The sequence below is a fragment of the Phyllostomus discolor genome, chromosome X (genome assembly GCF_004126475.2).
Source record: "Phyllostomus discolor isolate MPI-MPIP mPhyDis1 chromosome X, mPhyDis1.pri.v3, whole genome shotgun sequence".
Classification (NCBI taxonomy): Eukaryota; Metazoa; Chordata; class Mammalia; order Chiroptera; family Phyllostomidae; genus Phyllostomus; species Phyllostomus discolor.
In genome coordinates this window covers 103,623,812-103,767,990 of record NC_050198.1, presented here as the reverse complement: position 1 = coordinate 103,767,990, position 144,179 = coordinate 103,623,812, and the positions used below count along the sequence as shown (strand labels likewise).

Sequence of the window (144,179 nt, the reverse complement as noted above, 5' to 3'; positions counted from 1 at the left end):
AATCATTTCATATACACATTTTATCCTAAAAGGGAGGGGGGGAAATGGACCAAAGAAAGTTATATAATGAGGTCTCTATAAAAATCTAATATGAGTATTTATAAAAGGAAAATGAAGGTTTCTGAGGTACATGCATCTTGAGTGTTTAGCGCTCTGTGGAGCACTAAATTGTCAGCAATTTGAGTGGGCAGTGTGGGGTAGGTTTTCCACACTCTATAATTTAGTAGCTTGGTATGACTGCTGTGCTACAAAGATGATCTCTTTGGGGTCCATATGTACTGCCACCATAAACAAGCACTGAAATTTAATTGAATTATTCTGTCTTATAAGATCTGCTTTCTCAGTATATTGTCCCAAGTCTCAGATGAAATTTGGCTTGAATTCCAGCTCTGGGTCTTAAAGCTATGTGGCCTTGGCTGATTGATTTAACCTTGCTTACCTTCAGTTTCTTTTACCTGTAAAATGCAAATAATTAAATTACCTAACTCCTGTAATTATTTTGAGGATTAAATGGTGCACAGCATGCCAAAGCTATGCATAGCGGAAGAACCTGGATTATGGTAAGCACTTGATTCATGTTAACTTTTCTATGACCGACTGTGATCTTTCATTTCTCTTTTCAGGCAGCCAAGATTTCTGAGAGAGTCAGCACGGTAGTTTTTCCATGTTCACAAAATAGAGTCTCCTTATAAACAAAGCAAGATCCTACAAGACTTGAGCCTTGAAATCAAGCAGCTTAACACAGCAAATGAATTTGTTTGATGCTTTCCAATTCCTATACTTGCGCTTACACTCAAGTGTGAAAATTATGACACATTCTTTTTTATATAACATTTTTTAATTTTAATTGTTGTTCAAGTACAGTTTTCTGTCTTTTATCCCCATCCCAGCCACATTCTTAATGTTTCCAGTTTTTGCCTCTACTCAATCCTTTCCAGGCACTGTCATCATTAAATACCTTTCACAATTGGATCAGGTTTATATTTCACTCTGAAAACCCATGGTGAGTAAAGGAGCATCTAAGGAGACTCCAAAACTCTAAGAAAATGTGTTAGGGCTTTTTGTAATTCACTTTTTGGTGTTTTGGGAGACAGATGGGGTAGGGGAGTGTGGGAGTGATCCACATTGTAAATGCCATAGTATGAGCTCTACTGAGTTGGCAGAAGTGTCACCTGTAATTCTCATGATCAAAGAAGAAGCAGTAATTATTTCACAATGCTTGATACAGACACACCCTTAATGTCCTTGTTTTCTCTACTGTATCTCATTTCCTAATAAGGTCTAAGCAGAAAACTCTGCATGCGGAGGTCCATTGATTGCATGCTGAAGAAGGTGGAGGTCTATTTGGACAAAGTTATATATCCACATAACTTTTGTGTTAGAATTCATAGTCTCTCTTTTCCCCTCTTAGAAAACTTCTCTCAGGTAGCCCATGACTTATTGTAGTGCTTTGACTTTGTTATACTCCTGAATGGTGTCTTTATTTCCCAAAGTGTTCCTCAGCTCTAAACCTCTCCATCCTACCAACAAAACCATTTGCGAAGGCCTTTCTCCTTTCTCCGTCCTCCAGAACCATAGCAGATGAGGAAAATAAATTCGTTTACCACCGACTGTTAATGTTTCCTAATGAAATACTAGCCCACAGTATCCAGTGACCTGTGTAGCCTGACAAGTATACAGATTCCAGGGCCCCATGACAGACACACTAATTCAGAAGATATTAGGACATAGTCTAGAAATCTGTTTTCAAAACATTTACTAGGTGTTTCTAATGGGTGACCCTTCTTAAAAACCACTGTGCATACAGTCATGACATAATGACCTCTCACAGAAGACTTCTAGAAAATGTAATGGTGTAAGTCGAAGTAGTAATTCTCAGGTGGTGCTATTTGGTGTGTGGTGACAAGCTACTAGAGAGAATGTATTCTGAGCAGGGAGGTCATTGGAATGACATTCCTTGAGTCACTCAAACTTCCTACTATAGTTGGTGCCTGGGTACTTTTCAGCCACTTTTTGAGTTACTAGAAAATTCAGCCTGTATTTTTTCTCAACCCTCCTGGTCCCACTCAGGAGATGCTTAAGCCACAATTGTTGTCTCTCTCCCTACCATTTTTCTGAAAGTAGAGCTAGTGAGAAAATCCACATTTGCCCTCTGTAGTTCTGTAATTCTGCCAGAGACCTCACCACATGAAACTAAAGAGCCCTCTGTACTCATAGTGCAGATCTCACGGAAGTGGCTCCTGTACTCATTAGGTCTTCTTGCTCCCCAAAGTCTCCACTTCATGCAAAAATTACTGTGGGGCAAATAGCACTTTCTCAGTTGTTCTAATGAAAGAAATCCAAGTTGAAAAACAAGTTGGTCAATGATGGAATGCAGAAAAGACATGGGAGTCTCTTAATTCTCCCGAGTATGTGGCCCATACTAAATAATTTCTCAGCTTCAATAAAATTTCTAAGCTCCAATGAAGAGAGTATTGAGGGTTCTATTTTAATATGTATATGAATATGTCTGCAGTTTGAGTCTTATAGTGGTTGTAGCATAAGTCATTGATTTTACTTTTCATTTCCATTACAGTTCCAAGAGCTGAAACATTGGTGGGCAAAAATGTTTGCTTCTGATGACATTTTAAATTGCCTTAATTCCATGCCTTTCATAATTGCCAAAATTATGATTACAGATGAGAGTAAACAATTATTTTTTTTATTTTCCCCACTGCAATACTAATTTAAATTACCAGCTTAAATTAAAATTTCAAGTATCTTGGAGAAAGTATCTAGTTACATGCAGATTTATAATAATCTATTGGGCTTTTACTTCAATTTGAAAATTTTTCAAGTTACTGTGGTTCCCATAAATTGCTTACGTTATTATGATTGTTCCTTTTAGTTCATTTACTTCTTCAAATATTGTAACTTTTATGCTGTTTATTAGCAATAAAACAAACACAAAGAAATAAGGCCTTCTGATTGAAGAACTTGTTTTAAATTACATTATTATTGATTGAGAATATGTTTGTTTATAAAGTTCTTTCAAAGCCGCATCATTTCAGTAACTAAAATAGAAAATTGATCTCAATGAGACAAATGAGACTCAGAACCAAAAGTGTAAGCCTTGATTTGTAAATTGTTTATTGAGTGTAACAAGCACATAGAAATCCAAGCCTTTCATACTTTGTTGCTCCTATTGTTCCACTAATAATGTAAATAGAGCTATAAAATGTTGTAATCATAACAGTAAAGATGTTAAGTTATGAGTCATTACATGTGTAACTTTTTAATGACTTAAGCTTCTTTTAGAGAAAATGGTTTCATTACTCAACAGCAACAAACTTCTAGAGGTTGTTATTTAAGTGATTCCTTTTTACAAATATAGGGGCTTTGGACACATGACATCAAATAAAGGAATTCTGTGTAGGCCAAGCCAGTATGTTAGTGCAGCAGTAACATAGTTATTAATGTAAAACATGTGGCTTGGAAAAAAACCTGCATTTCGCAGTAAACTAGAGATCCATCAAGGATTTGAGAGGTCCAATTTTTTCTCAGTACTCTGTCTTCACTCCAATCACAAAAATGAAAGGATGAAACTGAGCTTATGTTGTATAACAATAAATTTCTAAAAAATACCTGTTTTGTCTCAGAGTAAGTGAACATAGATTCTTCTATATGCCACAGTCTTCCCAAGACGCCATCATGTCATGACTAGCAATATTGCGCTACATTAAAAACACATTTCTGTCCCCACGTCAACTATAGAATTTCTTTTCCATTTTCCACTTTTTTCTTACACAGCAATGATAACTTAGATGTCATCACAAGTGATCAGTTGTCTAATAAACATTAGAGTTCATTCTGTGTGAAAGGAAGGAAAAGCAAGCAAGCAAGCAAAGGCTGAGTTTCTATAAAATTTTATCTTTCAATACCTCTAAGTAAAATCTTCAATGCTGGTCATAAGGTTAAAAAAGTCTATCCTGAGACTAGGTCAGGGATTGTAATTTGTTTACTAATTCTCTCCCTCTCTCTCTCTCTCTCTCTCTCTCACACACACACACACACACACACAGCACAACTATCTTAGTACTATTGTGTAGCCCAGTGAGAATGAAAGGGAAAGATTCTTTTCAATCTATATTTAGTACATATTTTTCCAAGTTCAGGGAACACCCACAAAATAACTGAAACTGTGATTAAATTAAACAAAGTAAAGTCAAATGTTGATAGAATTGTTTTAATGTGCTTTTGAAGACTACTTGTACATGTTACAAGTTCAACTCTATAATTGCAATTCTCAGACTGCCCCTCCTCCCCCAGCCCTCAAACTCAATAAGCCAAAGCCAGCTGCTAACAATGTGAACAATGCTCCCTATGTGCACTCCAGTTTTTCCATCTTCATTTTCCCATGGTGCTCTCCTCTACACATTTGTTCTACATCCTGAAGTGGGCCTAAGTGCTCTCAAGTCACTTTGCAGAACCCTCCTTACTGTTCTGTTTCATATCTCTAAGCAAGTAGGCTAGGTAGGGAGAACAGCATTATATTAGACATTAGAAATCCTGGATTTTAAGCTTTGTTTGTTTGGGAAAAATAGTTTTCCTTTTTTTCTGTATAGACTTCATTTTTTTCTCCTCTATAGCTTGACAGTTTTGATAATTACCATGTTTCCTTCACACTAACATTCCATGATTCACTGGTGTTTTTTGCCTCGTTTGCTTACTGTGGTTTTATTTCATTTTCTCTTTTTCCTCCTCATAAAGCTACATTAAACAATGAATATAAAGAACTGAAAGCCCACTTATTGGCTTGATTATGAAGTAAGCACGGCTTATGGTCAGAACAAATGAATCTGCTAAACAGACAATTGCTCTGCAGAGTAAAATAACACTATCATTTCAGTAAACACAATAATAATGACCTTCAGTTCAGACACTCTTGATTAAATAACTCACAAAACCAATACACACACACACACACACACACACACAAATGAATTACGACATCTAATAAATCTAGCGAGAGTATATTTGTTAGGAAGCAAAGGAACAAATACTTGGCAGTTGTGCTACACAAGACTGTCCCAGGACCATTTTAGTCCAACATACTTTTTATTTTCCTGGAAGAGAGTTGTGGTTTTAAAGACACTGCAGCTGTCATAAATGGCCGGTATAGGGGGCACTTCAGGTATCTTATTGATGATGGTGATAGAAACTACCACCTATTGAGCAAGAACTTTGTGTCAGGCAATATGCTAATGTACCAGGTAGGTGAGAATATTTGTATTTTACAGATAAGGAAACTAAAGCTCAAGAAGTGTAAGTGAAATTACTGAAAGTTATAAAACCAGTAAGTAGCTCTACCATTACTGTAGTTCTGGGAAATAGTGATTTCTGGTCTATATCTAACACTCCGTCAGAGTAGGGGATGCACAGCAACGTAAATCAGCTAATATTCCTCAGGAATCTTTCCCACAGCCCTTATTTTTCTCTGTCAACATCTTGTACACTGTGAAGGTCATCCATTTTGAGAGTTTTCTTGTACAAGTATGTATGAACCTTTCCAACCCATTTCTTCTATCGGTTTAATGGCTCTTTGATATCCCTCCATGTCAGCATGTCTCTGTGTCTCTCCTAGCCTCTCTCCAGAGTTCTCTCTAGTGAGAGAGAAAACTTAGAGTTACTATGCTGAAAAGATAAATATTATAAATGTGGAACCTGGCATTACACTAGCCTCTAAACCCAATGGGAAACATCTGTGGATATGCAGCTGTGTTTAACTTGTTTTCAATTGGCTGTTTAAAAGTCATAAAAGCAGAGAGAATAGAATGGTGGTTGTCAGGGGTTGAGTGTGGGGGAAATGAGGGGATGTTAGTCAAAGGGTTCAATATCTGAGTTATGGGGGATGAATAAATTTGGGATCTAACGTTCCCTGTGACGAGTATCCTTAATACTGTATTATATACTTGAAATTTGCTGAGAGGAGATCTTAATTGTCCTCACTACACAAAAAAAAGGTAATTCTATGACATGATGTATATGTTAATTAGGTTGACGGTGGTGATCATTTCATAGTGGACATGTGAATACACAGTGTATACCAAAACATCACATTGTGTATTTTAAATATGTACAATTTTAGTTGTCAATCATAACTCAATACATCTGAGGAAAATAAGTAAAAATAAAGAACTAAAGCAGTCAGGAAAAGCGCTTTCTGAGGAGGGAGTAACTAAATAGAAACCTGAAAGAAATTGGTGAGCAAGCCACTCAAAGTTCTGAAGAGAGAGCATCCATCACATACAGAAAAGCAAGTGTAAAGGATTTGAATCAAAGAATGAGTTTTTGTGTTCTCAGAAAAGTAAAAACAACACTATGGTGGTTGGAGACAAGTGAGTGGAGGGAAGAGTAATAGGAAAATAGGTCAGAGATCTTAAATCATATATTGTGAGTCCTGCTAAATGAATTTGGGCTTTATTCTCAGTGCAACGGGAAACCATTGGAACATTTAAAGAAGGAGGGCGGTATGATATGATGTGTATTTTTAAAAGATCAATCTAATTGCTGTGAGTTGGGTAGACTGGAGGGAATCAAGGGTAGAAACAGGTACATATGCGAGTCTAGGCAACAGTTCATAGTGACTTGGATTGGGAATATAATAGTGGAGATGGTGAAAAATGTTTAGATTTTAGATACATTTTGAAGGTAAAACTGACATGTCTTGGCAATGGATTGGACTGGGGATGTGAACAAAAAAGGAGGGTCAAAGATGACTGCTAGTATCCTGGCTGGTGTGGCTCAGTGGATTGAGTGTCAGACTGCAAAAACAAAGGGTTGTTGGTTCCATTCCCAGTCAGGACACATACCTGGGTTGTGGACCAGGTCCCCAGTAGGGGGCGTGAGAGAGGCAACCACACATGGATGTTTCTCTCCCTCTCTTTTTCCCTCCCTTCGCCTCTGTCTAAAATAAATACATAAAATCTTTAAAAAACCACTTTTAAAAAATGACTGCTAGATTTTTAACCAGCAGTTGAGTAAATGACAGTGGCATTCATTGACAGGGTCACTAAAGAAAAGCCAGTAGGCATGGAAAGACTTAAATGTTCTTTTTTGGCCACACTAAGTTTAAGTTGCTTCCAAGCAGAGCCTTCACAGGCAGTTGAATATATGAGTCTGGGGGCTGGGGGGAAGGCCAGGGCTGGTGATATATTAATTCAGCAACTCCCCTGTGATAAACTTAAAATCCATGAGGCACATACTACAAAATATAATAATAAAAGGCATGGCCAATTAGGAAACTGATAATGGAATTTGCAATATAGTACGACACATGTCTGCAGGACAAATTTAGGAATGTTTACAAATAAAACTGTATGGGTAATTATAAATTAACATAAGTTAATATATTGCTAAAAACACCCAAGGGGATAAAGACCAGAGCATTTATTTGAAGACAAGGTGGGAGCTAATGCAGCATCTCCTGAAAGGTCAGGGAAAGTAGGATTCATGAAAAGGCATGATTTATTTTCCTCTTGATAAAGATCCCAAAACTAGGAAGTATTGTACAGATTTAATTTAAATATTTACCGTTTAATATTTTTAAGATCACACACAAAAAATGAGGTACATTCAGTAATTTTTAATGTATTTGCCATTCTCATTTCACTTCCTTTGTTGAGGGGAAAAATAGAAATTAGAAAACAGGTATCTCATGCAGTCCTATTGCAATTAATCCATATTCACAACAAGCTAACTTGGGAGACCTGGAGCAAAAAAGCCTGTCACTCATTCAGTCAAGCACATGAGATCATGGAATCAAACGAGAAGCACAGCTTGAGCAAGAGGTTGGGAAGTGCACCAATTAGATGGAACATGCTTTCCGTTGAGCATTGTTCCCCAGTTTTTCTTAAAAGTGGCTTCAGCTGCAAATTAACTGTTTCCTGTGGGAAGCAAATTTGCTTCTTTAATTTTGCCTCATTTCTCCCTCACTCATGTCAAGGTGCAGATAAATATGAACATACGCAAAGAGATTTCTAGCACATACAACATTAATGGAAGTAAACTAGAAAGTGTTGAAATAAAAATACACAACCTTTTGGAATTTGCAGATCCCTGTGGGTAACAGATGCACTTTAAGAGATTAAGGCTGGAAAGAATGTTGTACTACTCTGCACCAGGGGCTTTTGTTTCTTCCTTGAGGGAAGGATGGCAAAGCGTGGGTATAAAGGCTTGGGAAGACTTCTCATAGTAGCAGGAACCCTTAGTCTGTTTCTCTGATAACCATTATGGCTTAGTAGCCATGGCTTAGTCTTTCATTGCAGTTTTATTTTTTTATTGTTGTTCAAGTACAGTTGTGTCCATTTGCCCCCTACCATGTCCCCCCACCTCACCCTTCTCTTCCTCCCACCCTCGATCCTTGCTATTTTAAATAACAAAATTCAAAAGTATTAAGCAAAACCTGAGGGAAAAAGTGAATGAAAATAGAAAACTTTTTAGGATGGCTGCAAACACCCATAATTGGTTCTAGGTGGTTTTTTTTTTTTACTTTTATTTTCTTTTTTCTGTTTTGGGTTTTGGCTTGGAAAATGAGTGCAAATAAAACAACATTAAGAATGGGGATATATTCCTTAGGGCAAAGATCTTGGAAACGTTAAGTCATTCTCCTGGAAGGATTAAAGAAATCCTGCAAAAGATTATTTTATATAAATGAGAAAAGCATTTTCTGCAGCTTTAACTCTTTCAGGAAAAGCAATATTTAAACAAAGTAGAAACTCATAGGCACTTCTTGCTATCATTTTAAAATATTTTGAAATACTCTTGTCACCTAACTTCTAATCCTGTTTTCATTGACTGTTTGTATTATTAAATGGCAAGGAAACAGCCCTGTCCATGGCCCAGAATTTAACGTGCTTGCAAAGATCTGTTTAGGATGATCCTTGAGAAACCAGTATCCTTGATTTTATGCAGGTTGCCAGATCATGCAAAAAATGCAGAAGGAAGGCTTAAACAGCTAATCTCCCAATATCTACTTCATTTTCTGTCATTCTCCAGATGGTATGCTTAGTTCTGGTAGTATCTTAGTTGATTCCTCAGGAAAGGTTGCTGCTGCTTATAGGAGGAACCACACCTTATTCATCTTCATATCTCCGGCATTTAAATCAGAGCTTTGCCTTGAGCAACTGTTCTACAACTTGTCTTGAGTCCTACTTTGTGCCAGGAATTTTTCTAGGTGCTATGAGATAAAACAGGGGATAAGACAGACAAAGTCATTGCTCCCCAAAACCATAAATTCCAGGTACAGGGTGGAGCAGGGGAAATGAACAAACATAAAATATCTCAGTCAATGACAAGCATTTTAAGAAAAAAAAAAACAATGCAGGAAGTTGGAGTAGAGAAAGACAGAGCCTTGTAATTTTCAGTAGGATAGCTAAGGGATAGGTCTCTCTGAGGAGAAGTTTTGGCATAGACTCAAATAAAGTAAGGGGAGGAGTCATGCAGAGACCTGTAGAGGTGGTAGTGAGTCTGCATTATAGGGGAGGGAGCAAGTCCAAAGGTCCTAAGATCCTAAGGCTCTAAGGCTCTAAGGCATGCTTACTGTGCTCTTAGAACAGCAAGGAACACTGGGTAGCTGAAGCACAATGATAAGAAAAGTGGTAGGTGGTGAGGTTGAAAAACTTGGGGTCAGACCATGTTAGGGTTTGTAGAAAATTAAGCGGAATGAGAATCCAGTGGAATGTTGGGTTTCCAAGAGAAGAACAGAGAGAGTGTGAGCTCATGATTACAGTTTGGGTTGGGAGATGAAGAGTGGGCATACAGGGAAGCACAGAGGTCAAATAGGAAGCGAGTGCAAAACCTGCTGGTGACTTGGATTAGGTGGTTGCAACAGAATTGGTGAAAAACAGGCTGATATGAGATATAGTTAGAAGATTATGAGCATCTACAAAGATTTCACTATTCTTTATTTCCCAACTTTTCTTATTACCTCCCCATCTGCTGATCAAACTAGGGACTTATCTTTGCCTGGGAATACTTGACTGCTAAAATTTTAGCCTTCGTTACCTCACTTTCTGACTACAATACCTTCTATCCCGTTCTATCCTCTCCTTCCCTTCCTTATGCTGCGCTCACATTCCACCTTCTGAGTATTTCTGGTCTTCTGACTCAGTGGTTTCCCTGTGAGGTCCCTAGACCCCTTTGACCTTTCCTTCTTCCATCAGTCAGCTCAGACTGCATTACCCACCATCTCATCCATCTACTTTCTGGTGTCCATCTGCAAGCCTGTTCCTTCTTTTGTTTCATTTATTTATTTTTTTCTGGAAGTTTAAATATTTTGTTATTCTCTTACAGTTGTCCCAATTTTTCTCCCTTTGCCCTCCTCTGCCCATCCCATCCCCTCTCCCATAGTATATCCCCACACTGTTGTCCATGTCCATGAGTCATTCACACATATTCTTTGACTTGTCTCTTCCCCCCTTTCCCCCCACAGTCCCCTTCCCCCTCCCCTCTGGTCACTGTCAGTCTGTTCCATGTTTCCATGCCTCTGGTTCTATTGTGCTCATTAGTTTGTTTTTGTTCATTAGGTCCCTCTTATAGGTGAGATCATATGGTATTTGTCTTTCATCGACTGGCTTATTTCACTTATTCATCTGTCCTTTCAAGGCACCTAGAAACTCCCATGCCTACAGTCTCAGCAAATTATCTCACCTTCTTCACAAGGGATTAGGCTAGACTCTCTAAATATTTCATACTGATAAATTTGCCTGCATCCATACCCATCTTTCCCTGGTTTTCATCTTCCTATTCTCTCTTCCTCTTCCAGTTGAAAGAATACCTTTGCCTGTGCTCTATATACTATCCTCTCCCATTTCTTTAGAGTCCAAAGTCCATCATGTATTCCCTCTCTCCAGTTTTCCCAGTTTTCCCTCAATCCTCTATCCTTTCTACTATATAGTATATTACTTTCTTTATAACCATTGTGTTGAAATTTAATTTTTGCCTGAAAAATTCAATATGCTTTACATGTTATAGAGTAGCAGAAAACTGTAAGTTAAAACAACAGTAACCCCACCGCCCCATACCAAAAAGGCAATTAATCATGCTAGTCTTTTCTCTCTACCTCTTCAGCGATGGTGAGGTTTCCTTTCCACAGGGAAGGGAAATCCATGTTTGTTTCCTTTGTCAATAACAAAAGCATTGGAGAGCCAGGTGACAAAGCTGTTACTATTAGGCATCTTTCACGTGAATTATGTCAGAAGAACAGGGTGTCTCTCTCTGTTGATCATGCTGATTCTTCCCAGGTTAGCACCTCCAGTAACCACACACAGGTTACCATTGTCAAATGATGAAATCAGTAATTTTTCCAGACTCCACATCTGCATGGTGTTGTTCATCTCAATGAGGGCGTCAGAGTAGCAGATGGGAACAAATGATGCCCTAAGAGGAGATGAAGTAAAAAAGATCTGCATGCAGCGCTTCATTAAGATTGATGGCAAGGTCTGAACTGATATAACCTTCCCTGCTGGTTGTTGTTGTTTTTTAATATTTTATCCATTTATTTTCAGAGAGGGAAGGGAGGAAGAAAGAGAGAGAGAAACATCAACGTGCAGTTGCTGCAACCCAGGCATGTGCCCTGACTGGGAATATAACCTGCAACACTTTGGTTCACAGCCCATGCTCAATCCACTGAGCTACGTCAGCCAGGGCACCTGCTCGTTTTTATATTGTGATCAGTATTGACAAGACTGAAGAGAATTTCCATATGATCCATGACACCAAGGGTCGCTTTGCTGTTCATCCTATTACACTGAAGGAGGCCAAGTATGAATTGTGCAAGATGAGGAAAATCTTTGTGAGACTCTGAGGGCAGGGACAAGGCAGCATTATAATTATCTTTATATCTATATTTCCTCAGAACTTAGATGACATCTATTTGATGTTTACTAAATATTGATGAATAAATAAACGAATGATTATTATCAACAAATATTCATTCAGTGCCTACTCTTCATAGGCACTGTGCTAGGTATAGGGTAAATCAAACAAAATTCATGACATGGTTTTGTCCCTCAAACAGCTTCAAATCTAGTTAAGGTAACAGGATGAATTAAATAAAAGATACACGCACAACTATATATAACAACATTGATTATCCTATGATAAGTGCCAAATGGATGACAAGCACAAATGCTATGGAACTATAAATGAAGAAGGACTATGAAGAAGAAAGTAGTCTGGGCTGGATAGTCACAGAAAGCTTGAACTTGGTCCCAAAATACTGATGGAATTTCCAATACGGCAAAGGAATGGATGTTTTTGACAGAATACCTGAAAGGAACAATGATGCCAAGGCAGGGATGCATGAGCTATGTTCAAGAAACTGGGAATAGAAATATCTGATAAGAGTGGAAAATCCAAGACATACTTCTACCATTTTCTCACTCTGATCTTGTGCTTCCGTACCACCAGTAAAAGGGGATTATTATGCTGCCTACCCCATAAGGTTGTTGGGAAAATAAATAAATAAATAAACAAACAAATAAATAAATGTGTACACGTGTGTCTCTGATCCATAGTGAGCACTAAATAAGCAGTTTTGTTGTTGTTATTATTACAGAGAAAAGGGAGATAAGGGGACATAAAGCTAGATTCTAGATGACTCTAAATGAATGACAGAGTGGTTTTTACTTTATCCCCTAGTTCATGAAACATTGTCCCTGTAGCAGGAAAGTGCCCCTTATGAAATATTGCTATAGGAAAATTGATGTGAGAGGGTTGTGTAGGATAGATTTAGAGGTAGAAAGAGCACTTAGGAAGCAACTGCAGTAGTCCAGAAGTGAAGATCTGAGGCTTTAAATAAATGGTTGCCATGGGAATGAACAAGATAATAAAGCAGTGCAAAGAATCTCAAGAATTTGGTGGTTAGATATTGGAGGTAAGGGAAAGAGAAAAGTCAGCAGGACTCCAGCACTTTTAAGACTGAGTGCCTAAGATAATGATAGTGACACGGACAATACTGGTGAGGAGTGCTGGAGAACTGGTTTAGGAAAAAAGAAAATAAATTTGGTTTATGGAAATACAACTAACATGCACTGACTGAGTATCTCTTTGGGCTAGACATTGGTGTGAGGATGTGGGTGATACAAAGACAACACCCCGACCCTCAAGAATTCTGCAATCCTGTGTGTGAGATAATACATAAAACATAATATATGATACATAAAACTTTTAACTAAATACCTACAGTTTTAAATCCAGGAAAGCTCACTGGGGGTTGGGGGAAGCTGGAACATATTTTTAAATTTAGAAGATAGTTCTTATTTCCAGAATTCACTTTTAAAAACATTCTTGTTAATGCTTTTGTGAAATTATAAAATATGTTCATGGTAAAACATTTGGGAAATACAGAAAATGTAAAGAAAATTTAAATCACTTTGTAGTTACACCACCCAGAAAAACTTAATATATTGGTGTACTCACCTTCAGTTTTCTCTCCAGGAAGTGCACACATCAGCATTATATTAGTGTCCATTTGACAATACAATCGTTGATTAGGTGCTATCATTCGTTTTTTCGTTTTTATTAAGTCAATATATGAAAACCAATATCTTGTGTTTGCCTTAATTTTCACCCCTGATTTCTAGTGAAGATCATTTCTTTTCTCAGGTATTCACAAAGGACAGAATAAGGAGCAGTACTCAACCACTTTATTTTGTGTTATGCTCGAAAGTTCTGTTTTGTTGACTTATTTAAATACTTCTAAACTGATATACAGCTGCCTATTTTAGAAATGATGACATTACAGATATTGCTGAATGGACACAAATATATACCCAGTTTTCCAATTGTATTAACATAGACTTCCAAAGAGCCATCAACTGGGACAAGGAAAAACATATTCCAAACAAGTAGAGAAGAATGACAATTGCCATTGTTTACTGCCTATGTGTGTGCTGCACAGAAAATGGTCTAGAGGTGTGGTAGGAAGGGGTGTAAACTGTTCATAATATTTTATATGTATGTTAATCTTTTATACTTAAATTAGTTTTTTTTTTTCATATTTCTTAGTTGTCTTCCTTTAAAAACAGCATGCACCAACATTTATACTTCTTCCAATTCTCTCTTCTGGGGAATAAGAAATTTGTCCAACTGTTTCTTCTCCTTTCCACCGATTATTCTTGTCACAGTCCTCTGTGCTGCATCTTGCTGCTCCTGAAGCATTTTGGAATGTGTTTAAGCTGCTCTCACTGATCACCCAGTGCCTTGTTCTTCTCTTGTGTGTTTGGGCTTTGAGAGGGCTTATTTTGTTTGGTTGGCTAGAAAATCTTAGATAAGAGATTTGTTTATTCAAGTGCTTCACTGTTCTAGTACAAGATGCTTTTGTGACATAATTTATGAAAGAAGCATGCTTTTCTTGACTAGCGACGGTTGGTGACATATGGTGTGGAAGATTACAGGGGTGAGCAAGAGTAAGTTTACAGTTGTGAGTACATGAAACATTTTATTCGTGCATTATTATATTTATTAATTATTATATTATTTTTAAAGATTTTACTTATTTATTTTTAGAGAGGGGGAAGGGAGGGAGAAAAAGAGGGAGAGAAACATCAATGTGTGGTTGCTTCTCATGCACCCTGACCTGGAGACCTGGCCCGCAACCCAGGCATGTGCCCCGACTGGGAATGAAACACACAGCCCTTTGGTTCACAGGCCCAAGCTCAACCCACTGAGCCACACCAGCCATAATTACTACATTATTTATTTGTATTATTTCTCTTATTATTTCAGTATTTTGTATCGTTAGTTATGATTTATCTTTTCGGTAATTATGGATGGTATTTTATCCAACTACCAGCAAATGTGTATGTGCAAATAATCCTGGAAGGCAGAGAATGCCAAAAACTGTAAACATACTTTTTCCCACCCCTGTATGGTTTATCCTTCAAGGTCAGGCTAAATCAGTTAGTGAATCTGGCAGCAAATTTTGCTGACAGCACCAGGGAGAGTACCTCATCTGGAACACAGAGTGTGAATATTGTTTATATGATTTCCAAGCCAGCTCTCCTTTTACAGGGACTAAATTTCTTTGTTCTAATATTGTTTCAAAAAAAAGGATTTCACCCAGTAGGCTAGGCATAGCTATTCTGGTACATTTGTTACACAGAATTCTCCTCACAGCATTTCTAAAAATGTTTACATTGAAAAGAAAATGCCATTTCAACATGAAGCATCAGACAGCAACAGCAGAACCTGAATTGGAAACTATGGATGGCCCCTGAGGCTCAGCTGAGTTGGAAAAAACAGTTATGCTTATGAAATGGCAAAGCTTTCAACTTAATGTGATTTCAGGCATTAGTTGCTAGTGCAGACTGTGGAATAAGATATCAGTATTTACGTGTGCACTAAGTAATGTGACAGGTTGTTGAAGAAGGGGGTGCGAAAAGGTAAGTTATAAGAAAAATAGCCTCTATGTGAAGCTGAGGTGCCCCTTTGTGAACATTTAAGACATCCTGTTTCTTCAAAATCATGTAATCCTTGAGTTGGAAAGAACCTTGGATATCCACTAGAGTTTATCAGAGTGCTGACCCATAGTAGGGATTCATTAACTATTTGTGTCATTATGGACTTAATAAATGAATGATTGCATAAATACACCACATGCAAGTACCTTTCTACAGGATTTCCTTCCAGGTGGTGATCCAGCCTGTCTGAATGGCTCAAGTGACAAGAAACTCACCAACACCTGAGTAATCCATTCTACCTTTGGATAGGTCTGGTTATTAAAAAGTTTGTCCTAAAAGAACTAAAGTGACTCTCCTTGTGGCTTCTGCCTATTTATTGCCACTATTAGTAATGCTTGGAGTCAAGAGTAAATCCAACTCTTAGTTACTGGCCCTCCAATATTTTGGAATGCTGCCATTAATCTTGGCTTCCCCACTCCACATTTTCTCACTTCATATTGGCTCCAATATTTGTACACTCTGCAGTATAACCCATATGGACATACTTTTACACATGTAGTTCGACACAAGTAAAGTAGGACTTTCATATTTTTGTCAACAATAAGAACTAAATGTCACTAGTATATGTCTTGCAATATAGTCTTTCCTATGGTTCAGCTGGGTAACAGCTTGGCTAGCTGCCTGCTGAGCAGCCTGGCACCAAGGAATAGACAAGTGTCACACACAGTAACTACGCTATTCACTCAGCTTTTATTGAATGCAGGGTCACTCACAGCAGAACATCAACATACATGAATGTCCTACTCACACTATAACAATATAAGAGAATTATAATACGCACACAGCAATCAATGGGGGATAATGAACCCAAGTCCCAGAGCCTCAGTCCACAGGTCTGGGAGACAGCACGGTGGGCAAGGGAATTGTCAGCTTCCTTCAAGGAAGGATCTCTGGAGCCAGGTGGTCAGCAGGGCCAGCAAAGTCCTCAGTCCAGCAGGGCAGAGCCTCTGGTGGCCAATGCCAAGGGAGACCAGCATGGTGTGGAACAGCCCTCTGGTGTGTGGAGCTCAGCTGCCGCATCTGTGGTCTGGCTCTGCCTCAGTTATACCTGGAAAGTGGTAGATTCCACCCTTCTGTGTCATCTTGATAAATGTCTTAGCACCCCTGATGCCCAGTGTGGAATTTGCTCAGGAGCCTATGGGTGGTACATGGCTGTTCTGCTTGGCACCCCTGCTGGCCAGTATGGAATCTCCTCAGGAGCCTATCTGTGGGTGGTCCCACTGTGCAGACATGGCTGTTCTGGTCACGTGGGCACACATCTTCAACATGCCTCCTTGCTAGATGTGTGTAGTGTGACTTAGGTAGTTTCCTTCTGGAAAAAAGTGTCATGGCTGACTGGAAGCCTTCTTGGTTGCTATAAGTGACTCCATTTTCTTTTATACACTTTATCCTATATCGACCAAACTAATATCATTTAATTGGTGCTAATCTTCACATGAGTGTATTGAATATTTATATTAAACTCAAATGCTAAGCATTTGACATGCATTTTTATATTTAACCCAAGTGCTAAGCATTTGACATGGGTTTTTGTCATTTAATATTTGTAATAGTCCTATGAAAAATGTATTATTTTTATTACCCTGATTTTATAGATCTAGATGCTAGGGTCTTACTAGTTCCACCTAAGGTTGTTTCACAGTTTTTTTATGGTATTAATTGATTCAAAGTGTGCTTGTGATCCATAGAATTATTGATCTTTTCCCGTTAACTGCTATCAATTTTCTTTCAGTTCTCTGATTTTCTACACTAAGTGCAGAACTTTACCTTTGTACCTATTGAATTTATTCCTATCAGCTTCATACTGTTTTTCTTGTTCTTCTTTTCCTATATGGTGATGTTTTTTTAGCATATTCATAAAATTATATTTTGATCTAAAATGTTCAACTTTTATAATGCTTGCTTTATTTTTTGAAGATTTTATTTATTTACTTTTAGAGAGAGGGGAAGTGAGGGAGAAAGAGAGGGAGAGAAATATCCATGTGTCATTGCCTCTCACGTGGCCCCCACTGGGGTCCTGGCCCACAACCCAGACACGTGTCCTGACTGGGAATGGAACTGGTGACCCTTTGGTTCACAGGGCAGCACTCAGTCCACTGAGCCACATCAGCCAGGGCAGCTTCATTTCTTTCTTTACTTCAAAGATATAGTCTGATTTTTGGTACTGATGCCCTAGTTTTCCTTATGTCCTGTTTTATTTCTCACTGGGCAAAACAAATAAATATGTCATTGGTAATTATCTGAACAAAAATGGATTCTAAACTAGAGTGTTTTCAAGATAAGAGTAATTTCCTGGTACTTAGAGGCAACATTTCTCACTTGCAATCTAGATAAAATAAAGCTAATGTCATCTAGTCATATGAACACATTAAACAAATCTGATTCTGTAAACCATTATAGATCAAAATCTACTATGCTTATAGGAAAAGAAAACAATGGAGTGGGGGAAAATCACCAAAGTTAAAAGTGAAACACCAAAACTGTAAGAGGTAAATCCAATAAAATAACAAAAAAAAATCTCAAAAGCAAGCAAGAAAAAAACTGTGAAACTCAATAGAAATAAGGATCTTACAGTTGATGGTGAATGGACACTAGAATAAACAACCCTCTAAATAATTAAGAGTAAAAATAATTGAAGTATTACACATTTCAGAAATTGAAATGATGCATTTTGGAACAATGGAGGTAAAAAATTACAGGAATGGAAAGAAATCCAGAAGTTAATTTCTGGACATGCAATCTCCACAGTAGTAATACTAGCATTTTTTTCTTCCTATATTCCTCCTCCCCAAATGTAAAGTGATGAATAATGTCCTGTATTTGAAAATCATTTTATTTATTTTATAATTAGCTTATGTGCAAAAGGGTCACAATTAAACACAAATGTGGTAAGATTAACGAGTATGTCATTAGACTCACTAATAGGAGCATGAAGAAGTGAAGTACGTAGTGCTAAAGTGGGTCCCAAAGCTAGATAACAGGGAATTGTATTCCATTTGGTCCCAGACCACCAGTAAAAAACACACAATGGTGTCTTTATCTTTCCATCACACACATGGACACAAACATATACTACTATTTTTTCCCTAACTTCCAGTGACCCCATCATCACCTTCTGTTCTCAGACACAGGACTCTGTTTCTAATTATCTGAGGTTTACCTTCCTCACCAATTTCTTCAACTAACCTTACCTTAAGTTATTCACATTAATGGAGAGAAGCTTTGATTATCTTCTGTTTTTTTGGAATCTGCATCATTAGTTTTTCCACAAACATGAATATTTGAAAGCTGACTGCACTATTTAAATACTACATAGCATTGCTTCTTTCCATCTAAGGCTTTACTTTCACGAGACCTTTTTTCATGAGCCATGAGCTCTGATAAGGTTTAAGAAGAGAGACTTGGTGAGGCCTTTTATAAAATACATGACTGTGGTTGTGCCTATCTGAGAGAAATATCTGATGTGTTATTGTTTGCAGGAACCTAGCAAAAACTGGCTGAGAATGTGTTTGGGTGTGGCACACCATCAACTAATTACAAACTTTTTGTCTGGAAACCTCTTTTAATGTGGTAGAACATACAGACTGGGAACTAATTTCTAATGAAATGTTTGGTAAGGTGGACAATTCTTACATTTAAGAACTCACCCTAAAGACTAGTGACCTAGCTACTTTCTTATTAAAAGATTTATTTATTTTGCATGGAAGTTGTGTGTTAATCTTTCAACTAGTAAAAAAGTATGAAATTAAAGAAAATTGTTGAGTTGTTCCAAGAGCTATTCTGAACATTGAAGAAATATATTTTTTTAGTATTAGTTGCAAATTTAAGGAAATGAGATAATGCTTAGACCTATAGAAGAAATTGAATGACCTTTGGCCAATAGAATCTGATTCAAATATAATTTTAATGTTCAATTTTCAATATTCTTATGGGCAATCATTCTACTCAATCCATGTCACTGTAACAGACAAAAATAATTCCAAAATAGCTTCCAGTCAGCTTCTGTTTTCAAGCCAAGCAGAGATAATAATTAAAAATAAAACATCTTTCACCCATCTGTGAGGCTGAATTTTATTTTTTAGAATAGATTTTTCCAAGCTCATTCTGATTAGCCACATTTGATTACATTTGTACCTTTAATCTGTATGTCAGTGCTAAAATGAATTCAATAGGCCCTTGACCTCTTTCAAAATAATTGCCTTTGCAGTGATTTTTAGAAGCCAATAAAACAAAGCTAGAGATAAGGCACTAGGAAAAAGGAAAGGATAGATAAATACTATCTTTAGAATTGAGTTCTTTCAGTGGTACCAAAAAACAGCAACAGCCATGGTAAGGAAAAATTAATAGTCATTTATTTCCTTTCTCATTAAGTAAAGCACATGAAGCATTTAATTCAACAGCCTGGTAGCTACTTAGGTAAAGATAATGATAATAATGACTATGACTTATGCAGGAAGCTTTCCCTGAAGTAACCTTCAAACTCAACTTTCATCTTGAGCCATTTCTCCCAGTCAACACATATAATTAGCATAGATTACTATGTATGTTTTTCTCTGAACATATGTGCATTGTAATAGCTCATTAATTTGTCTTATCCTTTAAGATTATTTTAAAAATTTAAGGGAAGGAGTATGCTATATAAAACATATTTTTAAAATGGTAGCTATTAGCCCTGGCTGGAGTGGCTCCATGGATTGAGTGCCAGCCTGCAAGCCAAAGGGTCGCTGGTTCGATTCTCAGTCAGCGCACATGCATGGATTGTGGCCCAGGTCTCCAGTGAGGGGTGTGCAAGAGGCAACCACACATTGATGTTTCTTTCCCTCTGTTTAAAAAAAATAGAAAAAATGGTACCTATTATTAGTAGTACTTATACTTGATGGAGTAGTGTTAAATTCAATCAATCTGTATTTTCTGAAAGAATAGAATCTATGCCTTTTCTCTGGTGAAGGTACAATGAGGCAGGCACACTCATACATGGATGGAAGATGTACAATTTTGTTATACTTCCAAATAGCAATTCAAAACTTTTTTCTCAACTAAATTAAATTTATTTTATGAAAAAATACAATATAACAGGGAAGATACTATACAAGAGTTACAGATTAAACCCTTGGAAATACAGCCTCTCATAGTGATATCATAAATAGAAAAATTGAAGTCCTGAGACAGTGAAGAAGTTTCCTCTGTTCACTGATCTGGCTAGAGGCAGAGCTCGCATTAGAACATGGGATTCCTTTTTTAAATTTATTTTTGTTTTTAAGTTACAGTTGACGTTCAGTATCTTTTTAATTGTTGGTATTAATTTAATTTAATTTTTTGTAGGTTTTTAAAAAATATTTTATTGTTATTCAAGTACAGTTGTCTGGATTGACCCCCTACTGTCCCCCCGTATCCCAGCCACCCCCACCTCCCTCCCCTGCTTTTACCCTACCTTGGTTTCATCCATGTGTCCTTTATAGTTGTTCATGAAAACCCTTCCTCTCTTCCCCCACACCCATTATCCTCTCCCACCTCCCCTCTGGTTACCATCACATTATTCTTAGTTTGAATGTCTTTGGTTATGTTTTGCTTGCTTATTTGTTGTTGATTGGGTTCCAGTTGAAGGTGAAATCATATGGTATTTGTTCCTCACCACCTGGCTTATTGCACTTAGCATAATGCTCTCCAGCTCCATCCATGCTGTTGCAAAGGGTAGGAGCTCCTTCGTTCTTTCTGCTGCGTAGTATTCCCTTGTGTAAATGTACCACAGTTTTTTGATCCACTTGTTTGCTGATGGGCACTTAAATTGCTTCTAGCACTTGGCTATTGTAAATTGTGGTGCTGTGAACATGGGGGTGCATAGGTTCTTTTGGATTGGTGTTTCAGGGTTCTTAGGGTATAATCCCAGCAGTGGGATTTCCTGGACAAAAGGCAATTCCATTTTCAGTTTTCTGAGGGAATTCCATACTGTTTTCCACAGTGGCTGCCCCAGTCTGCATTCCCACCAACAGTGCACTAGGGTTGCCTTTTCTCCACATCCTCTCCAGCACTTGTTTGTTGATTTGTTTGTGATGGCCATTCTCACCAGTGTGAAGTGGTATCTCATTGTGTTTTTTTTTTCAAATTTTATTGTTCTAATTTGCATCTCTCTGATGGCTAGTGATGCTGAGCATCTTTTCATATGTCTCTGGGCCCTCTGTAAGTTGACATACGATATTATATTAGTTTCAGGTGTACACCCAAGTGATTAGACATCTATATAACTTAATAAGTGATCATCCTGATAAATCCTACACCCATCTAACACCATACATAATTATTAGAATATTATTGGCTGTATTTCCTATGCTGTACTTTACATCCCCATGACTATTATGTAACTACCTATTTGTACTTCTTAATCTCTTCACTTGTTTTACCCATCTCCTCAACCCCCATTCCATCTGGGAGTCAAAATGTTCTCTGTATCTATCACGTTTTCTGTTCTGCTTGTTCACTTATTTTCTTTAAATTCACTTGTTGACAAATATGTATTTACTGCCATTGTATTTTTCATATTTTTATTTTTTTTCTTCTTTTTCTTAAAGAAGACCTTTTAATATTTCATGTAATACTGGATTGGTGGTGGTGAACTCTTTCAGCTTTTTCTTGTGTGGATAGCTCTTTATTTGTTTGTCCATAAATTCTAAATGATAGCTTTGCTGCGCAGAGTAATCTTGGTTGTAGGTCCTTGCTTTTCATGACTTTGAATGTTTCTTGCCAATTCTTCCTGGTCTGCAAAGATTCTGTTGAGAAATCAGCTGACAGTCTTATGGAAGCTCCCTGTAGGTAATTGACTGCTTTTCTCTTGCTGCTTTTGAGATTCTCTCTCTGTCCTTACCTTTGGCATTTTAATTATGATGTGTCTTGGTGTAACAGGGTGCAGCCAAGAGGGGAGCCCCAAATAGGGATATGTAATAAGATCCAGAAGAGCCTGGAGATAATTGGCTCCACACCACAGGGCCACACCTGCCCAGAATCTGGCAGCTGTAGCCAATTGTGAGAGGAGCTGGAAATGGGGCTTCAGAGGAAGATTGGTGCTGGGATTTAAACCGAGACACGGCCACCATTTGAGGGGGAGAACTATCCGCGGCCCTGAGGGTGGAGAACCATGCGCAGTCCTGAAGGAGGAGAGCCATGTGCAGCCCTGCAAGAGAGAACCACACAGCTTTAACAGAGTGAAGACTCCCACAGCCCTGAGAGGGAGAACCACGCGGCTCTGGCAGAGTGGGGACTCCTGTGGTCTGGGGAGAGAGGACCACCTGCCTTTGCCAGAGTAGGGACCCCCGCAGCTTTAGAAGATATGGTACTCTGGACTGGGCAAAGGGGGAAGGAAGGAAGGAAGGACTGTGTCTGTTTGTGGGTGCTTTAAGGGACTTTAGGATTTTTTGGTGAAGACATTAGGTCCCTACTTTAAGTCTGTATAGCATTAAATAAACGTTTCCTTTCCTTTTCACAAACCTCTGGCATTGAGAGACGTCTTTCCTCTGGCGGCAGACATAATGGACCTGGGGGCTTCTTTCAGTAATAGTATATCGTCTCAGGCTCCCTTGTTTGTTCTGTAACATTGGTATTGGCCTCTTCGAGTTCATCTTATTTGGGACTCTCTACAATTCCTGGATGTGTATGTCTATTTTCTTCACCAGGGTAGGGAAGTTTTCTGTCACTATTTTTTCAAATAGATTTTCATTTTATTGCTCTTTCTTTTCTCCTTCTGGTACCCCTATAAGTGAATTCTGGTATGCTTGAAGTTGTCCCAGAAGCTCCTTTCACTGTCCTTGATTTTTTAAAATTCTTTTTTCTTTTTGCTGTTTGGATTTTGGTGTTCTTAGCTTCCTTATATTCCAAATCTTTGATTCGATTTTCGACTTCATCTACTGTAATGCTGACTCCCTGTAAATTATTGTTTATTTCAGTTAGTATATCCTTTATTTCTGGCTGGTTCTTTTTTATGGTTTCTGTCTCCTTTTTGATGTCATTGAAGTTCTTGTTAAGTTCATTGAATATATTTATAACCAGTGTTTGAAACGGTGCATGTCTCCATTTTGTTTAGATCTTTTTCTGGATTTTTGTTCTGTTCTTTCATTTGGACATGTTTCTTTGTCTCCTCATTTTGGCAGCCCCCCTGTGTTTGTTTCTGTGTATTAGGTAGAGCTGCTTTGACTCTGTGTCTTGGTAGTGTGGCCTAATGTAGTAGGTGTCCTGTAGGGTCCAGTGGCACAGCCTTCCCTATCACCAAGCTGGGCATTCCAGGGGTTTCCTCCTCCACCATTCTCAATATTGGCTGTGTGCTTCTTCTTGATTGCTGTTGGCATCAAGAAGAAGTGGCATGGGAGGGATTTACTTCCAGGAAAATTGGCTTCAAGGACTGGCTGTGACCAGCAACCGCCATGGAGAATCACCTATGCAGGGGCCCACCCCACAGAGCAGGACTTAATTCTGAAGGTTCTGGTGAACACTGAGTCTGTCCCTTGAGTGTATCAGTTGGGCAGAGCTTCAATGTGGTCTCAAGGTGTCTACTGAGTGCATGGGCTCTGGTGCCTCCCAAGAGGTACAGGATAAGTCACCACCTGAGCCCTGCCTAGGGTCAACCAGCATAAGCTACAAAGTGATCTGCAGATGGATGCTATCTGTACTGGGCTTGGAGGTGCCCAGGAGAGACCAAGCTTCAAACCAAGGCCAGCTGCTGCTAGTGCCGGGCCTGGGGCCAAGCAGTACCAAGATTGCTTAGGCCAGGTGCTGCTTGTTTGAAAGATTTTCAGGAAGTCTGAAGCATAAGGCAAGAATGGGTATATGTATGGAAAGGCAGTGGAAACAGCTTGAGTGGGCCCACAGATTGGGTGCGATGGGTTTACCAGGGCACTATGAACAGTGTGGACCTTGTTGATGGAGTCTCAGATATGGTACCTGCTTGCTGGCTCTGTGGATGGGAGGCTCAGAAAAGGAACAATGGCTTTGCCAGCTGTTCTATCAGGGAGATAGCTCCACCCCATCTCTTAGCCTGATGCCAGACACTGCGGTTCCTCCCCCTATGTCCCCAGTGCCTTTCAAGCTGCTGTCCCCAGAGCTGAGTTCAGGGGGAATGAGACTAAGCCTGTGCATTAGGCCCTTTAAGAGGAACTGCTGGGACTCTAGAACCCTCACTCTAACCCAGTCAAAATTCTCACTGGTTTTTTCCAGTGAGAATTTATGGGGACTTCTCTTCCTGGTACTGGAACCCTGGGATGGGGGACCTGATGTGGGGCTGGTACCCCTTGCTCCTCTAGGGGGACCTGGACAGCTGAGATATCCTTCCTGACTTTTAACTGCTACACATGGGTGTGGATCAGTCTGTTCTTCATCTCTGCCCCTCCTACCAGTCTTGATGTGATTTCTCCTTTAATTCCATAGTGATTGGTCTTCCATTCTGTTCCATATCGGGCAGTTATGAATGATGGTTGTTCTATAGTTTAGTTATAATCTTGACGAGGTTGTGGAAATCAAAAATATTTTTTAACAAAATAACATATACCCTTTTATTCAGTTCAGCTAATTTATTCTATAGACATAATTACTAAAAAGCACAGAATTTTTTCCTGTTTAAGATTTAATAAGACTTTTTTGTAGGAATATATGTCAAAGCTGTTTTTATAATAAAGAAATGTTTAATAACAGGAGAGCTGCTGAATAAAGTATGAAATAATTTTATTAGTGGGCTATTAAAATGTTCAAATGTAATATGTATTGGCATTGAAATATTTATGAAACATTGCTTGTTAAAAAATAAGTAATAAGACAGCATGTTCAAATGATACTATTTGTTTTTAATTTCCTTGGAAACAAAGAACAAACTGACAATGACCAGAGGGGAGTGGGGAGAGGGACAATGGGGGAAAGAAGGGAAAGGGGCAAGCAAGGGAACACAAATAGGGGACTCATGGACACGAACAAAGGTGAGGAGATTGACTGTGGGAGTGGAGGGGAATGGGGCAGCCATGAGCACAAGGGGAAAAGACGGCACAACTGTAACTGAACAGGAAAAAATAAATAAAATAAAAAATAACTTTCTATTCATATGCATAAAGAACTGTAATCACATTTGTCTTTAGGTAGCGGAAATGTGGATGATTTATTTTTCTTTCCATTTATTCTGTTTTCTGTCATAAGTGTGTGTTATTTTAGAAACTAGGAGGGAAAATACAGCAATTTGCATCTTTTACCAATGAAATCAGTGCCATGGAAGATGTCTAAAAGACATTTATTTTGGCTTTATGACTTTTCAGGTTTCCTTCCTCTCTTTTCTAAAGGGTACTAAGGTGCCTTAGGTTGAGTGGGAAGAGGAAGTGGGATAAAGCTATATGCCTTCCCATATGTCTGCTGGAGGATTGTTACCCAAGTGTCTGAGTCCCTCATTAAGTCAGGCTCCTGAGAAATGGCTCACTGGCTATACCCCTACCCAATGGACTATCTACGTACTCCTGGACATTGGAATCCTGGTCCTAATCCTTGCCAATTTTCCTGCCCTGGTTAGCTGAGCAACTCAATAAAATCCCCTCTTCTGCTCTTTTTTAAACTTCTTGAGCTTAAGGACTCTGTCAAGAAGGCACTGCTTTATTTCCTTTTGGATTCCTAACTTGATTCCCAGTTATGGAGAGTTAAAGGCACTTACTGGACAGAATACATTCCAGGCCACCAAATCAGCCTCTCCCTGTATTAACACTGAATGAATCAAGACACTAAATGAGGAAGAAAGGTTTTTATAATTCTATTATTGCTGTTACCATCAGCACATGGAGGAGAGGTGGGCACACACCACATTATGCAATCCCCCAAATTTGCTGGAGCAAAAGTTTTATAACTATTGGAATTACAATGGACTTATCAAAAGTACCTGAAATCAGGTACTTAATATAAATTGCACTTCTTTTGTGCTGTGAGAGTGTGAAAATCACATTTTCAATATGATAGAAGATAAAAGCTGAGCACTATTACACCTGTGTAATCAGAAAGTCTAACCATTAGTGACACCATGCATGTGTCACACCATAAAGTCCTTATTCATATATCATGTGTTGTAGTAATGTGGAAAGAAAGTTGGGTGTGAAAATCAGGGAATGTCCATTATTCTCTGACCCTCCAAATGTTATTTTTCTACCTCATGTTACTTTTTTCATTACTGTGGTGGCTCTTTAAAGCAGCCTACTTTTTAAGTCTTTGATGCATATGCCAGGACCCCTGAAGGGATTGAATCAAGGACAGGGCATATGGGGCCAATAAATAATTTGTTCAAAGTGTTAAATCTCTGGTGGAAAAAAAGAGTTCTAAAACTACACCTTTTATGTACCCAGTTTTAACAGAACATGTTCACCTAAATCACAAACTCATAAAATGTAATAAATAATTATCTTATTTTCACTCACTCTATATTTTCCTACATAGGAAAGATTTTTTAAATGGAAGTCTTTATTCCTTAATAATTTTATTTTATCTTCCCTGTATTTTTTTTCTGGATATTTCCCTTCCTGTTTCTTTGATAGAGTGACTAACATTGGACACAGTGTTTTAGGTTTATTCATTATAGCTTTGTATTAGATAATGTTAATGCTTTGTACTGTTTTTTAAAAGATTTTTATTTATTTTTAGAGAGAGAGAGAGGAAGGGAGGGAGAAAGAGGGAGAGAAACATCAATGTGTGGTTGTCTCTCAAGCGCTGCCTAGTAGGGACCTGGCCCACAACCCAGGCATGTACCCTGACTGGGAATCGAACCAGTGACTCTTTGGTTCACAAGCTGGTGCTCAACCCACTGAGCTACACCAGCCAGAGTGCTTTGTACTCTTTTAAATGCAATTTTATTCTTTAAGACAATCCACTGTCATTTTACATTGAGATATAATTGATATGTAATCTTAGTTTCAGATGTATAATAAATGATTTGATATTTTATATATTGCAAAATGATCACCACATTAAGTCTAGTTATCATCCATCACCATATACAGTTAAAAATTTTTCTGTGACGAGAACTTTAAAGATCTCTTAGCAACTTTCAAATACACAATACAGTATTATGTTTCCATGATGTACATTATGTCCCCCATGACTTAATTTATTTTATAACTGGAAGTTTGGACTTTTTGATTCCCTTCACCCATCCCAGCCCCACCTCTGGCAACAACCGATCTTTTCTCTATATCTATGACTTCATTGATTTTTCTTAGATTTCACATATAAGTGAAATCATATTGTATTTTATCTCTCTTTGTCTGATTTAGTTCATATAGCACTACCTTGAGGTCAATTCATGTCAGAACAAATGGTAGCACTTTCTTCCGTTTTATGGTTGAGTAACATTCAATTGTGTGTGTTTGTAAATATATCACATTTATTTATTTATTTATTTATTTATTTGACAGAGGGGAAAGGGAGAGAGAGGGAGAGAATCATCAATGTGTGGTTGCTTCTCGAGTGCCCCCTACTGGGGACATGGGTGCAACCCAGTCATGTGCTCTAACTGGGAATGGAACTGGTGACCGTTTGGTTTGCTGGCCAGCTCTCAATCCTCTGTGCCACTCCAGCCAGGGCAATATCACACTTTCTTCATCCATTCATCCATCTATGGACATTTTGTTTGTTTCTAACTAACATATTTATTAATGATATCTATATGTCTATAATGAGTTTTTAATACTATACCAGGGTTGTATGTAAGATTTTTGACTTTGGGTAATTTTCCTGCAAATTCATTTATTCTTACTTGGCCATGATAAAACTCATTGACACTTTTTTTGTCTGTCACTTTTGGGAGAATTTTCTGAAGTTCTCAGTCTAGACCTGGCAGTGCCCCACCTAGATATGGAGGTACAGAGGCAATGTACTGTGCTTTTAGCACTGGCTCTGTTGCTAATTGTCTGTATGATTTTCAGAAAACCACTGGGGGCCTCTTTCTTCCTCTGGTAATTTCATCACAAACTCCATCTTTCATATTTAAGTTCTCTAGTAGGAGGAAGAAACACTGTCCACATCTCTTGGAGAGTCCCAAATTCTCAGTCTTGTAATGAGTAAAAAGTAGGACTCCTTGAAAGCGGGATGCCTATCTTTGGCTATAAAATAATATAAAATCAACAAATACTTCAGAAAATAATTCACAAATGTAAAATAGGATGCAAGGAAGAATTTAAACTTTTGTTTGAATTCATATATTTGTGTGATTTTCTATAAAGAGAACATGAATAGTTAAGAATGATTTGAAGGATCAAACCTACACAAGAATACTCCTGTATCTACTCACTTAAAATTATCGGTAGACTAACCTAGGTAGAATATTACCCTGGTTGGTTACAACAAACTTCAGAAAGAAAGCATCTTTATCTGAAATGTTGTTCTTTGTATTTGAAAATGTTCTTTATGATTGTGTATGTTCCTGGACAGATAAATAATCAGCAAGTTTTACATGTGATTTATTTTTATTGTTGGCTCCTATATTTTCCATATTGAAAAATCCAAATCTAGAACAATATTGTTCGAAAGCATCTCTTATTAGCCTTTTTTTAAATTAGCAGTACACTGCCCCCACCCCCCGCAGGAATAGTGACATAAATGGTGATTATATTCTCTGACTAGCACACAAAAGACAATTTGATTCATAATGTGGTTGAAGTATTTATTCTAAGTTGTAACAGAAAATACCTTTTGGGAATGGTCCAGAAAAGCTCAGCTGAAAACTAGTAGAAATTTTAGTCAAAACCAGAATTTTGAGAGTTAAATGGTCTGGAATGGTGTTTATAGTTGGGATTTACCTACTAGACACCAGAAATACAAAGTCCAGGAGTCAAGGACAAATTTAAATTTACCTCAGAATGTTCAAAAGGAAGAAATGTCAAGGAAGACAGGGAGGAAAGTGGGAAGAAGCAAAGAAAAGGTAAATAGATCTTACTGAGTAATAACCTAGAAGCTAGGCTATCTGGCTTGCCTGAATAAATTGCAATTCAGTAGCATAACCATTATTACTTTAGGTGGAATCAGTACTGGTAATAAAATAGGGTGACTTTGTAAACAAAATAGTCTTTGGATAATTTACTAAAATTGTAGTCCTTAAGGTATCGTCTTTCTGGTATCACACTTCCAGGGAGACTGAAGTGTTTTATATGCATTCATAAATTACAAGTGCCCACTTTCACAGATGCTTCCCACCACTCGGTCTGCCATTCCTACCCTGTTTTTTTTTTTTTTCTGGTCACTTAAAGCTTCTACAGTGCCTCATAAAATCTCCTTTTCTGACTACCAATGCCTTTCCATCATTCCTTATACCTCCTTTACATGGATACTGATGATTTTGTTTAACAATTATGATACTGAAACAGAGGACAAAACTTCCTTATTCATCCCCTGCCCATTATCTGCTCTAACTCAAGGCCACAAAGCAAAAGCACCTCATGCTCAGTGAAAACACTTAATGCTACATGAAAGAAGTGAGACACTAAAGGCTTATAAGATGTCATTGATATGAAATGTCCAGAATAGGCAAATCCACAAATATAGAAAATAGATTCACAGTTGCTAGGGGTTGGGGAGGGAGCAAAGAGGAGTGACTACTAATGGGTACTGGTTTCTTTTTGGGAGGGTGATGAAAGGCTTTAAGAATTAGATAGTAGTGATGGTTGCACAACTCCTACATAATACTAAGAAACTCTTAATTGTATACTTTAAATAGATAAACTAGATGGTATGTGAATTATACTTCAATATAAAGCAAACATAGAGATCAGTACATTGACAGCTGCCTGGAGCTAGAATTGGGCATAAATGTGTGGGTTTTTTTTTTTTTTATTGATGCAAATGTTCTAAAATTAGATTGTGTTGATAATTGCACAGTACCATGAATGCATTGAAAGCTACTTAATTGTACACTTCAAATGAGGAAGTTTTATGCCATGTAAATTATAAATAAAGATACGAATATTTGTTCTCCTAGACTGATTAAATAAGAATTTGGGGGTGCTGATTTTTGGTCATTCGTTTCTAAGTTCCCCAGGTGATTGTAACATGGAGCTAGAACAGAAAAACACTGTCTTCGATCATGGCTCTGAATTAAATAATTTATTGATTGATCCTGCAACAGCAAATTTTAAGCCTTGTAAAATGCTTGGTGCTCTCATTCCTACCACACTCTCATCTCACCCCACTTGTTAATTACACAGGATTCATTTATGCATTTAGCAGAGATTTATTAAGCATCTATCATGTGCTAAGTGCTGATCTGGCCACCAAACACATTTTAGTGGGATAGAGAGATTTGTTGACAACAAATTGCCACATAATGTGTTAAGGGCTAACTGAGATATACATTAGGTCCATAAGTCCAGGGCAGGAGTGAATAACTTGTCCAGACAGTTTGTTCAGTCCTAGGAGTCAAATGATGAAATGGATGTGCAAATGATTAAAGTGCAGTGTCATACAAATTAATCATTTACAAAAGGCAATGTGAGTACCAAGTCCATCTGGGAGTCTTAAGGAAAGCCTTACAAAGATTTCATTTGAACTTAATCTTAAAGAGAAGGTTGCCAGGAGAAAGCAGTGGCGATTGAGGGAGAGTGACTAGCGTTCACTGAGGGTTTACTGTGAATAGTTATTGTTCTGAACCTTTTCATATGTTCTTACTGAACTTTAGAAACTTCGATAATACTATACAATTAGATTATAAGGCCAAACTTTGAATCCATGTTTTCTGAATATAGACTCTCACATCATAACCACTACATGATTGTAGGCTGTGATTCTGGCAGCTGAAGTATGAATAACTAGTATCTGCTTAATATGTGACCACATCTCAAACTGAAGGGTGATTGATCTGCTAAGTTATTAATTTATTAGTGAGTAAAAAGTTATTTTGTATAATTTGGATAATTCCTGTGACTTCAAATATATTAAACCAAATGAGCTGAACAATTTTAAATGTAAGGTTGAGTTACTAGAAAACAATCTCTATGTTAGCTCTTAGCAGAATAAATACTTTGAATATTTTCCTTAAGAAGCTTGAGAAAGGAGATGTCCTGTAATGTATGGTTAAAAACAGAATAGTCATCAATGCTTTTAACAGGAAAGATAGAGAATATAATACTTCATAATGCCATTTTCCTTACTTGTTTATCAGACTCATCCATAAATTAATTGAAGCTATAGTCCTTAGATATGAAGCTCACTAAGGCAACTTGTTTGTAATGCAGAAATTTGAATTTTAAGTACCAATGCTAGGTTTGAAATAGAAACTTATGCTTAGCCTCTGGCTATGTGGTTTAAAATGTTGGTGGGATAATTTTATCCTGACAGCCAAGTCTCTTATTGTCTGGCCACACTCATTAAAAGTCAGTAAGAGTCAAAAGTTTACCCAGTGACCTTGTATATGCAAGGGTCCAGTGTTTGTCTCTCCAGGTCACTCTGAAGCAACAGATTGTGAATCTAGTTGGGCTACCTCCGAATCCTTCCCCCAACCAGTTCTCAAAGGTCTCAATGACCTTGGAAACTCTCGAGCTATCAGAGCATCTCCACCATTCTTTGCCACATGATGTTTCCCATCCTACCTGGAGGAGTGAGGACTACAGCTCTTAATTCAGTCATAAATTCTTACTTTCTTCACCCATTGCATATGGAGAAGAAACGATGCAGCCATGTAAGACTGCTTGTGACTTACTTCTGCCTGCAAGTCTATGTGCCCTTGGCAAAGCCCCATCAGTCTATAGGAAAAAGAACACACTTCCAGCCATACAATTGGTATTAGAATTGTAATTAGACACAGTTGCTCCCCTCAAGGAGTTTCCAGTCAATCTAGACATTCAGTTAATCTTCTTTTGTATGTGTATATGGTATAAATCCAAGTATGATAGTGATTGTGTCTGAAAAGTAGGTTCTACAAGAGAATACAGAGGTGGGCAAAAGTAGGTTTACAGTTGTAATACAAATAAAGAACAATAATGAATAAATAATAATACAAGAAGAAACTCTGTGTTTTGCATACTCACAATTGTGAACCTTCTTTTGCCCACCTCTGTATACCTGTGCACTGTGATTGTACCTAGTATTGCACTTACTTTGGGACACTCCTTGGAATATTGTCATTTAATGAAGATCACCTATTGTTACAAAAGTACAGATCATAGCCAATCTATTCTTTGTGGGTATGTTGTTGATGTCATTCTTATCTCCTCTATTATATTTATATTACATTGTTGCAATGATTTCTTCCAGTTATTTTTTTTTCTGGGGATTCCTCCTTTCTTTTCTATTGCAGGTTCTTTCTGTCTCCCCATTTTAGCTGACACTTTTTGTTTCTTTTTCATTTAAATATATTTTATTGATTATGCTATTGCAGTTGTCCCATTTCCCCCTTCTCTCCCCTCCACCCTGCACACCCCCTCCCACCTGCATTCCACCCCTTTAGTTCATGTGCATGGGTCATACAGATAAGTTCTTTGGCTTCTAATTTCCTATACTATTCTTACCCACCCCCTGTCTATTTTTTACCTAGCATCTATGCTACTTATTCTCTGTACCTTTTTTCCCTCTCTCCCCCTTCCACTCCCCTGTTGATAACCCTCCATGTGATGTCCATTTCTGTGGTTCTGTTCCTGTTATAGTTGTTTGCTTAGTTTGTTTTTGTTTTTGTTTTAGGTTTGGTTGTTAATAACTGTGACTTTGTTGTCATTTTACTGTTTATATTTTTACCTTCTTTTTCTTAGATAAGTCCCTTTAACATTTCATAAAATAAGGGCTTGGTGGTGATGAACTCCTTGAACTTGGCCTTATCTGGGAAGCACTTTATCTGCCCTTCCATTCTAAATGAAAGCTTTGCTGGATAGAGCAATCTGGGATGTAGGTCCTTGCCTTTCATGACTTGGAATACTTCTTTCCAGCCCCTTCTTGCCTGCAAGATTTCTTTTGAGAAATCAGTGTACAGTCTGATGGGAACTCCTTTGTAGGTGACTGTCTCTTTTTCTCTTGATACTTTTAAGATCCTCTCCCTCTCTTTAATCTTGGGTAATGTAATTATGATGTGCCTTGGTGTGTTCCTCCTTGGGTCCAACTTCTTTGGGACTCTCTGAGCTTCCTGGACTTCCTGGAAGTCTATTTCTTTTGCCAGATTGGGGAAGTTCTCCTTCATTACTTGTTCAAATAAGTTTTCAGTTTCTTGCTCTTCCTCTTTTCTTTCTGGCACCCCTATAATTCGGATGTTGGAATGTTTAAAGATGTCTCAGAGTTTCCTAAGTCTCTCCTCATTTTTTTGAATTCTTGCTTCTTCATTCTGTTCTGGTTGGATGTTTATTTCTTCCTTCTGGTCTAAATCATTGATTTGAGTCCCAGTTTCCTTCCTGTCACTGTTCCATCCTAGCCAAGAGTTTTAAATTATAAATGACTGCTTTACATTCAAGATTCATTCTATGTTTTCTTTTTGTTAAGTTGTTTGAGCCTTCTCTATGACTGTATCATCTGGAATTTCCCCACTTGTTGCTGCCTCATATAATACTTTCTATTATAAGCTGATTTCTATGTACAAAACCATTGCAAGCCCTTTCTTCCTTTATCCCTATTCAAATCTACAGCATAGTGTTAAGAATTGCCATTTATTTTGTAGCTGCTGGGAACCAGACATTATGCTAGACACTTTATATACATTTTATCTAAAATACACAAGCCCTGGCCCGGCTGGTATAGCTCAGTGGATTGAGCGTGGGCTGCGAACCAAAGTGTCGCAGGTTCGATTCCCAGCCAGGGCACATGCCTGGGTTGCAGGCCATAACCCCCAGCAACCACACATTGATGTTTCTCTCTCTCTTTCTCCCTCCCTTCCCTTTCTAAAAAATAAATAAATAAAATCTTTAAAAAAAAGAAAAAAAGATTCTTTATCTTTAAAAAAATAAAATAAAATAAAATACACAAGTCCTTTGTTAGTGGTTATTATTCACTTCATTAAGAATAACAGAAGACCAGAGAAGTAACATGATTTACCAGCCTACAAAACTAATATGCAATAAGAGCCAAAATTTAAATCTCGGTCTATCTGATTGCAAAGCTACACTAATCAAAGCCACACTATGTAACCTTCTAGTATATTTCAACATTCCCCTTTTATTAAAAGAAAGCTATTTTATTTATAATATTACAATAACTTGGGTACTTATTACCAATATATCATGATATAGTTTGTTCTCATCTTAACTTCTCCATATATGTAGAAAAATTTGATTTTTACCCAGGGTTATAGCTCAACTCTACTTACTCATAGACTTTTAATGACTTACTCCTGACATCCTTACAACTTTATACCCAATACATTAGAAGCCTCATCATTCTGTCACTACTATGTTCCTCTTCTGCCCAAACCTGCCACCCAACATACTGGTATGATTTGGGAATTTTCAAACTGATTTGGCATGCATCAGAATCACCAAGAGGGCTTGTTAAGCAGATTGCTGGGCCCCATCCCCAAGAGTTTCTGACTCAGTAAATCTAGGTTGGGGCCCAAGCATTTGCATTGTTTAAAACTGCCCTGGTGAAGCTGATGGTTTTGGATCAGGGACCTCTTTCAGTATTACTGATACAGTGATGTGGCCGATGAAATGGTCTTTGGTATATTTTTATGATATTCGTAGAATAATGAACTAGATATGAATTCTAACGTACTTGATGAGTTTACTTTAAATCATATGAAGAAAAAAGTATAAAGATGAAAATAAAATCTGAAGAACATTTAAGTCACCAAAGTTATCCCACACAAACTACATTCCATCACCAACAAAACTTTAAAACCTATACACATCATTGACCCATTCAGGTCACAGTGTACACTAGTTCATGAAAAGCTAAAAACAATTTTGTAAATAAAGCTACTTCTGAAATTATATTCCACCAAGAATTTCTTAAACTTATTTTGTCACAAAACTCTTCTCTGGCTATGTGGAATACACTGTAGACTAGTGTTATTCAGGACATGCTTTGAGAAATGCTGCTCAAAATAATCCTTTTTACAGGAAAGGTCAGGCGTCCCTGGGGATCTGCCAGAATCAGAGGATTGGTGCCTCTTCAGCTGCATTCAAATGACACCAAAGAGTTATTTACTCTTCCCAGAATGTAGGTCTGGTTTCTTCTAGTATGGCTCTTGGAACGTTAGATTTATTTCTGAGCAAAATTATGCCACAGGTAAAATATACTAAAGGACAGAGACAGAAATCAAGTCAGGGGATACTAAAGAGCTTTTCAGGGATCGCCTAGCGCTATTCTAAATATATGTAACATCAGACACCTGATCTACACTTTGAACTTGAACTGATGCCAGACTAAACTGTTTTAACTTTGCCATTTCTTTTAAATCAGGATAATGTTTTTTTCATATGTGATCTTCTGAAACATTGCCCAGTCTAAAGTTTCCCAACAGCAGTTAGGCAAGCTCAACTTTAAGTTCTGTCAGAAGACAGGAATGGAGTTCTGCTGGATCATGTAACTTGGACCCATTCAGTAAAATATAGAATACAATCATCTCACTACTATAGGCTTCATGTTCTCTGACAAATGCCTGTTGATCCTTGCTGTATAAACATGCTTCTCCTTTATCATAGAGAAGACAGAAGTACAAAGACTTGAGTAACCCCTTTAACTATCCTTTGCCCTATCCTTTGCCATTATACTATTAGCCTCAAGCAGTGGACCAGGTCTTGATTTGTGCATCATCCTCATAAAGCAGGAAGTAGAGGATTAGTTATACACATCAAAATTCCACTGCTGGTTCTGATGAAATTCATTTGGTCTTCTATTTATAATTACTTATATTGTTTTAGATTCTAAGATAGTTCTGTATATCAATTTTGATACATTAATTACTAATCTTCTCACCTTAATGGTTTTAGGTGGCAAGACTTCAAAAACCAAGGCTATAGCCCCCGGGACATTCCTATTTGCTTTTCAAAGCCTACTATTTCACAAAAATTATACCATACTACCTGTGAATAATATACTTAAAATATTATGTCTGGATTACACATTACAATTAAGAAGCATTTTCGAGTGCAGGCTGCGAACCAAAGTGTCGCAGGTTCGATTCCAGCCAGGGTGCATGCCTGGGTTGCAGACCATGACCTCCAGCAATTGCACACTGATCTCTCTCTCTCTCTCTCTCTCTTTCTCTCTCTCTCTCTCCCTCCCTTCCCTCTCTAAAAATAAATAAATAAAATCTTTTAAAAAAGAAGCATTTTCATATTTGATCCTCATAATCATATGAGGTACTAAAACAGAACTTTTTTATAGTTTAGTTAAAATATAAATCACTGTTTTTTCTTATTACCAATATGTATACTTCAGATGTTACTGATTCTTATTCCATCCCTTACTCCAACCAACAATATGGAAAGTTTCATATTCTAATTTATTTATGTATTTAGTTACTTGAATTTTTTATTAATTTTTTTCAATTACAGTTTACACTGAACATTATTTTGTATTAGGTTCAAGTTTACAACATAGTGTTTAGACAAAGCTATAGTAATCAAAACAGCATGGTGCTGGCATAAAAACAGACATATAGATCAATAGAACAGAAGAGAGAGCCCAAAAGAAATCCATGACTATATGGTCAGTTAATATTCAGCAAAGGAACAAAAACACACAATGACATAAAGATAGTCTATTCAGTAATTGGTTATGGGAATATTGGACAGATAGACCAAAAACACCATAAAACTAGACCACCTACTTACACCATATGTAAGGATAAATTAAAAATGGATGAAAGAATTAAATGTAAGACTCACAACCATAAAATTCTTAAAAGAAAACATAAGCAGTAAAATCCCCAACATCTCTTGTTACTAATATTTTTTTTCTAATGTACGTCCTTGAGCAAGGGAAACAAAACAAAAAATAAGCAAATGGGGCAAAATCAAACTAAAAAAGTTTTTAGCCCTGACTGGTATGGCTCTATTGGTTGGGCATTGCTTGGCAAAGCGAAAGGTCACATGTTCAATTTCCACTCAGGGCACATGTCTGGATTGTGGGTTTGGTACCCGACTGGGGTATAAGAGAGAGGCATTCAATCAATGTTTCTCTGCCACATCGATGTTTCTCTCCCTCTCTCTCTTTCTCCCTCCTTTTCTATCTCTCTAAAAATAAGTAAATAAAATTTTAAAAAGTTTTTACACAGCAAAGGCAACCATCAACAAAACAAAAAGACAATCCACTAAAATAAAATATTAAAAAAAAAAAACCCTGGCCAATGTGTCTCAGTGGATTGGGTGCTGACCTGTTAATCAAAGTGTCAAAGGTTCGATTCCCAGTCAGGGCACATGCCTAGGTTGCAGGTCAGGTCTCCAGTAAGGGGGGTATGAGAGGCAACCACACATTGATGTTTGTCTCCCTCTTTTTCTTCTTCCCTTCCCCTCTCTCTAAAATGAAATAAATAAAATCTTTAAAAAAAGACAACTCACTAAATAGGAGAACATATTTTTTAATGATACATCTGATAAGAGGTTGATATCCAAAATTTATAAAGATTTCATACAACTACTTCTGGCCAAGATAGAAGTGTAGGTAAACACACTCCACCTCTGCATAAAACTACAGCAAAAATCACAACTAGGCTACAAAACAAATTTTATCCAGATCCATCAGAAAATAGGCTGACAACCAAGGACTTAAGGAAGCCACATTCATCCAGACAGGTAGGAGGAGTGGAGATGCTGAGTCATGGAGAGGCCTAGAGAGGTGCAGAGAGGTGTAGAGATGCAGTGAAATGGGCAGCCCTACATTCAAGTGTGGTGGATAAAAATCTATTTTTTTTATCCAAGTTTCTTCTCAGGAAATCTCCAGAGGCCAGGCAGCACCATTGTCCCCTATCTGAGCCTTCCCAACACAGAGCCACAAAGCAGTGAAACAGGTTTCCCTGCCCTGGTGTCTACCTAAGGCTCTGCCCCGCACAATTTGCAGGTGCATTTTCTACAATAGGCCATAGTACTAGGACATAGAGACAAAGCAGCTCTACCTAATACACACAAACGAGCACATGGAGGCTGTCAAAATGAGGAGACAAAGAAATGTGGCCCAAATGAAAGAACAGAACAAAACTCCAGGAAAAGAACTAAATAAAATGGAGATCAGCAGCCTATCAGATTCAGAGTTCAAAACACTGGTTATCAGGATGCTCAAAGAAATCAGTGGGTACTACAACAGCATAAAAAAAAAAAACAAAACAGGCAGAAATGAAAGTTGCACTAAGTGAAATAAAAAAATAACCCACAGGAAACCAACAATGGAGGGGATGAAGCCAAGATGCAATTCGACAATTTGGAACATAGGAAGAAAAACAGCATTCGATCAGAACAGCAAGAAGAAAAAAGAATTCAAAACAAATGAGGATAGAATAAGGAGCCTCTGGGACATCTCCAAATGTACCAACATCCAAATGATAAGGGTGCCAAAAAGAGAAGAGGAAGAGCAAGAAATTGAAAAAAAAATGAAAAAAAAAAACCCTTCCCTAATTTGGTGAAGGAAATAAGCATACGAGTCCAGGAAGCAGAGAGAGTCCCTAACAACTTAGACCCAAAGAGGAGCACACCCAGATATATCATAATTAAATGCCAAAGGTTAAAGATAAAGAGAGAATCTTAAAAGCAGCAAGACAAAAGCAGAGAGTTACCTAACAAAGGAGTTCCCATAAGATTGTCAGCTGATGTCTCAAAAGATACTTTACAGGCTAGAAGGGACTGGCAAAAAGTATTCAAAGTGATAAAAAGCAAGTACCTACAACCTAGATTACTTTATCCAGCAAAGCTATCATTTAGAATTTAAGGGCAGATAAAGTGCTTTGCAAACAAGGTAAAACTAAAGGAGCTCATCATCACCAAGCCAGTATTACATGAAATGCTAAAGGGAACTATATAAGGAAAAGAAGATCAAAACTGCGAACATTCAAATGACAACAAACACACAACTATCAACAACAGAATCTCAAAAACAGACTAAGCAAACAACTATACCAGGAACAGAATCATTTGTGTGGAAATCACTTGAAGGGTTATCAGCTGGGTGGGGGAAGGGACAGAATGGGGGAAAGGTGATAGGATTAAGAAATACAAATTGGTAGGTACAAAATAGATAAGAAGATGTTAAGAACAGTATAGGAAATGGAGTAACCAAAGAACTTTCAGTATATGCATGGCTCATGGACAAGAACTAAGGGATTGCTGGAGGAAATGGGGTACTGGATGGAGGGAGACAAGGAAAAATTGGGACAATTGTAACAGCATAATCAATAAAATATATATTTTTAAAAAAGAACTCATACAACTCAACTGCAAAAGAACAAACAATCCAATTTAAAAATGCGTGAAGTCCACTTCCGGCCAAGATGGAGGCATAGGTGGACGTACGATACCTCCACGCACAACCAAGATTAGAACAACAACAATTTAGAGACAGAATAACACCCAGAACTGATAGAGAATTTATCTGAATGGAAGTCGGACAGCCGCCAAGAAGTTGAAGTAGACCCATTCCTTCAGACCAGTAGGAGGGGCGGAGAGGAGCAGCCAGGCACAGGTTGTGGCGCAGGTTGCGGAGAGGAGAGCAGAGAGAGTTGGGCACATAAGGCGACTGGGGGCGCGTAAGGCATCTGGGGCGCACAAGATCACAGCGGGTGGACCCTGAGTACACAAGCGGCAGCTGACAGACCCAGTGAGGTGGTGATTGTGGAGCAGGGCAGAGCGCGCAACCCAGGATCCCAGAGAGGGGACTGAGGTCCCACGGAGAACAGAGCTACCAACATTGTTTCCTCCCACCCCCACCCCCACCCCCACCTCCACCTCCACCTCCACCTACAATGTCACAATCTAGCGACTGGGGTGCCCAGCCAGGGTGAACACCTAAGGCTCCGCCCCTCACCGTAATAGGAGCGACCAGACCAAAAAAAAAAAAAAAGAGAGAGAGAGAGAGACAGGAGACAGGTCTCAAACAGAAGAACATATCAATGCCCCAGGACTCATCATTTTAAGTGACTGAGAGATAGCCAATCTATCAGATGCACAGTTCAAAACACTGGTGATCAGGACGCTCACAGAATTGGTTGATTTGGGGTACAAATTAGATGAACAAATGCAGGTTACCATAAAAGAAATGAAGGAAAATGCACAGAGAACCAATAGTAATGGGAAGGAAACTGGGACTCAAAATAATAGAGTGGACCAGAGGAAGAAAAAAACAATGAAACAGGAAAGAATGGAGAAATAAGAATTCAAAAAAAAACCCAAAAAAACGAGGAGAAGCTTAGGAACCTCCAGGACATCTTTAAACGTTCCAACATCTGAATTATAGGGGTACCAGAAGGGGAAGAGGAAAAGCAACAGATTGAACACGTATTTGAACAAATAATAAAGGAGAACTTCCCCATTCTGGCAAAGGAAATAGACTTCTAGGAAATCCAGGAAGCTCAGAGAGTCCCAAAGAAGTTGGACCCAAGAAGAAACACACCAAGGCACATCATAATTACATTACCCAAGATTAAAGAGAAGGAAAGGATATTAAAAGTATCAAGAGAAAAAGAGACAGTAACCTACAAAGGAGTTCCCATCAGACTGTCAGCTGATTTCTCCAAAGAGACCTTACAGGCAAGAAGGGGCTGGAAAGAAGTGTTCCAAGTCATGAAAGACAAGGACCTACATCCCAGATTGCTCTATCCAGCAAAGCTCTCATTTAGAATGGAAGGGCAGATAAAGTGCTTCTCAGATAAGGTCAAGTTACAGGAGTTCATCATCACCAAGCCCTTATTTTATGAAATGTTAAAGGGACTCATCTAAGAAAAGAAGATAAAGAAAAAACGTGTATAGTAAAAGGACAGCAAACTCACAATTATGAACAACCACACCTAAAGCAAAACCAAAAGAAACTAAGCAAACAACTAGAACAGGAACAGAACCACAGAAATGGAGATCACATGGAGGGTTAGCAACAAGGGAGTGGGAGGAGGAGAGAGGGGGAAAAGGTACAGAGAATAATTAGCATAGATTGTAGGTTGAAAATAGATAGGGGGAGGGTAAGAATAGTATGGGAAATGAAGAAGCTAAAGAACTTATGACACGTGGACATGACTAAAGGGGGGGATGTGGGTGGGAGAGAGTGTACAGGGTGGAGGGGATGAAGGGGGAAATGGGACAACTGTAACAGCATAATCAATAAAATATATTTTTAAAAAAGGCCTGAAGTCCTACATAGACACTTCTCCAAAGAGGACATACAAATGGCCAACAGACATACAAAAAAGATGCTCATCACTAATCATCAGAGAGATGCAAAATAAAACCACAATGAGATGTCATCTCACGCCTGTCAAATGGCCATCATAAGCAAATCAAATCAACAAACATGTGCTGGTGAGGATATGGAGATAAGGGAACGCTAATGCACTGTTGGTGGAAATGCAGACTGGTGCAGCCACTGTGGAAAATAGTTATTTGAATTTTTAAAGAATGAATTACGTTTAGAATGAGAAATAATAAAGATTTTGAAAATCTATTAGAACTGAATTAGCTTCTCAAGCGATATCAGTTCTAAGGGGAAATAAAATTCATTGTCATAAATGAGGTTTTTTAGTACTAAACACAAAATATATTACTGAGTGAAACAAAATAAATACCAGAAGTATAATTAAGGATTCTCTGAACAAGTCTGGAGCTAACAATAAGGAATCAATTTTTACTATCCCGTTCAGCAATATTAGAGGGGTAACATAATTAATTATGAAGTTGTCAGAATGCACACTGTCAATCCGTTGGGTTTTTAAGTAGAGAACAGGGTAAGTACCATTATAAAACAGTCAAAATAATATTCATATGCATTTATTAATAAATATAGGTGAGTATTAGCATAATCTGTATAAATTAGAAATAAAACAATTGGTGATTCAGGTCATTGAAGGCACACATGAATTCTCAGAGAAGCAGCAAAAAACTTGGCAAAAATTATTGATAAGACTCTGAGGTGAATTAGGTTGTTCAACACATATTTTACAGTTGGTTAGGTGTGGTCTGTCTTCTAGATAGTGTTTAATCTCATTTCTTATATACTCCATGAGCTTCAAGCTTTCTTTTTCTCATACCCAGTAATGGGATAGTGATGCACCAGGTTTGAGGATTAGATGAGGATGTCAGTTTCACACATTAATTTTTGCCCAACTGCATGTAGTTGGCTGCCTTCAAAATACCATATAGCAAGGAAATATGTGGGGAAGGTATGGCCACCATTTAATAGATGAAGGAATTTGTATTCTTCATTTCAGTCACCTTATCTACTGGGTCACCTCTTAGTTGCAGATATTAATAGCACTGTGTGTATGTGTTTGTGTCTTAAATTTATATCTCAAAGATCAGAGTTAACTGGATGACCCAATTTAACGTGCATACCCTGATCAGTCTTAAAACTTATTCAAAATGCTACTGCTAATGATATTAACAATTTATTGATATGATATTTTTGCCAGGCTGTTTGGCAGGTCACATGTTTCTATTTAAGTTTTCATTGGTTCTTGAGGAGTAGCATTGACATAAACAAAGATTAGATCTCAAAGCTCTGCAAACAACACACAAATTTAAATGTAAATATACAATAAATTTTTAAAGAGTTTTTAAGGTCAGTTTGCAGCATTTTGGTCACTTCTGCCCTGTAAAATAGCCAAAGATTCTTCTTAAGGTCACTCACAAGCTAGCAGTTAAAACTATTTTTTGATTTTCCCCTCTAGAAGATTTATTATATGGCCAGATGCAGAACATGATTTTAAAATATACCTAGCAGTATAATATAGATAAGAGCTTAGACTCTAAAATGAGTTACCCTATGTTGAAATCTCAGATCCACCATTTATTCTTTGTTTAAGTTGGGGAAAGATTTTAACTTCTCTGTGTCTGTATCCAAATTCCTCACTTATAAAACCTCATAAAGTTGTAACAATGACAGATGATCCATGTAAAGCTTCTTGCACAGTACCTAGTCATAGTGAGTGACAAGTAGTAAATCACTACTTTTCATTCACTCAGCAGAAAAAAGCTGGCTAGCCAGCTCCATGATACTCACCTCTTCTCTGGAATGTTTATGGTAATCCTAATTCAATGGTGTATCTAAACACTAGAAAGACACACCTTTTCTGAAGACACCCTCAGAGGGTACTAGTGTTCAGTGGTGCTGAAGCATCTTGCGAGGCAAGATCTGGGGGGTAAATAGGCATTATGATTGTAAGTTTAAGTAGTAATAAATATAAGTGCTATGAACATTTAAACTTCACATTAGGTAAGGACTTGCAGAATCCTTAAAATGTAAATATGAAAACAGGTAATCAAACCCAGTATTTCCTATGGCGTATACAAAAGAGGTATATTCATTTGTAAAAAAAAAATGCAAAGGGGTAAATCTAAATGCTAAAATGCAAAGCATTTGTGGAATTGTTAAATATTTTTTTAATCAATCTCCATGAGTAAACATCTATTCAGTTATTTGGACAAATCTACTTCAGTGTAAATTAGAAAGCCATACTAGGTTGAAGCAAGATAAAGAGGTCCATAAATTAGAGAAAGTTGCCAAAAGGAGACGCCATAATAATTCCCCTAAACTACAATTATCAGCTGGGTTTTGCAAAGAATGCAAAGGTGTTTGTGAATTAGTATGTCCCGAGGATAATACCCTATTTCAGTCTGCGACTCTGGAATGATCATAGTCATGCCTTTTTAAGCTTCAAAAGAACCTTGTCAAAACCACTTCTATGTCATGTTTATAACTTTTTTGTTCTCTAATAACTTTTGGTATGAGCATGTCTTTGTCTGCCTATTTCTGTTTAAAGTGAATTTCCAAGCCCGTGGACTTGGAAGCTCTGGCTTGAGCCCTGAAAGTCCAAATTTCTGCTCTTTCCAGGTTCCCAACCTACTGGGCAGCCTTGTAGTTATCTCCATGGCAATGCCAGGCCTCTCCTGGCAGGTAAACCTGTCTGGTGAATCCACCCCTCAGAGGCGTGTCAGTACCATTTCCTGGAGCAATCTCACAGGGTGGCTCCATTTTCCATTCCTGTTCAAATACTTTGCTGCCTCCTCTACAGCTGCCAGACCTGCTCCTGCTGCTGCTCAGGTAAATCTCCTTCCTTCCTGGCACCACTATAGACAGAGTCAGGTTGATAAAAGTCTTGTACATGCACTGACCTGTCTGTCTTTCTCCCCCTTCCTTTCATGATCTCTCTCTCTCTGCCTCTCTCTTTGTTCCTTAGGGAGAGCATCTGGAGAGTACCTTACAGACCACCGACGAGATGATGAGTTCAAGCTATTGGAATGAGACGAGCAGCAGCAGCAGCTGTGGGACTCAGCAGCTTCCAGAGGTCCTACAGTGCCAGCCCCAGCATTACCACTGCTACCATCAGTCAAGTCAAACCCAGCAGCCTCCAGAAAAAAATCTAGTGTATGAGCGAGTGAGGACCTACAGCGGGCCCATGAACAAGGTGGTTCAGGCCTTGGACCCCATCGGCTCACGAGAAGTGCTCTCCCCTCTGAAAAGTTCCTCCTCCTACCAAAATTTGGTGTGGAGCGACCGTTCCCAGGTACCACAAAGACAGTCTAGTTGAGAGGGGAAGTCTTGAACCTTATTTCTTTTCCTTCTGTTTCTCTGCCTCTGTTATAAAAGATGTTATCTCTCAGAGGAATACAGCTACATATGGGATGTACAGTAACCTAAATTCCATCTCTTAGCTGTTCTTTCATCTGCTAGTGCTTGTGGTTGCTTGCCACCAGTTCCAATGATTTTCATATAATCAACTACAGCATAGGATGGCTTATTTTTATTGAATTTGGTTGGAGTATCTGATCTGAAGTTGACTTTTGCCCCTACCAGAAAGCAATCCTCAACTCGAGTACAATAACTTTTATAGAATTAGTTCTCTGATTTACTTCATATCAGAAGTAAACACAATTGTTTGTATCAAATGACACTGATACAATGACATGTATGGAGTGACAAGCAAATATTTGTGTTCAGCAAATAGCATGTTGTTCTAGGATAAATGACAGGCATAAATCCCTGCTTGAATTGCCACATGTGTTTCATCTTCTGAAAATAACACATTGGCTCTTGTATAACTAAGGTGAATAATTTATGAATACTGGTAAAAGAGTATTGAAAGAGTGGATATAGGATTAAGGAAGTCAAGATGTAAGAAGTTGCTTATATGAAAGCTAAAATGGGTGGAACTCTAAGACACCCTTTAAAATGAAATAAATTTGGTTTTAAAGGAGTTATTTTAGCATAAGTATCTGTGCCGATAACCATGCCAATGAATGTAATCTTTATTGCAAGATTATATAAAATTAACAGCTCTTTGTTTTCATTCTTTAACTATCTTTACATTAAATTTTCATGTCTTTAAACTTTCTGAAAACTTCTGTCCAAACTAAAATCATGTTTTTCAGATATAATTTGTATTGTAAAGAGCTCCAAAAGAAGAAAAAATATAACCATTGGAATATTATCTTATGTTGCATTATCATACCAATCTGCAATAATATCAATTGACCTCAATTTAGAGTAAGATAGAAAGCAATGTTTTTGACGTATATAATAAAACTATTTTTATAGAATTAAAAAATATAGATAACCCAACAACTACAAAGGCCACAATCTTTTCTTTCATCCTTAGCTTAACTTGTGGAAAAAATATGAAGAAAAATCCATGATTTACTGTTAGGAATTTCTTCATTGAGAAAAATTCCACCTATATTTAAGTCATAGGGGAAAAATATACAGGCTAAAACTACTAGTTTGTATAAGTGATAATAATGCAAATGTACATTCCAATAGTCTACACTGAAGTGGGTGTCTCCTGTGTTTGTTAGTAGCCCCAAAACAATAAGAAGTTCAAAAGCAACAGTTGACATTATCATAAGAACGCGAAAACCACCTTACTTGTCATAGTTATTTAAACAATTAATCTCTTGTCAACTTGCTAGAGAAAGATGAATAGATGAACATTAAAAAGCTGAAACTTGGCAACTCATAAATATTGACCACAGAACACTTTTTAGGACTGCATTTTATTGCATGCTCCTTAGTCCAATTTATCTTTCTAATAATCCCAGGGCCAAGCTGGCTGGGCTTTTTACAAGCCTTTCCTTCTTTCTACCTGATATTTGTGTAACTGGTTCTTATGAGACTGTCTTCATTGGAATATGTAGCTCTCCATAGAGGACTCTATAAAGATCCCGAGAAATCAAAAGTATGGCTACAGACACTAGGAGAAGAGATTGCAATGGAGGGTGTTATGAAGTCCGAAGTTATTTGTAATTGAAAAGAAAGAAAAGTAAGGGCTCGGTGAAAATCAATGAGGTAAGATTCTAGATACATGGTGAAGCAAAACAATAAGCTACTTCATTCTCTTAGTGAAACAAGAGGAGAGAAAATTTGGCTATAATATTTCATATTGAGGTAGATATCAAAGGACATTCAAGAAACTTTGACAGCTGCCACAAAGAATGTGACTAGGAAAATCTATTTTTGTTTTCCTTTCTCCCTGTTTCTTGGCAGGATTACATTGTATAAAGTAGGACCTAGGTTTGATCGGAAAGTACCTTCCTGCTAACAAAATGGTTAAGATGTGGCCAGGTGAGATGTCGTGACAGCTTTGTTAAGTACCATGCCAAGCACAAGCAAGCAGTAAATAGTCTTCAAAATTCTTTTGTTTGTTTGTCTCATGTGCTGTTTCAGAGACATTTTGAGTTGGCATGTAGCAATGAGTCTCATGCCAGAATTTGTGACTGTGACACCTATGAAAATGGTTAGTCATCTGAATTCAATTAAACTTTTACTTTAATTGTTTTTAGCATTTTGGTATTTGGATGACATTCAGAGAATTCATAAGATTTTTAAAAAGACATAATTGTCAATAGTAAAATATGTTCCCTTTGAGAAACCGAAATTGACGCCACTCTGCTTTGCTTCCTGAATCTTAATTTTAGCTTATGTATTTAATTTTAGATTTAACCAAATGCTTTTTGTGGCACTTTAGTATTTTCTATATCTGGCTTCTGAGTGTGTGTTTTTCCTCTTTTGCCTTCTTGTGCACTAAAATGGTATTGTTTACAATTGTAAACATATTTTCAATTTCTCCAGATCTAATGTTGCTTTCTTTCTTGTTTCTAATTGATCAGAGATATATTATTATTCTCTTGGTGATTATTTTGATTGCTTGATAGAGTATTCCTCAGAGAAAATTCAATATAGAAAAACACTTGCGGGTGGAATTGTCTAAATTGATGGTAGAATTACAATTACTAGGTTTATTCATGTGAACAGGTAAAATCAAACACAGGTGTAATCAAGGTCATGGATGCATTTTAAAACTGAATGTGATATTGTGAATAAATGTAGTTCTAGAAACTACATAAAACAAAAGAAATAAAAAAGCTTCATGACTCAACTTTTTAAAAAGTTTAAATATTAACCTACCATCACAACACACAATTACATACTGTCTTTTAAATGAACTGTATTGATGTGAATTACTCACTGGACATGTATTTTTCCATTGCATTAAGTTAGTTTTTCACAAAGTTCAGGGTATTTTCCCTGCATTCAGAGATGTGTGGTGTGAGAAATAGATCAAATTAATTTTTAATGCCACTCACTCATTGAATAGGTATTTATTAAGTGCCTATTATGTAGGAAGCACTGTGATTATCTGGATAAGTACCATTTGCTTATCTAGGGAGAGGCTATGTTGAGGACAGACATATAGTACCTAGTCTGTAGGTATCCCATATGTCTATATTTCATTTTTAAGTATTATTTTGTGCTTTGGCCATTGATTATTTCATGGAATACAGCATGTTTTGATGAAAGAAGGAACCTCAAGGTATGCATCACATGTGTTACCATTCTTTTGAATTTGAAATTTGCAACTAAATTCAGTTCAAGAGAGCAACCCAGGGGGAAATGGGTGTCTATATACAGCCTCTGATCTCAGTAATTATTCAGCATGGGCTTACCTTTGTTACATGATTGTTTTTCCATTTTCTTTTGTTATAGTGATTGTGGGTAGTTCCCTTACTGTGCTCGGACTTCTATACACTATCAGAAAATTTTCCTGTTCTGTGGGGAGGGATGTGGTGCTTTGATAAATTGTTGTTCAAGGGCGTGGTCTGTTCAAAGGTGTGGTCACTAAAGTGAATGATTGTTCAGGGAAGTAGGTGGCCTGAAAAAGGAATGAGGTCATAGGATAAAGAGGCATGCATTTTCAGCTTTGGTCATCCTTTTAATGCCGACAATTAAACGGAGCTATAGAAATTGTGAGTGCAGCTAATTGCTGGGTGAAATTGTTCCTGCCAGTTGTCTTTGTCTCTTGTTTAAGGGAGGTCTGATGAATTCCTGAGGCTGTTTTCAGTCAATGACATTCACACACAAGCTGTCATTGTGTGTGTGTGTGTGTGTGTGTGTGTGTGTGTGTGTGTGTGGCAAGGGGAGGGAGGTGGGGCAAGGGGGAGGGGAGCAAACTTGTTCTTTAACTGTCTTCATCCAAATTTCCTTTCTTCTCTTTTTTATCATTTATACTATTACAGATGACCTCCCCTTCACTTTCCCCCGCTCCACCCAGCCCCTACCCTTCCCCCCAGCCACCTTCACCACATCGTTTTCTGTGTCCATGGGCTATGCATATATGTTTTTTTTGGCCAAATTTCTTTTCTTGATGATTCATGGCAAAATAACTGGGAGATCTGCCATGTTCTTAAGCCCCATTTAAAAGTGAAAGCCTTTTTAAACAAGTCTATTTGAGGTAACTTTTTCATCATACCAGTAGCTATTTCAATAATGATCCTTTTTTGACTTCCAGTGCAGCATATATATTTCTCATTTTTTAAGGACAAAAAGCATGCATTGCTAAGAAAGTATATACTTTATTTTCTCTCCTAGTTTCCTGTAGGAAAAGAAAAAAAATTATCCTGGAATGAGTCTCTTAAATCAGAATTGGTATTGGAGGAAAGAGATGAAGGGAAGGAGTTCTATTACTGGTATATTCTAGTAATTTTCTATTGCTTTCTTTACATGAGAACAGAATCACAGATTTTAATTAAGGAAGTGTTTGTTTCATCTAAAGAGAGATCATTATAATTTACATGATTATTCCTGTACAAAGTTCAAAACAACATCTCAACAATAAGCTAAGGCAGGTGTTCAACCACGTCACTGGCTTTGAAAGGTTCTAACAAAAGCATCTCCCATACTATTCAGAAAATTTATTCAAATGGAAGTTTGCCTGGGCAAATTTTGTCAGCACAAATATCAGGTGGTTCTTAAAGATATTGCCCCTTTGGAAACTGTTCAGCATGGGCTATTCCGATTGTTACTTCTAGTGATTCTCCCAGTCTTTAGGACTGGCAGGAACATCCACAAGGCTCCCATGGTTTTTCTTCTTGGAACATTATATTGCTGATTAGTTTTTAAGTAGAGTTTTATAAGTCAAATTAAACAATATGAAAAAGTACCATGTTCATTTCAACAAGCTTCCAAATATTTAGAGAACAAAGTCCTGTACTATGTATGTCATCTTCTCTGTTTATTATCTAATTCTCACTCCCAGCTGTCTCACTGCCTCTCTTGTATCTATTGCACCAAGGTCTTGAACTCTTTGATCAGAGCTACCAATAGAAAAATGAGAGCCAATAGGGATTTACTGAAGAGCTTCATATTTTCCGAAGTCTAAAGATTAGTCACAGAAAATATCGTGTGTAGAAATTGCCTGTACAAGTGAGTCTATATGGAATGTGTCTCCATATGTGTCCATGTAGAGCTGCAAATAATTGTGCAGCAATGGCTTGGCAGCACCAAACTGTGAAACTGGCTAGGGTAATGGCTTAGATTTTAAACTTCTTGGCTTTAATTCCTGCTTCAAGGGCTTGCCAGCTACATTCAGCAATTGCCTTGTCTGTAATATGGGACCATATGCCTAACTCATAGGATTGTTGTTAAAGGCAAATGCAATAATGTAGGGTGGAAAAATACACAGCACAGTACCCTGAAACATAGTAAGGGTTAATGACACATTACTCAGAATAAATTACTTGACCTCAGTGTCCTCATGTGTAAAGTGAGAACACCACCACCTTCCTTCAAGGTTGCAGTGAGTATTGAATAAGATAACATGCGAAGGTGTCCAGTACAATGATTGGCACTAAACAATGCTTTCCATTGGCATTAATTTATAAAAGTATAGCCAGCGAAGTCCTAAGCGGCACAGACAAAATAAATTAATAATCTCAATGAGTAGACTATAAAGTAAGACTTCCATTCACAATGGAAATAGTAGGTAAACACATATGCTTGGAAAGCTTATTAGGGCTCTACTAGCTAAGAAAGACTAATGAGGAAAAGCATTAAAGCAATTTTCTAAAACTCACAGTATATGATCAAAAGACTGGAACAGCAGGAATGTATTTATAATGTTTACTGACATAAATATCCTTTAGAAAGAGTAATTTGGAAGTTCTCATGCTCTTGGAGTCTTTGATCTTGAACCTCAATATTTGAAATGGACTTTTCATGTCTGTGGTATTTTTCTTTTGTCTTTTTAAAATGTAGTGAAACTGAGCATGAAAGCTCGCTTGCAGTCTGCCTCTTACCTAATGTTGTCTGTAGAATTGCCCTTGCAGTAGGGTGGCATGTGGCTATTTACATTTAAATTAATTAGCATCCAATACATTTAAACACATATTCGGTTCTTCAGTGGCATTAGCTATATTTTGAGTATGCAACAGCCACATATAGCTACTGCATTGGACAGAACAGATAAACAAAATTACAGAAAGGTCTACTGGACATGGAAGATCTATATATTCAAGCTACTCATTCAAATATAGAAATGCCTCTAAGATATCACATTCAAAGAAATTCATGCTGGTGCAAATGTCTGATCATAGTGATGCCAATTTACATGATTAGATTCAATGGAAAAATAGGAATTAGATATTGGAGATTGTGTAACATAAATAGGAGTCAAATGTGTACACCAGGAGTACACAGTATACCGTGGTGGTTGCAAGCACAGACCTGGAGCTAGACTGCTAGATTCAAATCCTAGCTCCATGTCTATGCATGGTAGACTGTATACTCCTGGTCTGTACATTTTCTTATATGTATTTCCATTGTCAACCACCTAAAATCTTTTGAGACATAAGCCAGGGCATAAATAAATAATGTAAATCAACATTTCAATGCTTTTAAAATATTGTGTTATTTATCAAGAAGGCAGATATTTTTGTTGCTGTTCAGAATTGGTTTTTTAATATGTTTCTCATAAATTTTATTGACTCTTTTGTATAAAAATATACAAGTCTCCATCATCGGGTAATAAGTTGATTAGTTTTTAGTTTTTTTAAGCTCATAAATGCTTTGGCATAAGTTTGATATAAAGATGAAGATATAAAATTGGCTTGTATCTTACTGTGGAAATTAAGATCTCAGCAATGAAATGACATTTGGATTGTAATGTAGAATGTTTTTAAAAATCATTGATAATCAAGTTCCAAAGTTACATTGAAACTCCTTGCCTTGATGTTAGGAGAGTCCCATCCTATTTTTACAGTCTTATCTCACACTACCCACTTCCTCCCACCTTGTGTTCCAGACACACTGTACCACTCTTGCTTTCATAAATAAACTAAGCATTTTGCTTCCCTCCCACCCCACCCCTCTTTGTTCAGTCCATTCCCCACTCTGGCAACATTCACCATTCCTTCACTTTCTATGGAATTCTACCCATCCCTCAAAATCCATCTGGAAAGTCTTATACCACAAGATACCTTCTCCAACCCTGAATCTTCTTACCTTCTCCTCAGTGTAATACTCTACTCCCAAATTCATTCCGGATGTGGTCTTCTTTTAACACGAGTCTCACTTTTCATTGTTTAACTATACATATATCAAGTAAGTAGTATGTTATTTCCGTTGTTCTTCTTCCCACCCACTATGGACTGCTGAGGGTTGAGATTTTTTTAAATCAAAACTAACACAGATCAAAATAAATGTTTTAGGGAACAAAATGAAAACTCTCTCTCTCTCTCTCTCTCTCTCTCTCTGCTTTCTGCTTTCCCTTCTCCCCACTACCCCCCTCTTTGAGATTATGGCTTGCAAAACTGTCTGAATGTGGCTGCCAGCACTGGCTTTAATAAAGATATATAATTAGGATTGGTTGTGGCTTTCACTCTTCTATGCCCTGTTTTTGAACTGAAAAGTGCATAGTGGGGCATGAATTGCCCCTTTAAAAACCTAAACAAAATATTAAATATAAGGACCCATTTTATGTCAATTAGTTGTCTTCCTGGTTCTTGTGTCTCATTAAGCATGTGGATTTGACTTCTTTATATTTCATTTATACTTTCTTCCCTATGAAAAAAATATTTATGATTACTTATATCAAATGTTGTATAAGGTTTGTGATTCCTACCTGTCATGATATCATTTCCCTGGGATTTGGTTTGATACTTCCTTTATTCAAATTAGCTAATTAATTTGCTTATACAGTCCCTCTACCTCCCCTGCTACTGAAATTCTGTCTAGATGAAATGTTTTTATTTATTGAATCTTACTTAGTTATTCTCTAACAAAGATTCCCTCATAAAAATGACTAGTACTGTTAGTACTCATCCACACACCAAAATACATGTAGAACTTTTCAAGGAAATATTTGTCCTTAAACATAGTATTTCACCCATTTCTGTTCTAACACAGACTTCAGCTTGGATGCATAGCTTCCTGCATAAAATTACTTAAAAATCTTCACAAATCTTTGCATAAATAGGTGCCATTATTTATTATTCCATATAACCATTGGAACACAAGTCTGAAGTACAGTAAAAGGAAAATACTTGTTGTAAACACATTCATAACTATACATGTTAAAAGCAATCCTCATCAAAAAATAAAAATCTTTATAAATCTAGTTACATCTAAGAAAATTCTCTAGAAAGGTTGCTTAAACCCCCGACAAACATCTCATATCACTCTTCTGCCAGAAACCTTCAAAGACACTCACTATCTACAAATCTCTTACTTTGACTTTCAACACCCTCTCCTACCTAGCTCCCATGAACTTACTTACATCCCAGAAATCCCATTTTGGTGTTATATATTTCAGCCAAAATGTGAACTATTGTTCTCTAAATATAGCCCCCAATTTCCCACATTTATGCATTTGCTCGTTACAACTGAAATGACCCTATCCCTTATCCTCACCATTTAGATATACTAAAATCATACTAATTTTTCAAGACTTTCTTCAACTGTAACCTTGTGATGAAATCTCAAATTGTCCTGGGCTGAAGCTATCTCTTAGTCCTTAAAACTTCCATAGTAAGTTCCTTATAGTTCTTTTACATCTCTTTCAATATCATTACATGACAAATATTGAACAAAGAACTTTGTTGCACATGTAACTAATCCAATAAAAATAATACCTCATATTAATAGAGGCTATGTTTGATTTTTCAGAAATCTTTTACACACATTACTTAATCACTAGAACTCCAAATACTAACTAGAAAAATGATTATTACTGGCATTGTACAAATTATGCAGTATACCAGTAAAAATATGCAGTGTATGATTTGTCTTGGACAATAAAATATCAAGACTCAAATAGCTCAAAATAACTTTTGCAAGTTAGAGCAGTTACTTAATGAATGCCCTGGGCTTAGGAACCAGCTTTTGATATTTCTACTCTATCAGTTGTCTCACTTAATTAACCTTAGATACTAAGGTATTTTCAGTTTAAACAAGTTTGTATTTTTTGGTTTCAGTGTATCATTTGATGATTATCCTCACTGTGTTTTCTTCCATTCTGATATTCCATTATTAAAGTGGAAAATATCAAAAATATATCGAAGGACAAAAATAGATTCTGTGCTGATTTTTCAAGATCTCACAATGAAATAATCCTGGCATTTAGAGTATGTCCTAAGTTTTTAAGGTTTTTCCTTCTACCTGAAGGAGAATAATACCTCTTGAGCTTCTGCTTTCCCTTATTTCTCCAATGCATACTGACTTTTAATCCACTGTGATCTTAGAATTAGCAATGCCATATTTAGTTTTTAAAAAGAGGAAGAGGAAAAGGGCTGCCACAACTTTCGCAAAGTTGGAAATTATTACTTTGTAATAATACTTTTAAATAATTACTTTGTAAATTACTTTTTCCGGCTCTGCGGGAAAAGAAGATCTGCATTTCATACCAACCTTGAGCCCACCTAATTATAAACAAAATTATTTTCACCATATCGCTACCCAAAGAAAGTTGCCAACAAAACAAATTATCTATTTAGCAAATCTGAGCCACAGGAATAAATGATTCATATGCCGAATATTTGATTAGAAAAAATAGGGTCTCTCTACAAAATTGCAGGGCTTAAGTGATAAAGGTGTTAAATAAAAATTAAATGTTTTAGCTTCAAAGCTTAGAGTACACTGTATGAATATATAATGCAGTTTATAAAAAAATCTATTGGATTTGTAGTTTAAATTATTTAATCAGAGCTATTCTGTCATAGTCAGTTCCAGGTGGATCTCTTGTTTTCAGGTGCCCAAAAGTTGTATTTGACAATAAATAATAAAAATGACAAATATCTAGCCTCCTATTATAAAGAGAGGTCAAATTTAACAGTGGAATTATGAAAAGCATAAAACTCGAAAAGCAGAAAATGGAATGACATGCTATATATGTGGCAAAGTATAGAGATTAACAGCATGAGTTCTGGGGTCATGTTACTTGTGTTTCAGCCCTGACACCTTAATATTAACTGTGTGATGTCCATCTAGTGACTTAACTCATCTTTCACTAACTTTAATCATATGTAAAACAGGGGTATAGTAGTATCTTCCTCATGGGGTTGTTTTGAATGTTAAAATAATCTGTGGAACATATTTGGCATAGAAAGCTTTTAATAGGCTTTACTTATCATCATCATCAAAAGAAAACAAGACTAACAAGTTTAAAGGACTTCAAATTGTTTTGTCTCTGAAAAAATACATTGGGGATGATCTCCCATCTTCACAGAATGTTAGAAATAGAAAGGAGAGTTTAAGATTCTCTAATCCACACTAACCCACACCCATATCCTATTCATCAAAGGAGGAAACTGGAGCTCAGAAAGATGACACGAGTTGTTTAATATCACATAGCTGGTGTTATATAACTAGAATTCGAACCCAGGGCTCCTGACTCCATGGCCAGGTCTCTTTCCATGATTTATAATAGTCACCACCACCCTTCCTCTTCTTTTAATTATTTTGTTATAAGTAATGTAAGGCTGTGGCACAGAGGGCATAAGAACAAAGGATGTAGATTTAGACCCTTATTCCTGAGGTACCTTTAAAACTAAGACATCCTCTTCATTCACAAACATTTTTGATCACTTCCTATGGAATTGAAAAGAAAAAATATTATTTCTGGGGTGACTTGCTCAAGATAATGTTCATTTTGGACATTTACTCAATCTTACCTAATTCTGTAGACTTCCAGGCAAAAGTGTTATCTTTAGCAAGTATTTCTGGAATTAATAAACTTTATATTCAGATAGTTTTTTCCACCTTATAATCAATCTTATATGATTTCAGTTCACACTGGTCAACATCATATGTTTAATGTCCGATGCATATTGGTATAGACATTTGGGAATTTAATTGAATTAGTATCTGTGAAAACAAATAGTGCACACACTCTGTGCACCAGCAATGCTGCTTCTTTGTGGGATTTTAGAGTAATTCTCACAGTGCACCACAATACTCATTGCAGTGTAGAGAAAACCCCAAAACAATGTAGACTCTGATACATAAGATATTGAACAAACACAATGGAACATTATGTATCAATTTAAAATCATGAATTAAGACATATATCTACTCTATAAAACAAGAAATATTGCAGAGAATAAAAGCAACCAATATTATTATTTATCCACATATATTTATGTAAAGATACATCTGGCAATGATGGTTACTTCTTGGTAAGGGATTCAGATGGAGGGAGGATGGTTAAGGGAAGGTCTTTGACTTCATAAGGGAAGATCTGTATATAATTTTATGTTAGAATGTGTTCATGTACTATTGCATAATTAAAAACACTCCCTCCCCCCTTTATCTCTCGGCATATACTCCTCTTGTATCTGAAGGCCAAACCCACCTGATCTTGGTTGTATTTGTAACCATTTTCCTAACCAAAGAACATGTACCTGTTAATTATCTGCATATGTCAAGCACTTTTCCTCAGCTACAAACAGAAATCTGAGAACATGCCCAAAGGCTTCCTTGTAACATTGAGCTTGCATTATTGCTCTTGATTTAACAGGCAAAGGGGGAATGAAAATGTCAGAAGGTGAACCAAAGGAAAAGCAAAAGAAAAACTACAGTGTGAAGAATATTTGACAGAGTAAATGCATAGTCCTGTTTTAAGAACAGCACGTTACATTGACATTATAGCTGTACTTCCATATGAGTCTGCCAGTGCACCCTTTGTAAGCCTGCACTCTGACTTTTAATAACCTCCTTGTTCTAAAGAAAAAAAATACTTGTATCATTGTGGGAATATATCCTGCAGTTGTAGCAATTGGTTGTAAATTATAGTAATGTGTGAAGAGATTAAGTAATGCTACCAATTCTTTGAACACTAATAAAGTTATGCATCTTTGCTTATTTGAGAAAAAATAAAGAATGCCAAGATAATCAATAGAATTACTTTTATCTACTCATCATTAAAATCATACTGTCAGTTTTATGGACTACTTTTAAACATCAGAACCTACTCTTGAAAATTAAAGCAGAAGCAGACCAGATAAAGCATGACTATAAGTCAGCTTGAAAGAATATAGGTGTAGTAGTCTTTAGTTGAGATTTCAAAGGCAGTTTCCTGTATTGGTTTGCGAATTTTTACATTTAATGTTTTTCATCGATAAATTTTGCATCTTGTTTTAATTGCAGACACATTATACATTGGGGTGTAGATTAGCAGAGTTCTCAAAAAAAAAAAAAGAAAAGAAAAAGGAATTCAACCTAGAAGTATAAGAAGGACGATTATCAAGAAATTACTCTTAAAATTATTTTATCATTGGGTTACTGACAAGGCTGAGAAGAATTCAGTAATATGCTCTTTGGATAGATGGGCATCATCTAGGAAACCATAAAATATTCCTACCTCTCATAATTTGGGTTAGTATAAAAATAAAGAAAATAATACCTCAAGAACATAAGACATTCAAATGACACTGTTCAAGAACAATTTCTGACTCCCCTCCTTCTTTTTTGTTTCTTTCAACAGGAACTGCATTCTCCAACTCTGAAAATATCTACTTGTGCTCCAAACGCTCTACACATAACTACAAATACTGAGCAGGTAAAAGATTTTATAGATTGGATTGGATTATTTTCTTCTTATGTAAGCCTTGCTTAGATGTTTAAATAATCTTTGGGCCTTCAGAAGGCTTTACACATTGAAAAATATCCAGAACAAAGAACTAGAGAGAGTATTTTCACATATGAGGATTGGCTCAGTCCATCCGAGAACATGAAGTAAGTGCTGAAATAATTGCTGTGAACGGAGATTTTTCTGTTTCATTGTCTGCTCAATCTGATTGCTTTTAGTTTGAGTGAAGTTTATTTCTAGCCAAGGATCTCCTTGTGATTATGTATATTTTAAGGGTCCTTGATTTGACAACAAATGAAGTACACTGATCTCGGACTTATTGAGGATGATTTGTGAGAGTGATAGTATTGTAAGCCTTCCTTCAGAGACAATAACTAACAGTGCCTTCTGGCTGGTCCTTCTCAAAAGTTCATGATTGAAGCCCTGGCTGGCGTAGCTCAGTGGATTGAGTGCGGGCTGTGAACCAAAGTGTCCCAGGTTCAATTCCCAGTCAAGGTACATGCCTGGGTTGCAGGCCATGACACCCAGCAACCACACCACACATTGATGTTTCTCTCTCTCTCTCTCTCTCTCTCTCTCTCTCTCTCTCAAAATAAATAAATAAAATCTTTAAAAAATCTTTAAAAAAAGTTTATGATTGAAAAGACACACAAGTGTCTAGATTCCTTACTAGTTATGACCTAATAACCCCTCTTTAAAGATTATTTTTGAGCCCAAGCATTATATCTTCAAAAGGTACTATAAGTAAATACCACATTAAGAAATATGTGTTTAATGAGCTAGTTACCATATTTCAAAAAGAAAATTCTAAGAATATAAAATATAAACCATCCAAAGTTTGTTACTACATAGGAAGGGATACAAACTATATGAGATTTGGAGGATGAGAGAGAGAAAGATGCTATCTAAGATGAGGTGCCAGGGTGTGAACTTGGACAGTACAGGGACAAATGGACAAAACTGGTCTCTGGAACTTGGGTGCAGTAAAGAAAAGGTGATGCTATGTAAAACAAATAAGATAACCAAAGAAAAGTTTGCCTAGTTCTTCCTAATTTGACCTAACCTAGAGCTAGGTCAGTAACAGTCATGCATCTATTCAGCAAACATTTGCTTAGTGCTGAGTATGTACCAAATATTACATCAAGATTAATCAGATCCAATCACTATTCTCAAAGAGCTCACAGACTAGCATGGGTCACATGCATGACAAAACATAAGAGAGTGGGATAAAGGCCACAATTGAGTTAAAAAATAAGTAGGGCTTAAATTACCTCTGAAAAGCCCACATACATCGCAGCACTGTCCACTATACTTAAATCCACTCAGAAAACTTCATTAAATGATATTTTTATAATAAAAGGGCTTTAAAACTGGGTTTACTATATGTATTATTTCTGACAATAAAAATATGCGTTTATTGTAGAATTGTGTCACTATAGAAGAATATAAAGAACAAAATAGAACTCACTAATGATCCCCTCCCCTAACCAGAAATACTACTCGTAGCATTTTGTTTTCTTCCATTCAAATAAAAAATTGTGATCATAGCATACATACACTTTTATATCTTCATTTTTCACTTAACCTCACATAATATTGTAAGCTTTTTTCATGGAAATTTGTATTACTCAACATAGTTATTTTGATGGCTACATATTTCTGCCTATGGGTGATTATTTAATCTTTCCCTTCTCCATAGGAAAGTGCTCCTCTTACTGTACCCTATCAACATTATTGGTTTAAAATTTTTTCCAGTTAAAATATGACATTTTTTAAAAAATGTTTTTTATTTATTTCTAGAGGGAGGGGAAGGAAGGGAGAAAGGGAGAGAAACATCAATGTGCAAGAGAAACATTGGCTGCCTCTCCCAAACCCCCAGCTGGAGACCTGGCCCACAACCCAGGCCTGTGCCCTGACTAGCAATTGAACCAGCAACATTTCAGTTTGCAAGCTGGTGTTCAGTACACTGAGCCATACAAGCCAGGGGGAAATATGACATTTTTTTGTGATGTTTATTTGATTCCTAGTTTGGCTAAATACTTTTTCTTAATTAATAGCCATTTGCTTTTCTTCTATTTAAATGTTCATGCTGTTTGTTCATTTTTCTATTAGTGTGAAGATTTTTTTCTTATTGAGGTATAATAACTCTTATTGTATTAATCATATCAACCCGTTTTCCATTAAAATTTTGCAAATGACTTTGTTTTAGTGTTTTGTCTCCCTTTTAATGTTATTTATGGTCCTCCCCTACCACCACACTGAATATTTAAATATTTAAACACACAAATACACACATACATTTTTTTCTCTTTGCATCTCCTCCCATTTTAAAAAATGTAGGGTGTCCTTTTCAAAGAGATTTAATTAATAACTATTAAGGTATATTTTTCTAATCATGTGGGAGCATGTGAAATGAAAGAAATATTTTGAAACTTCATCAAATATAATTTAGAATGTGTGATGAATTTACTGTGAGGCAAATATAATAGAAATACCTAGCAAATAAACATATGTTTCATATATGTTTTTGAAACTGAAATTAACTAAAACGCAAATTCAGATGTCATCATTTATGCAAATGACTAACAATTTTACTCTGTAAATTACTCCCCATTATTATTGATGGTTCTGAAGTCATTAAGTAACTATAATTATATGCATTTTTAAAATCTTTTCTTCACAGGAACTCCATTCTCCAACAGTGAAAGTCACTTCGTATCCACAGACCACTATTAGGAGATACATAGTACAAAATCCTGAACAGGTAATCTATGTCATGCAAACTCTGGTCCCAATATATAATTCCTTAGAAGTGCATAGTGTAATGAGAAAAGGTGAGTCGGTTACCATATCCCTAAAATCAGATTGTTGGACTTTCTTCTGATTATAAAGTTAATTTCTAATCATCTTTAATTCTAAGGAACCATACATTCTGACTCAGAGCTGAAACAGCTCTAAGCAGCACAGAAATCCATGGGTTATAAAGTCTTTCAGCTTCTATAGCCCCACCCTTGTGCTACAAAGTATTTTTGTGCACTTTGAACCAAAGAAAAAAGAGACAAAGTTCTACCATAGGCTTCACATAAAAAACAATGAGTTGTTAGATCAGCGGTTGGAGTCTTTAGTCTGTTTACATAGGCCATTCACATACCAGTTTGGAAGAGGAAAATGAAAAGTCAGAAGTTCCAAAGTGTTCCCATGCCTTGGTTGCCTATGAAGTATGAACTTTTGTGCCTATTGATGAGCTATTTTGAAAATTTCATAATTATATTTTCTCTTAAACTATATAACCTTATGTTTTATGAACTAGGATATTATTATCTAATTTTGAGGATAAAATTAAGACAGCTTCCCCTCCCCACAGTAATAAGCCTTCCTCAAACACCCCCCCCCACACACACACATACATACACACTTCTTTAGCAGCAACAGTTAAGTTTTTCTTGGGGTTATAAAGACAGAAGTTCACCTAATAGAAACAGTGTGCTCCAGATAATAATACAACAGTTCTTTGCTTTGCTCTTTGTTGTGAATCTCTGCTTCTGCAGGAAACAATCCTTCCCTCTTTCACAAAATAAATTTGATCATTTGCTACAGCTATGGAAAGCAAAGGGTTAAATTAGGGTAACACACTTGCTACTATTCCATGTAGATGGGGAAATGTACTAATTTTTTTTGCTTTTATCTATCTCGCCTCTTCTTTATTTTAAAATCATTTTCTCATGTCTCTTTAGCTAGAGAAGCTGTCTGCTTGTGTGTGTGTGTGTGTGTGTGTGCCTGTGTGCATGCAGTCTCTGTTGGAGGTGATTGTTTCAGACATTTGCTTGCAGTTTCATATATCTATGTAAATATCAAATGAGACTATGATTACAGTAAAGCAGTTGCTTGCTCCTTCTTTTGCAGAATCAAATGTTCAAGCAAAAAAATTGCAGCGTGTGTGGGAGAGGAGGTCATGAGGAGGGCCTGGAAGATGAGAGAGTACCTCTTTCACACACACACGAGAGCATGTGCATATTTGCATGCATATTTCATTTGATAACCCTGGCTTTCCAATAATTAATTTTAGATGGTGATTTTTTTTTCATAATGTGAGAACTGCCATGTTTGCTGAACATATATCCACAGAGAGATTTAAAATATCAAATCATTTGAATTCCAGCCCACTTTGCCAGTGATTCTTATGTGACTTTGGATGAATTATTATTCTTTAGTTAATGGGGAAAGGGAAGAATTAATATTTATTGGATATACAGTCTTTGCCAGGCAATTTACATATTTTATCCCCTTTAATCCTAAAAGGGTGAGAAAACAGAAGCACAGAGAAATCAGAACTCTGTATGCAAGTGTGTAACATATTTGTAACAGTGCACCTGCTTATTATTATGGCATTATATGAACATTATTATGTTCAACCACAAGGAAGCAAACAGTTTCTTTGGGAGAAGCTCCAATAGAGGGTTAAAGCAAAATAATCATTTTAATGCTTTTAACCCTTTCCAGTTTTGAGGAATAAAACAAAATTCAATCCGATGTTTTATAAACAAAAATAATCTAATTGGTTTTACCAAACAGCTTGAAAACCCTGTCTAGATATATTCTCCATTTTATTTATCTTAAGTATATGCCTTTTCGTTTGTTCTTTTAAATTTCCCCAGGAGAAGATTTTGGCTTAATTACAATATTTATAATAAGCTGAGACTCCTAAGTGGCAACCGTATCCTTTTTCACCTCCCAGTTTGTGTGATCTTTACTTCTCCTCCCTGTAATTAAACTGATCTCGTTCCACTTCCACTTTTGTCATTATGACTTCCTTCAACCTTTGTTCAGTCTTTTTATTTTTGGTTGTGACCTTCTTTATTCTTCATTTATTGTCATTTTTTTGGTCACAGGATTTATGCATTATAGTATATAACTTGACTGAGCCATGAGGGAAATCATTTTATTCCTTCAAGTAGATAGAGTCTAATTGATAATAATCAGTTTCATTAATTTTCCCACATGACGCTCCTATCGCAGGAAGAGCGCTTTACAGCCTTCAAACAAACAAGCAAACAAAAGGAAATAAGACATGGTTACCAAACCAAAGGAGCTTACAATTCCTCTCAGGAAGGGAAGTGAGATAAGGGCCACAAAAATCTATACAAAATCCATGGTGAGATGTGTGATAGATGCCGTGAGAGAAATGCAGATGAAGTCTTATTGGACTATAGAGGTTGGACATAACATATTTGTTTAGGGGAGGGAATCAGAGAAGGTTTTATCATGGTATTTAAGGTATTATGACAATTTAATATGGTTTTTAGTATTGTTTTACTAATGAGGAAACTGAAGCTTAAGTCAGTGTGACATGCTCAGGTCTTCTGAGTCAAATCTTTCCCTCTGTCTTTTCTGACAGTTATTCTGGGACTAGTTTTGATAGATTTGATAACTTATATTGGATATGGGGTCAAAAGCAACAAAAATAGTCATATGTGACCCTAAGGTTTTCAGTATGAGGTACTGGGAGTATGGTAGGCTAATTAAAAGGGTGAAGAAGTGAGGAGGAGGAGAAGCTGGTTTGGGAAAAGGGGAGATTTGATATTTGTTTGAATCAGTGGTGTTTGAGGTGCATAGGAAGGAAAATGCCCAACAGGCAGTTAAAAATGACCTGGAGAAAGGCCATATTTGAGGTAGAGGCCATCATAGTTATTCCTCTCAAAATTGTCATTGTAGCTATGGGAACGGGTGAAGTAACTAAGGGGTAATGGAGAAGGTTGAGGTTAGGACCTTGGGAAAGTCCTACTTTAAGGAACAGAAGGAAAGAATCACATACACAGGCAAAGCATCTGCCACAGAGGGACGTGAACACAGAGTAACTGAAGCGAATTCAGAAAGGGGGTGGTCAATGGTCTCAAATGGCAAAAAGGCCAAGGAACATGATGTTTGACAATACAGGATGACCATCAGGAAAGCACTGGTGACATTTGAGAAATCATTTTTGGTATACCTGTGGAGGCAAAATCCAGATGCAAAAAGTTAACAGATGAATAGGTCAAGAAGTGGAGGAAATAAATGATGAGTACTCTTTTATTTTTTAAGATTTTATTTATTTTTAGAGGAAGAAGAAGGGGAGGAGAGAGGGAGAGAAACATCGATGTGTGGTTGCCTCTCAAATGCCCCCTACTGGGGACCTGGCTCACAACTCAGGCATGTACCCTGACTGGGAATCGAACTGGTTTCCCTTTGGGCCGCAGGCTAGTGTTCAATCCACTGAGGCACACCAACCATAGCGTCTTTTAAAAAAAAGATATTGGTCAAAGGAAGAAGAGATGGGATAGTAGCTAAAAAAAAAAAACCAAAAGGTTGGACATCTGAGACATTTGTATAGAGAGAAAAAAATAGTAGTTAGGAAGACTAAAGATTCATCAGAAAATGGAGACAACTGGGATAAGATTCTGGAAGAGCCATGAAAGGTAAGAATTCTAGGTACAGACAGAGAGGTGACTTCAAGGAAAATAAAGAGGACTGTGTCTTTCACTGTAGTGAGATGGAAGGAGCAGAAACTAAAGCGAGATTTTTGAGGTGGGGAGGACAATGAAGTAACCACATTGGATAGATTATCTTGGTTTCCTCAAAAAGTAGAAGGGCAATGAAGGAACATGAGCATAGAGGATTGAGGAAAATTAAAATAATTTGTAACCACAGTTATAGAGAATTTGATGAATACAAATATGACAGCGAGGGTTGGGAGGGCCTCTTAACTTTGGATAACTTGAATCTGTACTGAATCTATCCATTTATTTTTCTTCAGCAAGCTTTCATGGCCTGGGAACAGTAAAGTAGATGTTAGGGATTATGGACTTTGTTAGATGTGAGAACTATTGCCAGAGGTCCTAAAAGTAACAATTATAATTATAAGATCAGCCATCTTTGAAAACACCTGTTAATTTTTAGGGTGGATCTGGCAGCAATTCAAATGCACAGGCAGAAAAAAAAATAAGCTGCCAAAATAGTTAAAGTGTTTAGGAGCTCATTTGTGAGAAATCTAAGACTTCAGATTGAATTTATTTTCATAACCTGTTTTACTCAGAATGACTTGTTCATAGTACTATTCAGTTTTACCTTCTTATAGATTTTGGGAAAATAATAGTCCTCTAAATTTTGAAGTATTTTTTCAATAAGTTATTTAAAATAAGAAGTCCAACACTCATTTCAGAGAGAATCAATACCTAACACATCTTTCTTCTAAAAAATAACAATAATTTGGCGTTTATAGTAAAGTTTACTTCACAGAGAAGAAAATTTCATTGTTTTTTGCTAAAATTCTTCTTCCCCTCTTAGAAGATGCTGTATCTTTGAGATGAAGGTCCAGCTCTTCTCTTTTCACCCAATCATCTGTTCATTCACTATGTGGTATTCAAGATTGATATAAACTCTAGTTTTGTATATTTTTTAACCTCTTCAATATGTTACATGATTGCAAATAAGTATCAAAGAGGCTGTTTTTCAAAAATAAACACAAAATAGTTTCTAGGGGAATTTATCTAAGTACATTCATTGTTACATTTAATAATTCATCAACTAGTCAAATTTAATCACTTACATGCTTTTTTTTTTTAACCAAAGTATCCCAAGGACATTTAGTAAAAACACCCTTTGTTGAAATGTTAATATAAGAAGTATGTAGCTTTGGGTTCAAGAGTGTCTTGTGTTTCAATAACCAGTGTTTTAAGTCTGGTCTTCTAAGATATTTTGCAATAGCAGACTCCAAAATTGCTAGAACCTTTTGTTGATTTTGAAATGGTCCTTAACACATCAACTGGTAACATGCTTGACCAATCCTTTTGTAAACTGTTGCCCTGTATACAAAAATAGATGAATGCAAATTTTGGTTTGTAACAAAATAACTCCCACTCCCCCTGTACAAGTTAAAGACTCAAATGAAAACCAAAAGCAGGGAAAGAACTGTAATATAGTATATATTACATTTATTTCAAACTCCCGGTCTGATTCCTATTAGCTCTTCCCCGCTCTCTTTAAGATCATGGACATGTCACCAGCCTTTATTTCATTAGCTGACATGTTCTAACATAATGTTACATCAATTTAGATGATTATATGGAGATACAGTGGCCATTAAAACATCAACTCTGTTCTCAGTGTTCAAAGTATATGTTATACTGAGAGCCTTAGCTTTGATTTTAATCACAAGTAAGAAGCGTACTCTTCAAAAGTACCCCTGAGTTCCAGGAAAAAAGTATTTAATATAGTTCTCCCTACTTTATTGCTCAGTGGTGCTGACTTACATTTATTTTGCATTCCTCCGATAATACTTTTGCATAGAGAGAAACCTGCCAGTGAACCCAATTTAAATGAGGTCGACCTCATGCCTGTGTACCTCAGAGAAAACTCATTATATCTTGCCTTAGGAATAAAAACAAATTATCTCTTCCGCCCCCTTCTTATTTCCCCCAAACACGGTGTTAGGCCTGCTTAAATGTAATAGGAGAGATCCTGTTTACTCTGTTTGAGAAAATAGCCTGTCTTTATTACTATTTCCTTACATCTCTCAGACTTTAATGGAATATCATGCCACTCTTCTGCTAAAGTCTGCTACTACCATAGAGTTTATTAGAGACCAGATATTTTCTCAAGTCAATGTTTCCCTGAAAAGGTATCGTTCAATGAACAACACCGTCTTTACTGTCTTTATAGGAACCACTGTCTCCATTCCTAAGAGGAAGCCATTTCTTCCCTGGCAACAATGTTATTTATGAAAAAACAATAAGAAAAGTGGAGAAGCTAAATATGGATCAGGTATGTAAATTTGTTTTAAGGCTTATTTCATAAGTGCACACTTTTGAATTATGAGTGTTTTAGTGGAGCCAAAATGGCATTTAAATGTCGAGTAGTAGGCAAGACCAGTATGAGTTATAATAGTTACCTGTTATGTCTACAGCCCTTCATATCATCGTTAATACTTTCATATTCATTTCCGCACATTATACTGATTGGAAAATCAGTATAGGTTTCCAATGAGGTAAAGATATATCAACTGACATGGAAAATCAACAGAATAATCCAAACTTGTATAGACATCCCATGCTTTATATGCTTTCTTTTAAACTGGTCTTACAAAATAAGAATTTAAAACATTACAATTTTATCTTAATTCATTTACTATAAAATAAAATATTCAATGATGATATATGAACAGACATGTAAAATACTGTATACAGTAAAACATCTAGATAAGTAAAACTTCGAATCACATTTAAAAAATTCCATGACATATAAAGGCCCAGTCCTTCAAAACAAGGATGTTGCTGTAACCAGCAGAAGTTTCCACATGATCTGCTTAGTGGATTCAAGCATGTGTACCCTGACAAAGCCTAAGAATTATGTCTTGGACAGTTTTGAACTAGACAGTGTATTCATTTCTTAGGGTTGCTGTTATGAACTGCCACACTCTGAGTGGCATAAAACAACAGAAATTTATTGCCTCACAGTTGTGAAGGTTAGAATTATGAAATCACAGTGTTGGCAGGGCCGCACTCCCTTTAAAACCTTTAGGGAAGAAACTCTTCCATACCTATCTTCTAGTTTCTGGTTTCCTTAATTGTTCCTTTACTTGTAGATGTACAACTTAAATTCTCCACTTTAAATGTTATCTTGGCTGTGTGTCTTCACATTGTTTTCCTTCGTACATCTCCGTCTCTGTGTCTAAATTTTCCCCTTTTATGAGGCACTTGTCCTGTTGGATTAGGATCCATCTTAATGACTTCATTTTAACTTGATTATACCTCTGTTTCTGAATAAAACCTCAGATTAGGACTTTAGCATATCTTTCTGGGGGAGCAGGGGCACAATTCAACCCCAAACAGGCAGTTAAATTATACTGAATGAATTTGGATCAAAAATCATTTTTCATATACAAATGAAACATTAAAATAATACTAAACATTTCCTTTTAATTTTCTTGGCATGAAAACATGTGTTATTTTTGTGAACATTTATGAGCAGTTGTTACCAGATTGATAGGAACTAATGCATATTACTTATATGATGTCCAATAAAAATTAAACAGAGTAAACTCTTAGAATCCAAATCTTTAAGATTCTGGGCTCCTTGGAAAGCTGGATAGAGTCTGAAGAGTACAGTACACAGATCTTCCAGAAGAGCAGTAAAATATTTCTTTTTTGTAAAGGTGTTATTTATTCAATTTTAGAAAGAGAGGAGAGGAGAAAGAAAGAGAGAGAAACATTAATGTATGAGAGAAACATCAATGGGTTGCCTCTTGGCCCACAGCCCAGGCATGTGCCCTGACTGGGAATCAAACCATCAACCCTTTGGTTTTCAGGCCAACACTCAATCCACGGAGCTACATCAGCCAAGGCTTTTTCTGACCATTATGATACTAAATACAAAAATTTCATCAAATATATTAGTTCTTCAAGGGGTGCTTTCCTCAAGCTATCAAATTATAACATTTTTTTCCTTTATCCAACTGGACTGCCAAAACAATGAGTTTGGCACATTTTAAACCACGAAGAATGTTTGAAGCACACCATTTCATGCTCCTTCTAACTTCTTGTTTCAAAGAGAATAAACACTTTTTCTAAATTTTGGTCCCTAGAGGAAAATATTGAATATCTTGTACATTATTATTGCTTTGCATTTGGAACAATTAAAGAAGAAGCCCATTAAGAGAACATTGTTGCTACTTACTATTAAGTTAAATATTTACATTTCTATTTCTCCTTTTCTTATGAGTGACTTAAATGGACTGTCATGGAGATTGCCCAAGATAAAGGGAGCCATAGTACATTTCTCATTGATAGAAATACAGTAGAATGTACTATGCAGCTGTTAAAAAAAAGGAGGAATTGTTACATTTTGTGACGACATGGATGAACCTGGAGGTTATTAGGCTAAGTGACGTAAGCCACACAGAGAAAGACACATACCATATGATTTCACTCATATGTGGAATCTAATGAACAGAATAAACTGAGGAACAAAATAGATACTGAGACGTGGACACATAGATCGGAATGACGGCTGTCAGAGGGGATGGGGACTGGATGACAGAAAGTGAAAGGATCACTCAAAGAACATATATGCATGACCCACAGACACAGACAGCAGCGTGGGGACAGCCAGAGGGAAGGGGGGTAGGCTGGGTGGAGGATGGCAGAGGTGAGGGTGGGGTGGGGAGATGGAGTCATCTATCATAGTGTCAATAACATATATAAAGGAAAAAAATAGAAAAATAAACACAGTAGGATGAGCTGGATAAAGCCAGAATCTGGATGAACCTGTTTAATGTGACATGAGACCAATTCAAATAGGACTAGCTCTTAGAAGATGAGACCTGTCCAAAAAAGAGGTCTTTGTCTTGGAAGGCTGGTAAAGTGGTATCAGTTGCAAGATATTAGCCCATTCATGTGAATTGTACTGTGTGTATTCTCCTCTATCAGACAAAATATGATACATCAGAAGTGTTTGATCTTTTATATATTAAAAATTCAGTTTTTGGTGTGCCTCGAAAGTATGAGTAACATATGAATATTTTGCTTTGGAACAACAATTTTAGTAGTCAGGTGTGACAATTGAAAACTGAAAACCTGCTGAGATTTCAGTGGTACCAATGAGGCCAAATAAGCTTGGGGAAATCACAAGGCAGCCCAGATGGACACCCTGTCGCCATTCTATTCAAACGGCAACTGATACTTAGTAAAAGAAGATGAATGAGAAATGGGTTTTGTTTTCCTTGTTGTCTTATATCAATAAGTCCTTTCAAAGTGTTTTCTAACTTGGTTTTTTTTAAGAAACATATTGTTTCAGGAACATTTTATTTCAGTAGTATACAAGCTCCCCACTGACTAAAAATTTTCTTAGTCACTCTGACTTTATCCTAATCCAGTCCATGAAGGTAGTTTGTAACATAAAAGAACAGATAATATATTTGCCCCCTAAATTTGTGTAAAACTTCCAGATTAATATACAGTCAGACTTCTAAACTGTAGATATCTTAGTGCTAGCATATTTGTCAAGTTATATTTGAATATAACCTAGAGAAAATGATTCAATGAACTGATTCTATGATCTTTACTATCTAAATGTCTACCAAGGCAGTTTATATTTGTAAAATGTGTTTCTTTACATATTTTTCTTTCTTTCAATATTTTTGTACACATGAAAAGATAATTTACACACATAGTTACCAATCTCCAAGCGTAAAATATATAAGACGCTACAAAAAGTATAAAAAGAGAATGAAAATGTATACAGTTAAAAAACATAGCCTTTCTATCCTGATCCTTTTGTCCCTCAGTTCCACTTTCCAGAGGCAGTCACTCTCAAAGTTGTCCAGCTCTATGTAATTAAAAGCTGCCATATATATATTTGTAAGTGTGTGTGTGTACATTTTTTAAAATGTTATACAGAAGGAGCACACTGCATTCATTCTTATGCATCTTGCTTTTTCCATGTAACACAGTTTGAAGTTGTTCCTTATAACAAATGGAAGATTGAAGTGTTTTCCTTTATGAATACAGGCCAGCTTTCAACAGTCAAAGGAAATCAAGCATTGAATTTATACCTTTACAGTTAATTGTCTGTGCATGAATGTAACACCATGATTCAAGAGAGATTTTTTCCTTTGAAAACTTTCTGAAAGTCCCCAAACTGTAACAACCAGATATCCTTTTTTTTTATTCTGTGCTCTGTACTTATGAGGAAAAAAAAACTGCCATGACAAATGAACAAGTAGATAGCAAAGATTTAGTTTTTTAAAACCTTCAGAATATTTTAAGCACAGTGCAAATTCATCGTAATCCTCTGAAAGGACTGTGATCTAGTAATCATGAGTTCCAGTTCCAATTTGGCCACCAATTACTTGTGTCATTTTAAGATAATCATCCAGTAGTTCATTTTCTACTCATAGCAACTCAATGTGACACATACTATTTCTTTTAAAAAAAAGAACGCTGAGGCCCATAAAGATTGCATATGCAATTTCCCAAGATCACACAGTAAATTATAAAGTTAAATTTAAAATCCATAGTTTATGGATCTGAAGATTCTGTCACTGCTTTTGAATATTTTTCCTTAATACATGCTTGATTTCCATGAGCATAAGAACTTTGCCCACCCCTACTTTGATTCCTAATTAAATCATATACTATATTATCTTCTAATTTTATAGCCATGTATAGCTTCAGTACTTTAGTATTATAGTATTATTATACAATTAGATGAAGAATGATTTGATATTAATATTCATTATACTTTTAGCAATAACTGTAAGCATAATATTAATTTAATTAGAACCTACAAATCCCTGGCCAATTTAGTTAAGTATTTGGCTGGTCACATCCACCTGATCAAATACAAATAAAATTCAATAAAATTTCCCCCTGTGGAATAGTTTGAAATTGATCAAAATAAACAAACAGAATAGAAACAGACCTATAGATACAGAGAACAGACTGACAACAATCGGGGTGGGGGTTGGGGAGCTGGGTGAAAAAGGTGCATTAATAAATTAATAAATAAAAGAAAACTCATGGACACAGACAACAGTACGGTGATTATCAGAGGAAAATGGGGGTGGAGGAGGTAGAACAAGGTAAAGGGGGAATAAATGGTGATGGAAGGAGACTTGACTTTGGGTGACGAACACACAATATTAACCAGTGTCACCCTAAGGAACTCAATAAAATTATTTATTTATTTTTTATTGTTGTTCAAGTACAGTTGTGTTCATTTTCACCCCACATGCCCCCTCGTCCCACCCACCCCCACCTCCCACCCTCAAACCTACCCCATTTGGCTGTGTCCGTGGGTCCTTTATACATGTTCCTTGATGACCCTTCCCTTTCTTTTCCCCATTATTCCCCACTACCCTCCCCTCTGGTTACTGTCAGTTTGTTCTTTACTTCAATAAAAATGTTAAATAAATAAAAAGAAATCATTATATATCACTTAGTAATGCTACAAACCCTAAGGCTTGAATTATCTTCTGAAAGAATACATTCAAATTTTAAAATTAGTTTCAGTTGGGTTATTCTTGATCAGTAATTTTTCTTCTCTGTGGATCTTTTGTCATGTGTTTGTGTTTCAGGAATGCTGTCCTCAGGTTCAGTGCCATCATCACATTGTCCAACAGCCACAGATCATCCACTCTCCACACTGTCAACAGTCCCATTGTAGCCAGCAAGTGCAAACCATCACAGGAAGTGATTCAATATCTACAAGCAGTGGAAATGACCTGTGCCATGGTGAATCAAGCCATATACATGAACAGGTAAGGTTAACCCACTGACACCTTACAAAATAGAAAGAGCACTCTTAAATCCTTCTCACTCCCTTGTATAAGTACCCATATTAAATTTTCATAAAAATCTTGAAGAGTTATACCACTACTATTTGTATTTCATTATAGCATTAAAAAATACATTTCCCTTTCCTTTCAGAAAACAAAATACTTCAGGTCTATTAGTACATTAAATCTATGAAGGAAGTCATGAACTGATTAATAAATACCTTATTCCTAGCCAATCCTTAGTTTTAAACTGAGTCTAAGGGTTGTAAATATTAAATATTTAAAACAGCATTCAACATTTTCATAAGGTATGGTACTTAAATGAACAAGAAACTGCAAATGATATTGAAGATGATTGTAATGGCCACATTTCATAGGTTGGTAATTACTTCCTATATGACTTCCTTGAAAATATGGTATATTAAGTCAAGTTAGAATATGCCTACATTTTATTGTATATTACATCCACAAAATAGAAACTAAAACTTAGTTGCTAAGGACTAATTTCTTGGGATACAATTATCAGTGACTAATTAATGTTCTGAAGACCTTGGAACCTTGTGTAAACATCTGTTATACAAGTCTTAAAGAAAAAAATATTTTCTTGCATCTTCATAAGACTAACAATAATACCTGGAACGATGGGGAATCAATATCATTTGGTTTTTGCAGTAACAATAACTTGCTCATATTGATCCTTTCATAGGCAACTCTCAGTAAAAGACAAGGGAAAAGAATAAAAAAATAAAAAATAAATAACGGAGCTTGTCCACATACAAATTTGATTATTTTATATTAAGTATATATGAGATTAGTTGTAAGGACTTTGAGTTTGAAATATACACTTTAGCCATATTGGTCTAAAAGAGCCAGAAATATTAATTTAAAAGATCCACATTTTTCTAATTTAAAAAGGCCTATAATGATCTTGTCTCTGAATATCATGTATGGAAATACTGACCTTTAGAATTACTGTGAGACATGGTCCAGATGGTGTTGAATTTCTTACATTAAATGAATTAATAATAATCATTATAAACAATCTTATTAGGTTAATTCATTTGAAATTGTCATTTTATGGGTCAAAGTTGGTCAAACAGCAAGCATATCATACAGTTCAATCTAATACTTCGCTTTGCTTCAGTTTCCTCAGATTCATCATCCATTTCTTACAGGTTATTCTAAGAATAAATTATACATTGTATGTTAAGTGCTTGCCATAGTTGAATGCCAATGGTAAGCACTTAACAAATGGTAATTATTAGTTTTTAGTAGTAATCACTATTTAGAAACATTAAAGTTTCATGCCAGGTATTACAAAAATACAGAAGTGGGTAAAAACATTGTCGCATTTCTTATAGGTTTTTACTGTCTAACAGGGGAAAGTGGCAAACACGTAAAACATAATACAAAGCAAAGTATTGTCTCTCATAAAAGAGGAACAAGCAATGTGCTTTGGCAACAGAAGAAAGAAGACATTAATTTCAGCTGGGAGGTCAAGAAAAGCTTTGTTGAGGAGGCAGGAATTGAACTGGACTTTGAAGAGTGGGCAAATTTTTCTATGTGGTATTATGTTGTGGCATGGAGCTGACATCCAAAGGGGAAATTACATGAAAAAGGTTGTAGGTTTGGAAATTTACATTTTGGGTTTCAGGAATATGTTTTCAGTTAGTGGTTTGCTTTGTATGGAAAAGAAGGCATAGGACTGAAGAGTGGTTGATTATGAGATCCAAATGTTAAGCTTAAAATTTTGAACTTTATTTGGTACGCAATGGAGAGTGAGTGAAGGTTATTAAGTAGGAAAATACTGATACATGTGTTTCAGGCGGTTAATCCTAGCAGCTTTGTGCTAGATTGGAATATTGATTCATTTTCTTCTCGCAGGGATCAGATGAAGAAGGTGTCATTGTTACCCTTATTGTTCAGATAAGGCAACAAAAGTTGAGAGAGGTTAAGCTACTAGCAAAAGGCTTGCACAGCTAAGCTTGTGGTGAAGCCAAAGGTGTATGTATGTAAGTAGCTTGACTTCAGAGCTGATTGAGAGTTCCCCCTTGAGGTTGAATCAGTAGTGTGGAGTGTCCTTGATCAATAGTGTAAATATAAATAGAGCACCAGTTTAAGAATCTGCTAGCAGGAAAATATTGGTGATATTACAAGCAGTGGACTAGCTTCAGTGTAGGAAGACCTGGGTTCCAATTCCAGCTCTGTCCCTTTCAAGCTGTGTGTTCATAGTAAATACTAAACTTCTCAGAAACATCCTTGTCCATGAAATTTTTGCAGTCATGTCTACTTCACAGTATTGATGTAAACATATTTCAGTGAAAATGTATGTTCAAAATGCTTCTTTAACTATAGAGTACACAACATGGGAAATGCCATAGAGAAGGATTTACAGAGATAGTATTATCATTAGAAGCTATTTCAGAAGCCTAAGTGTAAACCTTAAACTAGAATAATCACAGTAAGAAAGGAGTGAGGGACAATTATCAGAGATGAGAATAATACCATAGGGTTAAGAATCTTGTCTAGTGACAATTTTCATTAGGTCAGTACAACTAATAATATATTTGACCAGACCAGATATTGTATATTCCGAAAATGGATAGAGTTGGGTAACTAATACATTACTTTCTACTTTTTTATTTATGCTTCAGTTTGAGATCTGTTAAATGCTGGAGGCTCTTTCTAGAAATTGGAAAAATTTCTAGAAAAACTAGAAATATTTTATGAGGGTAAAGATGAAGTGCTGCTGAAAATAGAACAGTGTCTTGCCAAGTTTAAAGCTAGTAATTCCACATGTCTGTGTTACGTAGGATCTCTGTCAGAGTGGAGACAGAGTGACCTGGTTGTGCAGATCCGCTGGACAAAGGATGACAGGGAGTAAATTCTCTCACCTAGACTCCTTGGTGTTTATATGTCTCTTCCACACAGCACAAGAGTCTCTTTAAAGAGTAATAGAGCAGCCCTGGCTGGTGTGGCTCAGTGGATTGAGTACCTGACTATGAACCAAAGGGGCACTGGTTTGATCCCCAGTCTAAGGCACATACCTGGGTATCGGTTCTGACACCCAGTAGGGGGCGTGTAAGAGGCAACCACCACACATTGGTATCTCTCTCCCTTTCTTTCTCCTTCCCTTCCTTTCTCTGAAAATAAATAAATAATATCTTTTTTAAAAGTAATAGAGCAGAAGTAAGTTAGGCTCCTTTACAGATAAAGATTGGCCCATTTTTAGTTTGTGTTTAGAGTTAAATTGTAATTGGAGGTAGCATAATAAGGCAGCAAAAATTCAGCTGAGCTCATTTTACAAATTGTCATACAGGTGGTGTTTATAAGAAAGACAAATAATTATGTATATCGTATGTGCAACTCTTTTCCACTTGCCTTGCGGCTTCCAAGAAACCTTTTGGAGTCATGGGAAGATATAAAAAGAACAGTCCTGCTTACTTGGATAGTGCTATTGCCAAAGGAAAATACTCCAACTTGTGATGCTCTTTCATTTGAAAATTCAACTTTTGTCAACACCAAGACAGCACAGAGCTCGGTGTCAGGTGTTTTTTCTGGCAAGTATCCAGGAACGTTGCCACTAAGTTTGTTTAACATAATGCTTCACTAATGGTGGACTCTCTGGGCTGTTTAGCCCCGTAAACTCAGCAGTTATGCCTGTTCCCTTCCTCATTAACACGTGGCTCATGCCTCTCCCCATATGTATTGCTTTCTTCACCCCCATGACTGAAAATGAGTGTCTTTTGTACAGATCTCTGTCCCCTGCCACTCCTTCCAAAAATTTAATTCATTTCTGTTTTGGGCCCATGTTTTCCCAATACCCCCTTTATCTGTTTCCCACTACCACCTGCTCTGGTGCCCTTTTGAACTCTTGTTTTGTGGCAAACAAGAGTTGTTATTTATTAGCTCTTTAAAAATTAGTTTGAATTTTGAAATTAAAATAATACATGTATAGTGCTTAAAGGTCAACTGGTACTAAAGGTATATAAGAAACAGCAGTTCCCTGTTACAACTCTCTTCATGCACACCAGTTCCCAGAGGCAATGATTTTCAGCTCTTTGCTTTTTCTTCTGGTATTTACATCAATATAGCTAAAAAGTATGCATATACTTATGCTGCTATTTCTTGATTTACTGCTGTTGTATATTATCTCTTGATAATTCTCATACATAGAATTTAGTTCCATAAATCCCCATTTTTGGCTAAATCAGTATTCAGTGTTTATATTACTATTGCAATGAAAATATTAATTCTTGCTAAACCAATTTGCACATTATTTGGCTTCTTATATTAGTATAACTATTTTTGCTGCTGTTACTATTTTTTATTTATTTAGTTTTCTATGTATTTATTGCTAATTCTTTTCACAATGCAATTCCATACAGTCAAGTATTCTGGGTTTTGTTTATCATCTCTCTGTAAAACCCTGCAATCCATATACACAGCCCCTCTTGGCTTGTGTTACCACTACCTATTGACCTTCTAGTCACTCTCTCAATCCTTCCACAGTTTCATTGGCAGGCTTACAATCTTCTCCATTTCCTGTGGACCCCTGACCTGCAATTATCTATGAGAATTTCACCCCTCATGTCAGTGATATTTCCCATACTCTGTCCTCATGGTTCTTCACGATCCTCATTTTTTTTCATTTCTACTATATGTGCAGCCTTCATAGACTTTGATACCAATCCTTTAAATATCTTTCTATCATTATTCCAATAGACAATTGTCCTTATGCCCTCCTACATTAAATAAAACCATTATTTATATGATGGTTTAACATTTTACCAAAACAAAATGCGATAAAGATACTTCCATCAACTCTATAACACAGGTAGTAAATTACCTACATTTTACAGTTGAGGAGACTATACTTCAGAGAGTTTAAACAATATATTTAATCTACACTTAGGAAGCGGGACCTGCAGTTTTGGCTCCAATTTCCACCCTTTTGTCACTACAATGCTTTGCTGTCTAGGTTTACTCACAAAGAAAATTAAATTAGGTCTTGATTTGAAGTACAGAACTGTTGTTATGGGCAAGTCTTCATTTTAGAGTTGTGAGTGTTATACAGTACATTCAATTCAGTGACAACATTTATTGAAGATCTGTGTACCATATACTGTATAAATACAACTTTTTTTAACTAAAATATCTATGGAGATTAAAAGAGAAGTGAGAATTTTCAGAAGCTAAAATTCTAACATTCTTTCTTGCTAAGATTCTTCTTGTAGCACAAAACAGGGCACCAATTTATTTATCCTGTTAGCCAAATGACATTGTACCTAAAATGCATTTAATTTCACAGGGATTAATGTCCACTAGATTAACTGTGGTTCCAATCAGTCTAACAGCTATTAAATGTCCCAAATCAAAGCAACATAAAGGAAGCAGTAACCTTTCTGTCTAAACATGTTACCATGTCATTATGACCTTTGCAGTATAATAATCTATACTTTGGGACCTTTTATTAATAGATGGTTTTGTTTTCATGTAGCAAAAAGTCACCACCCACTAAGGTTTAAGCAGAGCAAACCTTGTCACTTAACATGTTCATGACCTTTTGGAGGGTTAGGCATTTATGTATAATCCATTTTACATAACACGGCATTTTAAACCCTTGATAATTTGCTAAGCAACCCTTCTAAACAGGTGAAAAAGCACATATTTAAGCCAGTTACCTAGTGGAAATAAATTATGCCAATGTCCTGTGCTATTGGGTTGTAACTGTACCTTGCTCACAAACTATCGCTAGTCCTGAGCAACATTTCTCACCAATGGGTGCCATTAAGTTTGAGGAGATGGAGCAGGTAAGAAAATATAGGTTGCTCAGCCCAAATCCATAACTATGATGTGCTGACTATATGTAGGGCTCTATAATCACTACCATTGAACTTTGTAAATATGCTTGGACAAGAGTATCATCTTTGAATATCAAATTTAATATAATGTTGATGCTAGCAAGAAAATTCCACCCTTGGAATGTCATAGACCACAAATAAGGAACAATACCCCAAACTGGAACCAGGACAAGAACTTCGAAGGCAGGAGTGAGGTGAGGCCCATGTTTTCCTCCAACAAAGAAATTACTTTCTACAAATGTTCTGAGAAATGATCACTAATTTACCCCTGCTTTCATACCTAAACATTGTTGTCTTGTCTTGTGTTTGTGACAGCAATTCTAATCAAAGATTTTTTGTCAGTTTTTTTTACCTGCAGTCAGAGACAAGGTGTTGGACTGCTTGAACATTATTATACTCAAATAATGATCTAATAAAAGGTACTTGATTGATGCATCAAATAGTGATCTAATAAAAGGTACTTGAAAGATGCTAAAGCATCTTTAATATATTTTTTCCATTTTCATCCAAGGACACACCCATTGATTTTAGAGAGAGGGTAAAGGACAGGGGAGAAAGTGAGAGAGAGAGAGGCAGAGAGAGAGAGACATTGATGTAACAGAGAAACATTGATTGGTTGCCTCCTATATGCACCCTGACTGGGGATCGACCAGGCACCTTAGGCATGAATCAAACCCACCATTTGCAGTTTACAGGTCAATTCTACAACCAACTGAGCCACACTAGTCAAGGCTCTTTATTATTTTATGAGAAATATCACATTTTTGTTTTTTCAAGGCAACAAGGACATGGTATTGAGCCAACTCTAAAAGAGATCTTAAAACACACCCACAAAGAGTTAAAATAAAAGTAACAAGCTCTGAAGACCTGTGATTTAGTAAATGGAAAAAATTGCTAATGGGCACATCCCAGTTTATGGTTAGGAAATTTCATGTTATTGTTGAGCACAGTCCTGTCAAAGACTTAACAGTAGGTGAGAAGCTGACTTCTGCCTGTCCTCTCTCCTCCAAAATTTTGAACCCACTGGATTTTGGATTTTTAGTAAATGTTAGTTGAATGATATTGTAAATGATAAGTTGTACAGAACAAAGTATGAATATATACACAAAGGAGTGAAATTTGGCTTCCTACTTTTCCACCTTGGCATGTCTTTTGTCAAAATAACCAATTCTTCAATTCTAATGCTCTTACTTTTTCTCTAGCTGATTAAAATTTATTATCTGAACTTCAGGCATACTTAGCATAGTTTCAACCTAAGAAAATCAAACATACTTAGCTCTGAAATAATGTAGTTCGGAGCAGTGTAATTCTAAAATAACTAAGAAAACAAACAAAAGAGGTCATCTGGGGAGGCAATATGTGTAGAGGTTACAAGACAGCATTACTTCATTTAATCTTTACATAAAGTTTGCAGCTCAATGCCTGGCACATAGTAAGAGGTTAACAAATATGTTATTATAATTTCTCAAAATAAAATCACCTACCTTTGGTAACTTTTAACACTTCTTTCTAGCTATGAAAACAGACACAGTGTTAATTTAATCATTCCTGTACTGGACTCTGATTCTTTATTTGGGTACTTAAATTTTCCACCAAAAAGAAATCACATGAATAAAAAAAGTTTTAGTAATGGCATTAGGATTCATGTGGGTAAAGACGTACATAAATAGTCTAATAGTGTGCAGTGCAATGACAGGAAAATATATGTGCAAAAATAAAAAATAGAGATTTCACAACAATTTGAAACTATGAAAGGGCTTTGGCAAATGAAGGTAAAAAAAAACATAATTTTCACACTGTTATGAAAGGATTATAATCAGCTATGAGAAAAAATGTGCAAGAACACTAAACTTAATCAAATTAGTTGTTTGGAGATTCTAACAGGGAAGCCCAGTACTTGAATATCCTTGGCTAAATAAATGCCCTCCTCTAGTCAGGAAACTTCAAAAAGAAGGGAAGCCAGAAAATTGTATCTATCCAGCCAGCTACAGCAATGAGATAGCCTAAGCATCAATGGATTGATATATACATGACAGCTAGATTTCCTTTCATCCAGTTAAATTTGATTTTTAAAAAATTTTCAATCTCAGTTTATTACTTTCAATACTATTTTGTATTTGTGTCAGGTATACGGCCTACTGGTTAGTTAGACAATCACGTAGTTTACAAAGCGTGCCCCCAATATTTCCAGTACACACCTGACACCATAGTTATTACAATATTATTGACCGTATACCCTATGCTATAATTTACACCCTTGTGACTACTCTGTAAGTACTAATTTGTACTTCTTAATCCCTTCACCTTTGCATCCAGTCCCCCAACCTGTCCTCTCTTGGAAACCACCAAACAAAATTACAACAGTCCCATAGACACAGAAAGCAGACTGGCAGTTAATGTTGATTTTTAAAATCATATTTTAAACCATGTGTTTATAACAGTCCCATTTTGGTGAATATATAGATATTCCATAAGGGAAAAATGCATGAATGAAATATGAAGTCAAAAGTATTCATGATTATTATGAATAGATATTTGCTTAATTTGACCTTTGTTTCCTGAAAGAGGTCTGTCATTGAAGATATGATTGCCAACATCTAGAAATCTAGGTAGAACTCAAATGTCAGTCTCCATCTCTACAAGGAGTTGAGTTTACTCGCTATAATTAGACTTATCTGCACTTAGAGAAATGGGTATAAAGGATTGCCACAATATTCTTGAGGAAGTGTTGCCTAGGTTCTTTCTGGCTTTCTTAATCATTTTTGGCCAGCTGCTTTAAGAGATAAACCTATAAAAAACAAAACAAAAAACTATTTCCAAAATTAGTTGGCATTTGAGGTCACTTCTAAATAGGTAGTTGACTTCTTTCAATTTAACAAATACTTCATAAGCAACTATAGCATGTTCAATCAGTATTGTAGTACATACTATGGGATATGACTAAAATTATGAGTCTGTACAGAAAGTATTCATCCATGCAATATGAAAAATAGAGACATTTATTGAAGATACAAAAAACACTGCCCATAGGACAATGACACCTCATCCCCTTCAAAGTACACACCTTGAGACCTCATCCAGATCTCCCAATTGCCATCAGTTACCCCATCGTATTTTCCCAAATCTCATTGATGGTCTGAAATCTCTACTCTTTCAAAGGTGAGTTGAGTTTGTGGAGAAGCCAGAAGTTGCAGGACACCAGTCTGGGCTGTAGGGGGGCTGAGTCACCTGGGAGATTTGATGTTTTACCAAAAAACTGTGCATGAGATATGATACATGAGCAGGTGAATTGTCATGATGAAGCTGCCAGTCACCAGCTGGTCCATAGCTATGGCCATTTTCGTTGTATTACATCTCTCACTGACAAAGAACATTGAAGCAGTACTCATTGTTTTTCCTGGAGAGGGAGCAGATTCATGATGGACAACACCTTCCCAATCAAAACACACAGTTAACACGGTCTTGATTTTGCTGTGACTTTGCCACGCATTCTTCAGGCGTGAATAAACAGGTGACTTCCACTGGCACAACTGACCTTTCATATCCAGATCATGGCTATAGACCCACAATTCATCTCCAGTTATGACCTTGAGGAAATCTGGTTCATTGGTAGCAGTTTGAGTCAAGTCATTAGCAACCGCACCATGATGTTCCTTCTGCTCTGGTAGCCGAAGCCGTGCAACAAATTTTGCCACAACATGTTTCATGGCAAGATCCTGCATCAAAGTCTTGGACACAGTAGTTTTTGGAATCCCCCGATCAGCTTCTAGTTCTTGCACTATCAGTTGCTGATCTTTGTTGATTGCAGCTCATTCAACATTCTCAGGTGTTCTGCTTGTTGCAGGCCTTGCAGAATGTGGATCTCTTTGAACAGATTGTCAAGCATGCTTGAAACATTGTGCCACACTTTCATTTGCATTACACTCGTTGAATCATCCCCCAAAGCCTTCTGAATCATACAAATAGTTTCCATGGAGAAATGTTGAAGCTTAACACAAATTTGATGCAGATGCGTTGCTCTACTCGCTTGTTTACATTTTGAATGTGATGGCCACACAGTACACGTGCTCACTCAACAGTGTCTACCACCCCCACTGACTGGTACAGTGAAGTCATCATTGTTTATGCATGTGCATTCCAGTCCCCTCTCCTTGGCTGCCAGGTTATATCAACATCACTCAAACTGTTCTCATTATATTAACAATAGCTGGAGTTTTTCTGGACAAACCTCATATGACTCATTTTCTTACCATTTCGTTTATTTCTTTTATGTAGGGAGAGGATGCTGAGAAAAGAAGATTTACATATGTAAAATAATATGAAAAATATTCAAGAAAATTGAGCACAAAGAGCTAAATTGAATTAGCTTGTTGGCTAGAATAGTTTCAATTTTCATGCTGGTAGTAAATCTTGAGATAGATTTCAAAGTATGGGTAAGATTTAGATACACAGCAAGAATTAAAGAGTATCTGAAGCAGCAAAAATGTGAGTGAAGACTACAGGCCAGAATAATGAGATGTATGCCCAGGAAAGTGAAATTTACTACTGCTGAAACAGAGACCATGTTAGGACATAGAGTGTGTTACTATGGTTATGTAAGCATTTATAGGTTTTATATTGGATACGTGCAGCTTATTAATATGATGGCATTTAAATATACTGTGTAATGATATTGACTCTACCAGTTTATCTATCTATTTAGGCTTTCATTTAGAAGACTACTCTGTTTGGGAAGTAATCATTACTTCCCCAAGAAAGCAACTTGAAAGGGTACAGGGACAAGATAATGTTGTAATGTATTCAGACATTTTTTAAAGATTTTTTTTATTTATTCACTTGAGAGAGAGAGAGAGAGAGAGAGAGACAGAGACAGAGAGAGAGACAGAGAGAGAGACAGAGAGAGAGACAGAGAGAGACAGAGAAACATCAACGTGCAGTTGCTGGGGGTTATGGCCTGCAACCCAAGCATGTACCCTGGCTGGGAATCGAACCTGCGACACTTTGGTTCACAGCCCGCGCTCAATCCACTGAGCTACGCTAGCCAGGGCAGTATTCAGACTTTTTTAAAATGTGAAAAATGTATATATTAATAAAAATATAGTGATGCTATACTGTATTTTGAGTGTGGCTTTTTTCTACTTATCTGTATTTTATGAATGAATTATAATGTCACAGACATTATTATCAAAGCTCATCTTTGCTTACTTTGCAGTCCTTTCACTTACCTCAGCATGCATGACTTTTTAGGGTCTGCATCTAGAGGATAGGTTAAAAAGGAAGTATCATTGGTCAAATTCGAAGTCAAAATCCTTGCCAACACACTCTTTGTTGATTTATTGATGATAGTTATTTGGAGAGATGCGAGGTGATGATATCTGACTGTGGTTTTCATTTGCATTTCTCTGATGATTAGTGACATTGAGCATTTTTTCATGTATCTGTTGGCCATCTGCATATCCTTTAAGGAGAAGTATCTATTCAGGTACTTTTCCCATTTTTAATTCAATTGCTTGGGCTTTTTTGGTGTTTAGTCATATGAGTTCTTTATAAGTTTTGGATACTAAATGTGTTCTCCCATACAGTTGGTTGTCTTTTCGTTTTGTTGATGGATTCCTTTGCTGTGCAAAAACTTTTCTGTTTGATGTGGTCCCATTTGTTTACTTTTTCTTTTGTTTACCTTGTCCAAGGAAATATCTCAGAAAAAATATTACTAAGAGAAATGTTTGAGATTTTACTGCCTATATTTTCTTCTAAAAGTTTTAATCCATTTTTTTTCTTGTGTGTGGTGTAAGAAGGTGGTGTAGTTTCATCTTTTGCATGGATCTGTCCAATTTTCCCGACACCATTTATTGAATAGGCTGTCCTTACAAATACTATATGATTTCATTTATATGTGGAATCTAATGAAGAAAACAAACTAACAAACAAAATAGAAAGTAACTTATAAAGAGAACAGACTGACAGCTGTCAGATGGGCAGGGAGTTGAGGAGCTGTGTGAGAATGGTGAAAGGATTAAGCAAAAAAAAAAAAAGTAATTCATGAAGGCAACAGTGTGGTGATTACCAGATAGAAAGGGAGTGGGGGCAGGTAGAAGAGGGTAAAGGAAGAATGGATGGCGATGGAAGGAGACTTGACTTGGGGCGGTGAACACACAACATAATATACAGATGACGTGTTACAGACTTGTACACCTGAAATATATGTAACTTTATTAACCAATGTCTCCCCAATAAATTCAATAAAAAATAAAAAATTGAAGTTCATTTATCATACATATACTTATGAATATGTGTTTTTATAGGGCACCTTTGTCCCACATGCAATATCAAAGATAGTATGACATGCAACCCAGTTTATTAACCTTCAGGTAGTGTAGCTTTGGAGATGGTAGGCAAGGTGGATAACATTATTGAAAAGATTGGTACCAAAAGATAGGAAGTTGATAGAATAGTTATTTTTTTTCTAAAGGTTTTATTTATTTATTTTAGACGGAGGGGAAGGAAGGAAGAAAGAGAGGAAGAAAAACATCTATGTGTGGTTGCTTCTCATGCTCCCCCTACTGGGGGCCTGACCTTGCCCACAACCCAGGCATGTGCCCCAACCTGGAATGGAACCAGAGACCCTCTGGTTTGCAGGCCAGCACTCAATCCACTGAGCCACACCAGATAGGCAGAATAGGTCTTATTTAGGACTCTATTCATAATGCTTTATGCTTAGGATTTCAGAAGTGTCTGGGGTCTAAGAATTTTCTATATTTGGCCCTGAGCTACTCTTTCCAATATCTGATTGATTGGATATTCAGTCTAAGTAATAAATGGATGGCATCCAACAAGAAATTCATACAAACACATGGAATTGAAGATTTATTTATTCTAACTTTAAGATATGCTAATAAATCAAGCTGGCTTTCACTGGGAAGATGCAAGTCCAAATGAAATTAATTCTTCTGTAGTCAGTATAATTCAAATGTTTCACATTTTTTTTCCCAAAATGGGACAGATGGGTAAGCCATGTGGTGATAATGGGCAATTCAGAGATTTTGATTTACTTGTTTTACTGTTTTATGTAAGCATCTATATTCCAGAACTTTTATATAAATTATTCAAGTTTGCATTTTTAGGTCACTTAGACTTGTGTGAAATGAAATTAAAAATGTTATTACAATGTTGCTTTTCCTTTAAATTCCTCCTATATTGAAAAAATGTATAGCCCAGATGCAAACAAATTCAGTAGCTTGATTTATGTGATAACGTTGTAATGAGTTACTTGTATTAATTGGTTATTTCACTTTTTTCATTTTCTATCAAAAACATCTGTGAATTTAGAAATACTTGATATTGTTTATAATTGAGGTTGATGTTTTCTTCAGGTGGTGATTCAGGATGATGGCCCTGAAAAATTGGACCCCAAATATTTTGGAGAGTTACTTGCTGATCTAAGCCGCAAAAATACAGATCTATATCACTGCCTATTAGAACATTTGCAGAGAATTGGAGGAAGGTATGGTAAATATATCATTTGCCTTGATAGTGTAGCTATCAAACATTTTATGATAATCTAGTATTTTTAACAAACCATTTTAGAGAAGTTTTGGGTTCACGGCAAAACTCTAGTACTTTTAATGGAGAAAAAGCACAACTATATAAGGAGATATAGCAAATGGCTCATTTTAAGAATTAATGTACTTTCTGAAAATCATCAAAGAGATCATACCAGCCCTTTAGGATCAGTAAAGAATTCTGTACACCTTCTTTTGTAATGTATTTTGATGGCACATACAGCCTCTTGGACAAAGAGCTCAAAAATGCATGATATACTAGGACTTGTTTTAACATACTACACTGATGATACAAGACACAATCCCACTGCCAACACATTACTGTTTCTTTTGCTGATGTGTGGTCAACATATGAAGGCCAGCATTCAATGTTATATATTATAAACATTGTATATTATTTTAATATTATATTGCATATAATATATCAAATATAAATTATATGACTATCTATAAAGTGATATAAATAAAATATATATGTTACACACTTCCAAAATTTTTTCTACTACATAGTCTCATTATACAGGATGAGGCAAAAGTAGGTTTATAGTTAGTCATATGAAATGTAATGTAATAGTTAATAAATAATAATACAAGAATAAACTGTTTCACATACTGACTGTAAACTCACTTCTGTCTCACCCTGTATTTGTGGCCATCTATCAGGCAAAATCTGGGAAAGCTCCACAAATTCATAAAAATCTGTAGGAGAAAGTCAGTAGAATTTTTTCCAGTTCTGACTCCCAAACTAGATTCTGGTATTTCTTAGACATTTTAATCTGTTGTGCATCTCTTTTCCTTTCCATTTATCACATTTTCCTCTCCATGTTAAGCCTCTTTCTCCCTGAATTTTATTGCTTTTATATTCATGACTGCAACCATTCACTTATGATTACTCTCAACTGCCTTGCCTCTGGATCTTTTTGTCCTTCCCACTTAGAAAAATCTCAGTTCTGAATTAGTTTAACTCTCTGCTTTATTTATTGTTTTTCTTAAATCGCTATCTCCTCCACCCAGTGTCCAACCTCCACTACCCAAAGAGTTAGAAGGGCTCCATGAGGGCTGTTTTATTGACCCTGGTTTCCCTGGTGACTGGTTTAGTGGAGACTCAGTAAATCTTTGTTGAATGAATGAATGAATGAATGAACAGTTACATTAACAGTTAACATCATGAATGCTACATCCATGCAGTTAAACACTGTTACAGCAAAGCACAGACATTTATTTGAATTGGAGTCATTATAAATGCATGATTTCCATTTTTGAAGCTAAGCCTTTATTACTGTTTATACTAATCAACACTTTCTCTGATTACCCAAAAAACTATTTCACAGATTCATCCATTTATATAAGTCAGTATCTTAAACTCTTTTCCCTCACTCTGAGTAGTCAATTATTTATTGAACGTGTACTAAGTGCCACACTCTGTGCTTTTTCTGTATTATCTAATTTGCACAGTAATGCTAGAATGTTCTAAATGAAGACTCAAAAAGGGTAGGTTATTAACTCAAAGTCACATGCTTTCTAAGTGCTTGAGATGAATTCAAACATTTTTAGTACTCTTTAGTTATAAACTATGACTTAGTTTTTCTGCAAAGTGGTGCCTAGATACCCATTTTGCCCTCCATGTTCCTCTTCTGTGCATTCATAATGCCCTGTGAATATTTCTATCAAAGTATCCCTTTGTAAAATCAGGAGAATATAGACACACTGTTAAGTACCCTGATAATAGATCCAGACTTCCTATGTCAGATTCACATCCCAACTTTGGTTACATACCAGATGTATAATATTGACTGATTTGTTTAACCTCTGTGTTCTTTGGTTTCTTCATCCATAAAATAAGGGCTATAGTAATATTTCTCTCATAGATTTCTTACAAGCAGCATCAACATAATGTGAGAACTTAGAAACAAACCCACAGAATGAGAAACTCTGGGGGTAGAGCTGAGCAATAAGCTCTTCCCAGAGGATTCTGATACATTTTCAAGTTTGAGAATAGACCTAAGGAAGTGATATTCAACCAAAGAACCTCGAGAACCTTTAAAACATGCAATACCTGACTACTTACTCAGGGGCACTGACCTCTTTTCCCTTAGATTGTCAAATAAAAAAATAACAACAGCCAACATAACTAAAGCTCTCCTGTGTGAATGAACCAAAATTAGAACTATTTTTGTCAGAATAGCAAAAAATAGAATATATTTTTTTGGTGTGCTGCAGAATTTTCATAATTAGTTTAGATGTGTCATGAGATGAAAAAAGTTGAAAATCGCTGACCTCGGGCTACACAAGTGGCAAGATCTGGGACTCTGAGAACTTTGTTTTCACTACTAGATATTGCTTAAGTACCAATCACTTAAACAATATTTCTGACAAATTAAAGGAATTATCAAAATTTTGAATCATCACATTTGAAAAGTCACAGGATTTAGACCAATTTTATACAGAGGAAATGTTGCCTTGGAACAATTATGTTTGTATAAAGTACAAGACAAGATAATACTTGTGTTTTATGTTGCCCCAAGACAATGCAGAACATGTGGCATTGACAACATAATAAAGGTTTTCAGAAGGAGAGTTCAATATATTCTAAATTTATTAGTCTCATACTAAATCGAAGTAGACAAAGCAACCTACCAAGGAAAGTTCAATTATTTCATAACAATCATCCAGATAAAGGTGTAATATGGAGTTTTGAAATAACTTCCTCTAATCGAGGGGTTTGGATAAATACACATGGATGAGCTAAATGTGTAATTAAGCACTGCAAAGCTTTGAATTTCATTCCTAGAGTAGCTAAAAAGACCAAAAACAAAATCTAAAGTTCTTCTCCACATTAAACTCTCCATGATGGAGAGGATCTCAAACTTTTGGTGTTTAAATATTTTTGTGGCTCATAAGGTTGTCAGGGTTTTTCTCTTCATTCCTTTCCTGTTTTCCTTTTTTTTTTCCTGTATTACATTTCTTTCTTCTTTGGGAGATGAGAGGGTATAAAGTGAGTGCGACTTTATTTGTTTTCCCAGGGTAATTCCAGCCTTCACCCCCAGTGCTGAATAGAGAGGCAATCCTCACTGACCTTTCCACCTCTACCTCCCACTCTGCTCTGTTTCTCTGCTTTCTCCATCTCCCCCTCCTCTTTTGTCTCCACTTTGGAGCAAGGAGTGTGCTCCAGGGTCAACAGTACAGGAGGCTGTCTCATAAAACCATCCTGGATACTCTTTAATATTCTAATATTAATGGCTGTGGGCTGTTTCTTGTTTTGTTTCTTTGTATTGCTTTCTCATTTGTAGAAAACAGTAAGGGGCTGAGCACATGCGCATTAGATTGGCATTGGAATTCAAATTTGAAACATAAAAGGTCTGCTAATACAGTGATAACTTCAATTCACAGTAATGCAAGACTACTAAAACTGCAATGTGATTCATATTTTAACTTGTTTTACCTTCCAATATATGCATGTAGTTACTTTAGTAAATATTAAATAAGCAAAGCTACTTGATTTTGTTTTGCTAGGGCCGCTCAACAATTTCTATTATTTTGGGTGATACAGGAAATACCACATAGATACATGCATACATACACACATGCATACATACACATGATGCGGCATATGCAGTTATGTGTTGGGAAATGGAATTTTCAGCTCTTCTCTACATTACCTCGTACATTTTTATAAATGCATGCAACAGATTTTGCACAGTGGGTGACTCATTTATTTCAATAAGCAATACATTACTCATAGTTACTTAGAAGGTAAATGTAGAAACTAGCTTAATATCTCTAGCTTAATGTACTAGCTAATGTAATATTAAGCTAGCTTAAATGTACTAGCTTAATGTCTCTAAAACATGTTCCTGGTTTTACTGAGGATATGACAATCACATATCTATGATTTTCTAAGACTGTCTTATTGTACTGTAATGTATTCTATCTTGCTTTCAGAACATGCGTACTGGTTGTTTGTTTGAGAAGTACATTTACTGCATGTATTTTGGGCCCAATTCCTCCACTAAGCGCAGCGGGAGCAAGCAGGCAAAAATAAAGGCCTGTCTGTTGCCATTGACAACACTAGAACTGCATCCTTCCTAGCTTTCACTGCTCCCCAATAAAGAAAATGCCAGACCAATATAATCACCAGCAATTTTCTCCCAGCATTTGCCTACCAAGCATGGCTTCAAAAAGGGCCTTCCAACCCTCATGGTCAAACCCTCATTTTGATGCTGGAAGTTCTATTATACTAAAAGTTTGGTCGTGTCGCTTAAGGTCTGTTCCTATACAAACATTCAAATATCCTCTAAGCTTTGTCTCTGCTAATTATATTGTAGTGTAGATTGAATGAGTTACTTAGTCTTACCTTGCAAGCTTGGATTTTGATACAACTTGAAACACACTGTAGAGAGAAGCTGGAATCAACATTGAAAAGGAGCAATGCAAGGAGAAAAGGAAAGCATAAATAGAGAACAAGTATTATCATTATTTATTCACTCAGGTGGCATTTATTGCCAGGCATGGAGGACTTCTACACCTAGCCTCAAACAGACTGGTATGAATGGATGCTACTAACCAACTCTGCATATTCTATTGGTTTGTTATTTGGTTATTATTTATTTGGAACAGATTAGCCAGCTACAGGAAAATTATCTTCATATTTGTGTCATTTAGTTATTTAAATTTTTTCATTTGCACTATAACTTGAATTGGTGCTGTAATGATACATTAAAAAGGTGATATAACATAATTAGAACATTAATATTCATATATTATCAATGTATATATTTTCCTATCTATCTTTCTTTCATTATCTATCTTTCTTTTTCATTTTTACAGCAAACAGGACTTTGAGTCCACAGATGAGGTAAGTGCAAAGAAAGTTAAATTCAAACATAGCTGATAGCAAAGTAAATTCTGATATTTGCACTAATAATATTATTTTAGTTTGGTACCTTTATTAAACTGGGAACACAGGTTCATTTGGTATCTTGATTAAACTGAGAACAAGAAATAATGATCATTTTGCTTTTAAAATGATATAGCCATTTATATCTTTGTAATCACTATAAAAGTAATCTTAAATCACTCATACAAAAAGTTTTATCAGCTCCCATCTTATGACTGAATTTGTCTTTGCTCATGAGAACATTTAAAATTTCATTGACCACATATTCTCTGCTTTATAAAACTGAAATCTACATTAATTACATAAATAGCAAATTCAGTTTTAATGTATTTTGAGATCTTGTATGTCCCATGACAATTAGCCAGCAACTTGAAGTATTCCTACAAGTAGTAATTTTATTATATATGCACATCTTGTTAATAATTACTTTAAATGAAATAAGTCATCAACCAGAGAAAGAACAGAATTTAATGTAATGAAACATTCTTGTGTTAATTTTTATCTTTGTTTTCAATGTATTGATATATTGCATTTATTACAATTATTCAGTAAGCCCTAAGTTGCCTTTAAAAATATTGAGTTGAAATCAACTTCTCACTTAAAATTAGTTTAAGGTTCTAAATTGCTGTGGCAACATTAGCTTTCCAAAGTCACCACAGCTCTGTGTAAATTTTCAATAAACCCTTAATATAATTTTATTTCCCCAAATTTTCCTTGTTTAAAATCAGGCTCTAAAATTTCATATGTTCCACAAAACAAAACTTCCAGAAGGTTTTGAAAGATACATTGAACTAAAGTGTTTAATGGGATTTAAGAGACCATTCTCTTGTTTTTAAATTGCTCTTTTAAAAAAAAAATGGAAATGGGCCCTAGCTGGTGTGGCTCAGTGGATTGAGCACCAGTCTGCAAACCAAAGGATCACGGGTTCGATTCCCAGTCAGGGCATGTGCCTGGGTTGTGGGCCAGGCCAAGCCCCTAGTGGGGGGCATGTGAGAGGCAACCACACATTGAGGTTTCTCTCCCTCTCTTTCTCCCTCTTTTCCTCTCTGTCTAAAATAAACAAAAAAATAAATAAAATCTTTAAAAAATAGACATGGAACATTTGATTGGTTGTCCAAAGCTTTTCCCTAAAATGCCTGAAATTCAGGATTCTTTCCATGGTGAATGGAGTACGATCTATGTTTTCAAAGTAAGAACTGATAAGGTTAGAAATGAAATTTGTAACAAGTATTACCTGAAATGTAAAACAATATTTTGATGTCCCTAAAAATAAGTCCGATGCACAAAAGTCTGTGAACTCTGATCATAAGATTAAAATACTAATGTGTAACTGTTCAAAGGATGAGCCTCTCTTTTCTTACAGTCAGAAGACATTGAATCCTTGATTCCCAAAGGATTGTCAGAATTTACAAAACAGCAAATTCGCTATATTCTGCAGGTGAGTTGGGGTCACGAGTGGGTGTGACAGCAACACTAACAAACCATTAGGTTAAGATGCTTCCCTTAATTAAGAACAGAAATTTTCTAATAAAATCATTTTTCACATTAATTGAGTAGATTCTGATTGTATTATAGTTTGGTCAGACCATCAAACACTAGCAGTACACACATGACTAGCATTTAGGGAAATGTTCTGGAAGTATGGGGTGGGGCAAAAGTAGGTTTACAGTTGTGAGACTGAAACACAGAGTTTATTCTTGTTTTACTATTCATTAATATTGTATTATTTTCCATACAAACAACTGCAAACCTACTTTTGTCCCACCCTGTATTATTCCTTAACATGGAATTCCCTTGGTCTCTCCTCCCTGCCTTGCTTTTCCTAAACTGAGGAAGGCTAGAGACCAGTGGAGAAGTCAATTCCCTTGCAATAAACGGAGAGATAGACTAATACTGTGGGAATATGACTAAAAAGAACACATGTGTTTGCAAGAAAGGATTCTGGAGATAATCTAGTTTTGCGTAAAGAAGACAATTTCTAAATTTGACATTTGGTCTCAAAGCTTTGTTGATCATCCAAATTTTGGACCTAGTGTCATATTTGTAAAACTTAAATGAAAGATTATTTTTTTTTGCAGCACATAATCTGTATTATAAAGAGACAGTGGTATGGGGAATGTATATGCTCCACAAAACCTGAATCCTGGAGACATCCTCGATATTATATCTGGAAGTGGGATGTTCATCCAAAGTGCATTCATGGCCTATTTGTACAAAAAAATTCTTTTAAGGATTTTTGCATCTAAGATCATGAGAGACATTGGTCTATAATTTTCTTATCTTGTATTATCTTTGGTTTTGTTATCAGGATAATAATACTTGCTTCATAAAGTGCAATGAGATGTGGTTCTTCCTTTTCTACTTTCTGGAAGACACTGCATAGACTTGGTATTAATTCTTTTAAACATTTTGTAGAACCCTCGGTAAAAATATCTGGACCTGGATATTTGTTTGGCAGCTTTTTTTAAAAAAATTTCTAAATTTAATGCCTAAATAGTCATAGGCCTATTCAAATGATGTTTCATATTAGATGAGTTGTGGTAGCTTGTGGTTGTCAAGGAAATAATCCATTTCATCTAAATTGTCAAATTTATATGGCTATAGTTGTTCAGAGTATCCCCTAATTACCCTTCTGATGTCTGTAGGGTCTGTATTACTATCCCTTATTTGTTAATACTAGTAATTTGTGTCTTGTCCTTTTTTACTGTTGTTCAGCGACAGTTGTCCCACCTTTTCCCCATTGCTCACCACCCCCCGCCCCCACTCCCACAGTCAGTCCTCCCCATTGTCCGTGCCCATGACTCCTCCATTCCTATTCCTTGACTTTATTTGTCAGTCTTGCTGGAGGTTTATCATGCTTACTGATTTCTTTCGAAAAGAAGTAGGTTTTAGTTTTAGTGATCTCCTCTACTGTTTTCCTGTTTACACTTCCACTGGTTTTTGCTCTTGTCTGCATTATTTATTTTCTTTGCTTACCTTTGGTTTATTTTGCTCTTCTTTGTCCAGTATTTTGATAAAGGAAGTGAGACTAATTTGAGACCTTTCCTATTTTCTAATGTAAGCACTTAGTGTTATAAATATCCTCTCATCACGGCTTTAGCTGTGTCCCATAATTATGATACGTATTCTCATTTCCTTTCAGTTCTGTGTATTTCTGTCTTATTTTTTAACTTATTGAGTTTATTGGGGTGAAATTGGTTAATAAAACTATATAGGTTTCAGGTGTACAATTGTAGAATACATCATCTGTATGTTCTATTGTGTGCCCGACTCAACTCTCCTTCCATTGCCATTTACCCCCCACTTAACCCTTTATACCTACCTGTACCCCCTCTTCTGGTAACTTTATCTCCCTTTACATTTTTGCTCTGACCAGGGGATTATTTTTAAGTGTATTGTTTTGTTTCCAAGTGTTTAGAGATTTTCCTGTTGTCTTTCTGTTACCAATTTCTAGTTTGATTCCATTGTGTTCAGAGTACATATTCCATATGAACTCAATTCTTTTGAAATGGTTAAGTTTTGTTTAAGTAAAGGATGTGGTCTATCTTGCTATATGTTACACAGGCACATGAAAGGAATGCGTAGCTGTTGTTGGACAGAGTCTTTCATAAATGGTGATTAGATCCTTTGTTTGATAGTGTCGTTGAGTTCTTCTATATTCTTGCTACTTTTCTGCCAAGTGGTTCTACCAGCTGCTGAGAGAGGGGTATAGAAGTCTTTAGTTATAACTGGGGGTCTGTCTATTTCTCCTTTCAGTCTATCGCTTTTCATTGCATAGGTTTTTGCAGCTCTCTTGTTAGGTTCTTAAACATTCATAATTGCTATCTATGTCTTTTTGGTGGACTGACCCTTCTATCTTTATGTAATGGCCCTCTCTTTCCCTGGTAATTGTCTTTGCTCTGAAGTCTTTTTTATCAAATGTAAACATAACATGCCTGTTTTCTTTTGATTAAAGTTTGCACAGTATAATTTTTTTCCAACCTTTTACTGTATGTGTGTGTAGATATATAAACATACATGTATACATAAACTTTATATATATACATATATATGTGTGTAGGTGTATATATGTCCCCATATGTTTCCAAGTGTTTAGAAATATCCCCATGTTCCTCCCTTTGCTGCCTCCACCCATCCCCCAATCCCAGCCTTCACCACACTATTGTCTGTGTCCATGGGTCATGCATATATGTTCTTTCGCTAATGTTATTATCTTCTTTCATCCAGTCCCCCCCGTCCCCTTCCCTCTGACAGCTGTCTGCCTGTCTGGTCTATGTCTCCATGCCTCTGGCTCAATTTTGTTCATCAGTTTATTTTGTTCATTAGATTCCACATATATAGGAGCCCATATGGTATTTGTCTTTCTCTGACAGGCTTGTTTCACTTATCATAATAATCTCCAGGTACAGTATAACAGAATAAATATAATAAATAATAATATAATATATACATATATATGTTATTTCTTCTTTCTTGATGCTCCAAATTGTTCCTTGTATTATTTTGTTTCTCTTTAGCTGTTCTTTTAAGGTAGGTTTTAGTGATAGATTCTTTTTATTCTCCTTTATCTGAAAATGTTGTGATTTCCCTTCATTCCTAAATGACATTTTTATTACATACAGAATTTGTAGTTGATAATTCTTCCATTCTTTTCCTTCAGCATTTAAAAAGTGTATGTTACTTTCTTCTGGCCTCTATGGTTTCTGATGAGAAACATTACTGTAATTAGAAACATTACTCCTAATAGTTAAGATTTCTGTAATTAGAAACATTACTCCTAATAGTTAAGCTTTCTTTTACGGCTTTCAAGATTTTATCTTTAGTTTTAAGAAGTCTGACCAACTTGTCTGGGCATGGATTTCTTTGGATTGATCATATTTGGACTTTGTTCTATTCCTTGAATATGTATGTTCATGGTTTTTGCTAATTTGGAGAAGTTTTCAGCCATTTTTTTTCAAATACTTTTTCAGCTCCACATTTACTTCTTTCTAGGATTTTGATGACATGTTAGATATGTTTTAATCCTCTGTTTAATTTTTCCCATATATTTTCTCTCTGATGTTTAGATTCAGTACTTTCTATTGTTCTATCTTCAACTTCACCAATTCTTTGCACTATACGATCAATTCTGTTTTTTAGTCCACCCACTGAGATTTTTGTTTTTTAGTTACTGAGCTTTTCAATTCTAAAATTTTCATCTATTGGTTCTTTATATTTTCTATGTCTTTTCTGAGACTTTCCATTTTGTTGCTGACACTTTCTATTTTTTTATGTAAGTCAGTAATTTCTTGTTGAAGCATTTGTAATGTCTGCTTTAAAATTCTTTTTAGACAATTTTAACATTTCTGTTATCTTGATGTTGACATCTATTAATTTATTTTCTTATTGAGTTGAGATTTTTCTGGTTCTTGGAATAATGAGTGATTTTTAAAATTGAAACTTGCCCTGGCTGGTGTGGCTCAGTGGATTGAGCATGGGCCTGCAAAGCAAAGGGTCGCTGGTTTGATTCCCAGTCAGGGCACATGCCTGGGTTGTGGGCCAGGTCCCCAGTTGGGGGCATGAGATAGGCAACCACACGTTGATGTTTCTCTCCTTCTCTTTCTCCCTCCCTTCCCGTCTGTAAAAATAAATAAATAAAATTTCTTCAAAAGTTTTAAAAATAAAATAAAATTGAAACTTGGACATTGGAGTATTGTGTTATGACTCTGGATCTTCTCCAAATCTTCTTCTGTATTAGCAGGCCTCCTCTGATATTGGAACTACAGGGGAAGTGGGAGCACTGTCTGTTATTGCCAGCTGGGGAGTAGAAGTTCAAGTTCCCCACTTAACCTTTACTTACTTTTATCAGGAAAAAAGCTTCTTGTTCTTCCTGACCAGAGATAGGAATTGTGGCTCTTTACTAGGCCCCTGTGTTTTTAGGATCTGGTTTAGATAGGAAGGAAACGCTGCAAGTTAAGTGGTCTCATTTCCTTTGGGCAGTGATAACGGTCCCTACTCTCTGCTAAGCATCCTCTGACATCACTGTGGCAAGGGAGATGGGGCAGTATTTCACTCCTGCTGAATAAAGTGAGAGCATAGTCTCCTTTCATAGTCTCAATAGGCATGACAATGCCTGAGGTATCATTTTTGGTCAGTGGGAACAAAAGCCCCATCTTTCCACCCTCCCTTTTCTAACACCCAGCTAGTGAGTGGCATTGGTGCACCTTTTTAAGGTCTCTTGAGAGGGAGAATCTAGGCTTGGTTCCTGGCCTTTGATGGTTTTGGTGGAAGTACAGTTGCAGGGTTTCTTTTTTTTCTGTGGTGTTTATCTTGACTAGAGTGATTATTAATCTAAAAGTTTTTCACCTTACTAGGCTGCCATTTTCACAGTCCTTTGGCTACAAAGAGCAGGCTTTTCCAGGGACTTTTGTTATTTGTACCAATTGGTGTTTCTGGGTTGATGATTTTCCCAACACCAGCCTGTGATATATGAACCAAAAAGAAATCCTGGGAACTCACTTCAGGTCCCAGTGATCCTAACGAGACTTCTGTCTTTTCACCTTTCAGAGTTTTTTATACATAACATCCAGGGATTTTAATTAAACTTAGCAAGAGAAACAGGAAAAAATGTTTCTAGTTCACCTTTCAAGAAATGACAATTGCCTTTTAAAAAAGCATTTTTCTTTTAAAAAAGTAGTTTAACCTAGTAAAAGGACTTCTATCCCACTTGTTTATAATTTCAGATGTTTCTATCTGTCAAGGTTAAACTTGACTAGTATAGCAGGCAAAATCCATGCATTTGACAGCATACTTAGGAAGATGTATTTTACTATTTGAAGGTTGACTGTGTCATCTTTTCTAATATTTCAATAAAGAATAAAAGTAAATTTGATAATTTCTGGATAAATTTCTATCTTGTGAAAATGATGTTACTTCATCATGAAAAAAATACTGTTCTCTATTCTAATTATATAACAATAATCTCTTCAGGAGAATTGCTTGAATTATTTATGCATGTTATTAATAATATTGTCATATCAAAAATAAAACTGTTAATAAGGTTGCTGGTAGGAACAGAAAAATCAGACCAGTATCACTTACATTGCCTATTTTTAAATGCTAGTATAAATAAACCATTAATTGTTTTCTTCCTCCAGATGAGGGGTATGTCTGAAAAATCACTCCGGCTAGTGCTATCCACATTCAGCAACATACGAGAGGAGCTTCGTCATCTTCAAAATGACTTGACAGTAACATATATTTTGATTTTTCTTTCCAAAGTCTTTCTAGTTCCTACCTTCCTAACATAGAAATCAAGGCATTCAGTCTACCTTTTAAAATTTAGTACAACACAGCTTTATGCTTATCTAGAAACCGTTAATTTCTTGAAACAGTTCATTGATGCTGACAGGGAAAACAAGCTGTCCCATGTTAAAAGAAAGAAAGTTGAGAATGCACTCATTAATTAGTTTACAGCTAAGGCAATTTACTGCTTAAAGCCAAAGAGCAGCTTCTAAAACTAGAATACAGAATCTGACTCATTGAATGGGAACTCCCCCTTTTCTGTAAAAATAAAACACACTCTGAATTTCTCTGAATACTTGAAAATGTCCTTCTCTAAGAATTTAAGCTTTTCTATTTTAATTGTTCTTGGTGCCATCAATTAGATCCATTCAGAATATTTTTCATACAATGAATAACTCCTTGAGGACTTTGGAGTTGGATTTTTTTTCTGAGTTCTGATGAACACATTTAGACTCTACTTTGAAAATTTACCACCTGCTGGGATTAACAAGGAGTCTTTGAAGATCGGAGTAAAACATTAAAATAATTTAAAAGGTTCTGCTTCGTTGGACTTTGAATTAGTCAATTCATCAAGTTGTCTCTTTTAATATACAGGTTTTTAAAGGCTCAATACTTTTGTATCCCATATTTTGCTTAAGTTTAACAATTCTGTTTCTTAGCAACTACAAGTAAAAAGTGCTTATTTAAACCTTCCAATGTAAACGAGTCTTTGTATTATGTGACTTTGGACCAGTTTCTGTAATTCTGAGTCATAACAAATAATTTTGTTTTAGTCCCTGGAAAATGACAAGTTAAGACTTGAAAAAGACTTGGTTTTCAAAGAAACTCAGATAAAAGAATACGAAGAACTCTTGGCATCAGTGAGAGCAAATAACCGTCAGCAGCAGGTAATTTCATATTTTCATTGATGATAAACTAGATGGTTTTTCCTATGCTTAATTACTGGTACACTGGAGTTATGAGATACACTCCAGACACAATTAAAATATGATGGAACAATTTGTTCATATGAGAATTGAGTGGTTTTTGATATTTCCAATGACAGGAAAGCCCCTCAGAAAAAGATAGCCTTAGGTATTTTAAATTTAAAGTTTACACAGTCCCCACTCATCTATGCTGTTGGATGACAATGATTGCATAACTATTGAAAATCTGAATTCACTCATTGATTGTATCTACTGACATTCCATGAAGAAAAATTTTTTTAAAGATCTTAACACAGACCTGGCTGGCATAGCTTGGTGGATTGAGTGCGGGCTGCAAACCAGAGTGTCGCAGGTTCGATTCCCAGCCAGGGCACATGCCTGGGTTGCGGGCCATGACCCCCAGCAACCGCACATTGATGTTTCTCTCTCTGTCTCTCTATCTTCCTCCCAGCCCTCTCTAAAAATAAATAAATAAAATCTTTTTTAAAAAAGTCATTACTTTAAAAAAATCTTAACACGTGTTTTTTCAATAAATCAGTGAAAGAATCAACTGTAGAAGTGATCTCCAGATGTCTGAGCAGAGTTGATTCCTAGGAAATTGTATTGAGTCTCTAAAGCTGCCACTTTCCTGATCTTCACTGCCATGACAGTACCAGTTGTCACAAAAATAATCAGGCATATGGTAATTTTGGTGCCTACTAGAAGGCAGGGTACAGTATTGTCAAAGACTAACAAGAGTCAGATTCATCTAGTCTTGCCCTGGCTGGTGTGGCTCAGTGGATTGAGTGCAGCCTGTGAATCAAAGGGTTGCTGGTTGATTCCTAGTCAGAGGAATTCCCATGCCTGGGTTGTGGGCCAGGTCCCCAGTAGGGGGCGCGCAAGAGGCAACCACGCATTGTGTTTCTCTCCCTTTTTCTCCTCCCTTCCCCTCTCTCTAAAAATAAATAAAAATAAAATTAAAAAATTTAAAAAGAAGAAAATTCATCTAGTCTTCTTGATTCCTTCTCACATAAGATAGGCAAGTCAGACTACGGGCAAGAATCTATTGTAATATTTTACCTGGCTGATTTAACTTACAATTTAAAAGGTCAATATTTAAGAAAACTAGGGATGAAACAATATTTGCTTTAATTCATCACATTAATTTACTAAAAGAACGCTATGCCCCCCCAAAGTAGAACCCATTTGTCTTATTTACTTATGTCTTCTTTACAGCAAGGACTTCAAGACTCAAACTCAAAATGCCAAGCATTGGAAGAAAGTATTCTCTCTCTTCGACACACACTATCAGACATGGAATATAGATTAAAAGAAATGGAATACTGTAAACATAATTTAGAGCAAGAAAATAAAAACCTTAGAATGCAGGTATTAAATTTTTTTAAACATATGTGACTGCCTTAGTTATACTATTGTGAACCTAACATTGGCAAGTATATATATTTGTAGTTTACAGTGTATAACTATATATATGTAATCCTATTCTTTTTGAGAAAATACATGGAGCTTGTTCTGATGTTCTCCTATGTAGTTATGTCTTATCTCCCTGCCATTTGGGCTATCTAATGCATTTCATAAAAATTGCTCTCATTATTTCAATTTCTCATATAATCATGGGCTTTCATCTAATAAATCTTGTAGTACAATGCCTATTTCCTTCATAACAATGCAAATTACAGAAACTTGTGTTGTCTTGGGTAGGTTTCTGAGACTTGCACAGGCCCGATGCTGCAGGCTAAAATGGATGAGGTTGGCAACTATTACATGGAGATGGTGAAAAACTTAAGAATGGAGAAAGATAGAGAGCTCTGCAAGCTAAGGGTATGTTGATCCTACACTGCATTACACAAGTCACCACAAAATTTCTAAGAGGATAATAATGGTTTCAAGTTTAAAGCTACAAGGAAAAATCAAGGGAAGGTAGAGTTTTAGGAATATGCCCTTAAAACCTTTACATTAATACATATCATCACTGTGTATGAAATATTGCTAAATTATTTTCTGTTTGATTACTCTTTCCTAGGAAATGAAAAAAGACACTAAATTCGGGGTTTTGGTTTTTAATTTTTATCTACTTATTTATTTGACAGTCAGGGAACCCTTTATGATCTTGCTAAAGCATTCTTAAGCAGGAAAGAGCAACGTTTGAGATTATCCAGCAAAGCCACAGTTGGATTCATACAAATCCTCACTTGACTTTGATACATAGGAAGACCTCTGTCAAGCACAAGGATAAAAACAGTGTCGAATTATGTACATGTAATTGGCATCACAATTAAGGTGATATTTGTGAGAATAAGTATACATTGCCTTATCTTGTAATTTTAGGCAAAATTGACTAACTCTTAATTTAGTGATTCCTAAATGTGGCTAAATATATTAAACATTTTAATGGAAAACTGACCACAAGTTTTTCTCAGCAAGTATCACTGGACAATCCCAACAGAAAGTCAAGATGAGACAAAATATAATTTCTTCAAAAGCCTAGTGATTTTCCTAGCAGACTTCCTCCCCTAGTTTTTTTTCCCATCCTAATGGGAACTATAACACTTTAACTTAACAGCCATCTGTGCACAAATAATGGACCTAAAGAGGAAAATGGACCGGATTAGTTGCAGCTATGCTTTTTATTAATTATGTAAATGTGCGTCATTTTAACCTCTCTGGATTTCATCCACCTGTTTTTTAAACTGTTCTAATAATGCTTATCTCACAGGGTTACTGGGAGAACTGAGATAAGCCATGCAGGAGGAATATTTTGTGAACTGTAAATCATTATCTATTAGCCATTATTATTGAGTTTTCCTTAATTAGAATTTGAGTGATCTAAAGTCCCTGTTTTCCTAGCATTATTTTAATTATTGTGCCCTAGGCCTGTTACTTAGGTAATGTCTTTTCCTAAATTGTAAAGGCGCTTTTTAAAAAATGATAACATTTCTACTTTGCATGTCAATTCATATTTTACATTCACAAAGCTCTATAAGTTTTTATAACTATTAGTATTTTGCTCTTCATTTCATAGCTAGCTATATGACTTTCTGTCACTTAACCTTTCTGGAATTCAGTTACCTATCCTGTAAATGAAAATTAAAATAATTCTCATGTCTTTTTAAATTCTTAGACTCAATTAAGTCAGTACCAGAAAGATGTATTGAAAAGAGAAGGAAGCTGCAGTGACTTCCAATTCAAGCTTCATGAACTGACGAGTTTGCTGGAAGAGAAGGATTCCCTTATAAAGCGTCAGTCAGAGGTAAGAAAGGCTGGGATGTAGGTAGAGAGAAGCAATACTGTCCATCTTCAGGAAGTAGAATGTGAGTGTGAAGTGGTGGAAGATGCATATTTTGTGAAACAGAATTCAAAGGAAAGCTACAATGGAAGCAAAAATAAGTATGGCTTATTTACTATTCTGAAGATACTGATTTTATATCTCATTACCCATGGAACTCCCAATAAGACTGTGAGCTCCTCACTACATTATTAGCCATTTTAGCAAGGGACTGTGTTATATTCCTCTCTGTACCTGTAGCAGGTAGTCCAGGATCTGTTATAAAACCAGTGCCAAAGGAAGGAACTACCAAAAGTAGTGGCTGATATTGTATTGCTGTTGTTAAACAAAGGGTACTTGTAGTAACATTCAGTGATCAACTTCTTCTCTTAGGAAACAATACCTGCTTCCATAGTGAAGTTTCAGCACTTTTCTGCTATGGTTTTACTTGCCAAGCTTTCTAGGACAAATCCACATCATCTTGAGAACCATATCCATTCAATCTCGTGTTATCCCTCAAATATAGAAATCCTATACCCATTCATGGATTCCTGCACAGACATATAATGTAACTTATTGGGCAGCATGAAGCAAAAATATGTAGTATTCAACATGCGGGATTAGAACATTTTTACCTCAAGGTGAACAAGGAAGAAAAACAAGTAACTATTCTTGGTAACCTTGTTAAATGGTCGAACATACTTTGTATTTCATGTTTCTACTGTTTTCAAATGATTATATATTGCCTTTTATTTCTAAGGAACTCTCGAAGCTGAGACAAGAAATATATTCATCCCATAATCAAACCTGCAGCGGTGGAAGGACTACAATCACTACTAAAAAGTAATGTATTTTTTAATAAAACTTAATATAGCTTTGGTTATTATATAATCCAAGTTATAGCATTATAATTTATGTGTCTTTTGCAGGCCAGAAATTCTACTAAAGAAACCATCGCTTAATCTGAAGTCATAGAAATTTAGACCGATGTTTTCTTCTAAGAGTTTTATAGCTTTATTTATTATGTTTAGTTCTATGATCACTTTGAATTAGTTTGTGTATGGTGTGAAGTAGGGATCCAAGCCTATTGTTTTTTAAAAAGTGATTTATTTATTTAGTTTTAGAGAGAGGAGAAGGTAGGGAGAAAGAGAGGGAGAGAAATATCAAGGTGTGGGGACCTGGCCTGCACCCCAGGCATATGCCCTGACTGGGAATCGAACTGGTGACCCTTTGGTTTGCAGGCTGGTGCTCAGTCCACTGAGTCACACCAGCCATGGCCCAAATCCATTCCTGTGCATAGGGCTATCTAGTTGTGCCAGCATCATTTGTGGAATATACTATCCTTTCCCCTATTGAATTGCCTTGGTACCCTTGCCAGTAATAAACCGATCATAAATATAAGGGGCAAATTTGTAGACTCGCAAGTACATTCTCAATTTTACTCCATTGATCTATTTTTCTTCATGCCAGTACCATGAGGTCTTGATTATAATAGCTTTTTGGGGGGTTAAGTTTTGAAATCAGGAATGAGAGCTTTCAAGACTGCCTAAACTATTTTTGGTCCTTTGATTTTCCATATGAATTTTAGGATAAACTTGTCAATTTCTGTAAAAAAAAACTCCATTGAGATTCCTACAGGAATGTAATTAAATATGTAGAAAAGTTTGGTAATTGCCACGTTAATTAACAATATTAAGTGTTCTGACCCATGAGTTTGGGATCCTTTTCCATTCAGATCCCCTTTAATTTTTTAAAACAATATTGTGTAGTTTTCATCGCACACATCTTGTGCTTATTTTGTTAAATTTATTTCTAAGTATTATATTCTTTTTTCCTCTTTTAAGTTAAATTTACTGGGGTGACATTGGTTTTACGGTCATATAAGTTTCAAGCATACATTCTATGCTATATGATCGGTACCACCCAAAGTCAAACCATCCTCTGTCACCAAATTTTCAGCCCTATATTGGTTTTGATATTATTTTAAATAGAAATCTTTTCTTCTTTTCATTTTCAGATTGTACAATTGCAACCATATAGGATTAAAATATATTTTTGTGTATTGACTTTGTGTTCTTTACCCTTGCTAAATTCATTTATTAATTCTATAATTGCATTGTATTTCTTTAGAAATGCATTTGTACAAGATCATACCATTTACGAATAGAGGTAGTTTGACTTGTTCATTTACAATCTTGATGCAATTTCTTTCATTTGCTTATCCAAGTGCCCCAGTAACTCCAGTGGGTGTGAAAGAGAAATGGGGAGAATGTTCCTGTCCTGTAGTCAAGGAATTTGTGCATTTTATCTCAGCTTATTATTGTATTTCATCGAGTTTTGGGGGCATAAATTTATCATATTCTCTTTTATTATGTTTTCAAGACAAAGCCTTTTTTATAATGCTTTAAAGACATAGAATCACTTTTTTTAAAAAATCACTTACATATGATTGACATATAACATCATATTAATTTCAGGTGTACAACATGATTCATTATATGGGTATACTGCAAAGTGTATAAGTCAAAGTCTAGTTAACATCCATCACCACACATCATTACAAATTTTTCTACTTGAGATAAGGAATCTTAAGATCTACTCTTTTAGCAACTTTCAAACATAGGATAGAGTATTATTAACTATAGCCACCATGCTGTATATCACATCCTGAAGACATTTATTTTATAACTGGAATTTTGTACCTTTTGACCATCTTCACCCATTTCACCCACCTGTCAGCCCCCATCTCTGGCAACCACCAATCTGTTCTCTGTTTCTGTGGGTTTTTTTTTTTATTCCACATATAAGTCAGATCATATGGTATTTGTCTTCTGCTGACTTACAAGTATTTCATGTTGTCGTAAATGTTCGGATTTCCTCACCTTTATGGGTGTATAATATTCCATTATGTGTTTGTGTGTGTATACATTAATTACTAGGTCATCTGGTACATCTATTTTTAATTTTTTAGAGAACCTCCATATTGTTTTCTTTTTTAAAAGTTAAATACAATTTATATTTTATTTCTTTTATTTTATTTTTAAAGACTTTATTTATCTATCTTTTGAGAGAGGGGTAGAGAGAGAGAAAGAGAAGGAGAGAAATATCAGTGTACAACAGATGCATCTATCAGTTGCCTCTCACACGCCCCCAACCAGGGACCTGGCCTGCAACCCCGGCATGTGCCCCCACTGGGAATTGAACCAGCAACCTCTCGGTTCACAGCTTGGCACTCGATCTATTGAGCCACACCAGCCAGGTCCATATTGTTTTCTGTAGTGGCTGCACCAGTTTACTTTCCCACAAATAGTGCACAACAGTTCCATTATCTCTACATCCTTGTCAACACTTGTTATATTTTGTCTTTTTGATACAAGCCATTCTAACAGGAGTGAGGTGATAACTTCTCTTTCTTGGTATTGGAAAATAGTATGTTATCTCTTTCTTTAATAATCAGTTTGGTTAGAGCTATATCAATTTTAGAAATATTCTTAGAGAACCAGATTTTAATTGGTTTTCCTCTACTATTACTATTTTATATTTCATTGATTTCTTATCTTTATTTTCTTTGTTATGTTTACTTTCCACTTAATCTTCTCTTTTCTAGTTTCCAACCTAGAAACATAGAACACTGATTTTAGAACTCTTTAAAAGAATCTCCCAATTTTAAGTTGTAGTTTCATTAACTGTACTCTTTAGTTTCAAAATCTTTCAGAATTTCTCTATTTTTTTACTGATTCCTTATTTAATTTCATTATAGTCAGAAAACATACTTAGTATTCATTATAAACAGTTTAAATTTATTGAGATTTGTTTTGGAAGCCAGAATAGAGACTCTCTTGGTAAATGTTCTGGGTCTTTGAAAAGAATACATATAATCTGATGATGAGTGGAACATTTTATAAATGTCATTTAGCTCAATTTGATTATTAGTATTGTTTATAGCTTCTATATCTTAATGGACTTTCCATCTACTTCTAGTATTAATTATCTTAGAAGACATGCCAAAATCTCCAACTCATAATGTGAATTTGTTTATTTCTCTGTTCATTTCTATCAGTTTTTGCATCATATATTTTGAATTCCTGGTAGGAGGTGAATACACATTTAGGATTGTTCTGTTCTACTGAACAAAGTTAAGGACTGTTACATTTTGTGGATGAACTTATACCTCTATCATTATTAAATGACCCTTTATATCCCTCATAATGCTTCCTGTTCTTAAGGCTACTTCATCTAATATCATAACTACTCTAGCTTTCTTTTGATTGCAGATTACATGGTAAATATGTTTCTATTCTTGTCAGTTCATTCTATTAATTAGTTTATATTAAAGTTATTTTTATAAATAGCATACATAGTTGGGTCTTGTATTTTTATTCAATACAGTAATATTTGCCTTTTAATTAGACTGTTTAAACCATTTCTATTTAATGTGATTATCTATGTTTGCATTTAAATTTAAATTTACCATCTTGCAATTTGTTTTTTATGTGTCCCATATTGTCTTTGTTCTACTGTTCCTCTTTTCTTTTTTCCTTTTGGATTAATCATTTTTTCATTATTGTATTTCATCAGTTTTATTGACTTATTAGGTATACTTCTTTTTTATAATTGTAAAGGCTTAAGATATTCTTGATATCACAGTCTACCTTCAAGTAATATTATTATACCTCATTACATGTAGCATGCACTCTTTATGAAAGTATATTTCCATTTTTCCTTCACAATTTTTTGCTATCTTTGCCATACATATCCACTTTACATATATTATAAACCCTCAATACAGTATAATTTTCCTTCCAATGGTCAATTATTTTTAAAGAAATATTAATAATAAAAATAATATCCAATCCTGTCTTAAATTTACCCACATATTTATCTTTTCTGTTACTATTCATTCTTTTACTTAGCTCCAAATTTTCATCTGATTTTCATCTTCTGTCTGCCTAAGAACTTCCTTTAACATTTCTTGCCATGCTACTCTGCTGGGGAAGACTTCTCTTGGCTTTTTAAGTTGGGTTTGCGTTCATAATTCAAAGTCACTTTACTGTGTATAGAATAATTAAGTTGACAGTTATTTTTTCTATCAGTGCTTTAAACATGTTATTCCACTGTATTCTGATTTCCACTGTGTAATAAGTTTGCTGTTTATCTGATGACCATTTTCCCTTTTGAGTAATGTTCTTTTATCTCTGGCTGTTGCAATATTTTTTATCACTGGTTTTCGAAACTTTGACAATAATGAGCCTCTGTGTTTTTCTTTATCACTCTTTTCCTTGCTGTTCATTGGGCTTCTTGGATCTGTGTATATGTAGTATTCAATAATTTTGAGAACTGTTTGGTCACGATTTTGTCAATTATTTTTGTCTCCTGCTAATCCTGACTTCAATTACACTTATATGAGAGTACCTGACATTTTATATAGCTAACTCACTCTGTACATTTTTTCAATGTATTCACTCTCATGTTTTATTTTAGATAATTTCTCTTGATGTCTTCAAGTGTAGTAGTATTTTCTTCTGCAGTGCCTAAGTATTCTTAATCCTATACAATGTAATTTTTACTTGTAGAAGTTCTATGTAGATCTTTATACCCTTTATTGTTCTCATAATGTTCATGCTTTCTGCTAATTACTTGAGTATATAATTTACACTTTTATATTTTTAATAGTTGTACACTTGCTTACTTGTTTCTTTTATATATCATTTCTTGGTCTGTTTCTCCTAATTTATCTTTCTCTTCATTATTAGTCACATATTCCTGCTTCATTGCATGGTTGCTCCTTTTTCATCGAATGCCATACATGTTACTTTACATACTTCAGTTCTGAATATTTTTAATATCCCTTTAAGTATTTTGTGGCTTTTTCTGAGATAAAGATAAGTTACTTAGAAAGAGTTAAATATTTTTTAATCTTGCTTTCAAACTGTTCGAACCTGCAGTCCAGGACTAATGTCATCCTACTACTGAGGCAACACTGTTCTGTAGTTTTTGCCTGATGTCCCCCATACTAGTTCTTTCCCCTCTGGTTAGTGGAACACAAACTACTCCCATGACTATGTGAGCTCTAGGAATTTGCATACTATTCCTTTTCAGTGGCTCTTTCCCCTGCCTTGGTAACATTGTCACGTTCCTACACTGATCAGTACTCACCCAAAGGCTTGTGGGGAACCCCTCTACAGGTCTCTTGGCCTCTCCCCACGCGTGGACCTCTCTCCTGCCTGTTATTCTGCTCCACAAATTCTGGCTGCTTTGACATACTTTTACTTGAAATTCACCTCAACTGGGTGAGGCTGCTAGGATCTGTTTGGCTTCCCTTTCCCTATACTATGACCAAGGAATCTCTAGGCATTTGTAGGACTCATGTCATTTGTTTCCCTCCTTTGTGATCATTATTTTGTGCTGCCTGTGACCTATTATTTCCAGAAACACAGGTACCTCCCTCTTACTCTTTTGAAAATAATCATAGTGAATCTTTATAAGTTAACAGGTGAGGGGTTTTTTTTTTGGAAAAAGTTAAGTCATGCAGTCAAATTAATTTAATAAGGGGAACCAAACTAGGAGAGACTAAATAAGAATGAAAGTTATTTTCTTGTGCAGCTTGTCACTACCTTTTTTGTCTGCACAGGTACAAGACACAATATCCAATCCTAGGCCTCCTGTATGATGACTATGAATATATACCACCAGGTAGCGACACACACACAGTTGTGATTGAGAAAACAGAAGACAAATGGACCTGTGTAAGTTCACTTGGACATATCCAGTCCTATTAGTACTAAAGATGTATATATTTCTATATATAACACCCTTGAAAATTCTGGTAAAAGATCAGAATGAGCTAAAATCTTATAGAATTTGATTTTTTCCTCTTAAGATTTTTCCATATTTTCCTTACTGATATATAGTAAGAATTAAGAAACTTTGAACTGATTCACACATGTGGTATTATCACTGATTATATAAACAGTAATAAATTAGATAGGCTTTTACCCCCAAAAGGAAGACAGTTAATATTGGCAATGTACTAATTTTATTTCCTTGCATATTTTTGGAGTTATTGAAATAATTCTATTCAAATTTTCAAAAAAACTGATTGTTTCTAAAGCTGGTAGAAAATGTCATAGACAATTATAAAGGAGAATGCAAGATGGAGAAGCAGGTTTTAATATAATTTGTCTTGCAATCTTCTATGTGATACTTATTCCTGTAGGTTATAAATTTTTAAGATTTTTGAAAGAGGAAATGTGTCTATATTTCTAACTAGATCATAAGATTTTCTAGCTTTAAATCCCCTACTTACAGTTAAGCTGATGACGAGTATTTTAATGGTTAGCACTTTTCTACAACATTCTCTAGGATGACAAGATGATACAGACCTTAAGATCTTTCTAAATAGTCCAATACATTGCTAAGGGGGCTGATTACTAAAACTCCCTTATTCTAAAGGACTAAAAACTACTTTCCTAAAAATTCTACCTATTGACCAATTAACTTTTAAAGTAGAACAGCAAACGGGATATATTTTCCCTAGCACAAAAGTTGTCTACCAGGGGCAAGTTTTCCCCTTAGGAGACATTCAGCACTTTTTAGAGACATTTCTGGTTTTCTCAACTAGGGGTTAGGTACTATTTGCATCTGGTGGGTAAAGGTCAGGGATGCTGTTCAACAGTCCTGCAATGTTTATTGTACTTCAATAAAGGTCTTAAAATGCTTAAACATACCATGGTGAGCAATAGATAAATATACAAATGCCAATCAATCATTTGCAAAACCTCTTGAAAAAATTTTAAAATCACAGATGTATAGTTAATAAAATATTATAGATGTGGAGCTAATAAATGACTGCAGGTGTATAGTTAATAAAAGTAAGTGTCCATTAAATAACTCACTTTAAAATTATGTTTTGGTTGAACAAGCTCAAATATTTAAGTAAAGAAAAGAGTTCAGAAAGTGCTTAGTTCTGAAGCCCTTTTCTAACTACAGTCAAGCAATCACCCTTATCTACATGGTTCTCTATCATCAATAAATGCAACCAACATTTAGTAACACCAAAATAAAAACGGTTTGATCTTTGACATATGATGTTTCTTAAGTCATTAATTAGTTGCAAATTACTCACTACTAACTGTTAACTAATAAAAGGTATTTGATAGCACAAGAACCAGATGAGCAGCAAAGGAAAGGCAGTATAGGATTTAAACTTTGTCACTCAGAGATTATTTGATGTTCAAATTTAAGACTGAAAAGCAATTGCTGCTACTAACCACATGTGCCCGGAGAGGGCATCAATGTGAACATATATCAAATAAAGGGTCTACAGAATGGTAGTCATTACTACTCTCTATTAAAAACATGCAGCAATAAATATCAAACTTAGTATCTTAAAGGACTAGATAGTGATAGCAAGTCCAAAATATATTTAAATAAGTTTAAAGATGAAATATCTAGATTTATTAACAGTTAAGGACATTTGGACACATTTAACCTCTAAGTATGTCATCAAGAAAGAAATCTACTGAGTCCTCCCTCATTATCTTGACCAAAGTCAGACAAAGTCATTTCATTGAAAAAGCACCACAAAAGAGCACCACAAAAAAGCAGTACATTTCCTTTGGTTTTATGTCTATCAGTTTACATCATTTTTCAAAACTGTGTGCATACTGTGACAATGTCTAAAATCATTATGAGCCAGTAGCAAACTAACTTTTTTTTTTCTTTTCCAGCCATGAATGACTCTCCAACACAAAGAAGTTTTTTGGGGAGGGGTGTCTGCATTAGTCCTTTAATTATTATGTTTCCACAACTAAAGGCCAATCAAAATTTGGAACCATGGCACTACTCAGTATATCTAATGGAATGAATCAGTTCTCCAGATGAGTTTCTCCAGCCATTGATGAGGTCTGAGTCCTTTCTATCACATTCTTGTATTCAATATAGCATTCACCGCTTATGTAAACTTCCATTGCAGACAATGGAGGACATACTTCACTGTTTTTCAATAGGATGCTTCCTAGATGCTGAATGAATTTGTGCGAGTAGAGATTTTACAAGTTATTCCGTTAGATGATTTTCCTCTAATATTAGATAAGCAGTTCAGCTACAAGTATAAACACCGTTTGTTACCAAAAAAATAGGCAAAACTATTGAATTTTAAAAAACACTTTAACTAGTGCATGGTATCTACAGTACATATTTGTTTTTCTCACATTAAACCTTGTGACTAAAAGAGATGCTTCATTACATGCTATTTATAACTCTCAGATACGTAACTAAATCAAGGGTGATGGTTAACTTCATTAAGTAGGAAAGTGGAATAATATCTTTTCAACTAAATACATTTCCACTAATTTGCACATTGTGCTATTATGGTTCTAACAACATGTCCGTGGCTTGGCAAGTCTCTGCTTTCAAAGCATATCATCCCCAAATGAGCCCATTTACTTCCTTAAAAACATATAACAATATATTGTAGTAGTGGGTAAAAAAGGTAGACATTTTTATAGGGGAATACATAATGTGACACTGAAATACTGCATAAAGGCTTAAGAAAGAAACACAGCAACAACAAATTATTGATCTCTGTATCCTACTTGGGAGAAAGAGATTTTACAGTAAGAGTATTTAATGTACTTAATAGCTAGTTGATTAGTTAGGTTGCAATGACCTTACAAAGTGAAGAAAAATATTTTCTAAATACATTAGTAGATAAAAATGAAATTTCTCAATTTCAAGCACTATGCTTAAAGTTGATAATTAGCAAACATTAAAATGTTTGCATTTGACAAAATATAGATTAAGGCAACAAATATATTTGGGTTACATTTTAATGAGGTTTTACAAATATGTATATAGAATCCTGTCATATCTGTTAAGATAGGGACAGATGAAACACTACAATAAATCAAATCCTAAGTGAGAAAAATGCTTTTAATACTCTTAATTTTCAAATGGGTTTTGATATGGAGTGAAAAGCCTTATTTTGTCATCTTAATACTTTAAGATGTCTAGCTGTATAATATGGATGGACATAATTCTAGTTTTATCAATATTTTTGTGATAGAAAATGTTAATATTCTTCATGAGCTACTTAGTCCTTACATTTTCCCCTGTGGTGTGGGATTAGCTGGGCAGCTTCCCTTCTGCTAACTACTTATATGTGTAACTGTAACACTATTATGTCATGTTATATATCCATTACATACAATAGAAGTGGAAGTGTTTAGTACCCTACTAGAAAACTACCACCATAGCTGTTTGAAACTTAGGACAAGTGTAATTTCCCCCCAAGAACATCCACAATAACAGTCCATAACGTGGGGTAGTTAGGAAGCATGTCATTGGCTCACTTCATCCACACAGAGTGACTGAATGGGTCTGTGAGAACAAGGTACTTATTACACTTAATAAATTTAAATGTATGTATTTCTTTTCCAGTTTGTGACTAAGATAAATAAAAAGAGCGGTGATTTCATTTCTCTAACAAGTTTTATATAGCTTATCTCTGAAAAGTGCAAAGATGTTGTCAGGTGAGAAATGCCTATTATCTCATTTCTATTCCACTGTGTTTCACTTTAGATGTCAAATAAAATGGAGACTGTGTAAGAAATACAAAACAATCTAAGTGTCTGAATGAAATATATAAATTGTTTGTATGATCTTTGTGAAAATCCTAGTAAAACACGTATACCATGGATTTTTCGCTTAACTTTACATTTTTTCTCAGGAAGTTACTGTCATATGAATGTTTAGGTTAGAGATAAAAACACCCCTGTTATTTTTAAAAAATGCCTGATATGGATTACTAGTGACAACAATTTACGTAGTTGGACCTCCGGCTGTTCAAGGTTTCTGCTTTAAAAGCCTAGTCTTGTTTGTTTTGTTGATTACATTCCTGTTAAAGATGAGATCATATGGTATTTGTCTTTCACCGCCTGGCTTATTTAGCTTAGCCTAATGCTCTCCAGGTCCACCCAAGCTGTTGCAAAGGGTGGGAGCTCCAGCTTTCTTTCTGCTACATAGAATTCCACTGTGTAAACGAACCACATTTTTACCTACTCATTTACTGATGGGCACCTAGGCTGCTTCCAGCACTTGGTTATTGTACATAACTTGCAATGAACATAGGAGTGCATAGATTGTCTTGAATCCTTTTGAGATTCTTAGGGTATAGTCCCAGCAGTGGAATTGCCAGGTCAAAAGGCAGATCCATATTCAGTTTTCTGAGGAAATTCCATCCTGTTTTCCACAGTGGCTGCACCAGTCTGCAATCCCACCCACAGTTCACAAGGGTTCCCTTTTTTCCACATCCTTGCCAGCACTTGTTTGTTGCTTTGTTTATGATGGCCATTCTGACCAGTGTGAACGTGGTATCTCATTGTGGTTTGAATTTGCATCTCTGATGGCTAGTGATGTTGAACATCCTTTCATATGTGTGTGCACCATCTTTGGGTCCTCTTTAGATAAGTGTCTGTTCAGGTCCTTTGTCCATTTTAAATTGTATTATCTATCTCTCTGGTGTTGAGTTGTAAAGATTTTTTTCTATATCTTGGGAATCAACCCCTTATTAGATGTTATCATTGGTGAATATGTTCTCTCAAGCAGTGGGTCCCTTTTTCATTTTGTTGGTTTCTTTTGCTGTGTAGAGGCTTTTTAATTTGATATAGATCCATTTACCTTTCCCTGTATTTCCCTTGCCCTAGGAGATACATTGGCAAACATATTGCTACTAAGATATGAGATTTTACTGCATGTTTTCTTCTAGGACTTTTATCATTTTGTGACTTACATGTAAGTCTCTTACCCATGTTGAGTTTATTCTGCTGTATGGTGTAAGTTGGTGGTCTAGTTTCATTTGTTTGCATGTACCAGTCCCATTTTCCCAACACCATTTACTGAAGAGACTGTCTTTACTCCATTTCATGAAATGGAGCAATATTTCTTGTCAAATGTTAATTCACTATAAAGGTGTGGATTTATTTCTAGGCTCTGTATTCTGTTCCATCGATCTATGTGTCTGTTCTTATGCTAGTACCAGCCTGTTTTGATGACAGTGGCTTTGTAGTATAGTTTGGTATCAGGTACTGTGATCCCTCCAACTTTGCTCTTCTTTCTGTAGATTGCTAAGGCTATTCGAATCTTTTTTGTTTCCATATTAATTTTTAGAATATTTTTCTAAATCTGTGAAATATGACATTGATATTTCAATAGGAATTGCATTGAATCTATAGATTGCTTTGGGCAGTATGGACATTTTAATTATGCTAATTCTTCTAATCTATGAAGACAGTAGATGCTTCTACTTATTTGCATTCCTCAATTTCTTCCTTCAATGTCCTATAGTTTTAAGAAATAAGTACAGGTCTTTTATCTCCTTAGTTAAATTTCTTCCTAGGTACCTTTTTGTTGATCATGTTGAAGTGAAAAACCCTAAAGTTTCAACAAAACCTACTAGAACTAATAAATGAATTCAACAAAGTTGAGGACACAAAATTAGTATTCAAAAATTGGTGACATTTCTATATACAAATAATAAAGTTTCAGAAAGAGAAACTAAGAAAGTAATCCTATAGACTTAATTATTTTGAAAGTAAGAAGACTTCTCTACAAGGTACCTTTCCTCCACCACACACCATTATTAAATGAATTGGATTTCTATAGTACTTTCTGTCTAATAAAAAATACAAACTCTTTCATTCTGACCCTAAGATAAACTAGTAAGTATAGGTTTAAAAATAAGAATGTAGTAAATTATTGCATCTTTTTAAATAAAATCTTTAATATTGAGTGACAAAATAAGACATACATCTTCTGAATCTACAAAGGAACACTGGAATTGTTGTATGACATAATTACATGATAGCCAGGCTGTCTTGGGAATCTCCTTGGATTGGTCAGTTGTAGGGGAGGTGTGAAGTCCAGGGTATTGGGTTTGGTTTCCTGTCCCATTACATTATTTTCGTTATTAAATTTATGTTCCAGATATTGTTTATGTTAAGGGATAGCCTTTGCAATGTAATGCAGTGACTCAGTATCAGGTTTGCTAACACAATCAGTGCCGAACACTCCTAGCTCATGTGTGCCAAGATATAACAAATCAGATGAGTTTCTTAATATGGGAGAATATATAGGCCTTTTGAGGTAGTTTGCTAAAGGGGCCTGATGAGCCAGCCATGTTATGAGTAGATGGTATTGGGATCTAGGATGACAAGTTTTGGAGTCAAGGGGAGGTGACTGGGACTTCCATTATGGGATAAATGGGATAGTTTAATTACCAATTGGTCCAAAATTAAACATAAAGCAGAGTTCCCTTTGAAATAGGTATTCTGATAATGTTGAAAGAGAAAGGTTTAGCAACTGGAACAATGCAGGTGAAAACATTTTTGTTTGGGATTATCTAGTGCTACAGTCTTGAACCCTACAAATGTCACAATCTCTTTTACAGGGTGTCTAAACTGCCAATAACACTCGCCAGTTCTCATCTAAGATCCAAGGTTCTAAGAGATCTTTTTGAACTACTATCAAATGTCCAAGCGAATTATTTTTTAAACATTCTTTTTTAAAAAATATTTTATTTATTTTTAGAGAGAGGGGAAAAGCGTGAGGAGAGAGAAACATCAATGTGTGGTTGCCTCTCGTGTGCCCCCTACTGGGGACCTGGCCCACAACCCAGGCATGTGTCCTGACTGGGAATTGAACTGGTGACCCTAAGGTTCACAGGCTGGGGCTCAGTCCACTGAGCCACACCAGCTAGGGCACAAGCTAATTATTTTGGGAGAACAAGTTGGAGCTGAACGAAGTTGCAAACATTCTGTGATACAATGACATTCTAGGGTACTAATCTAGTTCTGCATTTTCTCCACAAGAAGCCTTATTAGCCAGAAAAAAAATTCATTGGATAGAATTCCAAGTCTAGCCAGTACCTTTTTATTCTTACAACAAGGGGGAATCATCCAAGATCTGCACGAGAGGATTCTTTTGTTTCTTTGGCTTTGTGTGAGATGGGTCTCTTTTTCTTTCTTTGGAAGTAGGCATATTTAAGATTAAGAATTTTGCTATATTCTTAATTCTTTTTTTTTCAAAAGTCCTTAAAACGATGTGTAGGATTTAGTGCACATTAAACCACTGAGATTAGGTGGCCTCAAAATAAACCAACTGGGTAAGTCACTACAGGAAGGAGTGGGGGAGAATATAAATGAAACAAACTTGGCCACAAAATGATAACTCTTGAAGCTGGGTAGTAGCAATATTCTGTAAGTGTTCACTATTATCTTCTACTTTTATATGTGGTCAAAAATGTATCATACATAATTTTAAGGGCAGTTCATAATTTTAAGGGCAGTTCAAGTTTCAAACTGTTGGCTGTCTTGTATGAGCATGAGTTGAATTTGAGAGCCTTCCCGAGTAGCAGTCCTAACTGACAGTAATAATCCTTTCCTCTCCATCATAGTATAGGCCATTTAGAAGTGACAGTCAGAGAAATCCATTTCCACAAAATAGTCCTGAACAGTTCTGGGAAAATGCTTTTAAAATAATTACCGAATTATTTCTCGTTGTTATGATGGTATTCTGACCCGCATGTTTAGGTGAAGTGTTTTGTCATAAGATAGATCTGTGCACTCAGATTTGTAATTTTAGACAATTTCTGTTTGTTACATAAACTAAATTTTTATTTGTTCTATCTTGGATGGGGCTTTCTAGACCCAATTTATAAGTGAAAGAGAAAATCCATCTACCTTTCTCCATCTCCTCTGTAGCCATGGGCAACTAGAATGACGTTTTTATATAGCTTCCTACTTCCTTCAACTTCTCTACAATACCTTCCTTACACAGCCTCCAGAATAATCATCAAAATGTAAATCATATCACATGTTCCCTCGTTAAAACCTTCCAATGGCTTCCCATTTAAATTCTCACAGGTTTCATCTCTCATCAGTCCCCCACACCATGGTCCAGCTGAAGTTTGGTCCATCTCAGGTTATTGACATGTTTCTCTGCCTTGAATGTTCTTACACATGATCTTCATGTGACTGGGTCCTTCTTTTCACTTGCATCTCAGCTCAACTGCCATATCCCTAGTACAGATTGCCTCTATCTCACCCATAAGCTACCTTTTTTATGCAAAGTTGCCAAAAAGTACAAGAATCACACTGGGGACTTTTGTCCCTTTTGGTAGTGACACATGGGAGTTCACTGGAAATGCAGAATTGAAGGCCCCCTCCCCCACATACTGATTCAGAATATGTATTTAACAAGATCCCTAGGTGAGCTCTACAGACAGTAAAGCTTAAAAAAGCACTGATGTAACGCGTACTGACTAATATATTTCTTTTCTGTTAGTGATCATTAAAGAATAATTAGCCCAACTAATAGAGTCTTAAGCAATACTGCTATATATCTGGCTGCATGAATTGTATTGAATGATGACTAGTTTGAATATAGCAGATAATTTTTATGCTCGTTTGCAGAAGTCTTTCTCAAATACTTAAGTTTTCCTCTTAAATGTATAATGCTCTATTAGAAACATAATTTTAGATTCATTTCTCAAGATGTTATTACTTATTAATCAGGTTATAAATATTTAGTTTTTGTCTAAATATTAAATATCAAGTCTTAGGAAGGGCACTTTCATAGCATTCTCTCATGCTCTATGAGAGAATAGAGCATGGTTTTAGCAAAAACTTACATTTTCGAGGAATAATCATGCCATAGTCATTACATTGTTTAAATTCCTAACTTGTGTTGGTGATGCACAAAATTCTACAACACATTAAATTGCAGACCAAACTGCCTAAGAGCAATTTAAGTGAAAAAAAAAAAAAAAACCCTTTTGATAAAGAATAAACAGTAGAGCAAAACTTGAAATAAATTCCGTACAATTCTGAAGTGCAATAAATGCTTTTTATTGTATGCTCATTTCAATGAGTAACATTTAGAAATAATAATCCCACGTAACATTGACAATCTTATTTTACAGCGTGTACATCATTTACAGCCACATAACACACGATTTTAGATTTTCCAAATTTAATATTCTGAAGTTAAGAAAGATAAAAAATTTATTCTCAAGGAACTGATTCTTATCTGGTGCAAAAACAGAAAGGTGAACATTAGTTAAAACACAAAGCCACAATATAGTGTGAAGTAAAATTACATTTTAATTATGTTGAACAGCTGAGTGGAAACATGAAGCAACTAAAACTTAAAAGTACACATCATATGCATTACATTTATGAACAGGATTTCATTAAATTTCCCTAAACCAGCTTTTAATATTAAGCGCCATTTTGATTTGCAGCATGCTAACACAAAGCGTTGTTAAAGGGATGCATATTTTAAATTTATACACTGTAAACTGAATATCCACCTCTGAACTCTATTGGCAGCACAGTGTTTTGTTAAATACTGCATAAACACTGCCTCATATTGAAAATCCATGTTAATTATATGGTATATAGATTTTAAAAATCAAAAATTCCAATAATGGCATAAAATTGCACCTTTAAACATTAGAGCAAGTAAGACTAGAACCATCATACTTGCTAAGACTGTCCTAAAAAAACCTTCTAAACATTATAATATTTAAGAAAACTGTGTTCTCTCAATTTAATCTTTAGATCATTAAGAAATATAGTGCTAACTTTGTTTGCAACACTACTGGTTGCATCCGTTTTAGAAAGCCATATTTGACTCAAATATACTTTTGTTATATATGCCATACAGAACAACAATCAACTCGAACATCGGGAAAAGGGGAACTGTAATCCTTAGACTTCACCTTAGACTTTAACACAGAGTGCTGTATTTCAAACATCCTGCCCTGTGGTAAAAATGTTGGCAGTTCTGAAATTCTTTTGAATAGCATTGAGTTAATCTAACCTGTTTTGCCAGTGAAATTTATTTGAATACATGAACTTGGATTTCTGGAATTTAATTTCCAGGTACCACACAAAGGGCTCAATGATTACTGACTGATGGACGACTGCATTTTATTTCCCATTTCATTGCTAACATTCCATAGAAGTAAGACTGGCTTGTCATAGCAAATCACTGCTCAACTCCTCAATTAAGCATGATTTTTTTCAGAATCATATCTCTGGTATGATCAGCCAAGTAAAGTCACTGTCTTTGCTCTTCCCCTCTGTAGTCTATGCATATAATCCTACTGAATCGACACGATAGGTTTTTCTACAACCATTCCATGGTGTTTCTTAAATTCTTTAAGTAATTTTCAAAGGGCCATGAGATCCCCTGTCAATTCAAATATCTTTAATACAAAGAATGTAAAGTTATGACTTAATATCAAGTTTGTAACCAGATGAAAGAGTCTGTGAAATTTTCCTGGCACTTCTTTTTTTCCCAAATAGCTTCTTTTGTACGTTGGTCTCATTACATAAGCGCCTCCTTGTGGTGCCTCATAATATGCTGATTCTTTTCCGATGGTCTTCGGAATCCCTTCTTGCAGAATTCACACCTGTGTGGATAGTCTTTTGTATGGATCGATATCACGTGTCGTTTAAAGCCAGATGCGTCGGTGGTACTGTACTCGCAATACTCACATTGGTAAATCTTCCTTCCAGTGTGGGTCTTCATGTGCTTCTTGAGCTCATTTTGCTGCCGGAACCCTCTCTTGCACCTTTTGCACTTCAATGACTGATCCTTAGTGTGAACGGAAAGGATGTGACCACTAAGAATGAATGGATCTGAGGTTTTAAAGTCACAGTGCCTACACTGGTGAATCTTCCTCCCCTTATGGATATCGCTATGCTTCTTGAGCTCAGAAGGGCGATGGAAACCTTTATCACACACCTCACACTTGTGAGGGAAATCCTTAGTGTGGACAGATATGATGTGCCGCTTAAGGTCACTTGAGTTGGTGCTCTTATGGTCACAATGAGGACACTGGTGTGTCTTATGTCCTTGAAACAAATCCAGGTGGCGCTGAAGCTCCCTCTCATCACCAAATGCTTGGGGGCAATGCTCACATTTGTATGGCAAATTGTTACCATGCTTAGACTTAATGTGAGTTTTCAGATTTGATTGATCTGCACACCTGAAAACACAATACTGACACTGATATGGCTTCTCACCAGTGTGGGTTCTCATATGCTTTTTGAGTTCTGAAGGATGTCGAAAGCCCTTCCCACACTCAACACAAACGTGAGGAAAATTCTTGCTGTGGACAGCCAGTAAATGTCTGTTTAATAGTCCTTGTTCTGCAGTCTCATAGTCACAGTATTTGCACTTGTGCATCTTCGGCTCCTTGTCTCTTAATATAAGTTTATTTGAACTCAGTGGACTAGCTTCTCTGTATCTTCGTGTATATTCTGTAAATTCATGGGTTTTGTCGACTTTGTTTATGAGCTTATGGCTTTCCAAGTGGTTATGGAAACTCACTTTCTTGTTAGTTGTAAAGTCACAATCTGTGCACTGGTATTTTTTTCTCATCAAATGATCAGGATGATTCTTCATGTGTCTCTTCAAGAATCCCCTTGATTTAAACTTTTTTGTGCAAATATGGCAAGGGTACACTGTCAGGGGCTGTCCGTCTGGGCCTATTATGACAGCTAGATTAAAAAAAAATAGGGAAGTTGTGACATTTGGCCAGACTGTTTGAAAGGATTTCATAACAAAAGCACAAAAATTACCTGACATTCACAATGTCAGAACTATGCTAGTGGCATAGAATCTTGTTAAGATAAAATGCACATTAAAAGCAATTTATGAGAAAGCGGATCACTAGAAATTAATGAGCAACGCTCGCTATAGATTACTCACCTGCCGAAATGCTACATCACAGGCACTTTGTAAACCAGAAACAGGCACCCTTTATTGTAAAATCAACCTGAAAATTGTCTTTAAAAACATCATTTGGGTAAGGAGTAAATGAGTATCATTTCATTAAGTACCACTCAAACGTATTTTTTTCAAATAACCCAACTAGTTAGATCAAACACAAACAGGTATATGGGACTAGAGCTATACTAAAACAATTGATTTTTTCCTCAGTTACAAAGTCATTATAATATTCATAAAACAAATTATTAGTTACTTACCTGTTTGCCACTGCCTCGTTTCTCCCCTTCTCCTCTTCTTGGCCTTTTGTTTAAGTACTTTATTTGTATTAATGCTATCACAAATTTGAAGGTACTGTGCTGTTGTACTGTTTCTGTTTTCTAATGCTGAGTCCAAAGTATTTCCTGAAAAAATTGATACACAATTAAACTACATATATTTACACATATTTGCTTCCTGTTAGGTGAATTACTAGAGGTGAGATGGCATCAAGTTGCCATTATTGCACTGAATTTCACATTGGGGTAGTAAATTTCACACACAAAAAAATATATCTGTGTTATCTTCTTTTACACTCTTACATACACACACAAAAATATTTATGCAAACATGTTGAATAGGATATGACATAAAATTAATTTTAAAATATCCCAACTTAGTCATCCTACCGGAATAAACTGATAAGGTGAATGTAACATGAAAAACTGTTATGACCTTAACCAAATCTTGGCAACAGGTCAATCTGTCACCAAAAAAGGCTAATAACAATGGAGAGATTTGGAAAAGAAATACATGTCAGTGAACCAATATGGTCATGGTGACTATGTGTAACATAACAAACAAGACATCTCTTGCATATATGCTTTAGAATAGTTTATTCAATGTGAAAAGTATTAAGATGTATTTTAAGTTAGGTGTGGCAGGCAATTTACCATAATGTCAGTGGGATCAGTGCAATACAGAATAAAGCACTTAATAAAATCTCAGTTCACAGACATCTGTTGTGTTATGCAATATAGTTTAAAATATAGACCTGTAAAACTCTTTATCTACTATGATTTTTGCCTCTCATCAATTCTTCTGAAATCTACATTTAGATTTAGAGAGCCAAATACCTCCTAAAGGTAGAAACAGAACAGACATACAGTATATCTAAGAAAAAGTCTCGTTGCTTAAGAAAATAAAATTAACTATTAACCATTGTATAACAGTATAGGGGGTATATTAAAATTAAAAATATACGCTGACGCATGGGTTTTATGTAACAGTTTATCCTATTGTTATGTAACATAAGTCTACTGGCTGCAATAAAAACAATTAGAAAACAGTTCTGCCCCAAGGAAGATGTTACCAAGTAGCTGATAGATATCATGGACATTTTTTATATTTCTGTCAAAATAATTTCTATTTTATATTTTTCCATAACAACCTTTTATGGGCCATGTGGTGAGTTGCCTGATATGTGTACTTCGAGGTAAATCTAAATGACCATAACTGCATTCACAGAACAACATACATTATGTCTGTTTATAGATTAATCAATCCCACAAGGAGATAAATTCCTACGTGACTAATCAGATATGATCAGGCAAGTAAGAATCCATCCAAGAAATGTGTCTGTGCATATAAACTAGGAATTTTTCATTTGCCAAGCAGTATACAAAATTGGCTATTTAACTTACAACTGACATATAAAACTCTCTCACCTGTTGCTTGACAATCTTCATACCTTCGAGAAACTCTCCTTTCATCTCCTAAAAAAAAGACTAATTACAAACTGATATGCTGAGTATAATGATTACCAGTGGGTCACATCTTAATGTATAAAATCTTACTCTGACCACCGGTCCTTGGATTAGACTTTCTCTGTTGCCGAGTTTTTCCACTCCCAGAGATTAGATATTCTCACACACTGAAAATAAGGCCTGCCGTCAGCATCCTTGGAACTGTTAAAGTCCCAAACAATCTTACTTTCTAAATAAAAACTTGGTAGGTGTTTCTGCAAGATACCCTCAAAACTGAAGACGCTCATTAAAAGAATGAATAGTGAATAAATGAACCTTTAGGAAAACCAAGTTAAGATAAATTAATGCATTGGAACACCAACATTTGTCAAAGTAGAGAGTATACCTGTACCATCTTGTAAAGTAAGTAGGAATGAGATAAAATAGACAGGAAAAAAATAACTTGATAAATTTACCTTTTATTACGTATTTTCTAGAAGATCACACCTGGTTGGATTTCTTTTCCTTTTAAAAATCCCAAAATCTTATTATTTGTCATGTTAATACATGAAAATATGATTTTCCAAAAGGGGAAGGATCAATTTTCAAAGACTATTCCTATTTTAGAAAAAATAAAACTTGTATGGCACTCACTTATATAGTTAGGATTTAAAATCAATCCTCCTCAAAAAACAAAATGCATTAAGCAAGGTTTTTAAATAACACAAGACACGTGGTCAAAAAATCACCTAGTCTTTTTCTAGAGAAGAGTCAGTCCACAGCAAAACATATAATATTAGCCAGCTCACAAGGGGCATTAGCACAGGATATTTAATTACTTAAAAGCTGATCAAATAGATATGTTATGTACTTATCAGATGGAAAATGTCATAAAAAATACCATATGCTGCAGTCCAGACAACAGGAACAATTTTTTTAGTAACACCAGAGTCCTCATGCTGTATCTCAGGGAGAGAGGTTCCTTTCTCTTCCCCTACAGTGATTTTCCTGTCAACTTCATCGGCTATTTCAGCACAACCTAAATTTTAGAAATAATTGCTCGTTTATAATGCCAAGCATTTAATAAGTTGGTAAACATTCCAAAGAATTTAAATCCTTCAATTTTGAAGATTTCCATTTGGTTACTTTCAAAATTACATCAGGAACTTTGGAAGCCAGTGCCAGTAGGAGACAATCATTTATCAAAATTCTTTTCTCCTGTTAGAACCTAGTCCTAGATTACATAAAACATGTGCCCTTGAAATATATTGACTGATGTTATAGTCCACTTGGCATCACAACTTTATTAAAAGCATTGTGTTCCATAATTCTACCTGATAGTTCTTTGAAACTCAAAGCATTTTCCATCAAATTTATACTAGAAAGTGGTCCGAGCTATCTCACACACTATAGCTTAAATGCAGTACTGTATGTTGAATTTCATATACAGTATGAAGTACTGTATATGAAAAATGGTAAAAAACACTAGTAATAGAAAAACTTTTGAATAAAAATCATTAAAATCATATACATATTACATGATGTGTGTGTGTGTATATATATATATATATATATATATATATATATATAAAATGCTAGTGCTCAAAAATATGTTGATACCGTTTAAGAGGAAGGATTTTCCAAGATTTTACTGAGGAAAAAAACAGTACGTGGGACTCATTTTAAAAAACATAGTGTTGAAGTAAAAAAAAAAATTAACTTAGAAGATACATTAGTATATTCCCTGTGAAATAACCCATTTAGATTTAACCTGTTAAATAGAAAAGTGGCTTGGATTTATGCTTTTCCTTTGATTCACGTAATGGGATCTTCTAGTCACTATAGAAGAAACGTGGAAAAAGGTGGGAAAAAAGTGCTCCTCCTCTTCTTAGTTTCTGTTCTTTAAATTAAGCAGAAAGAGTCATTGGTCTATGTTTTTCCACATCCCCACGGGCTCCTGGAACCAGCTACCCTAAACTTCAGTCTCCCATCTTCTACTTTACTTACCGATGACTGAAAAAAAAAAAAAGAGACCATGTCGCAATTATTTTATTTAACTCTCTACCTCTCCACTGAAATCCTCTAGACTCGTTTGTTTTGATATTTTCCAGTGTGGTATATTATTCGTGCTTGGGCTTGGAATTCAGCTCCCCATGGCTTCTAAGGGAAGGAGATTTGAGGAGTGGGGATCAGAAAGCTGGGTATTGTCCAAGTAATGCAATTTAAGTGGAGGCTCTGGTCCTTCTAGGGCAAAACAAAGTAGTTTTGTCTCAGCATGGTGAGAAGAGAGAAGAAGGATTAGAGAAAGGCTGCGTTCCTACAAAGAGGTGAGGAGACAGTAGCCAGAGAGTAAACTTTCTTCACTAGGAAGTGGCAGGAAAGGAAATCGGAAAACCTTTTATCACCTGTTGGTACTGAGCTGCTAAGAAGCCTTCAGCAGCAACTACTTGGAGACTTGGAAGAATACTTAATCAGCTAATCCCCCAGGGACAGAAGGCAATCAGTCCGTTAGCCCTTCCATTGTTAAATCCAGAAAGGCCAACAGGGCTAATTGCCCTGTGTCAAGAACACTGGCCATAGAGTTAGACAGATAGGAGGTCAAATTCTACCTTCCCCACTATGAGAATGATCTCGGGTAATGACTTAACTCCCCTCAGTATCTTTTCCTGCATAAAACAGGGATAATGTCAGCTACCTCAGAGATGCATTGTTGAGAATTAAATGAGATAATATACCTGTGACATGTCCACTCACACACAGAAATTAGATTTTCCGTTACTCCCAGTATGTTGGTGGGCTATACTGAAATGAGCAAGAGTATGCTGCTGATCTCTGTATCCTTGGTGTCTAGACATAGTATTTCATGTTTGCTGATTTCAACAATATACGGTCAGAAAGGCCCTTCTCTTTTAAATTAATTAGAACAAATGGTCAGACTTATTTTAATGACCTTTGTTCCTATGCAATGCTTATATCTCGGAGATAGCTTTACTTTTTAAAAGAATACAGGATGGCTACTGATCAGGCACTCCCGTGCCCTTATTTCTTACTGATATCATCTTCTTCTTGAGAGGAATCCTTAACTGCCATATACACCATCTTCTCCCGCTGCATTCGGCTCTGGTCAAGCACTCCAGCTACAGAGTGGCCATTGGTGTATTCACTCTCTGTGACAATTTCTGTTCCGCCTTAAAAATTGAAACATGTATCAACATAGAGAAGTATCATGGGATACTTTCCTAAATTAACAGGGAGAATATATAAGAAATAGTTTCTTTTAGAAAAATACCCTCCAAACATTCCCATATGAATGTCTAAGTGTTGAGAATTTTCTCATAATTTACATTTTAACTTTTTCAGTCATTCGTGACAAACGACCAATGTTAACACATCAAACTCATACGCCAAGCACTCTATAAAGCTTTTACATGGATTTACCCATGTAATCCTCACAGCAGTCCTATGAGGTACTGACTATCACTATAGCTACTTTATGGATGAGAAAACTCAGGCAGAAGTTGAACTAACTCACCAAAGGCCACTCAGCTAAATGGCAGAACTAGGATTAAAATCCAAGCGGGCTATCTCTAGCTTCAGCCTGCCCTTAAATACTTATAATTTCTTACTTTAAACCAAATGCTCGCCACTCATTTGTTTTAATGTTCAACTGTAATAGTCTACACTCATGTTTGAAAAGATCTAAGAATGATATATTCTGCATTCCTACTTTATATTCATATACAATTCTTTATATTCCATCCCCAAGAAAACCCATAAAAAACCTATACTTTTAAGTCAATTTTAGTATAGTCTCCACAAAAGATAAGAGTTAAGTTCTAATCTCTAGTACAGCAATAAACTAACATGGCTCTTCGTACCTATTTCAACATCATCTTCAGCCTCAGCTTTAAATATGTACACTTTTATTACTTCTGAACCAAATCCATCTTCTTTAACATCTTCTTGTGAACCATCACTGCCAATTTTTAATGGTGTGTTTCCCATATGCTCCAGTTTTTCCCCGACGTCATCCACTGTAAAATATAAAGAGGAAACTATTTCAGTCAAAAAGTACCACTGACATTTAGTGGGTGTTAAGCATAAATGCAACATGAAATTATGCGTTAATCACCCACCCACTATATTCACTTAATGACCTATTATGCAACCACTAAAAGTGGCATGCTTCATGAAAAAAAATGGTGTAAAAATCAGATATGCTAAATGATCACAATGATATAAATAACAATTCACAGGTGTCTTTTTATTGTTGTTCAAGTACATTTGTCTCCATTTTCACCCCACCGCAGCTCCTGTCCCCACCCATCCCTGCTTCCTACCCTCGGACCTACCCCCTTTGGCTTTGTCCATGTGTCCTTTATTCCTGTCCCTTGACGGCCCTTCCCCTATTTTCCCTCACTATCCTTCTCCCCCCTCCCTTCTGGTCACTGTCAGTTTGTTCTTTGTTTCATTGTCTCTGGTTCTATTTTGCTTGCTTGTTTGTTTTGTTGATTAGGTTCCACTTAGAGGTGAGATCGTATGGTATTTGTCTTTCAACACCTGGCTTATTTCAAAATCACGGGTTTCAATTTATATATGACATATTTAATAATAATGCAGCTTTAATTAAAATGGTTTCAGAAAGAGTAAATAATCTTCCATCACGTTCAACATTTAAGTTAAATCCTAAGACCGAAATTAATGACATAAAAAAGTAGAATGTGCTCATGAAATATGTTCATATAAACAGTTCCCAAAGTATTTCTCAAACCAATTAACATATGAGTTCCAGGAATGAAAAAGAGGAGGAAACACAGAAGACACCTGAATGATTTTCTAAAAAGGGCTTTTCATATATTACATACACAACAGAATTCTACTGGCACTAACCATAACATAAACAAGTAAGGTACACCGTTGGCCAACACTGAAAAGGGCTCACTTTCAATGTTCTTTTCTAACCCATTGATATAATATGATTAAAATTTCATTTTAGCAAAATGTACAATATTCCTTTATAAAGCTAAGTAGGCCTTTTACTGTATCCATTTTATGTTATATTCCAAAATTATATGGTGGATATATTAACAGGATATAATGTACTGATGTACCACAGGGATGGGGTCGGGATATGTGTAAAACATTGTATTTTACAATGCCGAAGCAAAGAAAAACCAGTAACATATAATTACAAAGGTGTTCTACTCCTAGTTACATATCCAAGAAATCTGAAAATATATATCTACACAAAAACGTGTATGTCAGTATTCATAACATTATTCTTAACAGCCAAAGAGTAGAAAGTCAAGTGTCCATCAATTGATAAGTAAATAAATAAAATATATATCCACACAATGAAATATTACTCAGTAATAAAATGAAGTCGTGACACATGGTACGTGGATAATCTTTGAAAGCATTATGCTAGTAAAGGAAACCAGACACAGGAGGACACATACATAATTTCATTTGTGTAAAAATTTTAGAACAGGCAAATCTATATTGACACAAATTGAATTAGTGGTTGCCTGAGGGGTGAAGTAACAGAGGGATGGCTGATAAAAGGTATGGGGCTTCTTTGTGAGTTGAAGAAAATATTCTATGATTGATTATGGTGACAGTAGTACAATTCTTTGAATATACTAAAAACCATTTAACTGCACACTTTAAATGGTGAATTGTATGGCATGTGAATTATATCCCATAAAGCCATTTTATTTAAAAAAAAGATTACAAAACATATTAACTTTTCTCTTGTACCCCTAACACTGATGAGGTTGAGGAGGTCTCAATGACCCTATCAAAATATTTTGCTTTATATAAAACTATGTTCCTGAAAGAAATATAAACTGATTTCATAGGTCAAAAATAATCTAAATACATTATGTTGGTTCATTATTTCAAGGAGCTTCCCTCCTTCAATGACATTTTTTTTTCATAAAGGAAATCATCACTTGTAAACGTCCATCACTAGCGTATGTCTTAACGTATGCTAGGTCTTTTTTAAATAACATTTTTATTTTTTAAAGATTTTATTTATTAATTTTTAGAGAGATGGGAATGGAGAAAGAGAGGGAGAGAAACATCAATGTGTGGTTGCCTCTTGCACACTCCCCACTGGGGACCTGACCCTCAACTCAGGTACGTGCCCTGACTAGGAATCGAACCAGGACCCTTTGGTTTGAAGGCTGGCACTCAATCCACTGAGCCACACCAGCCAAGGTGGTGTTAAGTATTTTTAAAGCAAAAACAAGCCTAGGGTAACTTTACAAAGTTACAGTTATCCTATAATAATGTCCAAGTTACTTAGCACAAATAGGAGAGCCTAACCATCCAGTAAGACAGAGAATGTATGAAGTTCGGCCTGAAAGCAGGAAAAATTCAGATGCACCTCAGATATTGAGATGAGATGCATCTGAACTCCCTACCTCTAAAACCCAGCTACTGTCAAGATTTCCTTACAGGATTATTCAGGGATTGAGGAACAAGACAAAAGTCTGTTTTAAGTCTTCAACTTTGTCTCAGATATTCTGAAAATATTCAGAATATATTCCAAGATAGAGATCTTGGAAAAAAATAAAGAGGAGGATGTTTAATGTTAATTTAACATTAAGTCCTTTCAAGGCAATTTATTCTTAATTCCTGAAAGATTCAATGGCCAACAGAAACAAAGAGGTAAAGAAAGTGAAGTAAAGATTAAGAGATAAAAAATAGAAAAGCTATATTAAAGTAGAATAGAATAAAATATATGAAAATTGTAAGAAAGAGTACCCAGTCCCAATTTGAGTGTTATAACCATTACAAAATAGGATCAAGGATCTGAATGGTAGGAAATGACTGGTATCAAAATATTTAATGTTTGTATAGTTGTAATCCTATTTTCCAAAATTAAAAAATGCTTAAGCTTTCAAAGGACTTTTAAAAATTGCTGCTATTTCTTTACCAATAATGAAGAAGTTAATTAATTCCCAGTTTCAATTCCCCTTAGAATGACCCTTCTGTAGTTGTAATCTTATTCAAGCAATAGTGTTCTTCATAATTTTCAGTCTATTAGAAGCACAAAAATCCTCTGTATTTGACACATATAGTAATATGAAGATAAATAATCTAAATTAAAATATTCTAGAAACTTAAAACAAAACTTTTGTAGAGCCAAATTATAGGAGATATATTGAGGTAAGACTAGTCACAATATATATGATGTCTAAATTTTAGACCACATTAATACCGAAGAGTTCAATTTGACAAGTACCCTTTCAAGGGCATATTGAATTTATTTTGGTGCAGGAAAAATAACAACTTTGCCACACTGTTTTATATGATCATAACCATAGTTTTTTAAATGTCAGGTGACAGTGTAAATATGGAGTAGCTTTAGTAATCCACATTAATTTAAAATGAGGTAATATTTGCACAAACCATCTTTTAATGGTTTGAATCATTCATTCCTTTAAAAACAATGTAAATACTCACCTTCAAAGTTGCATACAGAAGAAAAAATAAACACATTAGACTTCAGAATTAATCTGGTTTTTGTTTTAAATTCACTGATATACACATGTGACATACAATCACTGTATAGATATACATACTCTAGCTCCTAATCAACCATTTCTTATTTTAAAAAGAACAAAAATCTTCTATAGAATGTGAAGTCTTGACCTAATCTTTACTAGTTTCAGCATAGTCCCTTCAAATTCTATAAAGTATAGACCGACATCTATCTCCAGCTCCATGAATAACTTGTCATTAGATTTTTATTATTGTTGCTGTTCAGGCAAAACAAATATTTCTCCCTTCCCCCTTCAGATAGAATGTCTTAAGGACATCATAAAGCAGTCTGGAATAAACACACATATTTGTGCAAACAGGAAAATAAACAATTGTAGAACACAATCTGAGTTTACAATGTACTTTTCAAGTATTTCATTACAAACTAGTTATACATTTTTGAACATATTATGTCCAAATTCCTATGCAGAAGTGAACTGACAATTCTAGTACTTACCATATTGAACAGAAAGCAGTGACTACCTGAAATAAATTTCCCATTTTAAAATGTATATTTTCACCATTAAAATTTTGTATCAGTTAATGTTCTTATTGAACCTTCCAAATCTGTTTCTAAGATATTACTAAATTATATTACTTTGTTTTGGGTATGAATTTTCACCAAGTAAATAAAAAATATGAGCAGATTCAAAAAAATAATGTGTTTTTTCCCAATACAGCTTTTTAAAAAGTTATCTTTCTTTTATTTATTGTTGTTCAGTCACAGTTGTCCTGCCTTTTCCCTTCTTGCTCACCCCTACCCCACCCCCCACCCCCACAGTCCATCCCCCCCATTGTCTGTGCCCATGAGTCCTCTATTCTGTTCCTTTGCTTGCCCCTTCCCCTTCTTCCCCCATTATCCCCCCTCCCCCTTCCCCTCTGGTCACTGTCAGTTTGTTATTTTTCAAAAAAATTACCCCCGTGACATTTATTGAATAGATCCCACAACCCACAAAACCTTTCCAGGTTATATATAAATAAGTCCCTCAAGTGATTATGGACTTTCTGTTTTACTTACATGATATCATTAAGTAGTCTTCAGAAGTGCTCTTGACATCATCATCATCATCCTCATCATCATCATCTTCGGTTTTAATAGTAACTGTAGACCCAGGAACACCACCGGCTGTTTGGATCACAGTTTCTGTATCTGAATTAGTTACAAGAACTTCCTCTGACACCATGGTGGGAGAGTCAACTCCTGAAACACAATCTTGGACCACATGTTCTAAGTGTCCATCAGGACCAGTAACAAGGTCAGCCACAAACACCTGCTCAGGTACTCTCACGGTTTCTGTGATTAGTTCTGAAGTCAGGATGTGATCACCATCATCTTCCTCCAAATCTTCTTCAATGGCGACATCAGCTTCAAGGACAGCTTCGGGAACAATTACGCCCTCTGTCACTACATCAGTCTCAGTGATAATGTCGGGCCCATGGACAACTTCAGCTGCAAGGCCATGATCGAGAGTTATCCCATCATCTGTGACAACGTCAGAAACTAACACAGCCTCAGGAACCGAAACAACAATGTGGTCTCCATCGATATGTGCAGTACCAGCCATTCCAGCCACTATAATACAAACAATTATCCAAAAAGTAATCTTATTAATTAAAAGTACTGTATTTATTACGTTAGATGTCACAAAAGATGTGAAGTATGAAATAGTCCTGGGCAAACTATCATTAAAAAAATCACTGATCATTTGATCACAATAAAAGTCATCACCAACCAGAAAGTGGGATGAAAGTGGGTGAAAACAATGTTAGTAGAATATAAATTAGGACCTTAAAAATAATGTTCTTTATTTTCAAGTGAAACATAAAGTCACAGTGATATATCACTACACACCAATTAAAACAGATGAAATAAGAAACTGGTAACAGCACAAGTTGGTGAGGATGAGGGGAAAGTTGACCTCTCATATGTTGCTTGAGGGAATGTAAAATGTAGCAGCTTTTTTTGGAAAATAATTTGGCAGTTTCTTTCAAAACTAAACATGCACTTACCATACAACTCAACAATTGCACTCTAGGGAATTTTTCCAGTTATTAAAACCTACGTGTACACAAAAAACCTATATATGAACATTCATAATGCCTCATACTATTACTCATAGTAACAAAAAACACAAATGCCTTTCAGAAGTGAATGGCTGGTTAAACCAACTGTGGCACATCCTTACCGTGGAATACTACTCAGCAATAAAAAAGGGACAAACTATTGCTACATTCAACAACCTGAATGAGTCTCCAGAAAATTATACTGAGTGATAAAAAGCCAATTACCAAAGTCTACAATGTTGCGCAATGTATAAATTGAATCATTTCTGTAACATTCACAAAATCAGAAAACTGTGCAAATAGAGGATAGATTAGCACTTGCCAATGGTGGGGGTGTATGTGAGTATATTGGCATAGGCTACATATATGGTGAAGGGACAGTTCATATCTCCATTGTGGTGGAGCCACTATGTAAAGCATGGTAAAAACAGAATGAGGTCTGTGGTCCAAATAACAGCAATGCACCAATGTTAATTTCTTGGTGTTGATACTGCACTATAATTATAAAGATGTCACCACTGGAGGAAGGTGAGTAAAGGGTAAACGGGACCCTATGTACCATTTGTCTACTTCCGGTTAGTCTAGTATTTCAAAGATTAAAATAAAAATAAAAAGGACACACAAACATAAAAGAGTACTAGCTAACATCTTGAATTAGGTGAGTTAAAAATGACAAGCTTAATATAACACATATTACAAAACATGTATTATAATCATAAAAGTTTCTGAACATCTTTATCTCATTAAGAATTACTACATAGGCCCTGGCTGGCGTAGCTCAGTGGATTGAGCGCGGGCTGGGAACCAAAGTGTCCCAGGTTCGATTCCCAGCCAGGGTACATTCCTGGGTTGCAGGCCATAACCCCCAGCAACCGCACATTGATCTCTCTCTCTCTCTCTCTCTCTCTCTCTCTCTCTCTCCCTCTCTCTCTCTCTCTCTCTCCCTCGCTTCCCTCTCTAAAAATAAATAAATAAAAATAAAATCTTTAAAAAAAAATTAAAAAATAATAAAAAAAAAGAATTACTACATAGAAAAGTGGAAGACATCTTTAACACCTGATTTGGTGGGAGAAAACAAACTCATTTCAGACCAAGATTTGTTTTGATAAAAAAAATCATAGATATGGACTCTAAATTCTAAATTAATCTGTAGGAAAAAAAGCTTTAAATAACATTTTCTTGGGCACCATGGTAAACATCAACCCCTACTTTCCTTGCAAATATTGTGAGAGTGGAAAATCTCATCATGAGGAAATCTGTTAAATTCTGCCTCCCCGAGATAGTACAGAAAACAATTTAATAGAGTTTTTGGGCCAGGTTATCAAGATTATCTACATGAAATAATCCAGTAGAAAGCCTTTTCCATACAATGCTCACTTTCTATAAATGAATACCTGAAAGTGTCATTTGCTAGACATTATTTACTATTGTTAACCAATTCATTGTGGAAGTTAGTTAACAAGCTCAGGATGGGGGCCGCTGGACACTGTTAATACCCCAACTCATCAAAAAACAAAGAGAGAAGGGAAAGCTGCCTTTTAGGATTATCTTCCTTTCAACCCTTCTGTATCCTCACTGTTCCCCAACTCTCATCAAAATCACTATCTTACCCCAAAAGAACACAGCCTCAGTCTTGAAAATCTGGTAGACAAAAGAGTATGTGTACAAGTAGTACTTGAGACAGGGAGAGGGTTTCAAATGTAGCATTCAACCAGACTGGCAACATGGTTTTTAGCCAGGAAAAAATTAAATGTTAAGCCTATAAAATTCAAAGTATTGAAATTCTATGTCAGCCCTGGCTGGTGTGGCTGAGTAGATTGAGTTGAAGCCTGCAAACCACAGGGTTGCTGGTTCGATTCCCAGTCAGGGCACATGACTGGGTTGCAGGCCAGGTCCCCAGTAGGGGGTGCATGAGAGGCAAGCACACATTGACGTTTCTCTCCCTCTCTTTCTCCCTACCTTTCCCTCTCTCTACAAATAAATAAATAAATAAATAAAATCTTTTTTTTTTTAAAGAAATTTTATGTCCGATAGAGCAAGGGAAGACCCCACTGGCTCTAAAGAAATGGACTGGTTGAAATGAATTTCTCCTTTATAGCTTTGGGGAACAGGGGAGAGTCCTGCAGATCAAAAGTGACTAAAAAGATTTACAAATGTAGTTTTGCTCCCCGTTTCAAATATTTTGACTTCCCTCTCTTGAAATACAGCCCGAGAACCAGAGGAGCAGACTGACTGAAGAGACATTGCCTGGCTTTGTGAAGCTGTGAACTTGAATCGGATGAATTGCTGGGGATTCAGAGAAAAAGGTGAGGGATTTCATTCACTAACGGCCATGCTGCTCCAGGGAACTAGGGCTCCCACTAACTTATATGGTTTTTAAATGTTGAAAATGAAGTGGTGTTAAAGTAAATTTGGATTCGCTCATAAAAAAGAAATTCTATGTATATAGACAATGGAATTAATATTTTGTAAAACGTTTTCACAAGTCAGACTTAAATGATAGGAAATCCCATTTATTTTAGAGGCATGTTTGGGTCCTGAGAGGAGACACTAGGAAAGGCTGGAGCAATGCTAGTGCTGGCCTGGGTTCAGATGAACCTGGCGGGAAAGATTCTAAAAAAATGAAACGAGTGCTTTTTCAGTTCACCTAGCCTCTACTCTAGTAGGAATTTACAGATCAAAATAAATCAGATCTAAACCAAAAGAAGTGCTTGTTTACCCTGAACTAAATAATCTCAAAGAGCTAAATCAAGAATCGATGAGTTTTCCACAGTAGTGGCGGATGACTCAGAGTAAGATCCAAGAATGCTATGAAATTTTGCCCTTTCATCTTATCGGCTCATAAGTTAGATTCCGTTGCATTTCTAAACAAAGTCTCATATTGAGCTATACAATAGCTATATTTATTGAGCATTGGCTATATTTATTGTGCACGGACTATGCACGAAGCAACTTGCTAATGCTTTTATGTATATTATCTCATTTAAGTCTCAAAACAACTGTATTATAAGGGGAGTTGTTGTTATCCTCATTTTAAATATGAAGTAAGCGTGGTTTAGAGAGGTTAAATAAGGTTCCCCAAGGCTCAAGCTGGGAACTGAACTAATTGTTTGACTCTAAACTGGACTTAGTTTTTTTTTATACTTACCTATAAAAATAGAAGAGAACTTGTTTACTCTAGAGACTATATTTTGAAGAGATGTATAGGGTTAACCAAGTGAATTACTTCTAAATAGATAGTCTGAGAAAGAGTAAAAAGATCTCTCACATAGGCACTCACTGAAATTTCAAAGCATTAAATGGCATTAAAAATTTACCTTACTAGGTAGCAAAATTATAAACAGTAAGAAAAAATCACTCGACAGTGTGAAATGAATTAGATAAGCAAATAACAATAAGAAACAGCTCATCATTTCAAGGATTTTCTAATTACTAAGGTTATTTAAATGTAAATAGTTGAAATTTCATGAGAGGGGTAGTATAAAATTTGGTTATTTATTGGATGTGTCTTGGGCCATTATCTAAGGCTGTTTTTTTAAATTTGAGTTCCAAAGCAACATGGACTATTTGCAGCAATAAAACCTTAAACAACTATTAAATCCAATGGTACAGATTCAAGGACAACCATTATACTGAGACATAAACAAGGTTATTACATAATGCTGTAAATGTTAAAATCTCAAATATCCTCCAGAAGAAACTAGTATAATGAATTTCTGCAGTAAATTCATGTTTCAGATTTTTAACAGACTAGCCATCCCATCCTGACCAAGAATCTTATAGAATTTAGAGATTCCACCTCTGTATGCTAAACTGTTTCACAAATATCATTAATTTATGAGCTCGCAAACATCTAACTTTTATGTTAGCAGAAATTTAAAGGGAATGTACCTAATTTCTAGTTACGTTTTAGAATTTGGAAAGTTTAATAGATGGAGGGGGGACTAATCAGAGAGAAGCTGCTCTCAGAAAGAAACCTAAATTACCAGGGCTGAAATTTCCATTGTCAAAAATCCTCCCAATAAAGATCCCATTAGGTTTAGACCTATTTGATACTTTTGCACTTCTTAAAATATCATACAAAAAATGAAAACATCTATATATGAAATTGAACTAAGAACTGCACATGAAAAAATATAAAGAATTCCTACTTTCTAAGATTTCAGAACTTATTTGCTAAGGACAAATGGAAACCGGACGTATACTTTAGGTCAACATCATCCCTAAACACAAATGAGTGAACATTACTCACATAAGCCATTTCTGATCTAATTGGATATTTGGCAAAATAATTTAACCAATTTAACCAAAATGTAAAATCAGTTTAGTTGTCACCAATTTACGTCTAAATTTAAAAGATTATAAAATTAAATTTAAAAAGAATTTTCAAAGAATGCATTGTTGCAAAAAACAATAATCACAAAGTACGCCTAGAAAACTGAATCATGCACAGCTGTATAACAAAAAAAATTGTGGCTTTAAAGTTTTTATGGTATAAGTAAGCTGTTACTGTATTAAATTCATTTTAGAAAAGGCTTTAAATTAAAAATCTGGAAGTAGTTCTCAAATTTCCCCATTTAATTACTCATAAAAAAGAAATGAGGGAGTAAATGAACACTTTGCTTTCTAGCCCAAAACATGTTTACATGAGTGTAACTTTGTTTTTGTGTGTCTCTGTGTATTCTTCCCAATTCAAATGAAAGGTACTCCAAGATGTGCTGTTTATCCAGTGGTTTCAGGAACACGTTGGTACATCACCATATGCGTCCAAGGGCACTCATACTCCAATCTAAGATGCAAAGGTTTAGGTCAAACACAAAGGCATTCTAATACATTAAAAGTATTTTAACAAGTCAAATCTCTGTTACCTGATGAATGGATAAACAAGATGTCCAAGAGTTTCCCCATGCAGTGGAGTATTATTGGAATATAAAAAGGCATGAAACACTGATACATACGCTACAACACAGATGAAGCATGAAAGCATTATACTACGTGAAAGAAGCCAGACGCAAAAGGCCACATATTGTATGATTCTACTTGTACGAAATGTCCAGAAGAGGTAAATCCGTAGGCAAAAATATTACCAATGGCCTACTTCTGAAGGTTGGGGAGAATGTAAGGAGTAACTGCTAATGAGTATAAGATTTATTTTTATGATGATGAAATGTTCTGAAATTAGGTAACGGTGATGGTTGCATTTCATACTAAAAACACTGAATTGCATTCTCTAACATGGGTAAATTGTATAGTATATTATATCAATTAAAATAAATAGAAAAAAGGAATATACATAACAATATTCCAATATGCATGTTCTACTTCCCTAGCAACTAAAAGAAAATAAAGTATTAGATATAATAACGAATTCATTAACCCTCAAAAGAAACATTGAGGGTGAACAATAAAAAGGAAGTTAAGAGGAACACCAAATAAATACTCACTTCACCAGCACCAATCAGACATGATTTTTTTCAATCTTTGAAAAGAATCACAATTTATTTGCTAACAAGCAACTTCTTCAGGAATGAAGGGAGGTCTGGAACTTTACCAAATGCTACAGTGTAGGTAACATTTTGTATTAAATGGAGAAATACTGTATTTCTTAGATTTTTAAAGTATTTTTAAAAGGTAAAAAATTAAAGTTGACATTTCAACCCCAAGTTAACATATCGGTGTTCAAGTGTTCCAGTATTTTAAAAACTATCTCTAGCAAAGAATTCACAAAATTATTTTCAAAATCTCTTACTCTTCAACCCTTTGCCCTTCTTCTAAAATTTATTCCTGTACTTTTTTCACCCCAGCTCCTGCTAGGTCATTCATAATCAATACAACTCACCTCTGACTCTTAGCAAAATAAATCCATGATTCCTTTCTATTTCATCAATTAACTACACACACCTCTTGATCTCCACCACATTCAATCTTGAACTACACACCATACCTTTTTTCATCAGGAAGAAACGTCAAGGAATCCAAAAATTGGAGAGCACCTTAAATGTTTTGTAGTTCAAACCCCCTCATAAAAGCGAACTAAGTAATTTGCGCAAGTTTACACAGACAGTTAATAGGACTGGCAAGAGTAAAATACAATTTAAAAAACATTTTAATACAACAGTACAAAATAATGTTGGACACCATATTATCTGAAAAGAGTAGTAGCATTTTCTTAATTCAGCAGAGTCCCCATCCTTAATTTCATCCTTGACAATTTCACAATACCTCATGTTTTCTATTTACTTTCTATCCCAATTTACCAGATGTCTGTTTGACTCTGACACTGTCACACTGATCTATTCTTCTTCCTTAGTACCCTAACCCAGCCTCTTATACTTCAGGCACCTGTATCTTCTATAATTCAAATTAACCTTTCCCAAATTCAATTGCTTTGTGGACTGTCAAAGCAATCTTATCACCCTCATCACAATGACTACTGTTAAGAGGCTACTGAAAAACAGTGAATCGTTTATTTTTTTCAAAAAATGCATTGCTATTCGTAACAACTTCCTGAGAATATAGTATCGCAGTACAATTAATCACCTAGTGCATAATTTTCCTGTATCACTATATAAACATCTAACTTCTTTAAAATGACTCAAGTATTTCCTTGTCCAACTGTAGTAACAATTCATATTCAAATGCATTTTAGAAAGCTAATTTAGTATGTCTCACATGTAAGAACTGACATTTATGCAAATTGAGTGTTGCATTTCCGATGGCATATTACGACTCTATTCCAAGTTTTCTTCCCTCAAACTTCCCACAAAATTTTAAGAATGTTTTTAAGGAAATAAGCCCTACAAATGCATTTTCCTAGGAAAAGAACATTTGTTTTCATTGCAACTCTCCCCTTCCTCAAGGTAGTTGTGATATTTACTTTGTTCTAATGTTTAAAAAAAGAAAGAAAAAGTACAACAAAGAAAATGCTTTACCAAAATCCTGCATAATCATGGTATGGGCCATTCTAGAGTCTGATGTGTGCAATCCAAGACTTCCTCCACCTGAATCCATACTTAGCAAAGTTCATTCACAAATCTCTGTAAAAGAAATGGTTTTGAACACAGTTTAAAAACATGTAGGCCAGTCAGTTGTTTTGAGACAAAAAAAAATGCAATCGAAAATATGCCTCTCAACCAGGTGTGCAAATCTCATTACAAAGGAAAACAAAACAAAAACTTGGATTAGATGCTTTATGTGACAACTGTAAATTAACGAAGGACTAAGTGGAAGTAAACGAAAGATAATGGAGAGTAAGACACAGTTGAAGAGTGATGAGCCAGAAGGAAGTGAAAGAAGCAAGCAAAAGAACAAAACTGTCGTGTGGGAGATCAAGGTAAAATACAGGTTATAAAAGCAGAAGGAAAAGAAGAAAAAGATGACAACAGACAATAGTTGGGATATTTATACATTACTAGAGAACTCAGGTGTCTAGTATTAGTGAATTTCATCCAGTGGCTCTCATCCATTTCTTCCAGACCCAGATCAGCCCTGCAGCGGATAAACGTGTTTCACCTCTGGCTCCGGGGGTTCTACTTATAATGTAAAATGTTCTATCCCAGTCTCCCTGGAGTTCTTTGAGTCAGTAAGGACTTCTGAGCTCACTCTACTACATTCTCTTGTCTCACAGTTTTGAGGACTCATGAAACATGACTGCTTCCTAAATATGGTAGAGATAAGATCAATCACATACCAACATTTTAGCACATTGTTTCGTACAGAATATAGTTTACTCGTAATGGCACAACATTTTTTCATGAATGATTAATAAAGTCACGCTAGCCTCATACTAATTTTGAAAGCGAGGGATCAACATATTTCATTTCAAATGACTTACCCTATATCTAAGATCACCACATAGTAGGAAACCCAAAGTCAGATGTTGGCATTCGACGTATTTCTTATCATTATTTATGTGTATTTTCCTTTTGAAGATAAGATTCTAAGTAAATTAACCAAAAATCTGTGTATTTTCTAAGCCACATATCTCATTTTTTAGATAGGAGTGTTTAATAAACAAGGCTATACTGCACGAAAGATGAGGTTACATCACTAATGGCCGTTTTAGCAAGCTTCCATAAAATAACTGTATTCTTAAGTAGAGGAGATCACTAAGATTTTTTTCTTGCCTTAAAGTTCTATAGATGTACAAGAGGCGGGAGAGTCCCACCGAGTGACCTCTGTCAACATTTGAGTCATGTGTACAAAAATCCTGTAGCTGTAGGTGATATTTCTGTGTATCAATGTTTCAGGCAAGATTATTCTGTTTCTGTATGAGCAAAATTACAAGATTTTAGAAATTCATGGCAGTATATTATCTTTTTAAAAATACCACATTGTTTTCTGTCTTCAAAATGAAGTCGAATTCACAATAAATGAGATAAATGAAAATACCATGAGCACTTATTTTTAAAATAAAAAAAAACAGTGTACATTTCAACTTTAACTAGAGCAATTGCTTTCTTTATCACTAAGTAATAGAACAATTATAAATATCTCTAAAATATTCTAAGCACTTAATTTTGTTTCATTATTAAATAAAACAAAACACTGTAATCTGTTAATCACCTTAGTATAGAGCCTTGAAGAAAGTGTAGATTTTCTTACATATCATAAAATGAAATGTGCAGCAATCTTTTTATTTTTCCTTCTGAACTATATTATTTTCTTTGGAAAAACGTTTTCTGTACCTATTACAAAAATATATTTTAAATTAGATATTTTAAAACATTTTAAACCAAATCTGTTACACAACTAACAATTTTTCTGTACACTTTTAAATTGGGCTGATATGCTCAGATTTGTTCATCGAACAAGCAAGCAAAGGGATCCCAACACAAACAGTATCTACTATGAAATAAGCGAATTCGACCACTTCATGAGACCAAAATCTTGTGGAAAGCACATTTCAAAAATCACCAGCAACCCCGTGTTTTGGAAAATGAAAGAGAACCAAGGGCAAGATTTATCCTTGCCAAATGTACAGAGCAAAATGTGCACTAGCAGCGCTCAATGAAGTGTAAAAATTTGAACACGTAGTGCAACTATTATGGGAAGTGCCACGCTGTCTGAATACCAAATAAATAAATTCGGGCATCTTTTTTGCCATATGGGAAGTTTCGATAAGATCAATAATAAATGAGGTATGAGAACATCCGTGTAAGTATTCAATAGGCCATAGATTGCTCGGCTTCTCGGGCTTCCCAAGAGTCTCCCTCACATCGTTATCGAATGGAGGTAACCACCAAGTATGCTTCAAGTAAACATCTTTCCAGCAATGTACTGAGGGGCAGAAATCACACCACACACAAACGTTACTCTCAGCAATCTCCTGTAAACATAGCTCACTCAGGACCTTGGTTTTTGGTGATGCAAGCAGGGTAAGGAATGCAAGAGAAATCTTAAGGCAGCAGAGCAAAAAAAAAAAAAATGCGAAAGAACTATTTGCAGAGAATAGGAGACAAAGGAGCCCTGGCAAGTAGCAGTATTGCAGCTTTGGACGCAATCCTCTTCCCGCATAAGTCTCCCTCGCCCGAGACCATGACAAGTTTCAATCATTCCGAGCAGAACGCACGCACGTGCCTTTTGCAATACAACCCATCCGAGTGGATCTTGCACCTCACAGCAGAAGCCTCGCCTCGCAAGGAAAGGCGAAGCGCGCAGACAAGAATACCTTTCCCCTCCTCCCCCCTCTCACTTGGTGCAGCGGTCGCCACCGCTGCGATCCACGCCGCGCGGCCCAACCCTTCATCCTTCCTCCTCCCGCCGTGTCGGCCCCGCTACACGGGCGACGGCCGCGAAGCAAAATGGTGGTGTTTTAGCGGAGGCGACACTTGCAGCTCACGCCCCCCCTCCCGGCTCTGACGGCTCCCCGGCCCCTAAAATGCCCGATTCGCGGCCACCTCCTTGCAAACGCCGCCATCCCTCGCGAATTCCAAGGGTACGATGCGTGGGGGGCGGGGGGGGGGGGAGAAGGGGGGCAGGGGCTGGAGAAAGGTGGGGGGCGAGTGCAAGCAATGTTGGGGGGGGGCGATCGCAGAAATCCAATGCCAGGAGGACGTCGCATTCTTCGCTTCACCGTTTTGTTTTCCGCCATTTTCCCGTCACCCTAAAACCAACCGACGGCCTCAACGAGGGCTCTAGCCCCCCGAGGCTGTCGCCTGCGGGAAGAAGAGATCGGCTGGAAGGAGCAGACCCTGCACTCGCCTCCATGCCTCCAGCCCCCAGCTGCAGCCGAGGAGCAGGACCGCGCGACGGAAGGGGGAGCGAAGCTTAGGGACGGGACGCCACTTCCATTGTTCCCTGCGCCCTACGGCGCACGCCGGGTAGGAGCCTCTCCTCCCCTGGCAGCCTCGACCCCTGAGCGCGCTGGACGCGACTCCCTCGACTTTGTCCCCAACGGTCTCCTTACCTGCCGCCGCCGCCTCCGCCACCGCCACTTGGATCGTGACCACGCTCCGGATTTCTGCGGGGGGCGGCAGCCGGGGATCGGTAAGGTCCTCACATTCGGGTTTCCGAGGTTCCGCAGCCCGAGCCAATCACAAGCTACTCTGCGTCTGGGAGGCGCGCCTTCTCGTCCTCCTTTATTTCCCCGCTGACATGCTGAGGTTGCATTACGTCACGCGATCGCTGCTGCAGGGTGAGGGGCCCCGCAGGGGGAGCGCGCGCAGGCGCGCACGAGGGCGCCCGAGAAGCCCGCGCTGCCTCCGGGCTTAGAGACCCAGCCGGCTGGCCGCGGGGGCTGCGGCGCCCGGCGAGTCCGAGGGACCGAGCCTCGATCCTGGCGCGCCCCTGAATAGTTTCCTTGGGAAGAGGTTGTTTTCCTGGTTTCCCGAGGGAGTGCAGGCGGCGGGGGGAGGCGGGGCGGGGGGGGGAAGGCAGGAATCAATGACTGAATGGATCCTCTAATAGATGTTGGACTACATTTATTAAAAATCGGCCCTACCCTCGAGGATTTGAGCACTTAGGCTGGCCACAGTGATAACAGGTATGCGATGTGCAATTGTGTACAGCCCTCAACCCAGTAAACCTATGTCTGTTTTGTAGTTTCCCTCCCTCTCCCCCTTCATTCCTTTCCTATTTCGTAATGGTAGGCAATTCACTGAACAAAGTACATGAAGTGAGGCGTACAAGGAAAAGGTGGGCAAGGCACCTCGATGAAGTGAACACTAAATATCTTTTCAGTATATCACTTTCGACTTGTGTCTAAACAAAATGGGAGAACAGTGAGAAACTCATTGCCGACTGGTGGGGGGAAAAGTGATAAAATGTGGCTGAAAGGTTGCATTTGCAAAGAGCATTATACTGTATTCCGAAAATGTAGCTTTAGTACTATCACCATTTGAAATCAACAGGACTGTTTGAGCCGGGAGACGATAGGCTCCTTTAAAAACAAAGAAGGGAACTCACTACCTTTGTGTAAATAATTTGACTATTTTACGAATAAAACATGTTATGCTTCTCCATTAGCTAGACAATTTCTCCAGATTGCTTAACCTAATACACCACTGAACGTTTTGAGAAAAATAAACACACTGTGAAAGCCCTACCACAGTACCAGACCAGGGTCCCTCGCGCTTTCTCTGTGCAGAACCAGATAGTAAATATTTTAGGCTTTGAGGGCTGTAGGGTCTCTGTCACAACTATTCGACTCGGCAGTTGCATAGCATAAAAGCAGCCACATGTACACAGCAAATGGCTGTGTTGCAGTAGAACTTTATTTAGGGACACTAACATTTGAATTTTATGTCATTTTAGTGTGGCATGCAAAATTCTTATTTGAATATTTTCCAAGTTTTTAAAAACATAAAAACCATTCTTAGTCACAGCCATTAAAAAGGGGCAAAAAAAAAAAAAAAAAAGGAAAGTATAAACAAGAGCTTTAAAAAAAACAGACAACTATCTGGATTTGGCCTGAGGGCTGTACTTTGCCAACCCCTGTAGGAGCTATATACAGGGTCCAACACAAATAATGCTCCTCTTTTATTACAA

General features: G+C 36.1%; 2 protein-coding genes across 8 annotated transcripts; one reads left to right on the top strand and one right to left on the bottom strand.

The window, feature by feature from the left end:
• Window positions 1-44,535: 44,535 nt before the first annotated feature.
• On the top strand, window positions 44,536-112,666 carry POF1B (POF1B actin binding protein). The gene is made up of 17 exons (XM_028522855.2): window positions 44,536-44,639; window positions 44,776-45,102; window positions 57,847-57,921; window positions 60,635-60,715; window positions 66,646-66,747; window positions 72,059-72,241; window positions 85,494-85,624; window positions 90,510-90,537; window positions 91,943-92,017; window positions 97,716-97,808; window positions 98,637-98,750; window positions 100,005-100,157; window positions 100,491-100,610; window positions 101,911-102,039; window positions 102,815-102,897; window positions 108,686-108,800; window positions 110,784-112,666. Exons 2-17 carry the CDS (start codon window positions 44,815-44,817, stop codon window positions 110,787-110,789), a joined length of 1,776 nt encoding a protein of 591 aa, XP_028378656.1. The 5' UTR covers window positions 44,536-44,639; window positions 44,776-44,814; the 3' UTR covers window positions 110,790-112,666.
• A 5,277-nt stretch (window positions 112,667-117,943) lies between these two features.
• ZNF711 (zinc finger protein 711) lies at window positions 117,944-142,811 on the bottom strand. 7 transcript variants are annotated; one of them, XM_028522235.2, is made up of 10 exons: window positions 142,600-142,811; window positions 140,757-140,878; window positions 139,604-139,848; window positions 139,124-139,228; window positions 131,146-131,700; window positions 126,455-126,610; window positions 125,627-125,764; window positions 122,559-122,606; window positions 121,113-121,256; window positions 117,944-120,623 (listed from the first exon to the last, which is right to left on the bottom strand). In XM_028522235.2, exons 4-10 carry the CDS (start codon window positions 139,200-139,202, stop codon window positions 119,446-119,448), a joined length of 2,298 nt encoding a protein of 765 aa, XP_028378036.1. In that variant the 5' UTR covers window positions 139,203-139,228; window positions 139,604-139,848; window positions 140,757-140,878; window positions 142,600-142,811; the 3' UTR covers window positions 117,944-119,445. The 7 variants fall into 7 exon arrangements, with proteins under 7 accessions (XP_028378036.1, XP_035872847.1, XP_035872849.1 ...); XM_036016954.1 differs by having other exon boundaries at window positions 139,604-140,457; window positions 142,600-142,805; XM_036016956.1 differs by lacking the exon at window positions 139,604-139,848 and having other exon boundaries at window positions 142,600-142,805.
• Window positions 142,812-144,179: the final 1,368 nt, after the last annotated feature.

Coding starts and splice junctions, on each gene's coding strand:
- POF1B (XM_028522855.2), top strand. CDS start 44,815: ATGATGAGTTCAAGCTATTGGAATGAGACGAGCAGCAGCAGCAGCTGT. Junction 66,748..72,058: donor AGAAGCTAAATATGGATCAG/GTATGTAAATTT, acceptor TTTGTGTTTCAG/GAATGCTGTCCTCAGGTTCA. Junction 98,751..100,004: donor CAAATAACCGTCAGCAGCAG/GTAATTTCATAT, acceptor TCTTCTTTACAG/CAAGGACTTCAAGACTCAAA.
- ZNF711 (XM_028522235.2), bottom strand. CDS start 139,202: ATGGATTCAGGTGGAGGAAGTCTTGGATTGCACACATCAGACTCTAGA. Junction 125,765..126,454: donor TGAAGATGATGTTGAAATAG/GTACGAAGAGCC, acceptor TCAATTTTTAAG/GCGGAACAGAAATTGTCACA. Junction 121,257..122,558: donor TGAAGATTGTCAAGCAACAG/GTGAGAGAGTTT, acceptor CAATTTTTTCAG/GAAATACTTTGGACTCAGCA.